The 144179-nt window shown below is 41.0% G+C and overlaps 4 protein-coding genes across 4 annotated transcripts in view; 1 reads left to right on the forward strand and 3 right to left on the reverse strand.

The window, feature by feature from the left end:
- Positions 1–4099, reverse strand: part of gpr146 (G protein-coupled receptor 146) — a 10676-nt gene extending 6577 nt beyond the window's left edge. Inside the window, exon 1 of the mRNA XM_062407931.1 lies at positions 3794–4099. The gene's annotated coding sequence lies outside the window, so the exon portion shown is untranslated. The remainder of the gene's footprint in view (positions 1–3793) is intronic.
- A 32332-nt stretch (positions 4100–36431) lies between these two features.
- Positions 36432–73026, reverse strand: baiap3 (BAI1 associated protein 3). The gene is given in 34 exon segments (XM_062407135.1): positions 36432–39134; positions 39331–39536; positions 39859–39982; positions 40066–40186; positions 41176–41259; positions 41362–41433; positions 41870–41978; positions 43264–43343; positions 43446–43514; positions 43931–44146; positions 44385–44480; positions 44658–44798; positions 45345–45468; positions 45620–45771; positions 45866–45917; positions 46030–46127; positions 46269–46325; positions 46668–46758; positions 47750–47874; positions 48048–48165; positions 48268–48371; positions 49101–49193; positions 49277–49384; positions 49541–49646; positions 50216–50293; positions 50792–50836; positions 51035–51248; positions 52079–52145; positions 53186–53245; positions 53752–53859; positions 54057–54140; positions 55058–55162; positions 62616–62765; positions 72753–73026. Coding segments are annotated over 33 exon segments (3552 nt in total). The 5' UTR covers positions 62757–62765; positions 72753–73026; the 3' UTR covers positions 36432–39030.
- A 6121-nt stretch (positions 73027–79147) lies between these two features.
- On the forward strand, positions 79148–96362 carry usp31 (ubiquitin specific peptidase 31). The gene is made up of 16 exons (XM_062408180.1): positions 79148–80298; positions 80845–80979; positions 81379–81473; positions 81569–81661; positions 82789–82924; positions 83262–83409; positions 83506–83686; positions 83843–83954; positions 84066–84160; positions 85055–85132; positions 86703–86832; positions 87253–87372; positions 87513–87738; positions 87824–87982; positions 88353–88505; positions 89188–96362. Exons 1-16 carry the CDS (start codon positions 79771–79773, stop codon positions 90651–90653), a joined length of 3855 nt encoding a protein of 1284 aa, XP_062264164.1. The 5' UTR covers positions 79148–79770; the 3' UTR covers positions 90654–96362.
- Positions 96363–128814: 32452 nt separating this feature from the next.
- Positions 128815–144179, reverse strand: part of hs3st2 (heparan sulfate (glucosamine) 3-O-sulfotransferase 2) — an 18837-nt gene continuing 3472 nt past the window's right edge. Inside the window, exon 2 of the mRNA XM_062408421.1 lies at positions 128815–130053. Within this exon, the coding sequence (XP_062264405.1) occupies positions 129435–130053 (619 nt within the window). The 3' untranslated portion in view covers positions 128815–129434. The remainder of the gene's footprint in view (positions 130054–144179) is intronic.

The following is a 144179-nucleotide window of genomic DNA, read 5'->3' on the forward strand; positions in this document are numbered from 1 at the left end:
TACAGAAGACACTGACATAAAAACCTTTACACAAACAAGGTCATAGGCAAACATTTACTACAAGTCTATTGGAGAGGGCATACTTCAGCAAACAGCATATCTTGCCAAGTTAAAAACTTCCACATTTGTCTGTTTCTCCAGATCTGCTATAACATTTTATGGATTCTTTCTTGGGTCATGCTCCACCACAAAACTTAATAGAAATTGGTTTAGTTTGAGAGAAAGCCTGCTAACAAACAAACACACAGACGCAGATGAAAACATAACGTCCTCTCCAGATGTAATCCAGACCTGTTGAGTATTCTGACGTCAGTTGCATTAAGTGAAAATTGTAGGTAGGCTACATGTTTTTGATATAATGCCGTTTTTTTTAAGGGCGCAAAGATATTTTCAAAAAGGTCTGGGTAATGTCGGACATTGGACATAGGGGAAATAATGTTGATCTGAACCATAAGCAGAATATTCACATTTTGTGAAAAAATTCTTAAAAATAAGAACCCCCTCCAGTTCACCCATTAAACAAAAACAAACAAGTCCAGGCATGGTTGCTACTTTGCTACAATCAACACTCTATGTTTCAGATCTGTTTTTTCGCACTGATCTTGTCAACAATCAGTGCTCACTGTGAACTGTCTGCCTCAGATCTACTCTGGGGCGACTTCTACTCGGCTCTCGTGAAAGACATTGCACTTCTAGCTATGCACATATTGCCAGCAGCCTTTGATAATGAGATCTTTAGTTTTCCACTCAGCTGAGGCGGAAAAAAAACACAGGAGAGGTGAAAGAAAGAAAATGTCTACCCCTGACTTTGAGGCACCACACACGCACACACACTCACACGGCATGACCGACGTCAGTTTTAATTCAAGGTAATGAGCCCCATTACATTTCTAAAATACAAAACAACAGAGGGATGTGACGTTGTAATGGTAGTGAGAAGGTCACAGGAAAACCTGCTAACGTACAAGCAGGGTTTTGAAAGGTTATAGCAGCATGTGTAATGACAAATGTATAAGGAATATGTAGATGTGGTAGTTGTGTCTCTTCTAAAGTACATGAATTTGTTTTCATCTACAATCTTTACAGTAATAACTACAGAACTACTCTTGATTACAAGTCCGTTACTGAAGTTATTATCTATTGTAACACATTCTCTTGCTGGATTTTTTTTGGTCATTGTTTATGTCTCACTTATGCTTCTTTTACGTATAAAAAGAGATGCATCCAATTTCAAACGATGTAACTGTCACAGCACACACACACACACACTGCCATGCGTCCTGGTGTGGTTGTTGAGCACTACACCTGCTAGAGGGCAGCGTAGAGTCACCAGTTTTTGACAACAACAGACACATCACAAAGGCGTCTGTGGTTTCTTGTCAACTCCCAAAGTCTCTGCTCAAAAAGTTTGGCCATCGTTATCTTTTGTCTTCCTCGAGTCCTGTAGATGTCTCACTTACACTGCTGGCTACACTGCCCCCTAACAATTTGTGGTGGTACTGCTCCATTTCGTTCTGTTAGCTTTCAGTAGATGTGCATAAGAAATTGAAGAAATGAACATTGAGCAGGGACAGAAAGCTCTGTCTGTTTCCTTGTATATACATATATATACATATCTTCCTTTTACTCTCAATTAATAAGGCAGATACCCATAGCTACAAGAATTCTACAGATTTAACGTATGGTGTCTTTATAAGTATCTATACGCATCTATTTCTGCCAGTATGTCATTGAGAAAGCAGATCCAGGAGAAAGACCGGGCCGCTTCTCATTTTGCTAGCTGCACCCCATAAAAGTGCAACGCGTAAAACTACACAAGGAAAAATTGTTGTGTTCTTCTTCTCGCCCTTGACTCTGACAGCTGCCGTGGACTAGGTTAAACCCCGTCTGAACTTTTTGCCCCATTTCATGCCAGAGGTAGTTAACTTGAATACTCCCAGAGGGGGAGGCCCTGCTTCAGCATGCTTCAGCCCCACCAGGCAACACCATCTCGCATGAGTGACGCCCACATGCCTGACGTCTCAGCGTTCTGCGGCCAGATCTCGCGGGCTGATGGGAGTAGTGTGACATGCATGGCCCACACCCCTCATATATCCTTACTGGAATTTACAGGCCCTTCTCAGAAAGTACTGAGTGATGTCACATGATTTGCAGCTAACGTCTGCTGCAGTGTGCAGCCGATCAGCAGCGAGGAGTACAACTGGGAGAAAATAAGATCACACTGCTCACATGCCGGGACTGTTTATCCTCTTATAATTCTAAAAAAACTGAACCACTTTCATCCTGGGAGGCCAAAACCGCATTAAACTTTCAAATAAAACCCTAAATCTCTCCTGGTTTTGGTGATTCTCTCAGCTGCCTATCACTCTTGGAATTATCAATTAATGAGGGATCTGGCTTCAGGTGAACGCTAATGCAAGACATTTAGCAGATGAAAAATTCTACGCTCACAGGGGTTATTAAAATACTGACTCCAATTCTGAGGACAAACTCACACAAAACATTTGTTTGTGTGCAGGACAGGTTAGCTTGTTTCTGGTGACTGGCATTCCTGGCAAACCATAGATCTTATGCACACATTACTTGCAGAGGGACACTTCACAAACAGAGCTAACAAATAGTCATGGGGAAAACCATCATTTCCTGAGTGTAGTCGTCTCTGTTTGAGCATGAGTCACGGGCCAGTTTCGACGGCCCTCCTCAGCTTCCTTCCGGCAACACGCTGAACTGTCACAGGCTTCGGCACAAGTCAGAGTTCAATGGTCAGCACAAAGCAGGGCTTACTGTCATTGAGCAAACACACACACACACACACACACACACACACTTGTCCCCTTCGGTCACATGGACGGAGCTGACGACAACAAGTGCAAAGCCCGCAGCTCAAGAAGCATTTAATTTGGCGAGGGGTGTGTACTTTAAATAGAATTCAGTCATAGTCAGTAAGGGTATAACGTCATTTATAAAAGATCACTGCCATGTTGTCAGAATCATTACTGACACTTCCATCAATGCATCATCTCGAGCCAGAATCGGAAATATTTGTAAATTAACATTTGTAATAAAATAGTGACATTGAACGCTTTGAATATAATACAAACTTTGAATTAAGAGGCTGGTATTGGTTTCACGCTGACATTCATATACATGTAAAACAGTTACTAATCACTTACTAATGTACTGGAAGTTAAGTCAGTGTATTAGCACATGTAGACATCCAGTAAAGTGTCAACATCTCGGAGTGTACCAGTACTAAACATCACCTGTGGTTAGATAAACAAACTCACTGTGGTGACATCCCATTAGCTGTGGCTTTCAATGGGCCATTATTCATATAAAAGGGAAGTCTCACACGACCTTCAACCAATTTATTTTAATTTCTAAAGATGGTAAATGAAAAGGATTTTACTTGACAGGACTCTGGTTGACCTGACACAACTTCTCTTTCTTTTATTCTATTCCCAGCCCTGGAGAAAACTGACCCCGTGAGAAAAACGCCAGGAAGTTAAAACCCTGGAGGTTAAGAAAACAATCTTCAGGGTCTCTTTGCAGCATCTGAAGTATTAGTACTAGGGTTAGTTCGTATGACCGTGGACAGTGGGGTCTCTCCATCACACTTGACTGAGCAGATCAAAGCGGGGAGAGCTGTCAGGGCTTCACCACTATTCTTCCGTCAGCGGCACAAATAAAGCTGCTCGGTCATCGCGTTCAACCTTTTCTATCGCTGCGAACGGCGCAAACTTGGCGCTTTTACGCACGGAAATAGTGGCAGAATAACGCAAACTAAACTCACCAGGAACGTACGGACTTGGCTCGGTGACAAACCTACGGGCGCATCAGGTTCGGACGAAGCGTTTCCACTCGCATTTCTCGCTCGTTTCCTTCCAAAAACACACATCCTGCAGATTGAGAAATCACGCGCCTCGGCTCCAAGTCGCCTCCGCAACACGGCGAGTTTCACAAAGCGGGTCCGTCTCACCGCATTTCCGAGCACTTCGCTCGGCAACTTTTCCGGCGGACGAGGCTCGTTGTGAAAAGGAGGCAGAGCCGCGGCAGACTTTACTACTGCTGGAGCCCGACACTGTGTACACACGTGACCCTCCCCCACCGTCTCCTCTCCCCGCTGCACGGCCGGGAGCCGGGCCCCGATGGCCCGCTCCTCTGCTGTGATTGGGCCAGGGGCCGGGAGGTGGGGACTGAGGAGGGGGACCCACTCCCCCCCCCTACACTCACACGCACGCACACTCACTCACACACAGACACACACACAAACACGCCTACACACGCACACACGTACACTCACGCGCACACAAACACACGTACACACGCACACACTGGACCCTGCAAACTTTTCATATTCTGCAGCACATCAGGGGTTTTTCCTGGTAAAGTAGACACAAATATCACTCCTATGTAGCCACTATTTACTGTATGTTACAACTAATCATGTAAGCAATAAAAAAATGTAATGCCGTCTTTAAAACAGAGAATCCCCTTACAGATCAAATGCCGTATGAATTTAGATGGACGCTGCGTTTCCACGTCATCCCACTATCCAGACGGTCCCACCAATATCAACGTGACGTTTTATACATCAGCGTGATAAGGACTATCTGACAATGTAATTCAAAATATCCCCTCACATATCATGTTGCAACTTCAAAAGGAGCAACCTCACGCTAAAGCTTATAGTTGCTTCTTTGTGAATGTGCAGACTGACAGCTGCAGACATCAGAGATGTTGTTCCTATTAGGCTGAAGTTATACTTACCCAATTGACCACTGGGGGAGGTACATTTCGTTATCTCTGTGCAAACGTCCGTGTAGGCCTACCCACCAAGTTCCCATTACCCTATCTATGCCTATCCCTAACCTTATCAGTTATCTCTGTCATTCTAAAGGGAAAGGCATACTCTGCGAGAACTTCTTGTCACTTGATTGAATAGTTTCTGAAGCCCTGCATTCTGCCGTTGGGTTAGTTTTGCCTGAGCATCTTTGTCACAAAATGTTGTTGTTATTACACTTTTTAAACGATACAGTAAGACGGCTGGCACTCTCTCTGGCCTTCCAGTGAGGCAGATCAACTCAAGTTAACACTTGATTCCCATTATGGTCAAACAAACCACTTTTTATTATTTAGGCCAGCATATGCTAGATCTATCTTTAACCCTGCATGTAAAAAGAGTGCCCTTGTCACAGCACCAAATGAAATACATGCAAGTGCACATTCCTGATGGATTATTATCGATGCTATATATTTCTACTTTTAAGTCAACTGTTGAATGAAATCAAAATAACTACCACCATTTTTTTTTTCATTTTACAGCTTGGGAAAGAACAGGGGTTTTCCTTGGCTGTAAAAGCATGTCTTAGAGCGCAGTATTTTGTGACAGATTTACCTTCCAGCTCATGCATTTATTGCTCTACCTGCCTCCCCCCCTCGATTCATATTTCGTCTCACCAGTGCCTGAAACAAGTCACCCCCTGCAAAGCAACCCCCTTGTTTTAATGCAGCTTGATACTGTTTGGTCTGACTGCTGCTCACCTAACCAAAGACATACTCCCAAACCACAAAGGGCAGCTCTACAAGAAACACATTTAGCGGTCTTTTGAGTCACTCCACCTAATTAAAGATATGGATGACATCTCAGCCTCTAATCCATGTTGATTTCTGTGGTCTTCTTGGACAAACAAAGCCTGTGTCCCTCAAAGTGAAAGAATACAATTATTGTTCCTGTCTGGGGAAACATTCATACTTTGTACAGTAGCAGAGTATTGGTGACTTTCTGCTCTAACGTATATGTTCACGGGGAAAAAAAGTTGTAATGCAGCATGGTTGATAAGGACATAATACAAACTGCTGGTTTGAATGATGAAATGCCTATGTGTTGTTCTGTTGCAGTCTGTAATAATGCTGCTGAAGTTTGCTAAGAAGATTAAGGATTAGGGTGTACGCTAAATTCTTTGCAGTTTATAATATTCCGACATGATCCTGACACAGAGAAGTGTGTGGTACAGCAGATGATTAAAAGTGAACAGAAGCTAATTTCCCCACTGACTCCTCCGACACAAATAATGAGGCAAGTTAGTTAATCACTCGAGTGGTTTTGATCACACCACCTAAAGAGTGCAGAGCTTTACGACCGAATACTCACATTAATTCTCCCGTTTCTTGCTTCGCTGGTTATACATTATGCATCGTATATATATTGTAAACCTGAGATAATTTTGCATTCTAACAACCAAAATAAATCACAATAACTTGGCGGTCCCATAGCAATATATAATCCTAAAAGTTCAGCTTTTCCATGATTCAATAACCAACTTTTATAGGTGCTGATGATGAGTCAAGCAAGTAAATATCATGTTCATTTATTAATATTGTAGTTGGCACAGAAAAAACTTTAGAACCGAAAGTTTCTATGCTTCATCCATGAATCAGAGATAAGCATTGCACATGTAGCATGGAAGCATCAGGCCTTAATAAGGGCTTTGCTGTTAAAGATCCCGTCCCCAGACGTCCATGAGGTGAAAGCTTGACGTTCCACAGTGTTAAAAGAACTCAAAAACCTCAACCCTTCATGCAAAGTCAGGATTAGTTCTTGGCCGACAATAAAAATTAAAAACAGAAGAGAAAGATAGTTGAAATGCATCGTTTGAAAACTAAATGCCTCTCTATGGCTCAGCGAGTGCACTCAGGCTTTGTAGAGTAGGAGTGTTGAACATAAGTCACATGCCAGTTTGAAAGAACCGGATTAGAAATAAATCTGAATAAAGTTCAAGAGTGGAATATTTCCCTGATCTTATATTTCAGAGTAACCACAGCTGTGCTCAGTCTAATGGGCTTGGTTGTCGGGCCTCTGTAAGTCAGAGATACTACAGTCTCCAATCAGATGTGCAGTTTTAGAATATAATGTCCATTCTGATAACAGACCTGAAAAGGATCCATAAGTAAAACTGTTCCTTGGTTGCATCGTCATTGAGAGATAGGAATCTGATTGTGTATTCTTGTAAAAATAAATTTCCCAAAAAATATCTCCAAAAAGCAAAAATAATGACAATTATTCCTTTCACTAGATAAACAACTGCATGTTTCATAATGTCAGTTGTCACAACATGGAAGAAACGGGAGATCAATGCAGTGGAAATATAAACTCTTTCCTTTTGCATGTGCTATAGCAATCACTTAGTAGTACTACAACTTAAAATGCAGAGCACTGCACTTCCCAAAGTTGTGTCAATCAACTGTTAAAGGATAATATTTTCACTCAATTATGCTGACAATGGTGAATGTGCCAAGTACAATACACCAATGATATGATTTAAATGTCACTCAGTGAACATTAATGGACCAGTATGACAGGCTAAGGAGTCTGCTCAGCTCACAATAAGAGGTTTAAAGAGTACAACCAGTGCTCCTTGGTACGCGTTGCACTTTAAACCTTTCCTGGCTTTTACTGCAGCGTTGCCGCCTCGATGCGTGACAAAAGCCAGAATGCAGAAATGGCAGGTCTGACAAACTGGTGGCAGTTTTTTCTTTTTTACCAGATGGAAAATCACTACAGAGCAACTGACATATCTCTCTGAGTCCCCATGAAATGAAGAATTGTGTTGTTCCGGGCCAGCGAGCCTTTAACTCTGTACCTATTTCCTCCATTCTGACTGTCACTGCTTATTGTGACAGAGATTTAATCTAGTCCTGTAATTACTTTGTTTGTCTTCCTTTGTTTACTCATCAGATAGAGTTCATCGACATTCAGAATTTGATGTGCCGTATGAAGAATTAAAAGTGGTTGATAATGTGGGGACTGTTGTTCACCCATGTGAAACTCATTTTATCTAGTTTCTATCATGCAGTTACATTAGTTAACATATTATGATGGGTTGAAAAACCCAAGCAACAGGATACTGTCCTATTACTAGAGTCTCAGTCTGAGTCACTGGTTGGTGGTTAATGCAATAATCCCTCACATACACTCTTCAGAGTTCCACATTAGTCCGATTAATACTTCATATGCTCATGCATAGCTATTAGGGTATTTCATCTTGACTCAGTTCCTCTTCCTGAAACATCATATGATTAAAATTTGAAGATAATATCACAGGACCTCATCACCTATCACATAGCCCTTATGTGCTGTGGTATGTCTAGAGAATTAGCTATTTTTAAGAGATAGATTGTTGTATGTCATATCAATGTCACATCAACAGCAGAGATTGTTTGAATTGATGTGTAGCATCTTTAAACATCTTTATTATGCTGGTTTTCATGGCAGCGTCTGTGATGTGCCTGTTCACTGTCGCAGGGGAGAAAGTTTAGTATTCGAGACCGTGGGTCTGACGGCTAAATCACGGTTTATCCCCAATCAGGCTCGGAAATCTGTTCCTATTCTTGGAGGCCACTGTAAAGCTCCGGTCTGCATTTACTTTCCTTTAAAGACTTTAGGTTTCATGACGACATATGGCTTGTTTACAAATGAAAGTGAGCGCTTGGCCTTAGTCGCCCCAGATGTATGTCAGCCGTCTGCACAGTCACTTTGGCAGCAGATGGTCACAGACACGTAATGATAATGATTAAGCCACAGTGTCTGTGGGCAAAGGGACATTGTGAAGAATGTAATCGGACTGTGACAGTTTTTACTGTTGCCAAAGAGGATGTGACAAAGTGGTGATGAATCTAAGTAGCACAGACACCTCTATGACTTTTTAAAACATGTTTTTCCATGCACTCACTCACGTAGGGAGAGGCAGACACAGCAGTGACGTGATTGCTGTGCACATGCCTTTAAGCCCAGAGGCCTGGGAGTGCACATTAAGCTCATTAAGTCTGCAGTGGAGATTACAGCGTGTTGACCAGGCACCAGCGCACAGCGGCCGGGGCGACTCCTCATTTCCAGGGAGGAAGTGGAGAGATGCGGATTACAGAAAAACGACTGAGTCTTACAAGTTTTATTAATTAATAAAGTTTGTCTCATTTAATGTAAAACACATATGTTTTATTGAAGGAATAGCCAACCTAAAAATCTATGTATAACTGCATACACCCACGGTACTTAAAAGCAAAAAAACTGAGCGCTGTCATCCTGCCATTCCTGGAAAACGGCTCCCCATGTGAGAGGATGTGTTTGTGTCACCAGGCTGTGTAGACAGTGTGTGTGTGTGTCCTTCAGTGTTGTAACACAAATGTTTAGAATGTTGTATGATATGTATATATATTTTCTAAATTATGGTATTGCTGCAGAGGGGATGGAATATCAGTGGAGCCTAGATTAATATAACAAGGTGTAAGCTTGTCTCCTATAAGCTGGTTTCTGTGTGTGTTTCTCTGCTGGGAGGACAAATGATGCTTTGGAAAGATTTTTGATGATGAGTTATTCCACTCCCATCTGTCTGTCGGTCTGCCCCCCCCAAGAGATTCATTAACCTTTGGGCTCGCAAGCTGAATAATATAATGTCATTGGCAGTTATGTTTTTCAGTCCTGGCCAACAGCCCTCCTCTTTGTTTATGCTGAAATGAGCAGTGTGACTTGGCAGAAGAAGGCAAATGGCACGTCTGCTAAACTGGATTAACTGCTTAAAGTCGAGCAAGTGCTGAAAAGGTGTTAAAATGGATCCAAGAATCATCTAATGTACGTTGAATAGAAGGGTCTGGAGGTATGCACACAAACGCACACACACACACACACACACACACACACACACACCGTAAGCCACAAACACAGGCTTATTAAAGCATAAATCAACGTTGACCCACCAACATGCACATATAATGATATCCTGCGGTACAAGGCTGCAGAGAGAGGCCTGCATAGCTTAGTGACATTCCTTGAGTAAGTGAAGAGGACAGTTAATGTTTTGGTTGGTGGGTGTGTTGGTGGGATGCCGGATAGCTGAGGTGGTGTTCAAGTGCAGAGAGGAAAACACGCAGGCCCGCTCCTCCGCCGTCAGCTCGTCCCTGACGAAACACTGAGCCCTGACCTCGGGTCAACCTCGTAATGTATCCGTCTCAATAACATCCACCTCAGCCCTGGGTGCATTTACGGTAGTTTTATGGCACGTTCCTTGCATTTTCTTCATCCCCCATGGGAAATGTATGTGTTGACGTTTTGTCACAGAAGAGGGGAGTCTGAATCAGGTCAGCTCGCATGAAGCTTTTAGTGTAAACACATCATGAAGACTGGGGCGAACTCCATTAGGAATGTGAATTATCTAGCCCCAGAATCATGAGCTCTCTCCCTCACTGGCAAATTGATGATTACTGTGATTTCTTTTTTGCTGGGGGTGGATCATCTCAAAGCTTTGTCATCATCATTATGTGGAGTGTTGTGCAGCTCTCAGCCACGATTTTTTTTTTTTTTTTTAATTCACTGTTTTGTGGTAACTAGAGACCTTTTCAGTGAAATGAGCAGGCAGGTCATACTGAGAAAACAACAGAGGGAGAAAGAGTGAACAAACGTCCAATAATAGTCATGTGTGAAAGACACCTTATTAGAGAAACAGAGGGATGTACAGTAAATGTATGTCAGTGATGTGTGTCACTGTTTGTACAGATCACAAATAACTAGAACTAATCAAAAGGTTAAGATCATTTTCAAAACCTGTTGGTTTATGAAAAGTTGTCAGCACATACCTTGAACATGTGATGTTATGAGTAACATTGTTCTTATAACAGGATAATGTGGTTCACATGCATGTGAACCACATTATCATACATTCGGGCTAAATCACATAAAACTCCATAGTCCTTTTCAGCTGTTTGCTTTCATTAGAGCTGTTGCTAGAGTCTGTAAAGGCCATGCAAATGCCCTTGCTCCTAATCTAGTTAAGAATTTATTCAGGAGTTTAAACACTTTTATTGTTTAACAGCCGTGTTTTGTCCTCATGACATTTCTTCACGATTGCCATTATTTCGTCGAGCAGGGCAGAGAAGATTGCCGCAGGGGGGGCCCCCAATGCTCCCACCTCATGGGCTCCCCATGCACCATTTTGCCCCGGCCCTAAACCAAGATTATTCCGCTGTTTGGTTCTACCAGATGCGGCAGCGCCACTGTATGGGCACTGTCTGGCCCTGATGAGCAGATCTAAGAGGGATTAGTGGGCTGTTGTGGTGGATCGGCAAGAACAGTGGGAGGCTGTCCACACACAGCTGTGTGTTTGTGTGTTTCATAATGCTCTGGCCTCTGGCCTGTCTCTGGCTCCAACCCTCAACCACCTTTCCCTTCCACTGACCTCACAGTTCAGGGAACTCGTGGACTGCAGGCAGCAGGAACTTGGACATTTCTGGAACGGCATGAAAGCCGTCAGAGAAACATGAGTCTCCCTGAAGGACTGCGGGGGGGATAATCTCAGACTGTATCACCCGAAAATGTTGTGACCACAATTGTTGATTTCAATCATTAATCACAAAACAATTTCAGAATGTCATTTATTGGAGAAAGATATAGGCCACTGCTCTGTCAATGCATTATTGAAAAAAACAATGGGTCACTGTTGACTGAGATTAGATTATTCTTCCAAGAAAAGAGGAAACCTTTTTTAGGCTTGAGAAAGTGTCTCTTGATGTCCTGGTACTCCCACAGGTTCAGACAATTGCTTCTGCGCAGGTGATGCTGCCAAGTTTTGTCCTTTCAGCGACTGCGCTCATATTTCAAGTCCCCTTAGCAGCCGCTGTTAGTTTCTATTTAGAGAAAACAATCCCCACGGACAAACAGTTGCTGGAAAATGTCAGATGATGAATGTCTCATGGAGAGAAGGGTCTCAAAGTACCAGCATTAAAGAAGAAGAAAAAATCCCCTAGAGTAATATAGAAAATGTCGTGCTACTTTTTCACAGAACGGTGGTGAAAACAGTTCTTTAAGTTTTGTAGATGATTGGTGTTCTCGCGTGTGGTATGTGAAATGCAAACATATTATGTTTTTTTCATCCAGCCTGACCCTCACTTGTCAACTTGACCAAATACGGTTAAAAATGTATTTATTAATTAAATAGCCTCAGTAGCTCTAAGCAGAGATGCTGCTGTGAGATTTAAAGTGCGTTTCCCAATAGAAGGAATTCAAAGAGCTCTACATGAGATTTACAAACATTTATGATGACAAGAAACATAAGACAATACAATAAAAAAGCGTTCAGAAAGAAATTACAAAAGTGTCAATTAGATCATTTAAAAAGAACCAAAAGTGCAAACACATCCACTAAGGCTAATACCCTTTCTCCCCATGTCAAAGCAGTGCTTTATTATAAGCTTTGTGTTTTTTCCTGCAACTTTTTTACGATGAACTGTATCTTTCCATTTCTCATAACAACATAGATTTCTAACTTGCCGTTTTGCTCCATTGTATGTATTTGCTGTATGTTTGCTCTCATGCTCGTGGTATCGTCCACAAAGTTGTTACCGTCCACATAGAGTCAGCTGGCATAGATTCAGCTGTAGTAAAGCACATACCCACAAGTGGCCTGCACTCTAGTTTTGTCTCAGGCCAGAATTTGACGGCTTACAACCGGTTGCGTGTGCAGCCCCATTTATTGCATCCACCAAGATTTGTGGTAATCTTTCCAGCAGTTTTGTGTAATCCTGCTAACTAACAGACAGAACAAAATTATAAACTGCTCATCGGAGGAAATATACAAATCAATAGAATAACAAGAAAGCAAGTCAGATTGTAGTGCAATAAATATGTGATGATTTAATCTAATAAAAGGCCTTGACAAAAAGGATAGTCTTATATTTTATACAACTGCATGCCGTCATGATTTTCTAACATAGGATCGCTGATAGGAAATCCAGCAGGAACATCAGTTCAAAGATGTCTGCTCTGTTATTCTTTGCTAAACCCAGTTTTCGAGTTTCAGGCTTTATAGTTGTTTTCTTCACCCATGATTGCTCAAAACACTTTTCCTCAAAGACTCTCCCAATAAATCGGAAAGTGGAGCGGTCAGGAGAAATTGCTGTCCTTCCAAACTTTTTTATGTCTCAAAGGCCTTAGTGCGCACACAACGTCAGCGCAACAACTGTTTGGATTCTGTGTCTCTTTCCTCTAACTCTGTGTGTGTGTGTGTGTGTGTGTATCTGTATGTGTGTGTTTGATGTCGTGGTTTGGCTGTCCTCTAAAGCATTCATTTCAGAGCGGTTACTTTGGGCCTCATTTCGACTTGCTGGCTGTCTGCCTACACCCTGTGGCTTACCATCCACTACAACTGCCTGTGTGTGTGTCTACAGCATTTCTTTTGTGCACAAGTACTGTACATCCCACTGTAAATTATAAATATATATAGACTATAAGTTGTTCTAGTATATATATAGAAAAAGACTTGTTTAGTCTTGAAAGGTGAAGCATGAAGAAGGGCCCCTGCCACCCCTGCAGCCAGTGCAGCGACCAACCTCCAGTCAGCTGATGTTTTTTAGCTCCACTCATCCTCCAGCAGCATGCAGTACATTGAAGTTGACTCATGAGCCTATTAATGGAAGGATCAAAGTGTACACAGAACATGATGAGTTATTTTCTTTTAATGGATTCCATGATTTTGAATCACTTAGAGTCACATTCTGTGCAGGCAGTTCAGTGGAGAGCAGAGCTTATCTTGTCAGGAAGAGAAACTTCTGCTCTGCTGCACTTCCTCCATGCCTTCTCGGACCAGATAAACCTTTACAGAGGAAGTGTCTTATAAAATGGTTTTATCCACAACAGGAAGGCCCATATGGGGAAACTGTCAGTCTCTGCTTTAATGACCCGCACAGGAAGTACACTTTATATTCATGACTTTAACAGAACTTTGGAGAAAATTGTTTTGCGATATTGGACATCTGTATTTTATGTTACTTGTTCCGTGCCCATTGTAAACATGCCTGTTTGGAATGGGCTGTCTGCTTGGCCTGTGGTTATGGTAGTTGCAGCTTTCTTTCTGAGGGAACGATCACACATAGGTTAATGTAGAAGTGGCGTATCTTCATCTCTCGTTCACCCACATTCAGGTGCAAGTGAGGGTGGGCGAGTAAAACTATCACTTCCTTTAGCGGAGCAAATCCACAGCGCGGCTTTGTATGGAGTTGAACTTTTGTAAACTTTGAAGCAACGCGATTGTGTGGTTGACTCCACTCGGCTGTCATTGGCATCACATCCTGCACGGCCCACATTCAGCAAGCGAAGATATGTACTATGCCTGGGAGGGCGATTTACATTTGCCTGCATTCATGAAAGTGCTGTTCATATTAATATTCAAAGTTTGGAGATGCTCGATCCAATTTGCAGAGCCAGGAACTGGAGAATTAGTTGTTGTAGTCGTTGGCGTAGTCATGAAGGAACTTACATTGACGAGCCCCAACCGCAACTGCTACAGAGCGCTGGTCGTCTGTTTATTTAAGTTTTAGTATATGAATATATCATGTCTCCAAATTTCACCAAATTCAAACCTTGACTTCCCTGTGCTCTTACAATACAAATGTCAAGTGGGAAGCTGGTAACACAAAAGGTTATCAAGAAATGCAAGCCACATACAGAGATACATTTTGGGAACTATAAATATTCTCAAAAGCACAGCTATGAAAAAAAGACAGAATACAGTTTTGGTTAGAAATGAAAGCAATCATTTGAAATGCTTCCTTCTGATGTTTCAAAACAAACGCCTCTTTGACTTAGAGACATTGTGTGAACACAATGGTGCCTTTTTATATAGTACATGTGCAGCGCCTGAAGGGGGGTTCAAGCCGTTTTTAGAATAACCGAACCAGAGACAGACAGGAACTATGCAGGGAATGACTGGAGGAGGAAAAGGAAGTGAGCAAGTGTTGTGAATTCTTCGAATGGAGGAAAAAAACAGCCTCTGGCCTTTGGTGTTTTTAACTCTCGATCTGCACATGGAGTTTGTCCCGTTGCTATTCGAGCTGTAGTCGCTGCGAAAGCCTCTCGTCAGTGTGGCGAGCTGGATTTGTGCGGATGTGTGCACAAGGGAATGGGAGACAGCAGGGGAGGAAATGCTACTGATCTTTATTGGCAATAAATCTGACATATATCTTGCGGGTGATAGACGCACGTGACCTTTGAGGTGATTTAGTTACACGTAGGAATCTGAGTGAGTGTCCGGGGAAGCCTGACGTCAACAGGTTCTTTTTGGAGCTCTAGTGATGCAGAGATGAGAAAACACAGGGGTCGAAAAGGCCTTGTCAGTGTAAACTTTCCTGTCCTGGTCTATTCTTCTCCTCCGGGAACCAAAACATCTCTGCTTCACCTCTAACATCTTAAAAGCCCTTGGCACAAAACAGTGTCCCAACTTCCACCTCCATTCAAACTCAGTGACCGACGTACGTCCAGGTGTCCGTGTCAGCAGTTGTAACATTTATCGATCGCTCTGGAATCTCTCGGTCATTGACCTGTGCACTAGTATCAGTGGGTTTAAACATTTAAGGTGCTCTGTGTTCTACTTTGTGATCAAAGAAGACAAGTTTTAAAGGCCAGGCTGCGTTTGTACCTCCTGCTGCTCATCTTAATCAGGCAGAACACCCCCCCCCCCACCTACCATAAGCCTCCTCTGGCTTTACCAAGCCTGATGAGATGGCTTTGGGGGCCCCTTCATCAGATAAGGCTGTGACTGATAAGGCTCTTTGCCTTGACTGCTCTGAGAGGGGCCTTCCTTTATGGTAATGGATAACAAATACTTATGTACCCACAAATAGCCGTGGTAAGTAAGGGCTTCTGTCGTTTGTCCTAAAAGACTTGATATATCAATGAAGATTTGTTAGTTGTCTTCCTTGCAGATATTTGGATGTGAAGGTGAATATCACATCATGTCTGTATGGAAGCCTCCACCAGCTGCTGTTGACTTAAAGGCTGAAACAAGGTAGAATAATTTGCCTGGCTGTGTTCAGAGATAATAAATCAACCAACCAACGCCACCAACGATCAACATATTTCACTTGGCTTTTTTAATCCAAATGAAATCTAAAGTGAGAAAAAAAACCCACATGGTTTTATGAGGATTATGTGCAAGTCCATCTCACATCCTTAAAAGTCCCAGTGAAACGGATGTCAGAGCTATTTGATGGTAAAAACATAGAGCTATGGAGGGAATTGTGTCGGACATCGACTGGTGTTTTACGGTTGCAAAAACAGCTGAAATTGCACAGTTGACAGCAACTAGCAGCTCAACTGGGAAAGTCGTGACAAATAATTGCGGATAACAAGAAGAAAATAAAGAATTATCACAGGGACAGAAAATTTGAAACTGTATGGGGGTTCAGGTCAGGTTTGGTTCATTTGTGTCGGGCTCGGTTGGGCTCTTAGAGGGACAAAGGATTAAAACTGTATTTTTTTGTTATATTAACTTGACAGAGGAAACTCCAGAAATTTCTATCACCTGTCGATGTATTTTTGTTTGTTAATACAGCAGCTTGTGTGTATTACTGCAAGGCTACACCCTTTGCATCGCTGTGCTGTACATATGACGTCCACATGTATCATGATATAATAAAAAAATATATAATAATCATCCTATTGTTGTGGTTATGGCTCGTGTTGTAGCTTTACCACCAGATCAGGCCCCCCCCCCCCAAAAAAAGCCACAATTTCTCCAAGATTTTATCTCTCAACACCCTTGTGGTGTACCAAATGGCAGCCAGCGGGGGATCTAACATCAACCAGCCATTTGTAAAAAATAAAGCCGCAGAACAGTACCACATGTTTTATAGTCACATGAGGTATATATACTGGTTCTGTTTATACAGCATCGGTGTGAGTCATGATTTCTACATGGGCAAGATATAAAATACATCAAAGATAAAACTGCACATTTTATGACGACTCTTTCAGCGCTTTCAGCCATAAAACCTGTCAGATGGTAAACACACCCAACTTACTGTGCCCACAACTGAAGCAGGTGAAATCCAGAGGTCATCCAAAACTGCCTTCTCTGTCAGAAAATTTATAATAATATCAAAAGAAAATATTAGTGTTTGAATAGAGTAAAAACTCTATTGGTGTGTGCTGCTTTTGATTCAGAATTTCCTTTTCACCACTTTTGTCATGATACCCAGTCTTCTCGAGCAGGGCGACACACGGAGGGGATTTCTCATATAACCGGCTTCAAAGAGTGCCATCTCTCTCTCTCTCCCTGGGATTACGCTGTGAATCACTGCCGAGCTCAGAGAGGACGAAGCTACACGCGCATGACGTCCATTGATCTCGCTACGAGGCAAATTATACGGTTGACTAGCCACATGAAATCTCTGTGGGCAGTGGGAAGCTAAAAGGCTGTGTTAGTACACAAAGAACGCCCCAAATTAAAACATCTGCTTCGTGCACCCCGTCCCTCGGTGGTTGTGCCACCTGTTCCAGCTTTAGACAGAACAGAAAAAATGAAATATAAAGCAGATTTCTAACTTTTAAAATAATGTGCATGAATATTTTGAGTTCCACTTTTATCTTTTTCAGACAGGGAACTGCACTTTAGAAGCAGGAGTGTGGCCGCTTAAATTGAGGAGGGAAGACAAATACGAAAAATCCTAGTGTATTCATTCGAGACCTTAATGGCTCCAACAAGATGAATCACGAAGCCAAGCGCACAACACTGTTTTGACTCAGATGAGGATGAAAAGGACAGAGAAACAATTTCGGACTCTCTGGCTCAGTTAGACGTGCTGTTAAATCATCATCTCGGCTGAAGGGGAAAGTCTTTGGTTACTACGCCTCCAGCCACAATGAGGAGGTGCCGAACAAAGTTAGACGCCATGAGTGGTGAGAAAAGGGCACCGATGCTGTTGTCATCCCTCACATCTGGCACATCTTGCTTGTGTGGCATCACCAACAGTTTTGTTGTGTACAAATGTAAACAGCACCAGATGACAAACGTTGGTGAACGGGGTTTTTTTCTCCTCACGTCACTAGTTATTTTTACGAATTACACGCAAACAAACTTGTGACAAGACTGGAGGGTCTCATACAGCTCATCAATTTGATGTTGCAATACCAGGATTGCACAGAGCTGTGTCCTCATTCAAGGGTCAAGTCCTGGATGAACCTGCTCCTCTAGAGACTGAATAGTGACTAATTTCAGTAAAAACAGGGCGTTAGTATATATGTAAAATTCAGATAAAAAGGGTTGACCTAATAGCTGCGTGGTTTCGGGCGCATAACACATAAGGGCTGGACTATTATTGTCTCTCTTTCAATGGCTCTATCCAGTAAAATATAGTTTAAAAATAGACAAACGTCATAAAACTGTTGTCCTTAAAAAGCTGATAAAGTATATATACTTTATCAGCGGATACTTTAGAAGTAATACATAATGCTTGTTGGGTGTAGTTGAGTTTTTATGACCTATTTAGAAATATGGTCCCAGCCCCTGACAGAGACATAGACATGTCCCTCAAAACAAGCTGAAGCTGTGGATGTGGCTCAGGCAAGTCAAATGTTTAATTCTTAACAGTTTAGATCTTATCCTTTTCTCTTTGGCAGAGACATTTTCAGGTTTTGGTGAGACTATGCGTCAGAGGAACACAACAAGGCAGCTGATCCGTGAACTGGTGAAAGATGATGGCAAAACACATTGGAGGTGCTGTTTTCAGAGTGGTGCTGTCAGCATGGCGCTGCGTGCCTCCCCTCTCTCCCCGTTCCCGTACACAGTGGGCCTTTCAGCTGCCCCTCTCTGGGCCCCCTTCCTCTCCAAAGCCCTCCCACTCCCTATTGTTCTCGTGTGTGGTGCTTTGAGGCCTCCTCTTATCAGCTGTGCAGGCTCCAACTCTCCTATTCATAAACAAATATCTTCCTACCCGACTTTCTCTGCTCTCTAAAAAACATTGAACACGGAAAGTAACATTAAACAGGAGTCTACTGTCAATAAATCACGTAGGTCTTCCTCCACCGCCGTCGCTCTTGACGCTCACCCCTCTTTGCCTGCTATCTGTCCTGTTTTTTGGCCTTTTTAATGCAATGTGGGAGGTTTGCGTGGAGGTAGAGCTGAGGGGGCCGCCCTTGTCTGGAAGGCTTGTTTTATGGGACGTCTACCTTCACCACACATGCAGACTTTGGCAGACGTCAGAGAGTTGGACGGCACCGACTCCCTTTTCCCTCACGGAGTTGGAAACAAGAAGAAGTCTGGAGCATGATCCATTGTTCTTCTGCTCCTCTCGCCCACATTGTTTATGTATTTTAGGTTGGTAGAGGGATGGATTGTGTGAGCGCGGTGAGGTCATGTAGAGGTGGGACTCTCCGTGTTTATAGCCAACACATGGGGGACCTTGGATGGGATCAGTTACCAACAGGGTGTCATTACACAGTGTTTCTTACATCAGCCACATTTCCTTCACACCCCAAAACACATGATGACTGTATAGTGCAAACAACGAACATGCCTCATCTCTGTCCGGCAACACAGAGACAGATTGACTGCTAGAAAACCCCTCACCACAACCTTCACTAAACTCCAGGGATTGTCTGGTTGACATCTTGAACTCAAATCACTCCGCAGCAGCTGCTCAGGAGAACCAGACCTCAGGCTCAACCGGCTTGTATAAGAGAGCCTGAATGAAAACACGGGCCTCCCCGTGCTTTCAGTCAGATAAGAACACTTCCCTGAGCATTCCTCTGCCGCCTCCACTGCTGCCCAGGACCAAGTTTTATCTGCTTCTCCATATCTGCGGCCTCTGCTGTGGCAGTGCAGGATGCATGTTGTTTACTAGCTGTACAGCAGAAGCTTTTTACTCACTTGTCTCCTAACTGGATCGCACAGACACACGATGCATTCAGCCTACATTTACTGCACATAATGGGCCACCCAGCAAGCTTCAACGCCGAGGAGATAGTGCAGTCAGCCACTGCCTCCGCGTATTAAAAGGAACACATCCAAAGTTGTCTTTTCCGCTTCACAGAGTACATTTTGTCTGCTCAGGTGGTTGTGTTCTCTGCACGTCCTAACAGTCGTTAAAGCCACCATCAGACAAACCACGAGCGTTTCCTCACAATAACCACTGAGGTGATGATAAATCGCATTGGATCTTTCAATTGGAGCTTTAAGGGGTTAATGCTCTCCGCTGGGACGTGCAGGAAGAAAAGCTATCATTACATTTAAAACCCCTCTGGGGACATTCCTGGATTTCTACACCTGGATGCATTAAATCTGACGCAGTAAAAGTAAAAGCTGACCGAAAATATAAGATTTACATTGTGTCATTGGACAGAAAGGTATCACCTCCAAAGAATATAAGCAGCAGAATTATGACTGTGGTAGAAAACAAGTTCCCTCAGTCTTGATTTACTGTGGATAACATGAGCCGGATCATGTCACGGTGGTTAGTTCACACATTCTGGATAAAAACAAATAAATAACAGGGTTAACCCTTTAAGAATGAGGTGTAGAAATTCACAATGTGAAGCCAAACATTGTTCAATTTAAACTTTATTTTATATTCAAAGAGAGATTGTGAAAATATTTAAAATGATTGGCGACACTTATGATAGATTTGAATAAAAGTTTTTCTTTTGACACCTTCTTCGTGCCTTTCTATGGGATGAATAACATAATATTTCATCAGAGAGCAAAAAAAAATCCCCCGGCTCCAGACTTTTTTTCACACCATCAGCTGAAATAACAGACTGCAATGTGAGTGCAGGTGTACCTCTGATAAGAGTAGATATAGATGTGCCCTTTTAAAACTCAAGTTTAAATGTCTCAGAACTTTCTTGCAGTGCACAGGTTTTCAGATCGCCATTGACAATGTCAATTTTTTCAGGCAATTAACATTAGTTTAAAACTTTCAAAGCCCTTTTTTCAGTTTTGGAATACCACATTTAGTCATTACTAAATTGCTAAATAAGTTATTACTTCATCCTCAAGTGGCTTGAACATGTACTGTAACTGCTTACACACACAAAATACTTTGTCATTTGACTCTAAGATGATGATTTCATTTGTACACCTTTGCTCTCTTTTGCAAAACTAAGAGCCACATGTTTGCTTTTAGCTTGCTTCCATCACAAACGCCTGCTTCCCTTCTGGGGCTCATCGGATGGATTAAATTGCTGTGAAAAGTGTTTCCATCCCATTAATATCTGATGTCATTATGTTGGCACTGCTTGTTTTTCCAGGATTACAATTAGACCTACCATAAATAATACTTCATTATGTCTAATGGCTTGTTTACTGGTCTTGGCTCGATGCAGAGTTTGATGTATGGGCTCTTTAAAGCATACTTTGAACTGCACTATAAGCTTGTTCCTGCACAGGCAGAGATTTATGATCCAGATTGTTTCATAAATATTATATGTGAAGCAAATAATACATCTAAACAAAGCCAAGTTTAACCTTTCCAAAGATTGAACATATATGCTGTTGACAAAGATACCTGGAGCACATTTAAGTCTTGATTCATATTTGACTGTAAATCTATTAATTTGTGCGTAAATCCAGAAAACGTATGACGTAGTTACATCTGGAACTCGAGTTTCTACCTGAACAGATCTGCTCCTGCTATGAGAACAAGTATAAAAGATAATGAGAGAGGATTGGGATAGATACAGATGCAGCAGGGGGTCTAATATATTTCTGCCACAGATATGATGAACCCATCACTCCAAGCTTCAAAGAGAGCAGTGCATTCTGGGGCAAATGGCTGGATTTCGCTGTTGCGTAACATCAAGGGGTGTTTCAAGGATTTGAGCAAGGGGGAGGCTGTTTGTGTATGTGTGTGTGTGTGGGGGGGGGGTGAATGCACTTGATCTATTAAAGTACACTCTGTCTGGTCATGCAATGATTATCTGTGCTTGGTTAACATGCCTTCACACTGTGATTGGCTAACCTCACTCTACATTACACATTGTATGAACACTGGAGTGGATCTATAGATCGCATCTTTATCTTCTTGACATCCGGATTAAAGAAATATACAGAAGTTGTGAAAGTTTAAATATAAAAATGTTAAAAAAATAAACATTTTTTAAACACACCTCAATCAAATAAATAGATTGAGGTTTATCTGAAACTAAAGTATTTGTCCCTTGAATATTCAGATTTTACTGAGTGTCATTAGGTTTAGGAAATACTTTATTTAGACTACAACTAGAAAGTCACTCGGTACAGCGCATACCTTCGACAGGGCCCATTAGTCCCTTTATGAAACCTCATCTAAATTTTCTCAATCTGGAATTTTATTTAGAGCTGCACCAATATATTTGATTTCTGTACAAATTTATTATTGTCAGAGAATTCCATGAACATGTAGAAAAACTAGTGAAAACACAACCTCTATGTTGAAAGGGACTATTGAGATTCCCCTTTCTCACAACCCAATCGCTCCCAACAGGGAATCATTTTGTTGGATGTTAGAGAGACTGTCAGATCCCGTCAACACACCTCCACCAAACTCGGAATGACAGACAGCTCTGCTGCCATCTCGACAAGCGGCCGTGTTGTTTGTGGACGCCAGTCAAGGAGCATTATGGGTGAGACAGTGCTGCTGTTGCCAAATAGCTGGCATCTGGATTGAGTTTCACCCTGCTCTGGCCGTGTCCTCAGCAGATGGTCCTCACCAAACAAGCAACGCAGCACTGATTGGATCCAGAAAGGGGGGAGGTCCTCGCTCTTACAGTACGTGCCACCATTTCATGCATGCTTGTCAAAAAGCCAGTGTTAATAACATGTACCTCAGGGATTGAAAAGCACTTCCACACTGCTCTGTGGTTGACGAAGGCAAAGTTTAATTTACTGTACAAGCGAGCAATGATTGATCAGCACATCAGTCTTTTGCTGTTGACTTCAAGCAGAAACTGCACATGCTTAATAAAGCTGTAATATGCAATTCGGTTTTAATTTATGGCTTTGTGGGTACCGTCTCTGCTCAGAACAGAGGCAACCAATTTGTTGGCATGTCAGCAGATGGAATTCGGGGCAGGTGGTATTGTGTCAACAGTTCAGTGGAACCAGCTTTGCAGGGAAACTTCTTCATCAAGCTCCCAAGTGAGAACAAACAAAGTACAAGGTGACAGGAGAGTGAGACATCACCTCGGTGCAGCTGGCCTGCCGCCTCACAATATTCTCCTTCTTTCATCCACGCTGGGTTCATCCTTGAATTACCAGGCATTAGCTCCTGGACCCTTTGCAAAGGGAGGCTGGTCCGGCATTGAGCTACTGTTCGGCTGGAATACAGGACGGCAGATTCTCTTGAAAGGCTCACCGCATGATGTCCACATGATGCAAATACACGCTGCAGCGCAAAGCCACAATGGCCACAGAGTTTACTCGCTGTGTGGGAGCAGATGAAAGCAGGCAATGAGTGCTGGCAGCTGCCATGGTGGTCCCGGGGACTATGTACGACGACATCCATCAGGCTTTGAGGCGGACTATAGAGGCTGAATGTGGGATTTTGGATAAAACCTGTCCCGGTGTAGAGGCATGTCGAGGGCTGCTCTGTTGAAAACTGCCACGTTCAATTTGTTTGTCTGTCCCTGTGATGGTATCTTTGTTCTTCTTGATACAGCAACACAGCATTAAAGGCAACTCTGGAGACATTCACAGTGCTAAAAATGGAGTTTACATTTTGAATAGCAACTATACATAAGTGGCTAAGTGGTCATATATGTTTAGCTGAGGATGTGTATTTATACTCAAATGTCAGACCTCAAGGAATGTGCTGGAAACAACAGAACTATATCAAGAACTTAGATGGTCCTCAATTTACACTGGCTTTTGTGGACTCTTATATATATTTGAAAAAAAAGGAAGAAATGTTTGAGTAACAATGTATAAACAACAAGAAAAAGATTCAACAGAAAAATGGGGGGTTGAATATATATTCATTTGCTCCATCGAAATCAATCTTGGAGACCATAGGCTATCATCTGATGATGAATTAGCCACCGGCGGCACTGCCTAAAATGTTGGGGCTTCTGGTGTTGATAGCAGATATATCTGAGACTCTGTCTTCTGTTTGCCGTACACTGTTTACAGTCCAACTGGTTTCTCTTATCACATTAGTCAAACAGCGATACTTCTTTCTGGTGTTTTAGGTCCAGACAACATTTTGGGTTATAACACTTATCTTGCTAATGTATTTTTTCCTCTTTTACTCTCCACACGAACCATTTACCTGCAGACCACCAAAGGCTGTCAAAACCTGATTGGTCAAATTAGAAACGGAAACCAGCCCCTGACTCTTCTCCCTCGCCTACAGTGTTGACATATTCCCATGGAAAATCTGTTAATAGCGATAACATCCAAATAACACGAGTTGTATGCAGGGACTCGGTTCAGACTCGCTTCAGAGGGCTAAGCACTCACAAAGTTAAAGTCAAGACCATGGGCAACAGCGAAACAAAACATGGGACAGCTGAGCCAATTGGGAAACACTGTGTGCTTCGACAGAATGCTAGGATAACATTTTAACAGCTGCTCCTGCCCTGAAAAAACACAACTTTAGAGTGCCCACACACACACTTACACACACAAACACACGACTTCCAGTGCATGCTGTGCACTCCTGGTGTGCTGAATCTGCTGCAGGGGTTAATGGTGGTGTTCGACCGGACAGAGGCTTTGTCAGGGGAGCGATGGGACTCATGTGAGGGTCTGGGGGCAAGAGAGAGAGGACAACATTATACACTGCTCCTGGGACTCACACACTGTACCCACCAGACCTGTGACCACAGAGGCTCTCTTTAGTTTTATGTTTCTCACTTTTATTCCCTTCAGGGAGCATTCCTTCAGTCCATTCCCACAGCCTCGATGTGAGGGCTGGGTAGAACAAAGACAGAGAGCCCTCCCACCTACTGAACTTTCACTCAGGAGACTTGTCGGCATTGTAACCCTTTTGCAACCTCCACTCATTTATCCACTTAAAAAACAAATTATTTTCTACGAATTTGCATTTGTTCTCTTCTTATTTCACTCATATTCAAAGTGGCAATCTGGGACTGAAGCAGTTATGGGAACTGCAATGTGTCGGTTGTGAATTCAGCACTTAGCGCTAATGCTACTGCTCAAAGGTCATTTTTTGAGTTTTTTTCATCAGCAGTGCAGTTTGAAACATTGCAGCCATGTAATGGAACAAGAAGGTGCAGCCACAGAGAGCTGTTGGAAAAAGAGCTGCAGGCGACAGGCTGCTAACCTCCAGCGTCTAACCCGTCCTAGGTGAAACTGGTGCTACTGCAGGGCTAGTGCGAGGGCCCATTAGGAGCAGGTTCAACTCGACATCCTTTTAAGAACTAGTTGCCAGGCACTGTCATTATGTCCCTGTATACGTCACTCTACATCTCCGATTTCCCAGTAACACAAACAAAACAAGCACAACATCAACAATGCTGGAATACAGCAAGAGCAAGGAGACAGTTTGTTACTGTCACTTTGGCATCTATAGTTAAAAATATCTTCTTTGCAGACTAGATGACACAAGCTCTGCTCTTTTTTTAAATGATGGTCAAAGTGTTTTGGTTGGATTTATTGGTCTTGCTGGTAACATTAATACTGCCCTCGGTCCCTGACGTAAACACAAAGAACTGCTTTGAGACGAAGAGCTCGCTGGGAAACAAGAAGGTGAGGAGACAAAGCAGCATAAAATCCGATCATGGTTGCCACCCACTTATTTATTAAAATGAATTCTGTAACCTATGTCTATTAAACCAAATTTACTGTTACCAATGGAAACAAGGGGTGTCGCTAAATCAAGAAGGACTGAAATCTTCCAGATTGCCCCTTTGCCACCACATCCTTTGCACTATTCCTTACCCAACCATGCAATAAATGCATGGAATGAAAGGGGGGCATGGGATCCTTCTGTGAGCTGTGTTTGGGATCAACCAAGGGAACCGCAGGTGGCGTGCTTTTCTGAACTGGGAGGATAAACAGAGGGATTCATGTGAACATGCCCTGCACCAAAATGGACTTCTTCGTAAAGCCCTCCGATCGGAAAGAAAACAGTTCTGGTTTAATTTAAGTCCCAACATGAACTTCCTCCACAGACATCAAAATATGGTGTTGGCTGTCCTCCACTTTATGCATCTTGTGTGTTATTCTAGAACCATCCTCTCCGGGATCAAGCTATTCATATGAGCAAGAGAGTGAACTCACAAACAAAGATGTCTTGGAGAGCTGATGAAATGATCAATGGTTCTATATGGATTCAAGTGATCTCCTCTGGGCTGTTTTTGGACGTAAAGGTTGGAATCAGATGCTGTTCATGTCATGACCTCTTTGGTTATCACATAAGTCTATAAAGCACTTATTGTTCTTTATTTGCTCGGGCATTTTGCATGTTCAGCTGTACATAATCATCTCTGCACAATTGATGGATCTGTATATACATATCACAGACTAACTACTTTAGGCATCATGAAGATATTTGAACAAGAGTATAAACAGAAATATGGAAGGAAGCAATCTTTGCATGGGAACCAGCGGTGGGGTAAGTCTGCTTGATGTGTTTGTTTGAGAAACTAGTTTCAACTGTCACTTCCTTCAAGACAGAACAGAGACAAGGTGAAACTCGGGGCTCTGCCAAGATCAAACAACAAATTCTGAATTTTAATTTGGATCTGCACCAAATTTTACTAACTCATAAATGTTAGTCCCCTTAACACGTCTGACCTTTTTTTCATCAAGATTTATGAATTTTTTGTGGAGATATCAGGGATGTTGAAAGACGCCCCATTTTGCTAAAGTGAAGAAAGTCAAGAAAAATGTATGGACTTGTCACCTGATCCAGATCTGAAACAAAACTCATCAGGTTCTTTCCTGACCCTTGCTGCATCCTTCTACCATGTTTTGTGTTAATCCATAGTATTTTTTTGCATAATTTAATTACAAACAAAACAAATCAACTAACAAAAAAATGGGTGAAAACATAACCTTTGTGTTATTAAGGTTATATTAGTGTCATATACAGCACTTACACACAGACAACCTGGACTCTAAAGCGCTTTATACAAATTCAACATGAAAAAGGGTTTTGAAGCTGTCTGCAAAATATTCCAGGCAGTAGGTGGCTGAGTTCATATTTACTCAACCATCCAGTTAATTCATAGATAGGAAAGGGGGCATGCATGGGATCCTTCACGGGAACGGGAAATTCACCTAAGAAACTTTGCACTGAAAACAAGAAGGCCCTTTACAACTCTCACACACATGATATGAGACAATTGCAGCCAGCACCAGCACATACAAAGAGCATGAGAGGAAGCACATTGTGTCCAAGTCGGCCTCAGTGGCCCTAGTGTCCTGTCTGAATCATAACCAGGGGGTTCCTGCGGTGGTTTTCGAACAGAATGAGTTTCTTGTCCGACAAAGTGTTTGGGAAGTGAGAAAAAGTTAGCTGACCTTGAAGTGAACCGCTTGCAGAGTTTTATCGGCAGCAACCAGTCACATTCTCGCTCTTTCACCACCGGTGGCCATGGCTACAGTCGTCTTTGTTGGTCAGCAGCGTTCAAAGGCTTCAAACGCAGAGACGTGATCACTTTGGCTTTGCGACTGACCACTTGACCCTCGGACGCCCCTCTTGTGGGGAGCTGTAGTAGGAAATGAACTGAAGATTACTCCGACCACAATCAGTCAGGGGATAAGTAAAAGGGGCTTCACACCAAAGGATATTAGCCCCTGCAGCAGCATAGAGCGAGAAGAATACCCGGGTAATTCAAAGATAAATGCTAGGGTGCCGGTCCTTCAGATTCAATTACTGCCAACTTTGGGTGGTACGGCTGCTACTTTGAAGGATTCAGACTTGGCTTGTGTTATTTTCTCTCGAAATTGAAAAGGGCAGCGGTGACACAGAATAAATAAAGGGGGGACTAAACAGCTCTGGTCAAAATGTCATCTTTAATGTCACCCCGATCACTGAGGCAATGCTGATGTGAGAACAGGTCCTCTCCCTCGGCACCAAACTTCACCTTTTACGACTGTCAGACCTTCACACCGCGGGTGCAATTAGAGTTTGTTCTTTTCTTTCAGGGAGGGAGAAAAGTATTACCTCATCCATCACAGCAGTCGGCAACAACAGAGAGGGTTTTGCTTGTGCAGTGGTAGTAAAAGTAAAGCAGAGCGTCGCATATGAATAATGATGAAAAATAGATGCAGCGTCGGAGGAAAGGATTCTGTTCAAACATTTTATCAAGGCCAGATCACTGGCATGATCCCTAACTGCAGTTTTCTTTCAAGTCTGCCAGTTTGCTCTCACAGTGCCAAAGCAAACAGTGCGTATTAAAAGTACAGGAACACAACTTCAGATTTGACTGATCACTTTAAGTGTTGAGGGAAGTACTTGAACATTTTACATAAAGTAAGACAAGTCAGACAAAAATGTAGTTGAACAAAAGCAGAAGTACCACATTGCATTTTCTGAGAAAAAGGAAGTTGCTTTTTGAATATGCTTAAAATTTTAAAAGTAGATGTAATTGTGGAGTGTAGCATATTCCCTAATACAACAGCCAACTACATCATTAGCTCTGGCAACTGTATACTTTGTTTAATACAAGAATAATACAGACCAAATAAAGAATGCTGCAGTTCTTAATTGCATCTTAACGCCCTATTGGAGTTTTCACAGCATTTGGTGATATCCACATACAGCAGTTATTATCTTCTTGATAAAAAGTGACCTGGGTGTCAACAAGATGTAACAATAAAAAGGGAGTTGTAGATTTTTCCAAATTGGTAAATGGCATCATACATTAAACCATTTCAGGTTGGGGTTTTAAAACTGGGAGAATACCTTCAGACATAATGGCCAAGTGGAAGTAATGACATGACTCATCATCAGACTGTGCTATGTAACACGCAAACAAGAATATTAATGGAATATTATATTGGCAACTCTTGTGACATCAAATAATGGCGAATAGACAGAATATTGGAGTCCATGTAAATGTAGTCACTGAGTGATACGGCTGCAGGAGGCTGGTCTATGAATTGACAATTCCCCTCTCGATGTTGCTTACATATAAAAGAATGTGAACTGAATTGTAAAAGAGGAGAAAGTGCAGATGTCTGCCGATATGTGAAGTTTAAAATGTGTAAAACTAGCAAGAAAAAATCAACTAGAGTACACATACTTGAACTATGTACTTAAGAACAGTAACAAAGGTAATGCACTTCATTACATCTCATCACTGCAGACTATAAGTTCAAGAAATTAAGAGTCCAAATTAGACAAAACTCAAAATACTCTCAGTTGGACAACTTCTTCTTTCCTAGTCTCAAACTTCTGTGGAAAGCTATTCGATTATATGGCTTCATGGCTTCTATTTGCTGATCATTAAATTTTAGTAACAACCTCCTGTTTGTTTGAGGAAGTCTGCAGCCTCAGAGGCCGGTCGACGTAGACTCTCCCCAAGTGGCAGCTGACTTCTCTTGGCCCCGTGTTCCAAGGTAATGGACAAGGTTCATTTTTACATGAGCAGCCAAGTAAGACACAGTTAGCCCCCATTTTACACACATTAAAGAAACTGCCAAGAGGGAATAACATTTCCACAGACAAAGAGGAATAGCAGGGAAGCTGATGAATGACTCCTAAAGCCGACTTATCCTCCTGTCATCACTGTCAACGTTTGAATATTCCATTGTTGGAGCCCTTACGTCATCAGAACTACAGAGTCTCCTTCTTTGTGATTTGTTGACGGGCCCTGGGTGAGCACATACAGCTAAGAAAGTCTATAAGTCAGAAATAGCCAGGGCTAGATGTGCGTGTTTGGGACCGACCGAGGCAACCACAGTTGGTGTGCTTTGCCCAACTGGGAGGATAAACAGCGGGATTCATGTGGACATGCCCCGCCACAATAATGACTTCTTCATTGAGCCCTCTGGGAGCAAAGAAAAAACTTTCTGGTTTCATCTGAAGTCCCAAAAACGAACTTCCTCCTCCGACTTCAAACTATGGTGTTGGCTGGCCTTCACTTTGTGCATCTTGTCTCTTATCATCATGCTCTGTTTTTGTAGAACCGGAGAGAGCGAGTTCACAAACAAGTATGCCCAGTTGTCGTGGAGAGCTGACGGAATGATCAGTCGCTTCAAGAGGGAATCAAAGAGTCTCTTCTGGGCTGTTGGACATAAAACATTGCAAGGAAGTCAGATGCTGTTCATGTGATCATGAATGTCACGGCTTTGTCCTTTGAGTGTTTATGTTCCGCCTCTTTATGAAGTGTTGTCAGTTTAATTATTACCTCGTGTTTCATGGTTATCCCTGTGTGTATGTATGTCTATGAGTTATTTCTGCTTCTCATGTTTTACCACTCACTGTGTTCTGTCTCCTTTTTTATATTCTAGTTTCTGTTCCTAGTGTGTTTTTCTTTCTTCACTTCCTGTCTTTGTGATCGTCTGCACCAGTCCTCAAATGTTACACCTGCCTTCCCTGTGTGTATATAAGTCTCTGTGCTTCCCTTTGTCCTTGTCGGTCCGTTGTCGTAATGCCTGTCGTAAATGCCTTGTCTCCTGTGCGCCCCTCCTCTGCATCTTCTCGTCTCGTATGCTTCCTGTGTTTCCCCCTGTGTGCTCTTAGTTTTATCAGTTTTGACTTTTGATTTTCTATGTTTATTGTTTTCGCCTGTTAATACGTTTTCCATTAAAAGGACACTTTATTTGCTTTGGCATTTTGCATGTTCACATAACCTGTGCATCACTGTCCTGTACAGCTCTATATATAGTTATTACAGTCAGTTACTGTGTCGACACCCTGTAGACATTTTAACTACAGCGTAAACAGGAAGAGTGAGTGAAGGGTGACTTCAAGAAACTCTCCCTGAGAAATGGAATTATTGCAGTGTCAAGGAGCCATTTTATATGTATGTTGTTTACTAAAAACAAGAAACTTCCCTGCAGATTGTGCTGCAACAAGCAACCCTACAAAACCTGATATATGTACAGTGTAAACACAAGCAGTCATTCAAGCCACTGTTTATATAAAAACATTAGTTTGCAAAGCTTCCATCATCATTTCTCTTGGTGCCAGGATCTACAGGGCATTTAAGGAGCTGCATTTTATTGCTAAAAATGGCAAAAACCCTTTGTATCCACACATTTCATTTCTAGCCTATGGGGAGTGCTATGATGGATGACTGCCTCCGCCGCAGTGGAGAAATATTCAATTCCCTCACCTCAATAGACATTATAGTGATGTGGATGACAGATAATGACAATAAATAACAAAAAAACCTCATCAAACAACAAATGATATTTATTGATGCGTATTTTAGTTATTTTGACAACAGAAGTTGACTGAACTTTGAAGTTCAAATGAAAAATGTAACTCTTTCAACACATGTGCATGTGCAGTATTATTCAACCCCCCAGCTTCAGTACTTTGTGGCGCATCCTCTAGCTTTTATAACTTCTAAAAAATGTTTTCGGTAAGTGCGGACAAGCTTCTTACACCTCTCGATTGGAATCTTTGCCCATTTTTCAAGTGCAAAAGCCTCTAGATCAGTGATGTTTGATGGCTTCCATGCTGCAACTGCCTTCTTTAAATCCCACCAAAGATTTTCAATCAAATTTGAATCTGGTGACTGTGAATGCCACTCCAGGACGTTCCAGGATCTTTTTCTCAACCAAGCTTTGGTTGACTTGGAGATTTTGCTTTGGATCATTGTCTTGCTGGAAAGTCCAATGATCACCAAGGTTCAATTTGTCAACAGAAGGAATCAGATTCCTCTTTAAAATGGCCTGGTATTTCTGTGAATCCATGATGCCATTTACACAATAAAGATTGCTAGTTCCTGCCGCAGAAAAACAGCCCAACATCATCTTTGACCAACCTCCATGCTGGACTGTGGGTATGGTATTCTTCTGGTCATAAGCCTGTCCTTTCACACGCCAGACATGCCGCTGGTCCATACGTCCAAACAGTTCCAGTTTGGTTTCATCAGTCCATAGAACTGTCACCCAAAACTCTGTAGGCTTATCCAAATTCCTCCTGGCATATTCTAGTCGACTGTTGATGTTGCTTGTGGTCAAGAGCTGAGTGCGTCTTGGAGCCGGCCATTAAGTCCTTTATTATTCAGTGCACGTCTTATAGTTGTCACTGCAGCACTTGTACCAGCCTTCATCAGGTCATCCTGTAGGTGTCTTGCAGTCACACAGGGATTTATCTGAGTTGTTCTGATTAAGTTGCTGAGGGTCCTTGATGAAATGCTGGGCTTTCTTCCATGGCCAGGCATGTTTGAAGCTGCTCCATCAGTTGTAAACTTCCTTATAATGTTCCCAATTGTGTCTCTTGGAATATAATTTTTTGGGGAATTCTTCTTCTACCCAAGGCCTTTCAGGTGTGATGAAATAATCTCCTCTCTCAGCTTTTGTGTAAGCTCCTTTGTCTTTCCCATGATTGCAACTCACCTTGAATACCTTCATTGGTGGGGTTTATATATGCATCACAGCTGAAGCAAATGAAGGATCAGTATAGAGTTCCCAAAGGCTTAATAATGTTTCAACTCAACTTTAGAACAAAAAAAACTGTCAGACAGCTTTAAAAACAACAATATTATATAGGGGTTGAATAATTGTGACATGGCTATCTTAACAGAATATACTGCTACACACAAATACTACATCATGCATTTTCCGTGTTGATTTTCTTTATCATTCAACTCATAAAGAAGGCAACCGAAGCAGAATCTTGATCAAAGAACAAGATTCTGTCTACTTTAATTGATAAATCCTTAAAATCTTTGGGGGGTTGAATATTTCTGATTGCAACTGTAAGCTTCTCCTGAAAATGCAAGGCGATTGAAAATGTCGCTCTAGCTATCTGAAGGGATGTTGAGCTGTTCTCACAGCTTTTTACATCACCCATACTGTTTAGTCATTTCTGATTTTAGTACATTTAGTTTGTGCTAATAGCTCCGTTTTGAATCAAGGGTAACCTTAAAAGTTGGGAAGGTGGATTGGCTTTGTCAGGCAGTCACTGGTTTTCACACCCATCACTCTTTGCTCTAAACTCTGAACCCTCTCTTGAACTTGCACCACCTTCAAGTGCAATGAAACGCATTTGAGTACAGGAGCTCAAAAACCCACGAAACCCACTGAGGCACAGGGCAAACCTGTGTGCGAACCAGAGAGAAGGCCTTTTCCAGGATCATTTTAGAGACATTGTTTTTGTTATTTAAACAAGATATATGGTTCTGTTGTTGGCTTGAATCAAATGAAAACATTTGGAAATTGTTATTATTGGAAGACGTTCATGCAATGATTGCTACTGAGCTCAGCACACGTACGTCTTAACTGCTGCCAAATCTTTTTAACAGGGGTCTGGGTTTCCCCTGTCATGCTTTTTAATAGTCATACCATACTATGAATTGTGGGTAAAGTCTGTGCGAGGTCTTCAGGAGTTTAAAACGTCTGCGACAAAGCCCCGGAGCACGTACTGATTATACAGTGTGAGAGACCTTCGCCTTTGTGGACTAATCAGATCATGCCTGGAAGTCTGTGGGTCCTGCGACAGCAGACACCCGGATCGGACCGCTCACTTAGTCGCTTGCTTAGCAGCGCTGAGATCAGTCGACGCGGCTCCGTATGAAGCTGAAGGGATTCTCTAATAGGTTCTGTTAAGAGGCTCATTGGAATCGCTGGCTTCGGCCCAAGCCCATTTGCATTCCTCAGGGGCAAGCTGTCCGGTATTATCTCAGCTCACTCCAACCGAGGCCCCTAAGATCACAAAGGACTTGCTGTGTTGGCCTCTCCTCACTTTGGCCCCATCATATTTGACGAAGGGGAGAGGCCCGACTTCAGAGGCACCTAATTATGCAAACGCCACAGCGAAGGATGCACCTGCAGACAACAGGTGTTTATCTACTTATCGTGCGAGGAACCTTCCTTTCAGCCAAGAGGACCCATGCAGGCCTCGACAGAAGCAGGCCAAGTCTTGATTGAATCATATTTCACTCTGAGTCATACGGGAGGACGTCTCTTCGGTGTGCTGCAGAAATGCTCATTCTTTCCATCCCCTTAAGTTCTCTGAAGACACTTAAAATAACTCAACAGCAAAGCCTGTACATACATGCATGCGCTTGATGAATTGATGTGGTTGGGTTGAATTAATGATCCTGCTCTTGGAAGATGAATCAGGTGAAGTGTCATGTGGCGTCAGGTCCTCGCTGGAAAGCCTCACAGTGCCACGTCAGGGAATCTGCAGGTGTGTAATCTAAAATCTGAGCCGAAGGGGGGAGAAGAAGGAGTATCTGTGCCGGGGCGGCTGCAGCGGGAGGGAGGGCACGGCCTCTGCAGTGTAACATTTCTGTGTGGAGGATTAAGGCGGGATCACAGCGCTGTTAAATGCATCTGCCAGAGCCAGCAGAGGAGCAGCAGCAGTCCAGAGACGCTGCCAACATTCCTGGGGATCAACACCCGCTGAAGGCTCCCACCACTCTGCCCTGCTGCGGAGACTTGAAAGAATACCTGATAAGGCAACCTCACAGTAGCCTCTTTCAATATTCCACCATACATTTTTATTTGTCTCATGTACTCAAATTTGAGGTATATTGTATTTTTGGGGGTATTATGTCTTTAATTACTTTTTTAATGAATATAACTGATACAAGTCATACCTTATATAATTACTATCTTATATGGATAGATTGTTAGAGAATAATCAACCTATTGAAATCCTAAATATTATCTTCACTGCATCGATAACACATTGATACATTACTTATACAATAATCAATGATATATTTAAAATATGAATTTTAATTTTCTTTAAAATCCTTCTCTATTAAATCTGATGATTTTAGGACTTATGTTTGAATTGCTGCCTTGTGAAGGACCTTCTATTTCTTATTATAGTAGATATCTCTATGTATATTTTTTTATATTTGGAAACACATTTACATGGGCAATCATTTTTTGTCTACAGCTAATATTGTTAATTTTGTTACTAATACTGACCACTCAGTACAGAGCTTTTATTTGTCTGTTTTTTTGCCTATTACTACTTTTACTTGAGTAACGATTCTAAATACATCTTGCACCCCTGTAAATCAAACTCTCCTCTCTTTTTATAACTATAGAATTGTCTCACAGTATGTTGGATCATTTTGATATAGATTAAAATACAGTACAATATATATTTTATAATCCATTAAATATACTTGATATTAATGCATTATTTATTTGTTGTCCTATAATTAATTTTCACCATTTTTATGATTGTTGATGTTTTGATTGGTGCCGTTATTATTAGTAACATTGTCACATCACTGTTATTGTCATTTATAAGAACTAGAATGACAGTGCTTGGAAAGAGTTACACAACTGGTTGTGGTCTCTTTCTCTCTCTTCTTTCCCCCCTCTTCCCTTCTTTTTTGTCCCTCCCGTATTTCTCTCCCCTCACTCCAGCTGGTCGAGGCAGACGGCGACCTACCCCGACTCTCGCTCTGTTGGATGCTTCATCCTGTTTAAAGTACTCATTGAGAACTGTTGGGTATAAAATATAGTTAGGTATCAACCTCACAATGCAAAGAGCTCTGACTATGTTACGACTGCAGAAACTGTGCAATTTTAAAAATCACACTTTTGATGAAAGAGGAAGACCATAAGTCTTAAGAGGACATCTGGGGACCGAGTCTCGACTTCCGGTTTTGTGCTGCCATAAGTAAGTGACAGTCTGGGGACTACATGCACAGGCTACAGACCAGGTAAAAAAAAGGATGTGTAAAGTTACAAGGACCTCTAGTGGTTAAAAATGGAAGTTCCAAGACAAATCTCAAATTTGTATGCCACTGAATGCAGCTTCATATTTTAGGACGCATGATAGAGGGTGAATGACTGAGTTTTATAAACTCCCAGCTGCACAGAGACATTACAGGGTAGTGAGCTGTCAGGTGCACCGATGGATGTAGTGCAGGCGCTGACTAGAGGGCATGTCTGCATTAGATGACATGTTCCACTTCACACCTGAGCCAGCCTACAACTCGGTGGCCTTCAGTCACAAGTGGGCTTGTAATTTGAAATGTATTGACTTGCTTTCAGTCGAGTATAAGACCCTCTCAAAAAAAAAAAAAAAACATGCCTTCCAGCCACACCCAGGCAAAAGAGAAATCCTCCTCTGATCTATGATCTCAGGGGAAATGTGGACTATGTCAAGACGAGTCCTCTGATCTAACACCGGACATAACGAACAGACCTGTTTCACAGTGTTTGTGTTCAGGTTTCTTTCTCCGGGGTTGCAGCAGTGTTGACAGAGCGTGTTTGATTGTCAGGTAGCCACTGCGGGGGATAGGTAACATACGGTATTAAAGGTCGAGGACAGAGGGAGAGACAGAGATTGATCGGAAGGATGAGGGCTTGGCGGGGAAGATAAAGTGTGGACAAACAAGTCGGTGTCAACCTGAGGCATTTCTTTACACCGCACACACCCCTGCTGAGTTTGAGCCCCAGCTGCAGATTTCATCAGTCCTCTGGTTCTGATGTTTGCTCATGTCAATGAAAGGAGTCTAACAAGTTCAAATTTACATAGAATCTTTATTCAAGATAATAGACATCTCTCAAAGGTATAACCCAATAAACAGCAACACAGGCATTTACAATTCAAGGACAAATAATTCACTGTTACTAAAACATATCGAAGGTGTTTCGCCTCTGGAGATAACTTTTCACCAACCGGTTGCCTTCAAGTGCGGCTGGCAGACCACAAACCATATACTATTGAACAATATTTCTATATTATATATACCTCAATCTAAACATGTCCATGTCAGCACTGATATTCTGTTCACAGTCTGATGTCAATGAGGCCTTTGAGCTCTTTTGTTTTTCTCCATTGTGACCAGTTTATGAAATGCAGTTGTTTTAGGACATGAAAACTATGATAATACTACACTGAACATTTTCAGACTGAAATATCTTTGTTAAATTTGAAAATCAGTAAAATAAGTTAATCTACTCAACCAATACTGACCAGATTGAATTTGTCTATGGACAACATATAGACATCTTTAATACTTTGAATAAACACAGACACCTGTACGTTTTTGCTGTGTGTGTATGAGAGACAGTGTGTTCCCTTACATAAAGCAAAACAATTGTTTTTCATGTTATATATCAACCCCCCCACATTGATAAAGATTTACTTCGGTACTGTGATTTAAAATTGATCTTTTAATATATAATTTCAGCTTCATAAGATCATATAATAGTTTACATTCATTTTTTGTAAACATTTGACCTTTAATGAACATGAAATATAATTGTGTCATTTATAATATTTAAGTCATATGATGTACTGTTGAAATGGATAAGATAGAGGGATTCTCAGGAATACTAACATATTCTGTCTAGAATATCGTAAAAACCGTATTAAACATATAGACATACAGGGGAATGATGGTCTTAAAGGATTCCTCGCTTCTGTTTGCTAAAGACATATTTCTTGAACACCTGAACGATCCCTGTAACGCAGCACACTCTCCAGGCATAGATATGTTTGTTTTGTTTTTTTTGCGTGCTTTTAACTCGCAGCTCCACAGGGTGACGACAAAGCACGACACAAGCAGCTACTGTAAAGATATATAGCTATCAAAACGCTGTCGGTGTTAAGATTTTGGTTCTAAGTTCTCACTACTTGCTACAGTGTTTCTTATCTACTCTACATATTACTACTTTTGTGATCCTGTTGTGCTTTTGTTCGTAAGGTGTCTCTCCATAATAAAACTAGCTTCTTTCATTAATGGCTCCCCCAAAGGCCAGAATGTGCATCATTAATTTTTTTGTGAACGCTAGCAGGTGGCGTATTTAACAAGGTAAACTTTAAGCTGCTTTTAAACAGTAAGGGCCAGTTTCATAGACAGGACTTGAACCTAAAGTTATTACTTAGGTGGCATTTTAAACCAGACTGATGGCTTTCATAGATATACAGTAGTGTTGAATTTTCCTGCATTTAATTGTCTACTAATGCCAAGTTGAGGCTTCACGACTTTCTTCTTCAATGGATCACTGTGAAGTTCACAAAACACGACTTTCTGTCTTGTCATCGTGAGTTCATACTATACAAGCAAGGAAGAAACAGTTTTTAGCCTTGTTTGTCAACGATTTTGTTAAGTTAAATTTCCAGATATTGGCTTGATATTTTTTAGTAGTTTTGTTTCCCAAATATCATCACAAGGTGAAAGATCGATTAGAGGTTGTGTAATATGAAATCCGAGAGCTTTCAGTCTGCGACACAAAGCTTCAGAGGACTGGAGAGAGCCAGGCGATGAGAGTTGCTGTTGGAGCAAGGTCTTGTAAATATTCCCACACTGACTCACAAACTTGATGGCTGTTTCCAGAAATTTCTGAACGCTACATAAACTCACTCGCTGCAATTAGCATCATAAACATTGTTGACTGACTGGTGTCAGAAGAAACAATTTTCCCACCACTACTTTAGCACTGTCTTTGGCCTCTTCACTGACCCATCATAAGCTTTTTGAAAAAGTGGAATGAACCCGAGCTGTGTGTGTGTGTGTGCCACGCAGGCCCTTCGGCCTCCCTGCTAACATTCCCCCTGGCCCGAAAACACAACTCTCAGAATAAAGTGAAACCCCCCCAAAGCTACTTGTTGTTCCTCAATGATTCCCTTCACCTACAATAGGTACTACAGGATTTATTTCCCATCCTAAATAAGCTTTTTATGCATTTTATCCCCACAGTGTTTGTGAAGAATGGTAAAAAGTCTCAACACCTGTTAAACCCCTCTGCAAATGATGAGGTTTAGATTTAAACTCTGACTGGATACTATTGGATATGTAAGCTACTTCCACAAAATAGTTCTGAAATGTTAAATCTATCATATCAAAGATTATACAACAAAGATAACATTACTTCATTACAAAAAATATAGACTAGTAACATTTAGGATCAACTATCCATTCAATTCTAAAATATAGCTGAAATGAGACAGCATAGGGTTGCACAGTGACAGGATGTTCATTTTCCCAGTAAGAAAACATCCTTGTTTTCCATTTTTTCTCTTCTCATTTTGGTATTATGACTGAACAAACATAATATTGGAAAATAAAAACCAAATATTGTAAACATCGTACCAGTACAAAAGCACAGATTGCAAGACGAGGTCAGAAGACATCGATGCAGGCAGCGCTGACGGCTTCTACTCCTCCTCCATTGACTTCTCAATCTCCTTCAGCCTGCGGACAAACTCCTGAGCCTCCCTGTCTCCGATGCGCGCTTCCAGCATCCTCATGATTGGCTTCTCTGGAGGGGAGAGCAAACATATGAGAGTAGTTCTTACCCCTGACACAAATACACTAGATTAAATGGCTTTTCATGTTGTATTGGAGAAGTAATTGGAAACCCTGACCTATACCCTGTGGTCTCCAAAGAATCCAATATTATGTTTGTGTAAAAGAAAGAAAGAAAACATTCTGATATGGCCTGGAGCTGTATGTACCACTGGGTTTACTGCGAGACAGGTGCAAAATGGCCGGCTGGACACTTTTGCCGGCAGGTGAGGCGTTCGGTCTCCCTGGCCAACAGAAGTCGCTGAGAGGAGCAATGGCTTCGCCGGCAAAGTCGTTGGTGGAGAGCCAGTCATAGTCCATCACGGTGAAGGTTAAACAGGCAAACCTGTGTCTGTACTGCTCAGGACTGACGTGGCTGGAAGAGACAGGAACCAAATCAATCAGGTTCATAGATGTGGAACAATCCTCTGGCAGTCCCCTTAAAAAAAAACCGTTCAAATTCACTGTTATTATTTTGATCTTGCCCAAAGTTAATCACTGTTATACATTAATAACTTCCTGCATCAGCCCCGGATCCGAGTCCGCATCAAAATGCTTAAGGATTCTTCCTCGACCCATGACGCACCCTTCCACCGAGTTTTATAGTAATCCATCTGGTAGTTTTTGAGAAATAATAAATCACTGACGAAAACATAACCTCCTTGGCTAAAGTTATTTAATAGATAAACATTACTCACAAGTAAAAGAGTTCATCAAACACTGGGTGCAGGGTCTTGAGCTTCACTTGCGTGCGTTGACTCTTGGCCATAGGGAAGAGGTGGTGGGGACAGAGCTCCACTATGACGAATGGGTCGCTCAGACCTAGTGACGACCAGAACAGAGAGTGAAAACCCACCTTCAAAACATGAACCTGTGTTTGAGTCAGACGTTTGGTTTTGTTGTACCGTTGGCGTCCAGTGCTATGATATCCGCAGCATGCAGAATCTCCACCGTCAGTCTCTGCTCGGGAGCATCATAGTAGCACTTGACACTGATTCGACCGAAACGGGTGTGTTTGAGAGTTTTCTGCAACATTGAGTACATGTTATGATACAATTTGCACATTTCTTACCAGAAGACTCTAATCAAATACGAAAGGTATCATTTGAGCAACTCCTTCGTATTCAGCAACTATACATGCACATGAAAGTAAATTTAAGACCTTTTTAAGATTGCATACGGATGAGGGAAACTTCAGGCAATAATGAAGCACTTATGGTTTTCTTGTGGCCCAGACAATATTGTGAGGGAAAAGTGGCCTACTTGTATAATAGCAAATGTAGGTCAAAGGTCACAAAACAAAAGTGGCCCTTTTTTTGGGCAATCGTGCGGTGCCAGAGTCTAGGCTGGGTGTAATCTGGAAGTGGCCCATATGGTAATTAGTGAAAGTGGCCCAAACAGCACAAAATAAAGTCAGGCCACCTTTGGCACCTTTTGTTGACATGCGGTATTGCTATAGTTTAATTGTGGCCCAGATCTGGAGAACAGGAGCTGACCGCCACAAGTGCCATAATTCCACTTTGTATGTTGACCGGATGGCAGCGTGGCAGTGTGGGCCACATCTGGGCCAAAACAATGTTGCCATGTCAGTGTAGGGAATGAAATTTAAGACCTATTGTCAAGTACGACAGATAACAAGGAATATCAGAGTCCCTGAATAAAATGTATATGTATATAAATTGTGAGTTATCAGTTCTGCTCTTGTTTGTAGTTTTTTTTAAATTATTAAAAAAAGAAGTAGCCCATAAATTAACCCTTACATAATTAAGACCTACATCAACATATTCAGTATGTAATATCTTTATGTATCTAAGACATCTGAGGATTCTTAAGACCCTGTAGATACTGTGGTGTTAAATCACTTGACAGCATGCTCTCTTTAAAGAGCCTGGTAGAAGGGAATTTTACAGTCAGAGGTAAAATAACAGAAGACAAAGTGTTGAGCTTTCCAATCGATACTTCTCCGTCCACTCTAGGGCTAAAATGAGACTGTCACCAGGTATGTTCAAACGCACTTGGTGGGAAATCTTCTCCAGATAGTACTGTTCAATCAGCTCGAAGGAGGAACATTTATTCAGCCTGAGCTCCTCGTCCAGGACCTGAAGGGACATGAGGACGGTCAGAAAGGGAAAGAGATTAATGGCAAGGGAGGTGGAGGCACATAAATCAGACCTAGGCTGATACACTACAAGCAGTCCTACCTTGTAGTCTCCGCTCTTCATGTCTTCCAGGGAGAGACCCTGGCCCTTAGCGTTGAAGAATTGCAACGCGGCCTATACAAAATGCAAAAAAAGTAAATTGCAAGCTTGTAGCAGCCCATTCAAGCCTTTAATTTCTCACATCTCAGCATAGACATGTTGTTAACACAAACAGCATGGGGCCTCTGACAGAAGGAAAATACCAAACTCCAAACGCAGCCCACTCCTGTGACGCTTGCTACTGATGCAAATCACATCCAAATGCACAGCAGCTTCTCCATTGTCATTCATGTGGGAACACAGAACGACTACCTGGTGACTTTTCAAACATCTAATTTATGCTAACGATGCACGACCTACTGAGCTAATTAAAGGATGATGGTGATAACAGTCATTACAGGGGTGACACATGTCTACTCTTCTTAGCTGCATGGTGCGCAGTGGGAGAGAAGCTGAGAACAGTCACGAAAGGGTAATTTAAGATGAAAATAATATATCCCTGAGCACTGACCTCCACTGTGTACTGGAAGCGGTTGTAAAACTCCACCTGCACGCCTCTGTTTTCTGTCACCGCGTCCAGGATCATTTGAAGGAGCAGCTCCCAAATGCTTTGGAGAGCTCTGGGAAGCGGCAGAAACAATGAGGAGACACCCACAAGTTTGTGTTTACTAGAGCATCCAATTACAACCCTGCACCCCCTCACTCAGCCTTGATAATAGCTTAATAATAATAACTTGTAGCACAAAACATGTTCAAAGGGTGTAATTAATGTTGCAAAGCTCACACATGCCTACACAATTTCAGCATCTCACATGTTGAGCTGTCACAGCTTTTCACCCATACTTTTAAATGTATAAAAAATCTTATATATAGAAGAGGAGACTATGGCTGTGTCTCGGTTCAGGGGCTTAATCCTTCGAAGGCTGCATTTGAAGCCCACAGGCCGCACAGTGGTGCAAATAGGCTGTCACACTTCGAAGGCTCCTTTAAATGCGGCCGACTAATGCTTCCTTCCATTCCAGAGACACAAAGGGTCCGACAGGTGGATCCTTCCTGGCCAAACGTACCCCCCGGATTCATTGTGTTTCGGTGACAAACCATTTTTCAAAGAGGATAGGGTGCCGGCAAGCTGTGGCACGTCCATGACATGAGTCTCTCGCTTCAACTGAACTATCCAGGTAACGGTACAGGTTTAAAAAAAATAAGGGCATTTAAGCTTGCTCGTTGTGTCCAACTACAGCACTGTTGCTAGGCAACAGCAATAAGCGTGGTAGCTGGTGACCCCCAGATCACAGAAAGATTTTGTCGTAGAACATTTCGGTTCTGCCTTTGTTGTCGGACGCCCATGATGACCTCCTCCTTTGTGGGCCTGAAGTGAGACACAGCTAATGAGAGGCATTATGTAGTGTAAGGATATATTTGTCAAGGAGCTGGAGTGACTTTAAGATCTTACTATTCTAAAGCTTTTTGTGGCCTGCCACCTCAGCATCTTGGGCCTTTGCCATCAATGCCCCCAGTCTTTGGAATAGACTGCCTCTGGGCCTCAGATTAACTGGCTCAGTATATAAATGTGTGTGTGTGAGTGTGTGTAAGGTCAAATCATTGACATCTTTAAGGAAAAGTTGGCCAGAGTCAGAGAAGGTGAAACTCTACACACTAGTTTTAACACTTTGATTGCAATACGTAATGTGCAACAACTGCTTTGTTTATTTTTGTTTCATTTATGATTTAATAATTTGGTGCCGGATGCTTCTGTAAACCTTTGTTATTTTCTTCAACAGATGGACATGAGCAATTAGACAGCATTTGTCCCATCTATAACCAAGAACAGTTAGGGTTAGGGTTAACTGATGTGTACAAAAATAAATGAAGATATTTTTACAGGGAGGAGAAAAGAAGAACTACCTCATCAGGTTCTCCTTTACAAGGTTTTCAGTGAGGAGGTTCATTGTGTCTTGTAAGTACTTCATGAGAGGTGACACCGCCTGGGAGAACGTCAAATCAACACGTATTACATGTACTGCAGGAAAGATCGCTGTGACAACAAGGAAGGGTGCAGTAAAAATAAAAACTGCCAGAGGCCTTACGTCGTCGTTGTTGATGGAGTCAGGAGACAGGCTGATGTGCTGGATGTATCTACGCAGCTCGGGGAGCATCTGCACAGAAATAATCTCTCAGACATGTGCACGCTGGTGTATGTGTATATACCAGCGTGCACATATGTTATCCCAACATGCAGCCATGGATCATAAAAAGGACTAATTTAACTGAAACCCATTCTTGTCATTTTGCATTTGGATTTTTTTGGAATGCAGTGTGAACTACCTCTGTTTTCACATTTATAGTAGGATCAAATATATAAAACACCCCTTGATCCAAAGATGTACTGTTCATATATTTTTACTCTAATTTATAACACCTTTGATACATCTCTTGAAGTCACTGCTTGTGGAAACCTCACACCATCAAGGTATAAGGCATAGAAATCGAGGAGTATAGTTACAATGTCTTTATTGTGACAAATTGCTGCAGGTCTCACACGTTCAAGTGTGGCTAAAAAGTAAGTGTTTACCTTGTCAGTGAGCAGCGTGATGAGGCGCTTGGCCTCTCTCTGCAGGTCCAGGTCCATGTTCAATAGCTGCCCGTTGAGGGCCTTGTAAACCTGCTCCTTCCCCTCCGCCCCACAGGCCTCCTCCATGGCCCGCTCCACACCTTGCCAGTCCAGGTCCTGGGGCAGGCGACCCAGGAACACGCGCACATGCTCCATGTTGTTCAGGGCAATGCAGAGCTAGTGGAAAGCGAGGAGGAGCCGGAGAGGAGAGACAGAGGGTAAAGGTGGAGAAACAAAAAAAGGAAAAGAAGCAGGGCTACAGAGAAGTGGAGGGATGGGATGCGAATGTGAATGATTGGATTGTAAACATATCTGTTCCCCTGTTTAGCCCTTTGCGTTGCCAGGGAGAACTCTCGCTGACATTTACTTCCCACGTCATCGTGCTCCCTCCCCCAGTAGTGTCTACAGGCCTTACCTGCACTGTGAAGCTCTTGTTGTCTCGGCCCAGCTGGTTCCTCTCAATCTTGCGTGTTATCATCTCTGAGTAGCACACGGCCTCACTGCAGAAATTCTGTGGTGGACAAAATCCCAGTCCTGTTACTACAGGGGATCTCCTACTTTTACATTATAATTCCGTTAAAAATCGTTTCATTAATCCTGATTATACGTGTTGTGTCTTTCCTGAGTCGTGTTTGTTTGTATGCAGGATATGAGTCAGGTGTGTGTCAATACTGGAAGTGGCACTCACGTCTGTCAAACGAGTGACAAAGATGAAGGCGCCTGCAGAGTCTGGCCAGGCCAGCTGGAGCCAGATCTCACGCACCTGGCTGAAGCATGTCGCCACTTCCACGGCGGAGGAGCTGTGTTTGGCCTCTTCCACGGGTTCCAGCTGTTCGCAACACACATGGAACATGTGCATGAATGATATGGGCAAACATTATTTTTGAAAACTTTGTGAAATATTTTTTAAGATTCTTCGGCACTTCAATGCCCCATTTAGCATGTACAAGGTTAACAAAAAAATTATAAGTGCATTATTAAGTAATTTAAAGCCACTATAAAGACATTTTTTAGTTATTAATTTTAATCTGTCAGCTCCTCTGATGAAGTATCCATGACTACTGTATTAACAGCCTTAACATGTATTCATATATATATATATATATATAGTTTTAATTGGTTAAGGCATATCTACATCAACAGTTTTATCCATCTTGTATAAAAAATCATCCACCAATGAGGATGTTTTTCACCACAAAATTAGGTGGAATGATGCAGTATGGGTCAGGAAAGAACCCATAACATTTAGTATGGATCTGAATCAGGGTGCAGGTTTAGGATTTTTTTATCTCTTTCTTTAACATTGTAAGTTAAGACACCTTATTTCTCAGGTATGCGGTTAACGCAATTCTAATTTTATGCCGGTGTCTCTTACTTGGTCTGTTTCCACTGCTTTACGGATCCTGTCACAAGATCTGTCGTGAACGATCTGCAGCCACTTATGAATGGAGGACTTGAACCAGTTATGGAAGCCCGTCAAAGCTAACATTTTAGCGTCCCTGTCAGAGAAGAAAACATACCTTTTTTATTTGTTGTGAAAAATCCAAGCCTAAGTCTTCATCTTCCTGCTGACAATTCAAACAAATGACCAACACACAAAGCCTATTAAGCTGCTTTGTGAACAGTCATTAGTTGAAACTGATAACTCACTTGAGTGGAAGGAACTCCCGGAAGCCTTTGAGGACTTTCAAGGACATGAAGAGCTCAAAGATGGTCTCTCCCATTGTTTGAGTCAGCTTGGAGCTCTCCTGCTCCAGGGTCCCACACACTCGCTCCATTGCTACATTTACGTCATCTGCTACCTGAAGGTCGAAAGAAGTTGATTGTGTTCGAGTATGATGTGTCAAAGTCACAAAAACACAGTGTGGAGGAATATATTTTGGACTTTTCTCATACCTGTTTCTCCAACTGTCTGTATGATATGCTGAAGAAATCTACTTTCACAGCACTGTGAGAATAAAAAACTCAAGTTGAAATGGCCATAGTCCAACTATGCAAATCACTGTTTCTATGGAAGGGAGCAGAAAAAGTTTTATTGAATTTACAGTATTGTTATTCACCTGTAGAAGAGTTTGTTGTATATCTTCTGGGCCCTCTGTATGTCTGCAACCACAGCATCCACCACCTGAACCAGCTTCTTCAGCTGCTCATCCAGGGTCTACATTAAATCAATTATACAATCAGCATCCTGTATATCAATTCAGTTCAAAGGCACGGTCACTACAAATAAAAAACATATACATATACGTGAGGAGATATTGTTGAACTACCCCTTTAAAATGAATCAGTTTAAACTTACCCCATCCTCTGGTTTATAACGGGCAATTAAGCTCTCGTACCACTCAGCTGCTCCTTTCTATTGAAATAATTACACAAATTAGGAAGATTAGAAGGATTAATTAAGTATGTTTGTATAATCAAATCCTATGAATTTGTTGAATACATTTTACATCAGCACAACTAGCAACTAGTTTTCCTGCTTTATCACAAACACAACAGCAACAGCAATATAGTACATTTGTACACTTGGTAGAGATACGCATCGTGTCCCCCTTATTTTCATAAATGCAAATAAGAACCAACTGCATAGGACATTTATCTATAGTGCAGCACATCCCCACATGGTGGGCTGAATATGTAATTTGTAAAATATTATGTCAAATATAAACTTTTTTTAAATTGCATATTCCATTGTTACCTTTACAGCGGTAGTGATGTCCAGATGCAGTTCATTTCGAAGAGGACATACAGTCTTAAATGCCCGCATGTTTTGCATGTAGCCAATCCCCCTGGCATACAGAGACAGGAAGGAGCATTACAAGCCAATAACCAAGGTCAATGCTGCTTTCACGTCATACACCAACATATTATTTTATAGAATTGTATAAGGACACAATATTGCAAAGGTATTTCAACTTTAATTATTGTATTTACAATATAAACTATGTCTGAATTCTGTGTGCTACAATACACTTGTGGGCTCAGACTGTTTCATGGCGACCCCACAACTCCTATTAGGGCTAGGGTCCCCACAAAGTAAGGCATGCAAGAATGTAGGTGTGTTTCTGACAGGTCGAGACGATCTTCTTCGAGGTATCGATCACTGGGCAGAGCTTTCTCCAGCAGCATGTGTCTAAGGTATTTGCTGATGTTACTGGCTGGCATTTGTATCATCAATGCATCATTTGGTGCATTTTGTGCTCATATGTCAATTTTTTAGGTTTGATTGAAACTAGAAGGTGAGGATAAAAGAGTGGGATTTCAGATGATCCAGAGTAGGGGATCTCAAAATCAAATTTTGCAAAGACTATCCTTGGTCTCCCATGGATTGTTTATACATTTGCCCTTGGTCCTCACGTTGTAGATGATAATGTGTCTTGAAAATGATCGTATGGATTTCCATGAAATTCACTGTGGACATTCATGTTCCCCAGAGGATGAATGCATATGCTTTTGGTGATTTTCCCTAATCTAAAGGTCTCACATGTACATTTTATTGTTGGAAAGGAAGCATTATATGATTTAGAGATTAAAGGAAAAATATGTTCATTGTTGCTCATGACCAAAATATGAATAGCGTTAGGCCAGGAACAAATCGTTTACATCTCCTTTGATATGATCAATTATTCAACAATGCTGCTCGTTTAAGTAGCAACAGCGCTTCCACCACAGTGTGACTAACTGGCAGTTTTTTCTTAGTGTTTGTTGGGATGAGAGGCTGAGCGGGTCCTAATATGGCAACAAGGGCGGGTGCGTGATGTGATGGCAGTGTGACTTTACCTCAGCATGAGCTCGTAGCGTGTAATGGCAGCAGCACTGGTGCAGGGGAAAACCTGACGCATGTTCTTCATCAGGCACAGGCAGTGCTCTGTGTACAGCCTGAAGCTGTCTGACAGCTGCCTCTCCTGGACACAGGAAGGGCCCTCAGTTATAGCTTCAAGTACACTGGCTGCGAGGCATTTTTGGCCAAAACCAAAAACCTTGATGAATGTCAGTGACGAGCTGAGCTAATGAGGTGACTGTTTCCACATGATGAAAGGTGTGTTCCTACTGTGAGGCCAATGACAGACAAACATACCAGGTCTCCTCTCACAGCGGGAGGGTCCCACTCTGCATCGATGGTCCTCAGGAGGCGCAGCAGCAGGGAGTAGCACACCCTCTGGGTCCGATGGTGGCTGCTGTAGCACTGCCAGCGACTGTGTTAAAAAAACAAAACAAAACAAAGAATCTACCTTTTGCTTAATGCTGAGGGTTACATATCTGATTTGAATCAATTTTATTCCTCCATTAACACTCACATAATGGCCTGTTGGAGAGGTGACAGATCAGTCTGCACAGCATGGTGAGTGAGCACCGTCCATGCTGGAGGACCAACCTGTCCGTCCCAGTTGTATGGCTCCTTCTTGAATCATATGTGGATGTGGAAAATTATCAAGTTATTTCACTCATCTATTCAGTCAATCATACATCAAGAACTTTGGTTTATTTTAGAATGTGGCACGTAATCAAGAAATACAAAATATAAACATAAATGTAAATTATGACTAACTCCAAAAAGTGGGATATGTTTTCATTGCTGTTGGTTTGCTGGATTTCCCTTAAAAAAGTGAAATGATTTGATTATAGACCGAATTCCCTCTTGGTGCTGATCAAATAAGGGGGCATATTCACAATTTATTTTCACTTTCTTTGATATAGTGAGATATAAGGTATTTCTTTCTAGTTACAGTGTGTTAGAACAACAAAATCATATATATTTTCTTACTAATCGAGAGTTGAATCAGCTGATACATAACAATATGAAATTCACTATATGTCTATAGAAAGTATGTTCTGTCTTATATTATTTAGATTCTACACAGGAAATGTCATTGCAGTTAAAACAAAGCCTGATAATTTCTAATCCAATGTTCGAAAACCCTGGAGGCCATGCTGTTTGTGTTTGTCCAAAATGAAAGGCAAATCAATTGATTAGATAAGGCTGTCTTTAAGCTCAAGTGCTTTTAACACAAAAATAACTAATTAAAGTGATTCAATGATTCATAGGTTTTTTGTAGAGCAGGTCATGGCAAAAAAAAAAAAAAATTACATATAGCTTTAGACTGTTTGATCAAATCTGGAGGAGACTCACCTTAACATTAGCATGCTCATACTCCACAATCTGTCTCAGCAGTTTCTTGTGAATAGAAACATTAGAATCCTTCTTGGACAAAGTTGTGTCTCTCTGATGGATGAAGAAAACCAAAAACATTAACATTAAAAGTCGCAGGCTTTCATTATCTACACTAACGAAGAGGTTACACAAACCTGGCTGGTGAAGAGCTTCAGCATCAGGTGACATTCTCCCTGAACTTTAGACGCACTCGACCGAGGCTCCAGCTTGAACCATGTGTCGTAACCGACAACAGGAATCTCCTGCAAGAGGGACAGCAGCCTTAATCATTGGCACAGGCACACTTCCAGGGACAGCCATGTTTGAATCCTCAGTCTAATTGAGGTTGTGTTGCATTAGTCACAGAAGTTCGGCACCTCTGACTAGTGAGAGTTAGTTCTCCCACTTTGAACACTCACGTTCAGAGGGATGTTAATGCATCCGAGGAAGTCATCTACGTTTTCCTCAGAACCCGATGATGCAGATCCATCGGCACGCATGGACTTGGCAATCTGCTTGAAATACCTGACAAGAGAGCAACAGGCATGGAACACTTTCTTTTTATAATCAAAGCGACAGCAAAATAAGTTTAAATTTCTAATGAAAGACAATTTTTTTGTTGAAATGAAAATTGCACATTTTCCACCACAGCATTAGGACCTTTTGTCCCTCGGCTATTATTGGCAATCTCAGGTTTTCATTAGACAGTTTTGCCATTTACTGATACCTCTATATCCTGCCTGAACTCTGTGTTCTCTGTGAGCACAGCTTTATTGTCAGTGGGCTTTCCTATATGTCAGTCTCTATTTAAGGTGAAAGGCCAACAACCAAATTATCTCTTAAGTTACCAAGAGGATGATGTCAGGTTTTCGGTCTCTTCATTTATGAAGTGCAACATTTCACTTGAATAACATGGAAATTACCCTTTGATTGGGAGGTTGAATGATTCAGCATTTGACTACCACAAAGTGATTTGGATGAATCAATAAATTACCAACTTATATAAAGTAAACTTGTGAACCAGCTACTCTAAAGCCCTTTGATAAATTTAGAATGATCGCAATTCAGGATCAAACAATACAAGTTTCCTCTACCTGCCCATTCCTCTAAGTCCACTGACTTCATTGAGCTTCTTGCAGGCTTCAGCTACAGACACGTCATCGTCGTGATCCCTGAAGAAGAAGATTCAGATGTCAGATGTTATTATTATAGCATCTCCTTTCGGGGAGGAACATGTTTCGTTATCTTTGTAACAATTAACGGATCCGAGAGGTGACATTCTGCATCGAGACCCATTGTAGCTGATGAAAAGCAACAGCCAACTTCCAATTTAGAGCTGAGACATGAAGATTAAAACACAACACAATCTTTATAGTGATAATGTTCACACTCAAGGCATAATGGATACAAGTGTCAACTATAACCAGAAACAATATTTTATCAAGAATTCTATTAATACAATGTTATTGCAAAATAAAAATACAAATGTTGAAAATACCTTGGGAAAATATGGGCAATTGTGCTAAAGACACTTATTGGTTGTTACCCATTATGCATACAAAATAAACAATAAATAAAATCTAAGCTAATTTAACAATAATCTAACACAATATAAAACGTGTTTGTCCCTCTGGCATGGTGATCTATGAGGAATTTAGCACAAATCTTACCATATGTCCAGATGTAAAAGGTCACTGTGAGCATCATCTATTTCACTGTAAGAATACAAATACACATGAGTAAACACCAACAATAAACACCTTTCATGGTCCTTCCACAGAGTCAAAAATGTGTTGCACTGTTCAGGTATCTGATAGGATCGGCTGTTAAATGTGAAACTGTGAATCCCCTGTGTCACACTTATAGGATCACCACGTCCTGCTCTTGGTTAAAGGTTAAGCGGCTGTACTCACAACACAAAGTGCTCGTCCCACACCGGGTTGAGAGTCTCTGGTTTAACCTCTGTCACGTGGATGCACCTGGCGGGTAGCACCTCCTTGGTGCTGGAGCGCTTCTCCAGCTTCTCCTTCCTCTTCCTGAAGCTGAACTTTCTCTCCTTCTTCTCCTCCACCTCCCGGGGGCTCTGGCCCACCAGGATTCCCAGCATGCAGTAGGGGTCACTGTAACCTGGCAGGCCGCAGTGTGACACAAAGAAAAGGTCAGCACACACGTGAAAGGAATGATTATGTTACGGCAGGAAGAAGATAGACGCCGACACAGTAACAATCAGGGTTACATTTTTTAGGGGAAAGTCATTGTTAATCAGACAAGCTCAGTGTCCTCTTTTAAAGTGATTTTCATTAATCCATTGTCTCCAGCAGTCACTTGTTTTCACTTGTAATCACACAGCATGCATTTTCTGTAATAATGTCTGTGAAGCACTTTGGAAATCTGTTTATAACCTAAATAAAGTGTATTATTATTGTTGTTATTACTATGAATAACCTTGGGGCAGAATCAGTAATAATTATCTTGTTATCTTGTCTGATTGATGATAAAATAATTTATCAAACAAAAATAATTTTATAGAAGAAATTTAACCTCTTAAAAATTCAAATATATGGAAATAAGCAGAATATACTGTAAGGTGAGACTCAAATAGGAAAGCCCAGTAATTTCCCATTTTAGGTTTAAGTCATAAGACAAAAACTTAATCATGCACTCTGAAACAGATTTTGACACTTGAAAAGTTCATAAGCACCTTGGTATTGTTTCAATCATGCATTTTATTATCTCTGCAATCTAACTTGTTTTATTACTGCAAAGTGCACTGATCTGACGCTGTTGCTATGATTAGCTGAATAATCTACAGTGTTGGGTGACAGTAGGTGAATCACATGAAGATTTATTGAGTGAGCGCCATTTAAACTTTATCAATCCACCATTGTTGCAGGATAAAGCACATTTATTTTTATTTTCCATCACTTACGTCTTATATAAAGTTTGAAATGTCTCACCATTCGCGTCCTTGGCCATCAGACTCTTTGCTTTCAAAACAGAAACTCTCAAGGAAAAACTGGCTCGCTGTGGAAAAAGGAATTTACAGGCCGTTCAGTGAGAAACAAGGTCAAACACCGAGTACAATACAGTGCATTCCACTAATTTGATGCTCTTATGACTTTTTAAGTAAATATCAGCGTACATTACCAAATTAATGTACAAATCTATTCTGCTGTGCTTTACGAGGTCTTTTACAGCTTTGTGACACGTATAGCAGGAGAACTCAGCGAAGGCAGCATAACTGTAGATAATGTTTACAAGGCCAAACATTTTCAATAAGCTCGCCTGCAGCTTGGCTCTTTGTCATAAGCTATATGCAAAGTCCCTGGCAGGCAAGTGCAGGTCATAAATACTTCAAGACTCCAAGGGCAATATAATGTATCTGAAGGCTCTCACCTTATTACTACTGCATTTACCAGAATATAGCAGCGGATGTACTGAAACAACTGGCTCCACAACCAATGTGTAAGTGATGCTTTCTAAATCTGCACTTTAGTTACTTTATTATTACGTTATTAACGAAAGATTAAAACTGCAGCTGATTGACATTTACCATGATTCATTGATAATGATGTTGGAATTCGTAAATGTAGGAGTATATTTTTCTATTGTTCCAGGCACCAGTTGTTTTCCATTCATTTCTCTAGTGCATCATATTGAAATCTATCCGACGACGTTTTGCTTTGAGAAAATTTGCTGCATTATTGTTATCAATGTGACAATTACAATTACAATGTAACATTACATTTATTTCAAAGTCCAAGATGAACAAAAAACAACACTAATGTGGACTTGTATAACGCAAATAAATTAATAGCGTATCACAGCACTAAAACTAACCTCTTTTTTTCAACTGCAAATATCAAATAACAGTCAAATGTCTAATCAATAATCAATTATGTTTACATCAGCACAGAATGGAAATTTACATTTGTACCCCAAGTTCTCCCATAAGCACAAAGCAGATGAACAAGTGTGAATTTCCATGACAGCAGTATGGATGAACAATCATTGCAATGACAATACGGACAAATGGACGGTGAGTCATGTACAAATTTTCTCACATTGGCTTCCTGAACTTTCTGGAGAATGATGTCATGTTCCTCTTCGCCCATATCGAACACCTTGTAGAGACGACCAGACACCAGAAAACAAGGTTTATTATATATCTGTATTGGCATGATGGAAATACTCTGCTTTCTCAGAGCCACAAATAAATCAGACATGTACTGACAAAAATCCACTCAGAGGTCAGTGAAATTCCTTTATGAAATCATTGGATCCGAACGCACGCTCTTCACACCTTGAAGAAAGATGTTGATGCTCTGATGTTTAATCGGTTTAGTGGCGAGAACATCTGCTCAGAGTCATACAGCAGCACTGCAGATAACAGTGTGAGGGTTTGTGAACAGTGTGCTGGATGGATGGATAGATTAGATAGATATATAGAGAAATTAAATATATAGATAGATGGATTGATTGATTATACTAATATAGATAGATAAGACAGATAGAGTAGATAGATACAATATAAGATAGGTAGGATTGATGGATAGGATAAATAAAAAGATATAATAGATAGATAAGATAGATTAGATAAATAAGATGGATTGGATAGATGGATAGCTACCTTGAGTATGTACGTAAACAGCTCTTCGTCACTTTTCACGTGTTCTGCGGAATGCACTCCAACCCGGTTGACCACGGTGTACACAGCCTCCTCATACAGCAGGTCCAGCTGCATGAAAACACGCTCCACTTAATAACAGCCCTTCAAAAATAAAAGCTCATGTTCTTGTTACTTCATGCTTTCTGCTCTGCTGCACATCAGAGGCAGGGATGAAAAAAAAATCACCACTGAGTTTTGTTATTGTGACTTTTAAAACGTAGTCCCTGCTGAAATACAATGGAACCAGTGAGGCTGAGCTGACGCACCTCTGTCCTGCTGATTCTGTCCGCGATAAAGGCCTGGTCCACGTGCTCTTGGGGCGGTGGCACTGTGCAGTCCCCTCTTTGGCACTGTGAGGGGAGTGAACCAGTTTAGACAAGGAAAACACAATTTTGTCAACAGAATGAGGAATAACAAAAAATGCATACATTAGTGTTCATAAGTTCCAATATCAACATTTGATAGTGTTACATGTGTTTATGTGTAGTTACCTCCGCCAAAGACTTTATGTGTACGCCCCTGTCCATTTTTTTGGTTTGTAAGGTAAAATTAAGCAAAAACTGCTAGACAGAACAACACAAAACGTGCTAGAAGGATGTGGTACAGGTCAAGGAAGATCCTATTCAATTTTGGTACGGATCAGGAGCGAGAATGATTCATGGAGTTGAATGAAAAAAAAACAGGCACGTTTCAGGGACTGTTGGGGCTTGATGGAGGTCTGCCCTCTACTGAGTCTCATTGTAGTTAATCTTACATTTTCCAAATATAAGAGGTTGCCAATGCTACTTTGTTAAGTTATTGTCTACATCTGGAAAATGACAATATAGATTCTCAAAGCTTATCATATACTTTTCATGTAAAATATTTTCGAAATGCATAACATTTAAGCACTTAGAAGAGACCAATAGAATCAAATATGTGGCGAAGGTGTTTGTTGTACTTTGCTTTTTGCTTAGTTCTTTTACTCTGCTGACGTGCATCAATTTGGATCTGAAGTCAACACGCTTGCAGCAAACATGTCCATAAAGCAACTTTGCCTCACTGGTAGTGGCAGCAGAAGGAGCTGAACATAGCCACTGACAGCAGCTGGTCACAGCTGAGCCTCCAGTCTTCAGAGCACCCAACTCAACCCGGCCCTTCTGTCCACTGACGTCATTCTGTCCACGGCTGTGGGCCCGAGTGACAGCGGCGGGGCAGCCTACTCACTACATGGACGTGCTTTAACATATGCAACAGACAAGAAGGTAGAATTGTGGGTGTGTGTTACCTCAGCCTGGGCAGCCCGCAGCATGTTCTCCTGTTTCTGAAGGACAGCGTTCATACGCTCAAAGAACTCTGCACTCTCCTCGGAAATCCTGCCAAGAAGAGGGAGCTGATGACAACTCTAAAAATAAAGATTAGACACTTGGAAAATGTGAATATGTGAGAAAATAAGTGTGTGTGTGGGGGGCCTTGGATCAGTGTGGCATCAGAATGTTTCTGGATAGTAATTAAAAACACAGTGGGTTTCAGTGACATCCTGTTTACAGACACTATGGTGGAGCATCTGTCAATAAAGATGATCTCTCTACTACTCACAATGAGCTACTGAGACTCCATCGCCTGCAGCTCAGCTCTTTGTCATCTTATCAAACGCCGTCTTATCTCACGCACCAACACAAAAAAGCAAAGCTGGTCAGGACCAAAGCTGTGAACGATGCGACATGTCTTCACTCTGCATGAACCCAGTTAATCTACTAGGATGAGCAGAGCTGTGTGCGAAATGCAAATTATGTTTTCTGTTTCCTCCAGGTGTGAGTGAATCCCCGGACTCCCGCCGGCCCCAGTTGTCATGGTGATACAGGCACGTTCAGGGGGAGGGGGAGTTAGCTGGCTCAACACCTTGGGAATCTCCCCACCACCAACCACCACCACCACTTTCACCCTCACCTCTCCCTCCACCCAAATCTCTCACCATGCAACTTCCTTCCCATCCAGTATGGAAATCACCAAGGCTGCTGGGAGCAGCTCTGATGTGTGTCTGGATCAGCCATATAACTCCTCACCCCCAGTACCCCCCCCCCCCCCCAACGCCCTTCTTCATCTCTCAGCCATCCCCACAACATTATGCAGAAGAGCTCGTCCGCAGAGACCCCGTCACGCTTCTTTATTAGCGTCATCGCATCACAGCAGGCGTGTGGCAGCCCATCCCAGCACCCACTGGCTCTCACCAAGGCGGGGGAGCGGATGGCAAACCCCTGCGGTATTGATGAGCACTAATGGCAGCCATGCTGGGAGAGTTGGTCGGGTTTGCATATGGCTTCAAAACCCACTAACAAATGAGAGGTGGATGTATTCATCAAATAGCAGGAGTTGGTTTTTAATCTTCAACAATAATTGAGCATGTATATATTACATGTTTCAATCAGGCTTTATTAACCTGATCTTAATGTGTAACAGTACCCTACAAATATTTTTTGTATTAGTACTGCAATCAGATTAAGCCTCAGCTCAGCCTTAAATTTGGCCTGTTTTGTTGATTACGAGGCCAAAAAACTTGATGAAGCTAAGGTACACCACTGAAGTTATGTCCCTAACATCTGCTGACCTATAGTAGTTGGTAACTTACCTATTTGTACGGAAGACCTTCAAACATACACTGGATATTCAGCGTCTTTTCGTATATTCTTAAATTCAAATGAATTTTAATCAACTGAATAATATGTACAATCGCCTAAAAAAGTATGTGCACTAAGTTTGAATATATTTTTTTTTTTTTTAGCAAAAAATAACATTTAGTAAATTCAACCTAACATTTTTTGCAGTGCATGATATATTCTGGATTAACCAGTTACAACGAATTACATCATGCAGGTTGCTTATGTGAGACTGACCTGCACATATTCACTTCAATGATGAAGTAGTCCAAGAAAACCAGCAAATATTTGGATGAAAGAAGCTCGAGCAAGTGAGTTTTGGAGATTTTAACAAAAAAATGACTTAAAAGAAAGGTTAATAATGAAAGATGTATTTTCTCTTCATCAAATGAACTATTGCAACAAAGTCAGGACTTTACTTATAGCTCCAATGATGTTTTTTTGATTTTGCTAAATACCAAACACACAAAAGAGAACACGAGTTGTTATTCTCATCATCATCATCATCAGTCAGTGATGGAAAGCTTGAAACCACATAAAGTCGAATCTACAATCTGTCAATGACTCCCCCCAAAAGCACTGAAAAAGAGACCAAGTGTTTTGTTTTGTTTTATACTCGCCTATTTTCATTTGCTCATCTAGTACAAATAAGCTTCAGTTGATCATAATACTCGCAATATGAGACACTCAATTCTTGCCTAATCCATCTTAAATAACTCAGGGCATTCTTCCATCCAGAAATCTGTCCCATCGTCTCTCATTGACAGCTTGCGGATTTGTCCGGACAGTCTGAGATCTTTTTGTTTCTGAGTTTTGAGAGATGACGTGTATATGAGCAGAACAAACCGAATTCATGGAAATCCGGTTCATTTTCATTTAAAGCATAAAATAAAATGCTGCTGATATCTTTTAACCTTTCTCTCACACACACACGCTACCAGAATAACAAAGCGACTTGATGTTGCTAGGAAACAGGTCCTTCAAATATTCATTCAAACACTTCAATTATGTCTCCCCATCTTTAATCAGAAGGAAAAACATAAATAAAATGGCAAACATGGTGAACTCGCTCCATCCGATCGAATATGTTTTTAAAACAGCGCTGACTGGGAGAGGGGAGGTGACGCGGGCCCCTCACTTCAAACGTCAACATAATATGGCAGTGCATACACAGTAATTAATAGAGCAGACATCAATGTCGTGTGCAGCATGAAAGACAATGTGACGTCTGTATGCGTCCTAATAAAATTAGATGATTTTCTAAATGTGATTCATTACGGCTGCCAGTGCATAATATCCGCCTTCGGCTCCGATCATAACTGAGGGTGTCCGTGACAAGAACCCAACTCCTCAACGCTACACACAAGACGGGTTGTTTCACTTTAATTACACATTTGAGTAAGCAACAGCAACACTACAGGCGAAAAGGCTTCGGTGCGGAGGTACGATCTCCACAGCTCCGCTAGAGTCTTTCCATTCAATAACTTGTGAATAGACACAGCAGCTAGAAGTAGTGATGGACTGAACAGTAGCCTGGTGTGAAATTGTTTCCAGCTCAGGAGCTTTACATTTGTTTATACTCGCTCACTGTTTGGGAGAAAGGCCGCCTGAGGGTTTTTAAAACAGGCATATGGGCAATGATCTAAATTTTTAAAGATAAGAAAGCTGTTTCATGTTAATAAAGCAAAAACTTAAGAATAAAGCAAAAACTTGGTGCAGATCCAGATTTTTCTTTCACTAGCTTCTTTATTTTTGTTAATTAATCAGAGAATAATTTTTGGAAAAAATTAACATTTAGAAGATTGATATAAATGAGTTTGTGCAATGTGGTTGCAATTTGGTGCAGATCCAAATACAAAACCAGATCGAGTGAATTTAAATGGTGTTTCCCAGGGAAACTGTTGGTCAGTTTGCAGGATTACGTAAAAAACAGGGGATGATTTACACTGCAGAGTAAAATCTTTTCATATTTTTAATCAATTTCTGTTTTGGAATTCTCAGAGAGTAATTAATGCGTCATGATGAAAATAAATTAGGCACATTTAGAAAACAAATATCTATTGGTGTAGAATTTGGTGCAGCTTGATTGACTTTAAGGGGACTGTTGGGCCTTGGCGCAGTGCCATTCCAGTTTGTTCTTTCTTAATCAACCAATGATGCAGCTTACCTATTGCAATGAGCAACAGTTTGATGCCCTGATAGCGGCTGTCTGACACTGTGACAGACAGAGGCAGCTTTCACATGCACTGCAACCCTCAACTTTTATGGAACCTTCCCAGATGAGCTAAACACAAATGACTGAACCAACTGAACCAGAAATTAAACTGCCTGCTCCCAGGGTGCAAAGTATTTGTAATGTCTGCATGCCACTGGTGAAACTGCTCTCCTAATTCAAACTGAATAATTTCAGTAGGTGCATGGGAACACTCGCCTCACGCAGATAGTCTCCGGTAAAATGCGGCATTTGCGTGAAAGGGCAACTGTCAACTGTGGGCCGATCAAATCCGGAAATTGTCCAGAGCTCATATGTGGAAGTAGATAAAATAAGAAAGATATTATGTGATTATTTTACATGTAAATATGACTGAAATCCCACCATAGCTGTTGCCTTAAACCCATTTGTGAAGATTACTTTGTCTTTGTTTGTTGCTGTTACACAATCAGGAGACACAGCACTACAGAGCAGCGGGTTGGCTTGGAAGCGACTGCTGGTTAACGTGTAGTCTCACTGGGTTCCACTGGGTTTGAATCACTATGCATGTATACAAGACAGGCTTTGCTGGTAAATTGGAAATAATGTATTTGTGAGCACAGACAGGAGGAGAGAAGCAAAAAGATAAAGGGCTGAAAGCGGCTGACACTGGGCACAAAGCAAATAGGACGCACTGACATCATGCATACGCTAACTGGGGTACTGTAGTTTCACAGCAGATTTTGCCCACATCCTCCTCACTTCTTCACACTGACCATTAACAGTCCAGCAATACACTAGGTTTTGACCCATTCTTGTTGAAAGTGAACCAATTTAAAAGTGCTTGTGTCAGGAAGCTATGACAGAAACGTTTTCTTTGTATATATATATATATTCAAAAGATTAACTAGTAATTAATTGGCTTAAGGCTGTGAGGAACAGATGGTGGCTGAATCAGGAACACAAACAAGTCGTTGTTTTGGTATTTTCACTTGATTCGTTGCCAGTATGAAAAATTTTAAATGACACCAATCTTATCCTTTCAATGCATAGTATTTCCACCATTAATGGCTGTAACTCTACGTACATGTCCTTCCATTTAAAGTCATTGTCAATATATTGTTACTCGGAATTGATTTAAAAACTGAGATCTTCAATGCAGTGACACTGAAGAGTCAAATCTGTAAAAGCGACAGCAGCAGGCTCACGATTCAAATCCCGTGAAGTCGGGTGTGTAATATGAAGTTCACTGTTGATGACAAAGATGGAGGTGAAATAGGCAAACAATAATAAATGAAAATATCAAATTGAAAAGGAATCCCTGTGCCTTTTATGCAGTATGATGCCTGGTTGGGTACATCTCCGACAGCGTCTTGTGCATTTGACTTACCAACCCTCTCACATAGTGGTATCGAACAAATTTTGTTCAACTTAATTAAAAAGTGCCAGAGAGCTCCGTTTTGACAGCCGACTGTACTACTGGGTCAACAACTGTGGATGGAGTGGCCCAAATCTTCCTGGCTTCATTTGCAAATTCTCAATTAAACTGAGAGTGCCTGCCGGTCAGCAGCAGACCGACTGGATAACAAAGATCAACGGTCTGCCTCTAATGATGAGCACTCAGGGAATGTGCACGGCTGAGGCTCAGATTGAAGGCTGTAGCCCTGGGGAGCTGGAGAGGGAAATGAGAAAAGGGTGAGACACTGACAAAAATCACTGTTCAAAGAAGAACACAAATGGGGTTCCACCGAAGCAGATATTATATCAAACTTCATTAAAAATATAAATCATATGGCGACAGCATTAACATGCTTAAAAATACACATGAAAAATTTCCTGCAACGGTCCTCTGTAGTTCTAGTCTTTAAAACCCCAAATTGATCAGTCTTCAACTCAACATCTAAGGTTATCTTCCATGCTAAAAATAGCCATCGTCGTCATTACAAGTAGAAGTTCACATTGTGGCAAGAGCCTGTGTTTAGGTTGCTATAGAAACCTCAGGTTCATACTATTACCTTTGGCTTCAGAAGAAGCTTTAAAACACGACTGATAATAAAAGAAAACAGGTGTTTGATTTCACCGGGGCCACAAGGCAGAGATGTAAAAACTCCAAAAAAAAATCCATTTTATGTCCAGTTTCATTTTTATTGTCCAATGCTCTCAAGCACACAGAGCTGACAGAGACATGACACAACAATATGAGAAAGAATAAAAACAAATATTAAGAAATAATATAACAAATATAAATACAGTACATACAGCATATATTACACATAACCACAATATATAGAAACGGTACATATTCACGTACATGTATAGATACAAACTTACAGGTCATACAGTGTAAACACATTTATGCAAATATAAATACAAACAAGTAAATATGTATACATATGCACAAGAATATATATAAACATACAATGACCAAAAAAAAATCACAAATCACAAATCACAAATGACAAATTGTTTAAGATGGCTAAGAGGTATTTTCTACCAAACAGACCTGGAATCAATCAAAACTGTGAACATGTATAATTGATTTATTTCATTATAAAGAATAATCTTTTATACAATTTATCGTAGAAGAGTACATTTGCACTATATAGGAGAACTATTTCATGATCTGGAGATCATGCCTGGAAGATTAACGGTATGTTTGTCTAACGCGAGGCTACAGATATTGATAATTTTTTATACTGATTACTCAAACAAGAAAATAAGTTTGCCATAGTTTGCCTGTCTAGTCAGCTTATTGCCACCCATAGTTAAGTTTATTATTGTTAGGCAACTTCTAGTGGCCAAGGTTAGTATGGCAGGAGCAATGGAGTGAGTCAGGTGATATATAGAAATATTGATATTTAACCTATTACTTTTATCTATAATCGTTCCATACCCTTTTCGGTATGTTCATTATTGTAACCATGACAACAAGGGTTTCTCTAACCTTACGGAAGTCGACACACATTCAAACATTAAGTTGAACATACACATTACAATACACAGTACAAATACACACTCAATACCTCAGCACACATAACATTCATGGATATTTACAATCGCACACAGAAGCACATAAAAAAAGTAAAAAATAAAAGTAAATTGCTCTTTTATTTTGAAATGCACAAAGACGTCAGATGATATAGAAGTGCTATTGTGCAACCTACGTTGAAGTAGACGTGTGGACATGAGACCGTGTGGTGTAAACTGATATACAAGAACACAACGTTTGTGATCTCCTCAGCGCCTGACTGTGCATGTACTAGGGAAGCTGATGTGTCCAGGGGGAATAGGCAGCTTGTACATTGCCTCTTAATGGCAAGTCACAACTTTGGAATAAATGCCAGCAACATTAACACACTGCTGACAAGAAGTGATTATCTACGGCTTAGGCAGTACAGAAAATGAATTAATAACAGACAATAATTATGTCTATGTGCTTTCGTTTTTGAAAAGCTGTCAGTGCAATACTGAGCTAACTGCAATTTAACTTCCAAAATTAATGTATTGTGTAATGTCCACCGGGGGTAGAGAGAAGTTATCACTTAAAATTGACATTTTCCAAGAAAAAATGTGTTTGCTCAATAGCGGTAGAGAGTTCCAACTTTGATTTTGCTGCAGCCTCACTATGTAGGCATTGTGCGTAGATTAGAAGTGTTATCTCCAGATGCAGCTAACTTTATGGAGAAAAAAATTGCTGATTGTCTGATAAATATTAATAAGTTCCCTCTTGGAACAAAGCTTTCAGTTCTACCATCCGACTAAATACTTATAAATTATACTCTACATATCAGGAGTTCTTTTATCTGATAATCGTGGGTGCTACCATTAATTCACGAAAACTAACCAGCGGCAAAGTATTTATAAAAGAATATATATATATTTTAAATGAAAAAGCACCAGAAGTTCACTGAAATCCATGAAATAATAACCTTGTAATAACCAGAATCCAGTTACAGCACTCGACGCCAGGTGTAAGTAAAAGAGCTCACACCAGCGACTCACCTGCGGGGTAACGGGTCAGGACTGTGTGTCAGGGGGCTGCCGGGGGTGGGCGGCGGCGGCTCCCTCCGGCTCCTCAGCGACTGGCTCCTCTGCACCTGCCGCAGCACACTGCTCTTCAGGTCCAGCAGCGTCGTCATGTTGGTTCACTGTGGACACAAAGAGCCAACATCACGTTAACTGTCACTCCACTGCGAGAGCATGATTGGCAGCGTTTGCGTGAATGAGTAACTCACAAGCTTGAGTCTGAGAAAGCGAGGCAAAACACTTTTACTGTACGATCATATTCATACAACTGGTTGTTTCCTGACAAACAGTCGGTGTAAAGGGTTTCTTGTGGTTGGATCCGCTGCAAAGCACACATACACCTTTGCTCTTTCAACATAATTATACTCTTTCTGGGTCTGTCTGGCTGATGCCCCAGGGTGTGCAATTTATCCTCTACCTTTGAGTCTGTTCAGTTCAGTCACTCAACCTTTATTTATGGGACTTTGTAAAGAAAAATGCAAATCAAGAAGCAGTGGCGAGCTGGGAGTCATAAGAGCTTCATTATAGCAATGTCAGAAAAAGGGTTGCGTTATCAAAATAAAAAGCGCATAAATATAGCACTAACTACGTTTAGAAATGTTTTCCTGAATGTCTTAAAGGTTCAGTGTGAACAATTTGTCGATATTTAGTGGGGACATTTCATGTTGTAGCTCAATGCCCCCACAACCTCACCTCACCCTCCCCCCTCCCCCTCCAAACATGAAAGAGAACCGTTTCAATTAGATAAGATGTCATTTAGCTTCTATCCAAAGCTTCTTTACAATTGTGCATTCTACATCTTTGAGGGGCCATTTTGGGGTTCAACAATTGGTTTAAGAAAAGAAGGCACAAGTGTTGAGAGGCCCACTCAGTAACAAGTCATGTGGAGGTATAATGATCAATGGTTAAACATTGAACTAAGTGTTAATCATGTAATTTGCACTTTCTCCATCTTGACAAACAATCCACATGTAACTGGCATTAATTGCAAAGCAGCCATGTTGCACTAAGTGATTAGGATCGTTCTGTTGAAAGGGAGCTGTTGAGTTCCCAACAGTGTAAATGGAAACACTGGTTCCTGATTTTTAATTGAGGGCTTGGCTGGACATAAAGTATTTTTCAAAAATGGTACAATCCAAAACTCAAAGCTGCCAGCAGGGGTTCAGATTCATGGAAATATTTGGGGGTTGCTGTGCTTTGCTCAGTCGCCCCAAAGACCTCATGAAGGCCACACATGCTAAATTTGATGTCACAGTTAGATGCATTGCTCTATAACTGTTCATCTCCATCCATCCATCCATCATCTATACCACTTATCCTTTTGAGGGTCACAGGGGAAGCTACAGCCAATCCATGCTGCCATTGAGCGAGAGGCAGGGTCCACCCTGGACAGGTCACAAGTCCACCACAGGGCCAACATACAGAGACAAGACAAAAGCTGTGTCTTTATTCAGAGGCTGCATCCTCCAACGGCAGCGTAAACTGTGACCAAAGATAAATTCTCCTGATGTTTTCGACTCGCTTTTTGCCGCCATTTCCTTTTTTTAAAAACAGTTTGTGACTGAAATCTCAATGAATCGCGGGGTATGTTGGGCCGGGAAGGATCCTCCAAAAGGCACCTTCGTTGCGTTGTTCTAAAAGAACAAATTTGTCAGCCACATTTAGACGCCTTCGAGTTCGACAGCCTAGTCGCACAGCTGTGTTGCAATCGGCCTACGAATGCAGCAGATGAAGGATTTGACGGCTGAATTGGAACACAGCTAATGAACCATTCACACTCACATTCACATCTATGTTAAATCTAGAGTCTCCAACTAACCTAACCAAGCCGCAGTACCCGCAAAAAAAAAGCTGTGCTTGCTGTGTACATCTACACTGATTTACATTTACACTACACTACATTTTAAAACAACTGTCTGGATGTTTGATTAAGTCCGAAAATGACTGACTATTGAAATATAAGTTACAGTAGCTTGTCTAACATAAAGAAGTTTTTTTTAGAAATATGACTTATAGTATCATTGCCGAAGTTTGGATAACAAGAGCAATACCGGTCTCACTTCTGTCCTTTTTATGTTAGCTAAGTGTAAAGATGGGAAAACTATTTGGACTAGTTTTTTTTTTACACATAAGTTTTGTAAAGATTAAAGGAATATGTCATTTTTGCCTTTTATAGATAATGTTAGCAAGATTTTATGTTGGCCTTTTTCATTTTTGTGCAAAGCCAGATTAGTTGGCGGGAGGCTGTCATTTCAAATCAAAGAAGGGAATAGAGACTGATATCAATCTTTAAAATATAATAAAACCAAACTGTTCATCCTCCGTTCTTTAATTAACCGTATGTAGATGTAATTTTTTACGTGAAATCCACCTCTAACTACTGTAATTAATACATGTTATAAGTAATAAATAGTAATAACAAGAACAATCATAACATAAAGTAAATTAGGAAAAAATGGGGACAAAGGCATGAACATATATAAAAAATAGGACAAACAATTACTTTCCTGCATATTTTAATGTATGGCAGCTTTTAAATTTAGTAATATTTAACTTAGTGTTATGCAACCATTTGTAGAAAAAGGAAAAACTTTCCTTGACTACTTCTCTTTACTGTGAAATACCATATTTAGAAAAATGAGCCTCCTTGACGACCTAAGCGAGATTGGCACTATGTTGCTAAGCAATTCCCTCAGACAAAGTAGGTCTTGATGCCATGGAGTGAAGCCTCAATTTCGCTTCATGTTGACTTCAAAATATAACTGAGTTATGTGACACCATGACAGTTTTGTGCTCTCTCTACTCACCCCTAGAATAAGAGCTGAAGAATAAAATATACCAAGTTATTTCAGTATCCGTGCATGTCAGCATTCTCCCCGGGATAAATGTAAAGAAAAAGGTATGTCAAACTCTACGATTTCCTAGCAATAGCAACATCAAATGTTTTTATATTTGCAGACAACTTACTCTGCATTCTCAATCAAAAAATATAACTGTCTTTCTGTTTGTGTGTGAAAAAAAAGGTTACATGACAATATATGTTATATTAAGAGGCATTCATTTAACGTGAAAATCATTTTTAAGTGCAATGCTCCTTCATGGCTTTTTTTGGTCAAAAGTCAGTATCCAAACTTCATTATGTTCCTTTGCTATATTTCCTTTATTAGGAGGTAATCCTTTAAATCTTGACAAAAGGTTGGGGGTCTATAAATACCTGAGGATCAATATTGAAGTCAGTCGCTAAATCCTCACAGGAACAGAATACATGCTAGCTGCCACAGTTTTCAAGTGCAACATAACATGCCAAAGCTCCATAGAAGCATCCCCCATTCATTTCGAGTAAAAGAAAAATCTGATTGCAAGGTTATTGATTGCATAAATGACAGCAGTTTCTACAGCAAAACACTCACACACACACATCTGCCTAGCAACTGAGGAGAGAGTGAAGTCTAATCAAAGAGTCTCTTTAAAAGCATACCATCACTTTGGTCCCTGCTTCTCCATTTTACTGCATTTTCACAGAACTGTGATACCGGCTCCAACTGCATAACTTGAGTCTTTTGTGAGGCTCCAATGGTCCGACAGAAACCCAGTAAAGGGGGAAGAGACAGAACACTCCAAAAAAGAGAGAAAAAGACCTGACAAGGACACATGAGCGAAGGTTTGATTGATGGAGAAGTAGTTTCAGAGGACAGTCAGACCGACTCAGACAGTCAGACGCTCTTTTCAATAGTTGACAGCCAATGTCTACGTCTGTGTGAAAAAGAAGCAATGAAACCGTGGGCTGAGAGATTGTTCAGCCAGCAAAAGACAAAATAGTCACTGTTATTAACAAACTGTAATAGAGGACAATTAACTTGATTTTCAGAAGAGATTCTGAGTGGAATTTACAGGAAATGTTAATTGGTGTTAAGTTTAATATTTAAAGACAACCCTGTTAAATGTTGCCTGTATTGAATCACAACACTTGCAGCAAATAGATGCACAGAAACTCAACATACTGGCTTGTATGACTACTGTCATTTAGAGAGCAACAAGCAGTAGGCTTTCCTGCTCGGAGAAGCCGGGTATTCATGGTACAGGTTGCATCATTTGCTGAGCCAAAGGACACAGTCTGCCATTAATCCAGGAGGCTGTCATCTGTTATCCACTTGGAGTATTCTCACTTTACTCAAGTCGACTGAAGTGTCGATACTCCTTCTCTGGTAGATATTATCAAAGAGTCTTTAACAATGTGCCTCAGAAAGCACCTGTTGGAACTTCCTCAATGACTACTTCACATATCGAATCCCTATATATTCCCAAATTTCTGTTTTTCGTTCGGAAGTTTTGGAAGTGCATAGAAATATTCAACTATAGCCAAAGTGTTGTCTCAAAGGTTTTTCTACTGATTTAGAATAATGACACATTAGGTCTAACTTTAGATTCATCAGTTTCTATCAAAGATTTATTTGTTGATGGATCCATCTTGTAACCGTATAATCTACTGACCTCCTAATTCAGAAATGTAGCATCAAGATATATCTGGGATTTTTTATGATCTGCCAATGAAAGCAAGGATACATTTTTGATAGAAGACTGATGCATCTATATCCTAACGCTGGGTTCACACCGGACACGGAAGAGATGCGTAAGCGTGGCGTAAGCGCAGCGCCAATCCTTAAAAAACAGCTGGCCTCCATCCACTCCCATGTTAAACCTTTGTGCGGGTCACACCGGAGGCTGAAGCGCTGCGCTGCGCCAATGCTGCCTGGTGCCGTGAAGCGTTCGTTTCGGCGTCAATTTTTTTCGCTTGACGCAAGCGTATCACGACAGGAAACACACTGAAGAATGATTTTAAACGATATTGATGACATATTTTATATGATATAAATGATCAAATATGCATCCCATACTTTGTATTCACCTTCTGTTGTCCTGGAGTTTTAATTGTAACACTTTTACCAGCCACATTTTTAAATGTCCCCCTCTGCCCCTCCACTACAGCCACACAAGCAGTGATACAGATAAAAAGAGAGAGAGAGGGGCTACGTATTCTCCACATAGGCTTGAGTGGAGATTACGTAATTTACCCTCGACACCCGACATTTAACGGAGCAAACAGCGGAGAAGTTCTTCAACATTAAATTAATAATTGAAGTGGAGAAGTACAGTGAGTTGTATGATCCTTGGAACATGTTGTATAAAGACAGCACCAAAAAAGACATTGGGACGCAGTTGCCTAATGTTGGAGCAACAAGTAAGTTATGCTTTTTATACTACTGGATCAACGGGTGATATTATTAGCGCTGCCCGGCGCTTCAGCGTCGCTTCCGTGTCCGGTGTGAACAGCCAGGCGCCGGCGCGCTAGGGATTAGCGCTTACGCCACGCTTTGGCGTGGCTTAAGCGTCCGGTGTGAACCCGGCGTAAGGGTGAAGTGACCCTAATAGCGCTTATACAAAAATAAGAATCAAACAGAATTTATTATATATATATAGATATATAACTATAATATAAAGATAAACCCTGAAAAGCTAGCAAGAACAGGAAGAACACACATGATTCTAAATGGCACAATGAGAGAAAGCATTAATCCAAGTATCAAATTGTATCAGATGAGTCCATCATTTCTAAATTGTTTGGATTTGCCAATTCTTTCAACAAACCCTTCAGTCAGATGCAGAATTTAAGCTAAAAAAAGAATTGCAGTGATCCATTAGTGTCATGTTCTCTTATTAAAAGAAAAAAGTTGTGATAAACACTTTAAACACTTTCAATTAAAGTTTGTCAATACCTTCAAAGTGGATACATTTCTTTCATCTTTCTCTAAGGAGTCATCTCCTGGCCTGGAACTATTTAGGTACAACATCACTGAGAACTGCAACTCCTCCGCTAACTAACATTTTCAATAGATGTCTGATTACTGGCTGAACTGAATACATTGGACCAGACTACTTTGTGAACAACTACTTGCTCTCAACATGCTTTCAGGCCTTGTTTCTTCTCTGGTCCAGATGATTGACCACAGGCTCAAGGACCCTGATAAAAGCCAATTAGATAAGCTTTTGATTGAAGCCCATGGATTTACTATGTTAAGGTCTTTCAACATATACATTGTTAGTTATTAAATATAACTCCACGGTTTTATTGGCTTTTGGTTGTGTTATGAAATGTATTGGGTGGCATGACATGAAGCCAAAACATTTTGATCTCCCCCTAGTGGCTGGTTGCAGAATAGGTTGTAAACCCTAAATGTTAGCAGAAGGGACAAACAATAAACCAAAAGTATACAGCAAATAAACGGTTTCCAAAGATACAATTTCAGGTAGTTCTTATCACACTGGTGTATGTACAATTTTTTCTGGTAAGTTGGGCTTTAATTTGTTATTTGATGCTCCCAAAACAGGGTGAAATGATCTCACAATTAGTCAAGAGAATGAATCAGTGGGGGCTTGATACCAAAGCTCAACTCACTTCTGCGCAGACTCTGGCACCAAATGATGTCAAAAGCATAATATGGCGGCACCCGTATCCAACATATTTTGGCCTCTGCTTTGTAATTATACCAAAGCCAAGGCCCGCGGGTTAATAAGTTAAAGAAGAGTTTTGAATCCAATATTTTCCCCATTAGACAGTATCATTCAATTGATTGTATGCAGTGTTCCAGTGCTGTAATGTCTGGTTGACTTACAACTCCTACAAAACGCCTTAAGTGCCTTTCGTTGCTGAACATAAGGGGCTACAGCACGTGAGGAGAGGTGTTCACCATTACTGCTCCCCTGCGTGACTTCTGCTCAGCAGTGTCATACTCTTGTCATGATTTCCTCAGGAGGCATAGACACGTTTGGTTGCTGTGCTGCACAGAGAAGACCTGTTTCATAACCTCAAACTACCATGCATCAGACACACACAAAAAGCTCTGCTCACGCATCACATCAGATCCACCACATGCAGCCTGGTGAGCGAGGGGAGCTGACAGCAAACAGGCACCGCGGAGCAGCTGTCTCCCAGGTGAACTCATTTCAATTACAGGAGAGGTTCGCTCCCAACTGGATTTCACTCTGCCTCAGCCATCAACCCACAGTGACAAAAACGGGTCGACGTGCCACCGACGGTGGGGCGCCGGCTGCCAAGGAAACACTGTCAAAGCCAAGTAAATGCCTTTTTCGCTACATTTGTGTCAAAGCTGAGCCAGGGAAACACTTGCTCACCACTGTCTCTCCCCTTTGAGAGCCAATGAGCCCGGCAGCCAAAGCCGCCTTGCTGATAAAAAGGGAGTGTCTCTATGGTAACAGCAGACGAAAGGGAGCCGGTAAATACAGGTAAATGCAATTTTACAAAGCCAAGAAAAAAAAGAAACAAAAAGAAGAAGCCCTTTCATGTGTTTGCTTTAACACAGCTTAACACGTAGGGCAATATATAAAACACACTTATTCACGACAGCAGGCCACAGCCTGGTCACTTCATTCCCTGACACTACTGTGGTAGAGGTCCATATAAAACAAATCCTCCTCTATATAGAATCTCTTTTAAGCAATGTCAGTCACTGTAACACTTCAGAGTCACTTCAAGAGCTTCACTGGTGTTCCCACTTCTCACTCCTTTCCCATTTGACATCTCCAAAAGTATACATCGGATAAAAGACGGCCAGAGATTCTGTAGCGGATCAATAAAGTAGCGAGGATTACACTGTTACCTCCGCAGCGGTCGATCATTGGCAGCTTCAAACGCACCGGAGATTAGTCTTCGTGGGGTTTTCAGAAACGCACCTATCTAAGTCATTAGTCTATTGTTGTCGAGCTCTTCTTTAAGTGTCTGTCTGAGCGTGAAAGCTTCATCCTTTAGAGTGCTGTTGAGTGTTTCAAAGGGGCTGGGACAGACACAGGGAGCGAGGAAAAGACGAGGAGGAGAGAGGGGTTTCTTTGTCTCAGAAAGAACATAATCAATGTAATTAGGGGCATGCATTTAATTCATTACATTCCTCCCGAGTCACCGAAATGAAAGGTGAGTATTAACCATCCCCCATTGTGGTGACATTGACAGTCACGTAATTAAATCAAATACACATTCTGACCTCCATATTCCCAGAGACTTCATTATACGACATGAGCCTGAGGATATTCAAGTCATAACTCTAAGTAAATCAAGCTGTAGTGCCACTGACGATAACAACTATGGCTGTCATGGCATTGAAGACGGAGCCTAAAGCCTAATCACTGGCCATCAGTTATATTATGTAAGTCGGCCTTTAGGGACAAATGGATCCAACTGTCACTTTCTGTCTAATCCTCAAAGAGCTGTCAAGTGGATTTGATGTAAAAAAAAAACAGCAACAACGTGTGACAAAGTGTAGACATCGCTATGACCTAGACCGTGGATCCACTTGTGGATATAAATAGTCCATAATCCAACAAAAGAAACTGTGCATCTAGACGTAGACTCCCCAATGCCCCCCTGGAGTCTGTGTTGTCAAGGCAAATGACAGGCACTTTGGCTCGGAGAGACTGATTGCCAGAGAAAATCCCCGGAATTGACGGCTGTGAGCTTTAAAGGGCGTCTGCAGCCACGCACACAGAATTAAATAAATAAAGAACATGGAACTTAAACAATGGTGCACATCTTTGATCATTATACCACAGATAATACATCCTTTGTCAGCCTGAGAGACACTCACTCCAGCGGTAACTGTCAAAAATAGCAGCCATTGAGTCTTCATGCAAAAGAAACGCCGCCGCCTCTGTAGTTTACGCACAGAACATCAAACTGAACTGCGCAACAGCACAAGTGATGCTCGGAAGTCACGCAACTGCACATCTCTAACAAATTACACACTTCCTAACAATATATTAGCACAGCCTTTCCATAACCTCTTTTTTTTCTGCCACAGTGCAGCAGGAGGAAAACACTGGGGAGGCAGTTTTTATAATAGACAGGTTTGATCCACAGTATAATAATAGGAGTTGATGCTTAATTAATGACTAAAGGACTCATAATAATTCGTCTAAAGTTATGACCTCCACAAGGAGGAGAGAGAACTAAACAGGCAAAGATGTGATGATTTAACATCATCATTGCCTTGCTCTTTAAATTTGCTGCACCTATATCTACTGTCAATATTACAAATGCAGGTAAATTACAGGCTTGCAATTGCTGCTGCTGTCACTGGGGGAGAAAAGAGAGGCTGTGTGTGAGAGAGAAAGAGAGAGCGAGAGAGAAAGAGAGAAAGAGAGAGAGAGCTCCACAGGCATCTCCAATGCATCCAATTGATTTATACATACACAGTGTAACCCAAGCACTCTCTGTGTGTCAGCTACCAAAGGAGTTAAACTCACACAGAGATCAGGAAACCGAAAACCTCTTATTAATTTTTATTTCCCTGACAAACATGAGACTTATTTAAGGAAAAATGTCCGTCAGAATAAAAAAAAAAAAAAAACTCTTCTACTTCGGGTTTACAAATGTTCAGCTATATTCAAGATGTTTTTGTCAACCAGGGTGAATACAATAACAACTTCACTTGCTCTATCTTTTACCTGATGTGATACTGGTATGTTGCACTTGTGTGTTTGTGTCTCTCTCTCTGTGTGTGTGTGTGTGTGTGTGTGAATCAGCAATCAATGCAACCTTGCTCACCTGTAGTTTCCGTAAAAAAACAACGTTATACAACATTTCCCTGGGATAGAGCTCTACAGTGTGTGCGTGTGTGTGTTTGCGTGTTTGCAGTCAACTTAAAGCAACTGATCAGGTTTGCAGCATCATTCTGTGGATGCTTATGGTGAACAGAAGGGGAAGTTTCACTATGGAGGACAGATTAAAAAGCTGCAAGACGAACATTTCCTCTCAGAAAAATATGATTTCAGGTCTGAAACCCCCGCCAGGAGACACATGACAAATCAACCATGCATTATTTCATATCACACGTAGAACTTCAGACTCCGCAAAAAAGGCTAAATTCAAATGATTTCCAACTAATGTGAATTCTGATCAACAGGTGGATCTGAAGCAGCCTTCGCATTGACATCATGAGTCGGAGCGGCTGAGGCTGACGCATGTGTAAAATAATTTGAGTTTGCGTTAGAGCTCCAGATGTGATGCTGATGTTGGATGCAGAAGAAGCTCCTCAGCTCACCTGTATCTCTGGAGCGGTTCTCCGGTGTGAGAGGTTTGCACTGATGTCAGGATCAGTGGATGTGCAGGCTCTCGGGAACAAGAAGAAGAAGAAGAAGCGAGTTTTTTTTTCTGTCGCGGTTGAACTTGTGTGAAGACAACAGCGATCGCTCGGTGTTTTGTTTCTTGTGATGCACGAGGAGACAAAAAGCTCCGATTAGTCCGCGGAAATGTCTGCTGGGCTCACGCGCCGCCAATGCCCGCGCCAAATATGGTCACAGGAAGTGCAGCGGCTACTTCACCGCCCTCTGCTGCTGTCGGAAATATCGCAACTGCGAGTGGACGACAGGACACCAGTTCGCTTCCCCTGAGAAAGAGAAAAGAAGAAACATGTTTAAAACACTCGTCCATTTACCCTCCTTCCCTCATCCCCTCATCCCTCCTTCTTACCCTGTCATCCCTTCATCTTCACCCCCTTCACTCATCCCTTCACCCTCCATCCCTCATCCATGCATCCTTGTCCCCTCATCCCTACATCCCTACCCCCATCCAATTATCCACCTTCCCTAATTCCGTCATCCTTATTCCCTCATCCATTCATCCTCATTCCTTCCTTTCTTCCTTTACAAGCATCTCTTCCTCCACCTCTCCTGATATAAAAGCTACTTACCTGCATCATACACTTGTTGTGTATACCAATTAGCTCATTGGTGCAATATTGAGCCATTAACTGCTGTTTCTCAGTGGAAAGCCATACTTGACTTGACCTGATGTGTTTTGTTGCAGCCCTTTGTAGCTCAGTGTAAAGAGTAGTAACATAAATGTGAGTATTAAAGTAAGATAAGGTTTACTGATTGGCTGGCTGTGACTCACAAGGAAGAGCAGATAGTCCACTAACCAGATGGTTGGCAGTTCAATCCCTGTTTATCCCATACCACGTGCTGATGTGTTCTTGGGCAAGATATTGAATCCAAAATTACCTCAGTGGGCCAGCAGTGTATGTGTGATTTAAGATAGAGAAAGTGATCCACGCACTGTATGAGTTTGAATGGCAAAACTGTATTGTGAAACACTTGGGTGGTCATAAAGAATATAAAAGCGCTATACAGACCATTTATTTATTATTTATTGGTCACATAAAAGGGGAAATCAGCTCTATTGCAGCAGCAAAGAAAGTCAAAAACTGGCTTCCTTAAAAGTAATGAATATGTACAAATGCAATAAACAATCTAATCTAAATGATGTACACAGTCTAAACAGATAAATAACATATGAGTAATATATATGACAGTCACGCTATGGATAAACCTAAACAGTTATGACATAAAAATGGCTTTCTGGGAGTGTATAATATCTTTTAAGAATTACAGTTTATCTTTTGGATACTTTCTGACCAGGGGCAGGGGATTTGAAAAGACGGAGTTTACATTGTGCACCCGAAGGCATCATTTTACTGTTGCTGAGGGATGTTGCTGAGAAAATCCTCTCAGCTACAAAGGTGAACAAGGTCCGACTGTCAGTCACTGACATCAGTGTACATGTTGTTCTGCTCAATGACAGTATTTCCAAGAAACACTCGAAGGGGACCTACATATATGTAATCATACCACTTAGGAGACAGGAAGTCCTTGAATTTACATCGAAAAAAGTCTGAGTCTGAACAGAAAAAACACAAAGATCGTATATTTTCAGTCCAAAGATTACATAGTGTCACTCGTTGTATGTTAGCGTTGGATATCAACCCTAACAATAATCACAAAAAGAAGGGTAAACAATGATCTCTCCATCCATCCAGAGCAGGAAAGAGAGACTAAGGACACTAAAGACAGAGATGATGTTACATCTAAAAATGTAGGTTACAATATATATATATATATATACCTGTATATAAACCAATGAATCGTCATTAATAATATTATCTTACTTTAGAACGTGGTTGAATAACTGAATGTCATAAATATAAATCAATGTACTACCTTTAAATCTGGGTTAATATAGACAGAGTCACTGCCCAAACGCCTGTTTTACTTTTTACACTGTGTCAACCATTAATCACAGTGTTACAGCCATAGACCATAACCTAATAAGCACGCCATGGTAACCAAAAATAGTACATGAAAGGTAATTAAATGGTAAATCAAAGGTGATTGAAATGGTAAATCAAATTAATACAGAGATAAACTAAAATCCTGGCTTGGATACCTGTTGTGACAATGTGTTCTGCATCAGTCCTTGGTTGGAATGACACTCTGACAGTAATATTTACATAACATGCAAATAAGACCAGATGATGCTCAGTTCGAAGCCCTCGTATTACAGGAAGTGTCAGGCACTTTCTCACTTGTCTGTTTGCACGTTAGGACACACGAGAGGAAGGGCATGTGCACGGATGCTTTAAATAGGCACAGGAGCATTAATTACATGCTTGCCGCGGAGAGGTGTCTCTCTCCAAGCACAGAAATGATTTCACACGTGACCATTATAATCGGAGCTGCAGTCGCCTCCAAGCGAAAAGCTGGAAGGGATCCCTTCATCAGCATCAACAAAGTCAAAGCTTGTCAGCATCCGGTGATTAGGGAGTTCCCTTTTCACTGTTTACCCATGATCTACATAAGAGGAATTTCTGAAGCACTCATTAGGGGATGCAATACAATTTAAACAGGTTATATTGGAGTAAATCTGTTTATGGGAACAATGGGCAAATTCTTGATGCAAACTGCAGATTGATTAAAAGGTTGAGACCCTGTTTTGGGCCTTTTTGTGAAGGTCAAAACAAACGTATAACATATCAGTTGTACATTGGGTAAACACGAAGATATTATTCACAATTAATCCCATAACCACTGATTTTCAGTTCAAAGCCAGTGCTCTTCAATACTTGGTCCTTCATCAGGTAATGGTGGGATATAAACAGCCTCAGCTACTTATTTACAACTTTGTTTTGTATCTCATACTAAACAAAGTTAAAAGAAGGTTAATAGAATGAATTCTCTCGGATTGAGAGAGACTCCTGGGCTTCAAATGAGAGGCGGTAAATACAAAAAAAATAATAATCTGACAACAAGTCCAAAGCTGGAGTCTGGAGAATTACATCAGAGACCTTATCCAATGCACTTCTGAGGAAAAAATAAAAATATACAAAAACAACTCTGATTCGGATATGCTTTGACATCATTTTCAGCAAATTCAAGCAGAAGGCTTTTCCCATATTGAGGGATAAGACACATGCGACCCTTTGCCTTGTTTCCATGGTCACGTCATTAGAGAACTTCCCCAGCTGGCTCCGGCTGCTTGATGTGTCGACTGCGAATAACAAGCGAAAGGTTTTGTTACGCCAGAGGAAAACAAAAGCTACTTTTGAATCTTTCACTCGACCTGAAGTCCTATGACTTAATGGAACCACCGAGGAGGATGTATTTTATTTATTTTTTTAATGTTTTTTTTTATGCATATTATGTTATTTATAAACCAATCAGCTAAGTCGATGCATTTTCTCAGTCATTCAAAGGTTATTCAGTCACTAATAGTAACCATTTGTCTTATTTTTGAAGATACAAGTCAGTACCCTCCATTTTTCTATTCTCTCTAGAGAATATGAGAGATGTTTGTCAGCAGTGAAGAGATGTGAATTTCACAGAGCATCTTGTTATTGTTTCCATCTGCTGTGATTGCATTATTTCGACAGGTGATTTTCTGAATACTCTTAAAGGCCACATTCATCAGCGTGTTCATCAGAAGTCAGGGCTGCACAAAGAAGCGCACAGAGGGAATGATCTTGTTATCAATGGTTTTAATTATGCAAATTGAATTTGGGATAAGTGCTGACGGGTTAAAAAAAATGCACCCACTCGGATTTGACCCGTTTTGTTGTATCGGTGGGGAGCTGCAAAAAGCCTTAGAGGAGGCGGGGCTGACTGAATGTCAGAAGTTTAAAATGACAGAGCGGTGGTGTCAATCTGTTAAACTAAAAATACACCCTAATAACTTTTGACCAGTTTTTCCTCTTATGACTGAGCCACATTCAAAATGGCGCTCGTTTGAATTCCTGTGGTGGACAATATTCACCTTATGGGTTAAGTTTTTCTGTCAATTTGGCAGGATCATGTTTTTATCATATTATTTTTCCATTATGTTTTAACACATATACACACCCACACACCCACAGACACCAACACACACGTGCCTGTGATTACTTTTCGCTGAACCTGCAAAAACACTATTTTGAGACACAGGTAACAAATTTAAAGGGGACATATTATGCCCATTTTACCTCAGTTGATATGGTTGCTTTGGGTCTTAATGAAATGTCTGTAACATATTTTGGTCAAAATGCCACAAGGATCATTTAAAACAGCACCTTTTTACCCTGTCAAAAACAGTCCTCCTCAGATTGACCTGTTTTGAGTGCCCCGCCCCTCTCACCCAAGGCGCAGCCCCTCAGTGGGAGCTTGAGCTGGCACAGCAGTAGGGATGTTTCGTTTGTGAACGATTCGTTCATTTTGAACGAATCCTTACAAGGACTCAGGAGTAACGAGTCCTCTCAAAGAGAGATTCGTTCATTTTCTCGTGCCCAGGCATTGGGACTCTTGCATAGACGGATGCAGGTCACGTGAAAAAGGATCCAAAGACTTGTATCCGGCAGAAGAACAAATCATTGATCCGAAGACTCTGTTGGCAGAAGAACGAAGCATTGATCTGAAGACACGGTCGGGAGGTGAACTATTCGTTCATCTGCCAGTTTTATTTTATTTTATTTAATTTTACTTTAAATTTTCTTTTTTGGGGACCGAGCACTGACAGACACCGACAGACAGTGAGGCCCTATGAAATTGTCAATTGCCAATTCATTTGCCTTAAAAAAAAAGAATCCTTACAATTTCCTTAGACAATAGTCTGTCTGTGCTCTGGCCCTAATAAGTAAAATATCTAAATTTGTGACTCACATTATCACTCAATTGTTTCTAAATTTCTTAACGTAATCCTGTTCTGTATTTACTGGGTGAGGAAATGAGTCTCTATAATGTTTGACCGCAGATAGATTTAAAAAAAGAAGTGCAAAATCAATATGTTGTTTTTCAAACTAACTCTCCGTGTGATAGCTGTGGGTGAATTTCCTCCTTTATTTACATCTTCTCCACACACTTAACTGAAAATAGGAAACTTGTTATGATGTCTGTTCAGAAGGATGATTCATCTTGATTAAAATGCTCTCACCCTTTCGAGTCCATCGCACGTACCCTGGCGTCAAGACAGCAATATCCTGTGGTTCCAACAATCACATGTGCAAAGCTGTGGACATTGAAATGATTTAGTATCATATTTACACGTCATAGACACATATTACAAACATAATGTCAGGAATGTTACATGGATACACGCAGTACCTGTAAATATTAGTGAGTGAGGTACTCAGGTATTATTAGACACCTCTTTGTACATATGGATCATGCAGTCTACAGCCTTTCCCTCAGTTTCTTCTTCATTTCTCATGACTCTTGTGCCTCCCTCAGGCAGGAGAGTGAACTGACTGGCTCTAGCTCTGAGAAGAGCCATCACTAGTAACTTTATTTTTTTACACCGTTTGCCCCCTACTTTAAATTAAACTTGTAATATTCTCATCCTCAATTTAACCTCAGGTAGCTTGGAAATGTCTTCCACAGCCACATTATCACCAAATTTAAAAAAATGTACAACTTACTGCTTCAAAACGTGATGCTCGCTGGTTTCCCACAGTTTCACTCAAATTATTCAGCTATATATGAAAGGGCAGGTTGTGGCTGCCTCTACTATTATACAGCACGTGTGGTTGCCTTTTTAGAAAATTTATATAGAGCCTACATTTGAAAAGCAGCAATGAATGTCTTAAAAAGTGGTTTTCTGCGCAGGATAGTGCACGTTTGTTTTATAGTGGTGCATGTAATTCATCAGTTTCCACAATTCACTCATAATGGGAACAAGGCTGTCCTAGCCAGATAAATGTTTGCGTCCTATAGGTTAAAACTCCAGGGCACATAATTATAATAAGTTTCAAATAAGTTTAAGATTGTAATGCAAAGTCAGAACAAGGACCCACTCTATTTATAGTATATAACCGTTAGAGGCCTATTCTGTGATGCTAATATGAAACCTTCAAATTTTTATTTTGGGTTAATTTGTGTTTTATTTTTATGTTTTGATATTCAGACTCATGGACTGTCCTGCTTCTGGTAACAAGTGCCACTTTCTTAAAGTTACAGCTTTATACTGGGACGTTAGTCATAGTCAGTATGCACCCCTTATATAATATAATATAATATTTTAATGTCCATAATATAACACAGGGCTGGCGGCTGCTCTGGCTCCAGCCCAATAGGGGGCGCCTGTGTAGCGGCAAACTAGCCGACCAGCTGCCAACACAAACAAGAAGAAGAAGAAGAAGTGAAAACGATATGTGGTATTTTAGCCCGAATGTGCCTCCAAATATGTGAGAAATGTGAGATTTACATCACGTCGGACTCGGTCGCTACTTCAGCTGGAGTTACGTGCACATCATGGCGGACTCTCTGTTTCGGCTGAACGTGGACACGCTCGCTGAAGGAGACTGTCGCTGTCTCTGCGGCTCTTGTTATTGTATCTGGCGCTAGCATTAGCCCGGGTAGCTAACACCGCTGTCTTCGCTTTCGACAGATCCGATGTTGATTCATTGCTGTGGGGCAGGAAGTTGAACCGCTAGGATCAAGGTAATTTCAGACATTGGCGGCCGTCGGAGGAATGCTCACGCTTTTTACGTAACGGGTCGCAGTCGCTACATTGCGGTGTACGAGATGCTGACGTTAATTTACAAGTGAAAAGAAACATCTGATGCGTGTCTGCGTTATAAGAGGATACCTTTATTAAAATGTGATCGCCAGCTGATATTCGTTTCCACGTCTTTAACGGTACCTCGTGGACGGTATTGCTGTGTAAACATTCCGGGATGGAGCTGCATGTGGGAGCCGCTGTGATGGATCTCGCCCGGCGCATCACAGACATTTGACTTGTTCGCCTGTCACAGAGAAATCATGTCTTGCAAAGAAGCCAACAAGGACAAGAAGTCGAGCTTCAGCAAGAAGCTGTTCAGGCGAGGCTCTGTGCGATCCGTGGGCAGTTTCATGAGCAGATTCCTGAGGACCCTGACAGCCTTATCCCACTATGGATCGGAAGTACAAGCAGAGGATGACAAGGACGATGGAGGGTTCTCCACGTTCAAGCCTGGGAGCAAAGATGTGCCCATGGACGATGGGGACATGGGGGGGTTCCTGTCCGGAGACAGGGTCCCCGGGGTGTCAGGGCTCAAGAACCACGGGAATACCTGCTTCATGAATGCCATCCTGCAGTGCCTCAGCAACACCGAACTCTTCGCTGAGTACCTGGTTCTGGAGCACTACAAAGGCGAGGAGGGGGAGGACGGGGACAGACCGAAGACTAATGGCCTACACCTGCAGAGGAAGGGACCCCTGGCCAAAGGAGAGGTCACAGAGCAGCTGTCGGGACTTGTGCGGGCTTTATGGACGTTTGAATACACCCCACAGCACAGCAGAGACTTCAAGGTAAGAGGGGCATGAATGATCACACCAGGCAAGTTGCTGTCACAAGTGGGTCATTAAGAATAACTGTCATTGCACACTGAAGAAACTACTTCAGGTGACACAAACTAATTACACTATTTTTTTTACTATATTTTTTTTTCCAAATCAAAGTGGTCAATTATGGTAAATCTAACTTGTTAACTTTCATTTGAACCAACCTTATTCATTTGCGTTAGAGTAATTATGTAAAGTTGATGAATCAGAGAAGACAGTCACAGCTAATTTCCGTTAAGTAAATTCAGTAAAATAATTTATAACGATAATTATTTATTTAAATGCCATTGGTGGTAAACACAATATCTGCATCATGATTCTTCACAGGAACCCTTTGTGGATGTAAGACATTATAAGACATTTGTGTTGTAAAATCATCTGTAATGTCTCTTCACATTGATTCAATATCTGTGGAAACCATGTTGACAATAACACATTTCCTGCTGCTGCTAATGTAACATTTTTTGTAACCTAGCAGGCGTTGTAACCTTTGTGTTGCACCTTTTGTTGCAGAACGCGGTGTCAAAAAATGCCACTCAGTTTAAAGGGAACTCTCAGCACGATGCTCAGGAGTTTCTGCTGTGGCTGCTGGACAGAGTGCATGAGGACCTCAACACAGTCAACCCCAACAGCAGGCCCGCTATAAAGGTGAATAAAGATGTCTGGTGTGCGTTTGTTGGAGGTTCCTCTAATCCTCTGTTTTTCTTTCAAACCCATTTACTGTGTGTGGTTGCGTTGATGAATGAATACTTTTCCCCAAGTTGCTCAGTCGCTGCTCAGCCACACACCTGTAATTTGCTGCCTTGCATTTTATTTCACAGGTGTTCCAATCATTTCTGTGACTCAGTGTTTCTCACGAATGACTTGCTCTCAGAGTGCAGTTGAACCAGACTTGCCTTGTCTTGTTTCGACTTGGTTCAATGGTACAAGTGAAAAACAACAGAGCATGTGAAGGGTTTCTGGCTTTAATGCTAGATTAGGAAACATGAGAGTCCGTTTTTCTCGTGACTTTTAAATCTGACTCATAAAACCTGTTTGTTTGTTCAGCCCCCTATTGAAGAAGACGATGAAAGCATAGATGAGCCTTCTCTACCTCTCTCTGCTGGCTCGTTCGTACAAGAACTGTTCCAGGCTCAGTACAGGTAGGTTTCTTGGCCTGCAGAAGTCCTGAGCTTTTTTAATTTTTACAGTATGCCCATGGTATTTGCTATAGTAAGAGATTTTATATTCCAAACAGGTCGTCTCTAACCTGCCCACATTGCCAAAAGCAGAGCAATACGTTCGATCCCTTCCTCTGCATCTCCTTACCGATCCCACTCCCACACACACGGTGAGTGCACACCTGAGCTGGGCTACAGCTTTAAAAAAAATTGCAGTATGTTTGTTCTGCTTCCTTTTCTATTATATAAGCAAACAAAGTGTGTAGAAGTTTTTCAACAAGGTGACACCTTTCATTGATGTGTGTGTCGACAAGTTCACAAGGACCTCAAGCAAAAACCTCTGTGTGGGTGGTTAAGGAAGAATGTAACCTGGTTTGTTGTTGAGGGTGTAGTGGGAGCAACAGTTCCCTCTGCCCAGTCACAATGTAAAACTAACTTTTTACATTACTCCACAATAACACACCTATTATAACTTTTCATTGACAGTATATTTACATATTAAGGGCTGTGTATCGCCACTGATTTCCCCAATAGTTATGTAGGTCGGTCACAATAACAAATTGTTGGACAATATTTCCTCCCAGAAGTTATTTCGATAAATTGTATTATTGCTCAACTATTTTAACCACTGATGCGTATAATTATTATATTATTGCATAATCATGCTAGTCCACTTTGTCAAAGGGCAATTAACCTATTTCTAAATAGTATTCAGTCTGACATTTGAATGAGAATATGATTTAGAATGTTTAAATGAATATTAACCACAGACAACCAAAACAGTAAATAAAACAGACTCTCTGGTTCTGTTTACAAAATTTGCTGCAGCTCAGTCTCCACATGGTATATGCTACCAGCTTATTAAACTGGATGGTGATTATTTAGATGAGCTTTAGCTTTGCATCGTAGTGTGTTTGTCACATTTCCAATGTGTTTAAGTATGAGTCTAAGTAAACTTCAGTTCTGTTCAGGTCCTTATAGCTTGTGATGAGTGACTCCATCCAATACAGGGACACACCGGACTAATGTTTGGCGCACTGCTGCGACCAAGGACCATTTTTAGTCTCAGTTAACAGATTTTGGACGCATGTGCCCTCGGGAGCAGACGTAGAATTTTTAAAGCAACATAACAGTGTGTTCATTTTAGGCTTTGTGCAATGCAGGTAATAAAAAGGAAAGAAATATAACAAAATCTTTGTTGTTGTTTTGGAGAGCATATGTCAAGATGTCATTGTGGTTATAGTATAACAAAAATAAGCCAAACATGTCTAGTAAATGATTACCCTCTCTTTGCCAGGCCCCTGTACGTGACAGTGGTCTACCAGGGGAAGTACTCTCACTGTATGAGGATTGGAGTTGCTGTTCCCCTCAACAGCACTGTCTATCGCCTCCGAGATGCTGTGTCACGTGAGACCAAGATCCCAATGGACCAGGTGACATTTCTACCACTTATTAGCTCAGGGTCTGCCACAGTGAGAGTGTTTTACAGTCACACAGCGAGGCTGCACCAGGTTTCTCTTAGAGCGAGCTCAATACACTGTTGGAGAGGAAACGATTTAATATACACATTTGTCCTGAGGGCAGGAACGACTGAGTGCTAACATTGATGAAAAGCAAAAGGGTGAAAACGCCATGAGAGTAAATGTCACCGACAGCCAAGGTGGGATAAGAAGTGATCTTGAGATGTCTGTTTATTGGGAAAAATAATAGGAAAGCAATTTCATATTGGAGTGGTACATATGTTTAGATTTGTGTTTCTTCTTTTTTTAGTTTGTTTTGACTGAAATGTACTTTGATGGCTTCCATCGTTCATTTTGTGATGACGACGATGATCTGGAGATCATTCAAGAGAGCGATTCCATCTTTGCCTTTGAGACACCAGAGACCTTCAAACTGGAAAATTTACGCACAAAAAGAGGTGACGCTTTCGTCATATTTCGCAAATGTTCTTCGTTTTCAAATGACACTATTGGAACGGAATCTAACCAGACTTGCCTTTTGAATCTTATCACAGGAAGTCTCCTTGCAAACCTGAACCACAACAACTTGAAGTATGGGACTGAAATCAGCAGGACTTCATCATTCATGCAGGGGGCCATGACTCCTGTTACTGCATCACCCAATAAAAACCTTGGACCAGAAAAAATGATCCTGTTGGTGTGTAACAGAGCCTGTTCTGGTCACCAAGGAAAGAGGTACTACCCTCGAAATACATTCTGTTCTGCGATTGATATTGAATATTTTAAAAGTTTTCTTTTCCTGTAAATAATAAAGATTTGGCTCTCAATATAACACAAATAAAGCATAGAAGATAAATTAATAACTTCTATTTGTGCATTGTGTGGTTTTAGGTTCGGCCTGCCTTTTGTACTGTACATGGAGCGCACTGTGACCTGGGACGGTCTCCAAAAAGAGATCCTGGAGAAAATGCGTCATCTCTTGAGGCCTGGGGTCTATATTCAGGTAGAGGAGCAACAAACAGGCAACGTCCTAAACTGAATGGAAAAAATATGCCATTTCTGTCATATGTACTGGTCTCACAGATTTATTTTTAAATGGTGTCTCTTTGTGCAGGTGGGACCTTTCAGTCTTCGGGTGGTTGGCGTCGTTGGTATAACCTACCTCCTTCCCCAAGATGAGCGACCACTGTGTCACCCAACTGTGGAAAGGTCAGTTTGGATATTTTATGTGATTTGACCAAACGGTTATACAGCAATTAATTTAGAACAAATAAAAAATGATACCTCTCCTAACATAGTATGTGTATGTGCATAGAGTGTTTGATATCATAAATCCCAGGCTATTTACATTATACTTTTCATCTCCATTCATGTTGAAAAGCTGGAAAAACAGCTCAGTCAGATCCAGCCAAACATTTCATCCACTGTGGTGTGGCCAGACAAAGCCACAAAAAAGATATTTGACGCCAGTGTGTGAAATCTGAATGTTTGTGGTGGAGTAGTACAGTAACCTAAGCAAAACTAAATGTCATATTTTTGAGAGCAACTTTCCTCTCCATTTTTTTGCGTTTTTCTGCACAAATGATGTTGATGCAAAACAAAGCAAACACTGTTTACACATGAGCACAGAGGATGAGATAATCTCGCAGAGTAACTGGGTGAGGTCACAATTATATCCACGCACATTAGTTATAGTTCTCTCAGAGACCTGCTTGGATGACATGCCCTAACAGGATTCTTGACAGTTTCTCAACACGCCAGTTTAGCAAGTTTGGCCTATAACCCAAATAAGTTCCCAATAAAAGAGCAAGTTCCAACGTTGCTCGTCCATAAAGGTGTGTGTGAATCAAAGTTAAATCATTCAAGTATAATTACAATCAAATAACTACAAAAGAAACTGCAACAGAAATGTTTTTTGTCAGTTTGTTAGGTCGTTTTTGATTAAAAATTCTCACACTGACCCGTTATTAAATTGCTTGTGCATTGTGCGGCACACAACCACAAAGAGCTTTTCACTGCCCACAGTGACATCAATGACAGAAGATATAAAATCCAATTTATAAATCTCACCTGCCGAAATAACTTCATTTTTTCCCGTCACAGAGCGTACAAGTCCTGTGGACAAGGTGGACCACCACATGTGAAGATAGTGGTCGAGTGGGACAAAGAGACAAAGGACTAGTGAGTGACAATGATTAATTTGTCTGTCTTTAATGTTGTTTCATCTACACACAATTATAGGAAGCTGCATTTGGACATTTGTTTGTTTTAATCTACATTGGGATTACTATATTAAATTCCCAAAACTTTTTTCAGTGAATGTTTTATTTTATTCTAATTTTGTTAAACGTAATTCATTAAATAAATAAAAATATCCACAGCACGATCATAGACATTTGATTATATGAAATAGTCACAAAAAGTCACATAAATTATTATTATTTATAGAAATTTGTGCTGCAGTCATGTTGCAGCACCTGACCTAAAAACTGTGTTCAAAAGAAGTCAACGTTTTCTGCTGTAAGACTTGTACTTGAGTCTTGACAGGGGGGGGGGGGGTCATGAGGCATCACGAGGGTGGCCACAAACGTGTTATGGTTGGTGTCCATTGGCCTTACTCTAATATGCGTCAGCCATGATAGAGAAAGGAGAAACAGCCAAGAGTCTGCGACGTCACAAAGCCAAAATGTTGCAACATTTTAATCCTTAACATGTCATCATTGTCATCCAACCCTCACAACTGTTTCTCAACATTTAGTCACTGCTTATTGCCACACTTATTACTTGCCACAGTCACAAACTTTAGGTTGCACATGTGTCACTGCACCTTCCTCTGTCTGTTAAACACAGTTCTAAAGTTAAAGGTGAGGCAACATTTTACTAAAATTGACATTTAACATTCAGTGATTCATTGTTTGAAACGACAAAGCACTACAACACCTCAAACAAAGGCTGGTTTACAAGACTCTCCCTCCTCGAAGCTCTTGAATGTACCTCCCACTATTTTCCCTTCACACAATTTCCTTTCGTAATATAAATGTCTGCAGTTCCACCTACACAATCAACACGTCTGCTTTTATCCCCTCACTTAAGCTATTTACTTTGTGTGGTTAATACACACATGCATACTTCTTCAGACGTCAGGGCCTGACAACACTTTCCATGGCAGAGATGTGCAGAACATAGCTTGTGATCGAATCCCTTCATTCATTTATAGAGTTCAGTGCGACAACTCATGTTTGAAAAGTTGATTTCAGCAGCAAAACCTAGAGAGTTTGATCTTTAATACCCTCGTCGCAGTCGACAGTTTGAATCTGGCATCGATACGGATGCAGGGCAGCAGAGGCGTTAACAAAGGGAGCTATCGAAAATCTTTGCAGCTTAAATAGATCACCATATTGGGAGTGTGTGTATTATAGAGGTTTGTGGAGAGTGAGGTATGTCACATGATTACAGCGGTGCAGCTCGAGTTGGCGGCCGGAACAAGCTCGCAACCGTTCCTCCATTTATTGTTTGTGCAGGTATTTGTCAGTGATGCCATTCCAAGCCTATTTAGTGCTGCTGCTCTTCCCAAATCTCACAGTGTCACAGTATTATTATCAAAAGTATGACTATCTAGAAAAAACATGCATTATTGTAATCTTTTAAAACAAATAATTTAGAAAAAGGAAAACACACAAAATCTCGAGGCAGTTTCCTGCGATCCTCATATGACTAAACTGTTGAATGACTGTGCTTCATACTCCCACAGTCTGTTTGGACACATTGAGGAGGAGTACATTCCCGATGCTGAGAGTGTGTATCTGCACAGAGAACATCATCACCAGCCGCAGGCCTGCACCCTCGCTCAGTGCTTTCAGCTCTACACGAAGGAGGAGCAGGTAACATTTCGATCAGGCTTACAGCTGGTACATGCATACTAATACACACGGCCCATTACTGCAGGGTCAGTAGTTTGACATGATTAAATTAATCTTAGCTTGGCCTCTGCATATATCAGTGGTATATTTTGAAGTATAGCCTCAAGGCTCCTCCCCGATGGTTTATTATTATTCTCCAAAAATGTAAAAAAGCCTTTCACTTGTCTGGATCTTACCATTTATTTGACTTATTTGACTAATGCCATGTTTGGATTCTGAGCATGGACCTACACAAACATAGTGGTTTAACTTGCCTGGGAATGTTCTGGAGGAGACCGGAGAGCAGTAAGTGGAAAACTTGGGGCCTCCTATTACAGGCAGTGTGGTCAGAGCTCGTCCTTGATGACTGTTGATCGGTGTGTGTGTGTGTGTGTGTTTCAGCTGGCCCCAGACGATGCCTGGCGCTGTCCCCACTGCAAGCAGCTGCAGCAGGGCCGCATTAAGCTCAGCCTGTGGACGCTGCCGGATGTACTCATACTCCATCTCAAGAGGTTCAGACAGGTACTTCAGCTCATTTAAATAAATCAAAATGTGACTCAGAATATCTACAGCACCAACAAATATATTTTTGGCACAATGGTCACAGATATCAAACCTCATTTCTTATTTTGGGAATAAACCTAAAATGTGCTTTCTCTAAGGAGGGGGACCGGAGGGTAAAGATGCAGAACATGGTGCGGTTCCCCTTGATGGGCATGGACATGGCACCTCATGTGGTGAAGAGGAGTCAGAGCAGCTGGAGTTTACCTTCCCATTGGTCGCCATGGAGGAGACCCTATGGCCTGGGAAGAAACCCTGATGACTACCTTTATGACCTTTATGCTGTGTGCAACCACCATGGGAATATGCACGGAGGCCACTACACTGGTAATACAGAGTTGTAGGAGTTTAAAGGTGATATATAAAAGTTATCATGAAGTTTTTGCTCATAATCAAATTTTTTTGTGTACAGCTTACTGCAAGAACTCCATTGATGGTCAGTGGTACTGCTTTGATGACAGTGAGGTTACCCCAGTAGCTGACGATGACGTGTGTCAGCAGACGGCCTATATACTCTTCTACCAGAGGAGAACAGTTATTCCCTCCTGGTCGGCCAACAGCTCTGTTGCTGGTCAGTGCCCACTCATATTGTAATGAAAACCTGTGTGAAAGCTAAGTGTAAGTCTAATGCAAGAATTGCATGAATAATACAAAATTGTTGGCAAAAGGTTTTTCTTTTTTGAGGAGTAATAGAAAGAACCTAACATTGTAATGTTCTTTAGTGTGGTGTATTTCCATTGTGCTTTGAAGCCCGGGAACAATAATTGTCTTAATTAGCATAAATCCTTATTCTGTTTCTGAGCAATTATAATTGTAATGTATGTTTTAATGCATCAGCTACCACATGTCCATAGAGCATTTGTCATTTTATCTGAAGAAAATAACTAAGTAGACTGTTTCATCAGGGCTCTAAACAATTAAAATAATTGTCTTTTCCACAGGTTCCACTAGTTCCTCCCTGTGTGACCACTGGATCAACAGGTTGCCTGGCAGCCGGCCTGCCAGCTTGGCCTCTGGAGCCTCGTCCAGACGCACCTCTCTGGCTTCACTGGCCGAGTCGGTTGAGTTTCCAGTGGAACGCAGTGAGGATGATGGTAAGACAGATGCTGATATTTTTTTCCTTCAACTGTTATTATTATATTGTATTACAGATCAGATTGTATATTTATTTATCATGCAGCTTCATTTACATTCTATATAAAAACACTCCTGTCAAATCGGACTCATATTTGAAAGTTTATGCTTTCTAGTCTAGCATCTTTTAGATAATGCTAGATGTTTGCTTACCTAGTTTCTAAATAAAACTTTACAAAGAAAAAAACAATATATGCAAAGCAGACCATTTGTCATAGACCTAAATGATTAAAAGAAATATTTCTCTTGGTATTCAAAGATGGCAGTATTTGTCTTTTTTAAGTCAGAAAAGAGATTTTTAAGAGAAAACAAAAAACAGTAGTGCGAGATAGAAGAAGTCAAACAAGACAACCCGCTCTGCAGAGCCAGAAACCTTGAATTTAAAAATGATGTGAGGCCGATGTTGGCTGAGCTGCTGTTTGTGGTTAATGTAAATGTAGGCTTTATGTAAACCTCCAGAATACAGGGTTAGTATAGTCCCACAAATGTTGGTCCGGCAAATTGGTGTTTATCTGCAGCTTTAACAGATCTCTCAATAGAGAATACATTTTGATTTATTTAATGCATTTAGCTATGCAGCCACCTTTTTTATGTTGAGATCCAAAATAGTCTGTTCTTTCTGAAATAATTCCCTGTTTTTAGGTGGATTCTCGGCCCGCCCTTTTGTGAGGAGCATTCAGCATCAGAGCTTGTCTTCCAGGTCGTCCATCGCTAGTCCTTTAGCCTTCAGTGACAGTGGGGTAAAACCATCTTGGTCTCTTTCTGCGAAGCTTCATATGAGATCCAACTCGCCCTCACGGTTCTCCCTCGACTCTCGATGCTCACCTCCTCTGGAGAGGATAGGAGAGGCCTGCGATGACAAGGTTTCCACTTCGTGTTTTGGCAGCTATAGTCGACATGAACGCTACTTTGGCAGCAGGACGCCATTGTCGATGATGGAGAGCAACTTAAGTGACCAGGACAACAATAAGCAGTTCCTAGACATGGTGTACTGCAGGGCTCCCACTCCAGTGGAAAAGAAGAGCACCAAAAATGAGCCAACTGAAAACAACAACCAGATTACAGCTATAGACCAAAACATACTACCTGCCCAAGCGACGCCCTCCAAAGAACAGAAACGAAAGAGCAGCATTGGAGGATTTGCCTCTAAGGCTGAAACCACAGGCTCCACGAAGAGCACCAGCAAAGTGGAGCAGGAGAAAACTTCCAAAAAACGTTTGTGCTCAACCCAGAAAACCTCCACCCCTGAGACGTCTTCCAGCACACCTGTGAAAGGCAAGAAGGTGGGAAATACTAAAGAAAAGAGTGTAAACGCCAAGAAAAACACCTCAACACCCAGTGGGACTCCCTCTAAAACAAAGGTAGCAATTCAGCCTCTAGACGCAACGCCGCAACATAAGCCATGTGTCCGATCCACACCTCAGTCCTCAGCTTCTCCCTCACCAACTGCAAATAAAAATGCCAGTGTCGCAGAGAAAAGCACTCTGAGTAGTCGTAAACGACTAGTGGAAAGGAGCTACAGCAGGGATTCTATGCACACTAGCCCTCTGGTCAACAATCTCCGAGGCAGCTCAGTAGCTCGCTCTTCGCTCTCTAAGAGTGGGGAATGCAACAGGATTGAAAAGAAATCTGTCAGGAGTTCAAGCAGTAGCTCCTCTGTAACTAGCCTGCGATCACCAAGCGTGTCCACCAAGGACCTACAGCGCAACAGCAAGTCTGAGGAGAAAGGGTTGTCTTTCTTCAAGAGCGCCCTTCGACAAAGGGAAAGCCGCCGGTCGGCTGATTTGGGAAAAAGCTCGTTGCTTGCTAAAAAGTCGTGCAAGCAAAATGGTCAAGCCCAGGAAATCGTTGCTGAGAATGGAAAGGCAGGAGATGCTGTGTCTTCACCAACATCTACTGAGACTAAGTCAAAGACAAAAGAGTCTTCCAAGCCCCCCAGCTCTCTCAGTCGCACTCTACTAAATGTAGGCAAGTCCAAGTCTTCCACTTCTGACGTAAGTCTCAAGTCGCCCACAAAAGGGAAGAAGCCTCTCGAAAGGATGGCATCTTCCCGAAAGCTGTCATCTAGCATGCAATCTCCTGCACGTACAACACAGAGGCCTCAATGATAAACTCATTGTAGTTATATTGAACGTACATATTGCAGCTATTTTTTTTGTGCCTACGTCTCAGAGAGCATCAGATGTATTTGTAAAGAGACACATTGGATGTTGTGGTTGTTTACACTCTCGTTGATTGTAGAGGACTACTTGGTAACAGCATTGGAGTATTTAAAGCTGAACTCAATAAAAAGCACTGTAGCCATTTAAACATTTTTCGGTGGCTAAAACTCCTGGTAAAATTACAGTTCGAGTTATTTGAGTACTTTGTATCGTTACCTGTTACACCTTTAAGAATTGGCAGGGTGATATATGTATTCTGGCATGGATGTTACCTAAGCATGCTATATGCATTCAGCTGTGCAGCAAAACCAGTTTGATCGTGAGCACTCCAAGCCTGTTTGACAGCTGACAGAATCCCCCCATTGCAATCTTGAAATCCAATTATCTTTCCTTCAGAAAAGATCTTTGTTATAGCTACGAAAAATATTCAGGCAGAAAACCTTGGATTGAAATGCAGCTTCTTCCACTTTTAACGATAGGATGAGAGACAGTTTTACCTTGTACACACCAGCAATGCACAGTTTTTCTTGTATAGTAAAATCTTTTTAATTGATAGAGGTTCACATTTTTCATGTGAGATAAAAAATAGCTGGTTGACGATGCCCAAACTTCACTGCTCCTCTATAATGCAAACTAAAAAACAGTGGGAAGAGAACCACAACAGTGATAATGGTCTCTGGACAAATACTGAAACAGTTGTTATGCTCTCACACACAAATGCACTTATACTTTTTTTTCTGTCTTTGTGAGGACATTTTGCATTTCCTAACCCTTACCTTAACCATCACAACTAAATACCTAAACTCAACCCTTACCCCTAAGTCTACCCCTAACTTGAAACCAAGTCTTAACCCACAAAAGAGAGGACTGGCCAATTGTCCTCAATCCACGAGGTCAAACATTCTGGTCCTCACATAGATAGAAATACAATTACACAAAGGGTCTCACTTCATGAGGACAAATATTCAGGTCCTCACAAAGATAGAAATGCAAGTACACACACACACAAAAGAGTTTCATTCCGAAAGACTTGTGACAAAGCATTCATCAAGTTTTCATTGGTTGTTTAAGCTGGTCAAACTGGCCGTTGATCGTTTTAAAACCTGCAGTCTAAACACACACACTGTCTCAAAACACCTCATAGCATTGGTTTACTTCATATTTGTGTTGAGAGTATCTAGGATCAATATGGAATGGCAGTCCAAAAATAATAATCTTCATTGTTAACATTATAAGAGAATTTGTGGAGTACACAGGTAAAATCAGCTCTTAGACCAGACCAAGAATTAGAATTGGTACGAAAAATTGAGGCAAAACTTTATCTTTGTTTAATATTAGTACCTTTTTGACAGAATTGTATTTTATTAGATTCTTATCAAAGTTGAGTGTGTTTCTTTTCCTCAGAAGAGATGGTGTTTTGGAATGAAACCCTTTAAATGCAAAATATAAAAATGTATATATATATAATTATATACATGTTTCTGTACAGATATTGACATAAGTATATAGTATAAACCCCACTTATTTTCCTCTCCAATAGCAACATGAAAATGATCTCAAGCGCCTTTCAGTACTGTACAAATAATTGCCTTTGGCAACATAGTAGTCTACTACTGTATGCATCACTGAGTAGGAATGTTATGTTGTTTGCACTTTGTATAGGTAAAGTAGTTTCCTCTTACCCTGAACAGTTATAGATATATATATATATATATATATGTATATGCATACGTACACAAACTTAATGAATCTCATTTTTAATATGTTGTCTGTACATGATTTCAAGACATATCGTAAAGTAAAGAGTCAATGGGCCTTTAGGCGTGAAATGGTAAAAGGGTACATTCATCTCAAGGTTTCAGGGGTCATCCCTTCATTCCTCCTGGTGCTGTAACAGACCACTGCTGTTCTGGCACTGATGTTTTTAAATGAACATATTTTCAAATCCCGATGTTCAGAACTGTGACCACGTAAACATCAGTGAGCCAGAAACCTGTTGGCAGGGTTTATCATAATAACCTGTGGTACCTCATCGGAGAGGGCCGAGCTTCTTTCTCTTTTCTTCATCAGGCTGAATTAACATGTTGATAATGAGCCAGTTAGTTCATCGTAGATCTTTGTTTGTGTTGTCTGCGAGCAGTCTGAATGGCTGAATTTGATCAACTATCAGGCGCTGCGAGGTTAATGCTAATTTAGCAGTATAATGAAGAGGCAGGTTAGTTTCACTTCGGCTGTAATGATTCTGGCCTGAATCTGAAGCTTTACCATTGTAGAATAAATTGCAATATTCATACAGTAGATACCAGCATAGTGGATGTTTTCAGTGAATGAATGTGGATTTGTCAATACTAAGAAGTTTTTTATTTTAGCGTTAAAATAATCTGCAGTATTTCTCTCAGCTGTTTCTCTGTAGCATAAACCAGGTTTACATTAGTTCTCAGATGGTTTCAGAGGAAATACCACTCCAATTAAAGATTAAGAATGTTATTTAAAAGGTCTGTGAAGGAGTTTTGGCTGATTTAGTTTGTTATTTTACATCACAGGATGTATAAAGTATCTCTGTGCAAAGTGGAGACTTCACCTTATGTCTGGTGACTTGCAAAAGATGGATGGTGTCTTTAATTCTACAGTTTCTAAAGAAAAATGTAGTATTCGTCACTGAAAGATTCACAGCAAACTGTCATTTGGCGAGTAAGAGAGTGATGACTCTTAATACTCAAATTCCACTCAGAAATGTTTTGCTGAAGTTTTATGTGCAAAGAAAAACAAATAGATTCAGAAAAAAAACAGATCATATTTACCGTTACTCCTGCTTGTAGCTTGGTATGTTTCTGAGAAATAATTGAATCAAAATCAACAAACCTGACATGTCAGAGGGTCGAAATAAGAATACTTGTTACCTTTTAGGTGAGGAACACAACTGACATTAAAATATTCTTCCCTGACTTTGAATTATGTGCTGTCCTAATATGACAGTATGGAGAAGTTTAAAAGTTATCTACTGGAGACCTGGGATTGTTTTGTCTGTTCATCAATCGACCTGTAACCAGTTGTCGGAAACTTTCTACGTCCACCATATGAAAAATTGTGTATGTTGTTTAAAAATTCATACACTGTAAAAATGACATACTTATTGTTCAATTGAAGTGGTTTTCCTATAGCTGCTCTTTTATATGTTGTACTCTATCAGGAACACGTGCATGGCACTTTGGATCAAAGCAGGACTATTTTATGTAATTCATGTTTTTCACTCTCGTTTGCTGGTTTTAACGTCAAACTTGAAGAAGCCAGTTCCAACCAAACCCTTTTTGACCCTGTTCCTGAACAGAACTGAATTCTGAGCGCTGCAGCCTATTGCCTTGTTTTCCAACCATTTCACAATTATCCATAAGAGTTTTGATTATAGCCACAGCATTCTTAAAGATTTCTTCTTTACAGCTTGTAAAATTTGATTAGACATGCAGTTTGAGAAGCTCACTGCGGGCAGCTCATGCTGTAGCAACTCTGTGGTATTGTGCACCAATACCAATACCAATGCGAAAGTTCTTAAATTGTTTGATAATTTAATAATATGAATGTCCATATGAATTGTGATACAGCAACATGCATTAATTTCGTGACAAGCAACCTTCCAACCAGTAGCTTTTAATCATTACAAAAACCTACTCTAAGATTTCTACTTATACCAACATACTAGTGGTAAAGCAATAATCCAGCAATCATCTCGTTGATTGATGTGCATCAGTTGGAGGAGGGGAGCTGAGGTTTTACAAAAACCTGCAATATGATTGATTTTGAGAGCTCAAAATCCCATTTAAAACCAGACGAGTACTGTGCTTCAAATGAGTACTTTACCATTCCATTCTTCCAAATGCGTATCTGTCACAACAAGATGTCAAAAATCAATGCGAGATGTAACAGAAAAGCATTTTAATACGATTTTTCACTCTCTCCCCTCACTGCAGTTCCTCACTTTACACATTGTCGATGTACAGAGTTGATAATGATTAAGGGAAAGCAGTATTTGCATGAAAACGCTATTGCATGCATTTCATTGACTATGCAAGAGTCTGCAGCTGTGTACAGTAGTAGGCAGAGCATGGCCGGTATATTCCAACGCTTCATTTGCACACAACTACGTATGTTTTGAAAATGTATAGTATCTCATCTTTCCGATAAAGGGAAAAAACGTTGCCTATATGGAAATCTATTTAATGCCCTCATTTCCTATAGCATTCTAACATTTAATTTGTATGTGTATTTTTTCCTCATTATCTTGTGTTTTGTTTATTTCTGCTGATCTGTGCTCTCTGGGTGCTCCTACTACACTGGTAGGTTACGCTCTTTGTTTTTGTTGACAAGATGTTAAATATTTACTGTTGTACTCCAGCAGAGACAACACTAAGGATGCGATAATCTCTATGCGGCTACTGCATAGCCTAATGTATGTATGTATTGTGAAAAGGCCTTCCATTATTTCACTTCAGTGGAAACGGTTTGTGAACCTGTTTAGAACAATGGCTGCGTCAAAGATGTGGTCGGTCTCTTATGTAGGCAACTCAAACAAATGAGTATATATAAATGGCTAAATGCAATAAAGATAGAAAGCAAATTTATAGTTTTATATTACACTATGTAATGAACAATCATGATGTGATTTTTATTCTTTTTTATTTCCAAGAAGGCAGTTAATCAGTAAACTTTTGAATGATCTAAAGCGGTGCCACTCTTTTGTTTCTGATAACTGGTGAACTGGGGATAAAACAATCACTCTAGTTGTTAAAATGCAAACAGGCTTCTCAGAAGAAGTCCATCATGTGCAAACTGTTTTTAATATTTTACCACCTTAAATCAAAGTTGCAATAACCACTGAAAGTGAGAAACATTTGAGCCACAGATTTAGGTTTCTTCTGTAGATTGTGTGGTTCAATAGCAACACTGGGTGGACAGTTGTTGAGAAGACTCAAAATAATTTTAATTTGATGAATGTATATATATTTTTTTAGGGCATAAAGACGAGGCTTTCAAGGACATCTGTCAAATGTAAACACTACAAACTGATAATATTGAAACTTTACGGGAACCTTAAGGAAACAAATTGTAACGGTTATTTTGTATCTGGATAGTACAGAAACTAAACAGCTGTAAAATGAATGAATGTCATGAGTCTCTTTTTTTTTAAAGATTACATTAAGGACATTAGTGCTAAATGCACAGCACATCTCTGCTTTGACCTTTTTTTTTATATCTTTTACTTGTTCTTTTTGTAATGTATCGTTCTGGAGCATTTTGTAAAATACATAATGTTGCATTTATTGTGAATTCTTTTCTTATTAAGGCCATCTTGCTGTATTAAGTTCATGAGGATATTATCGAAATCTGCATTATTTGAACAGGGCGATTGTTTGTTTTATATAATTTTCCAGTAGGGCCTCTGTTACATTTTTCTTGTTTATCTTTATTTGTTAGGCAAACTGTTAATTGAGTAGTTTAAAGTTCATCAGTGTCAGAGTCTTCTGTGTTAATTTATTTCTCTTTTTTTATCATATATATGCACTTTTTTATTATAATATCTCCAAAAGACAAATGTGTATATACTATGTTTAGCCATGCAAGTAAAAAATAAAAAATCTGATTAAAAATACTGAAACTGTTTGTGTTGAGTTGTCCTTGTTCTTACACTAGAGGGAGCTTTAATCTAACAAATCGGCCCTCAGCCTGACCTCATACACGCATGCAGTTATGGAAACTGTTGGTTTACGTGGACTCACTTGTGCAGCATTGAAACTATAATAGAACCTCGAAGGTATAGGGTGCACAGTTGTGTTTTATTGTATCACAACATCAGATTTTTGAGAAAAACCTGTTTATCTCACCTCGAGCCAGTAATACGTGAAACCAGTCAATAGTGGCCTCAGTTTCAAATTTAAAAGACTGTTCAGGTTTGTCACAATTTGTACTTCAGCAGCTTAAGACGTACTATGAGGGCATTTTTATTCTAACCCTCAAATATCCAAACTCTATTCTGTTTAGAACCAGTTGGAGTTTGTAAACAAAGTTTACGAGCAGCACACAGATCTACTGCGTTTTCTAGCTGCTGCCGACTGCATATTATCTGAGACCTCAAGGCTGCGCGGTACATGAGCAGCTCTAAATTTCTCAGCAGGATTATTATTTGAGGCTTTTCCCCGGCTGCAGAATATAGAGATGCAGGAGCTTGGATTTGCAGATGCAAGCACGTCTGAGATCAGTTTGTAATGGAAGACAGCGTCCACTTGACAGAATTTAACACCTTAACCTACAACGACAGAGAAACATCTGCTGCTCGGGTGAAAAGTGAATGCTGGGTTATTTATTTGTCTTAACGCAAAACAAAAAGTTAATTAATGATCTCGAGAGAATAATGGGACTATTCATTTGAATAGTTTGTCTCAACTGAGATGATGTTATGTTTTACATCTGTAAAAATAATCAAATGATGATCAATCAAATAATCAATAAATCAATTATTTGATTGACCATCCTGTTTTAAAATTCAAACAAATACATAGAGATCAATACAAAAATGAGGCATTTTTCAAAATTGTATTTTCATATATGTGATTGTTACTCTATGTATTATTATTGAGATGATGGATCTCTACTTGAATGGGATTTTACCGAATGTTCATTTTAAAGATGATGGTATGTTTGATGTGAGACGTCTAAATCTGTAAATTAACTAGTAACTATTGCAGAAGTAGCATTATGCTACTAACAGATAATGAAGTATTGTTTTACCTCGATGTGTAGTGGAGTACAAGTTGTTCAGTCCTTCAGCATTTAAGTATTTAGTTAATTTTCATAGTAAGTGAACTTTAGTTCTGATCAAGCAGGTGACTCACCAGGAGGCCGGTAACAACTTCTCCATTCTACACATGAGAGTCAGATATCCCAGCTTTTACAGTTCAGTGTAACACATGAGTTGTAGAACATAATCAACAGCTGCTCACATACAGTCGTCTTTGCGGGCTGTTCAAGTCACTTCAGTCCCTTGTATTATGATGTATATGATTGGCACCATTATGTCGTTGCTATGAAACAGGGCAGCCAGTCACCTCACATGAATTATTAGAGTTTTTCTGCCAAGGACGTCATTTACTTTTATTCCTCAGCTCTTTTAAATGGAGTCCCCCCCCCCACCCACACACACACACTGACACACAGTACAGTGGGGTTACTTTAGCAATTCGCCTGTGGTTTTATCTCCTTTGTCCCCTCTTCTGACTCCACCTCAGAGAGTGCAGAAAAATCGATGGGCATTGATTTTAGGGAGGGTGGAGAAAGAGGTTGGAATTCAAGGGAAGGAGCAGGGGGGAGACAGTGACAGAGAGGTACTGGCGGAGAGGTGCGAGACCCTACGCGCAATATGCATGTGAAGCCAGAGCTAAAAGGTCAACCGACGTGAACCTGTCTGTTACAACAGATTATGGTGTCTAGCCCTCGCAGTTACCGGGGTCTCACATATAAAACGGAGAATAATGGCGGCCGTGAAAAGTGACGCTACAGCCCTGAACTGTAAATAATTTTATCCATAAAGAGAGAGATCGTTCAACTGCTGCCGCGGAGGAGTAGATCATTTCATCGAGGACTGTCTTGCTACAGCGGGGCAGCTGTAGACGATTGAGCTCGTACACACTGCGAGATATTGTTGTTCTTCATGTCGGCTTGAAGTGCGAAATAACATGCCGACACTAAATCGGATGTAAAATCTGCTCCCCCGCTATCAGCATTCATTTGTCATGTGCCTCCTTGTAGCAGCCAATTAGCTGCCCGTCTTCTGCTCGCCGCTGCCTAGCTTCATCTCACATTCACTTTCCCTCTGCTTGATTGTTATCCTCCTCCTCTTTTTTTTTTATCTTTCCCCAAGACCACTCAATCAACCTTCACAGGGTAACGTTCAAAGCGGGACAAGACAGCAACAGACTTTCACTACAGAGAGGAAGGGCCTGTTTGATTTCTGTTGCAGGATCCGTCCGGGGTCCGGTGGGTCAGTGGGGCTGACAGCTCGGAGATTGATAGTCGAGATCTTTCCCAGGCGGAACAGTGCTGCACAACACAAGCACTGATCCAAGGCACCAGCCGAGTGGGGCAGGGGGTTGGGGGGGGTTGCATCTTCAGATGGTGTGTATTCCTCGGTCAAGTGTGTGCACGTATGCATGTGTGTGGTCTGTTGGATGAAGGCCATGAACCATCAGCAATCCAGAACGGCCCTCAGCACCTCCAGTGTCAGGAAGATGTCTCCACCTGATGCCTCATCGATTGTTAAAGATGAGCGGAATTTCAAAGAAAAATGGGAGCTTGTGTTTTTTTTTTTCCTTCCTCTCTTTCCTGCTCCTTGTTTTCTCTATTGTAATTGTATTATTCCCCCGCCTTCATTTCCCCTTCATCTGTCGGTCTCAGACAAAGCACATACACCGAGCTTAGCACCGGGAGAAATTGTCACTCTTCCTGATTTTGATCAGCCCCATCCGAACAGCGGAGTTGATTTTAATAAAGATGTGCTCACACATTGACGTCCAATCACAATGCTGCAATGCGGTGGCACCGCTTCTCTTGTGAAAATAACACGCTTAGAAGAAATTATTTGTTCAGAATCGCAATAGCCGATTTTAAATGTTGATATGTGTCTGGCAGGTCATGCTCCAGTTTGGGGTGTTTGTGTTTATGTGTGTATGGGAAAGTGCATGTCCACACATTGTGTCACAGTCTGCAGATGCTTACGCTGACTATATCCTTTTATATTTTTAAGCAAACAGCTTGGTGCGGAATATTGATTAAATACCAAAACAAGAGAAACATTAAATCTCTAGCTCAAATCAAAATTTACATTTACTCATTTGGCCGAATCTTTTCTCCAAAACAACTTACAACTGCAAATATGATATTTAAATATATGATAGAACTATGACAGTGTCTTCAATGCTTCCGAAGAAACAGAAAAACAGAGTCATCCTTTTGTCATAGTTTTTTAAAGCTCAACAGTGCAGATCAGTGTGCTGGCACAGCTTTGGATCACAGGTATTCTACAGCTATAACATGAATGGAATATGAATTAAATCGTCTATTCCCCTGTAATGTTGGTGCGACCTGAATCAGGCAGATGTAATGACCCGACGTCCCGCTCAACGGACTTCTACCGACAGTAGAAGTCCGTTGACTTACCAATTACGCTGATGACACGACCCTCTATGTTTGGCAACATTTCCATCAAGGCAGGATAAACCATGCCTGGACTTGTCAGTGAGTGGGTCAACACCCGGGTGCTTCATTTGCATACAGGCACAGCACATGTGCATACATCTCTGGAATGCCAGTGTAGCTTGAAGATGATGTTAGTGAATAATTTCTTCAGACCAGGGATCTTGTTTATCTCCCTTGATATATTCAGCTGAAGTTTACAGCTTCCTGCTGAGAGAAAAAAAAAAGAGATTAGATGTACGAGATGCTATGATGCTACTCAAACCAAAAAGGAAACTGATACCGGATTTTTTTAAGAGCTTTGGATTATGGAAAAAACAACAACATCAGCGGTACTCAGTAGAGCGCAAAAATAAAAATGGCCATTCCATTCTACACTGGTAGCTAAAGTGGTAGGCTAATGCTGCTTGTTTTCTTCAAGAAGGGGGTCAGGTGATCATAGCCTGACATCGGTACAGGCTATGCCGTGACCGAAAAGACCCAAACGGTGGGTGTCAATGTTTTCCAAACATCTCTTTCTCAATTTTTCAAACTAAAACAGGGTCAGCACCATTCCAAACCTCCCCTTTTGAGCAGGTCAAAAACTAGTAGAAAGAGTAAAAAGAGTTGTGTGGATTCCAGGATGGGTTAAAAGCAGAGGTCGAATTGCCTGCAGCGTGATTGTGTGAGACGAATAAAGGAAATCTTAACAAGTCAGGCGGGGAAAATCCAAAGCTGTCATATTTCTAACTTTGCAGAGAGGACAGGATTACGGACAGTGAGTGGAGCAGAATTGTCACATTTGTAAGCAACAAGTACCACTGCAGGATTAAGGGGAGCAACAGGAATGTGGAAATGGACCCAGCGGAGCGTAAACGGGGATAATGGGCTTATACCAGCTCTCACACCTGGTGGACTGCCTGCGCTGAAAAGGCGACAGACGTCACTATCTCGTCATTTCTCACCACTGAAGTCATTTGACCACCTGTAAGATGAAACCGTTGAGCCGAAGCTGTCGAGTTAACACGCGGGTACGCATGCTGGCCCGTCAAGTGTGAAATAGTTTGTAAATCTGACACTATTTCGAAGCATGAGACTCATCTAATGCATTTCTCTCACCCCACCATATAGTCTTCCAAGTCTATATCAGAATTTTTGCATAGCAAGCTACATATTGTTGGATTAAAAAGAAAAAAGAAACGCGGCTTGACTCTTTATGATCTGCTTTTGTACGGGAAAAGAAAGGCTGGAAGGAGCCATGTTTTAAAGAGGCTACGTGCTCATGAATCCTCTTTATCATGATACATGGTTTCATGAGCACAGCAGCTAATACGAATATAAAGCCACCATGAGCTGTTCCACCATTATTTATTTATGAATGAATATTCCCCCAACTGCACTGATACGTCCTTGGGCTTAGGGAAATGGTCACACGTATTGTGGTTAAGCCGGGTCTGAGATTCTTTATGACCTGTCATATTTCTAAAAGTAACACTTCATCATGTGCTTTAATTTCTGTTTCTTTTCCCCTCTGAAATGATACAGAGAATCCTCCTGAATTGTGAAAAGTGTGACAGTGGATGATGGCTGAGCCTGCTGAAGCCCTAACATCCACATAAATGTTTTTATTATTATTACCTACAGTTACTGAAAACCGAAAGGAAAATTGAATGACACTTGTCAAGGAGCACAACTGTTATTCATTGCCCATGAGGGCAGGCATGTCCTTGAATCTGGGAAACCGTACTCGGTGGGGGGAGAAACGAGATGTATAATGTGGCTCTAAAACACAAAAGCATCCACATCTTCTTAATGACCCCGATGTAAATGCTGTAATAACCTGGCACGCTGGAGGCGAGTGAATTGGTACCTTAATAGAGTTTGAAGAATATTTATGACTTTTCTGCAGCACTATTTTTGTACAGGAGCAATGTGCCTGACGGAAATCTACATTTTAAAACTGCTTTACATTACACTACACAGACATCTCTGGTGAATTCTGCGAGTTGGCCCGATGCATACGAATGCAGGAATGCTCATGTGCAGTCCTCATTTATGTGGTTTCCAATACGTCTCCGAAATCCCTCAATTAGTCACAACCACGATTGCACACAGGGGCAGGCGGTAAATTAAGAAGGACTTGAACATTTGAACCGACGCCTCCCTCTTTGCCACCATCGCTTTTTTTCTTTCTTTAAATGAGGAGCAGGAAGCTACGGATTGTATTTCAGCGCTACCGCCGGATGAGTCAAATTTCCCAGTCACCTAATGGCCCCGTGTCATGTTCATGACAAGTATAAAAGAGAAGGAAAAAAGCCATCGTCCCTGTTCTGCTAATTAACAGTGGGAAGAGACCCGATCCCATTCCCCAGACTCCCCGTTTCACCATGGAGAATATCAATGAGCCCATGCAGCAGGATGAATTATAGATTGTGCTGTATTCTGATGAAGAATATGAGCACTTTGGCAACATTCGCTCGGCCATTTAAAGGCACTTTTACGTTGTTTTTCGGTTCCAGGAGAAACTGACTAATGAGTGTACTCACGGTGCTGCTGTGGTTAAAGCCAACACTCGGCTGACTCAACACAGCAGCACCGTCGACCAAAGCCCCTCTGATGCTGCTGCTGCTGTGGGTGCGTGTGCGTGTGCGTGTGTGTGTGTGTGTGTGTGTGTGTGTGTGTGTGTGTGTGTATATCAAGCCTTCACAATCAATTCCCACCGGTCTCTGGCCCGCCTTCCAAACAGCCTCACTTCAATGATCAGCACCGCCTTTGCTTTTCAATCTGATATTAAAAGTGCAAGCAACAGCTCTAACATCACCTTTGTAATAACTGGAATATCTTGAGACACACATCTAAGAAGAAGACGCATGATTAAGTGAAACAGGTTTCGGTTTAAAACAAACATTTTCAGATCCTTAGTGGACGACATGAAAGGGAATTTCATATTGGAGTTTAGCTTTTTTTTTCTTTTTAATATAAAGTGTGGAAAATCCTCATCTCCAGTGGTAAGCCAATCACTAACGCTCATTCTGCGGATTTCTGACCTCAATATGACGTCTTTTATCTTCTCTTCAGAGCAGAAAGTGTCCTAAAGAGTTCATTTAGCTGTTACCGTGAGTGATGGAATGAAGCCCCGAAGAGCTGCAGAGAATTCAGCGCATTTAGCTCCTCGTAAAGTGAGAAATGTCTGCCGTGACTTTAAGGCAAGCTGTTTAAGTCTACCTCTGTAATTATGATGTAAGGAAACACATTTATGAATAAAATATCACACTGTGCCCTGAGTATGTAAACCTGAAAACCCAGTAGCAACTCATGACGATCGTAAAACTCTTATTTTCATGCATTTTTAATTGGTGGTGAAATAAAAAAGGAGAAGAGGAGACAACAGATCAAAAATGAACCCCGGGAAAGAAAAGAAAAAAAAAAAGTATTTACATGTAACACAGAGGCAATTTACAGCAATTTAGTGTGGCTGGGATTCAGCTGCCTCCTCAGGCACCTCTTTTATTTTCATAGAAGATGCAGTGACAGTAATGAATCATAGTTAAGACCAAACTGCAGCGTAAGCTCGCGGTTTGTTAAAACAGTCAGCAGCTCATTGCTTTTGATCCTTGGGAACGTCATTATAATAGATTACGGTCCGGCTCATTGATAGTTCTCCGACCAATCCACAACCCCCCCGCTCCTTGCCCTTCATGTTTCAGCCTCCATATTTCCTCTCAGAGGAGACACGGCAACAAGCAAACAACGTCGAGCCGAGGCGCCGGGCTTCAGAAATGCGAATCCATGCGACCTTGGCCTCGTGTCGTCCCACCGAGTGTCGAGTTTCTCCGTGGCTGAAGGCGGGAATACAATCATTGGGTTCTTTTGTCTCTGAGAGAGGTTCACTCGAACCTCCTGCTGAAGGACGAGATGCGTTTGGAGAGGTATTAGGTCTCGTTTCACGGGCAGAACCTACTAAACGTCCACTGTTAACTCTGCAGCAGTGAGTCAGGACGGGGATGAGAGTGCATCAACAGCACTGGACAGATTTAGGATGTGGACACTGGGAATATGGATGATAAAGTGTCTATCGTTACTCTAAAGGAGCGTCAAGATGTGAATGTGTAACAGGGTCTTAAAAAGTCTACATTTTCAGCCTTAAAATATAACCGAGTTGCTGATTACGTGAACATCCATTTAAAATTAGTTTTCCAACATGCAACATGCACTAATACAGCTACAAACAAGACCAAAGTGGAACTGATAAATGTCCACATATGAGTCAGAATTGATCTCAGTGCACTTGGCTTGGCTCTGAGAGAGACTATGGATTCTTATTGTCTCTGCCTGTAGCGTTTGAAGAGTTATTCTCTACTCAGCTACTTCACCTTATCTTCAATTATGGGAAAGTGTAAGTAATTCTGAGACCCCGATATTCCTTGATATCTGTCACACCTGACATAGGTCTTAAATTTCAGTCCTTATTTATTCAGAAGGTCTTAAAAAGTCTCAAGTTTTAATTGTTGAAACCTGCAGAAACCAAGTATGAGTGGAACAACAAAACCTTGTGCTTGGAAACTCACAGCAATGGTGAATTAATAATATATTTTATTATTTTACCTAAACTACAACTTTCTTCCCCTCTGACTTATTCTTTCTCTGATTTATGTCTGTAAACTGATGATGTGTGTGCCGGAGTTTATTATGTCGTTTCTAGTGTGAACGCATGCTAGGGTTTAAATGCAAATTATTAAGATCAACCTTAGAATCAGAAAATAGACAAAGACAATTCTTCTGAAAGATTTGAGCGTATAAGAAAATGCAGGAGGAACATGCACCAAAGCCTTCACCTCCATGTCCTCTGACCCAGCTCTTGTTCTGACTGCAAACCAGTCTCTGGCCGCGCCTTTAAAATGTCAGTAATGGTGGTAAATCGTTCCAGGTCGTCCAGTACAAGTGCTTGTCTGAGCACTTGGAGGGACGTGACCCTCGGAGTAGCAGCTCTTTGTGACCGCCGTGTGCAATTTTACCCCAAATAATCTTACTCTGTGATGTTTCTGATAGAAACTTTAAAAAAAGAAGCCCTTTCTGCAGTTTGTGATTCTCCCTTTATTTTGATTCCTCTGAGGATCTTCACAATGCATCAGGAGCGCTAATCTTGACCTTGCTGTGTTTGTTGACTAATCCTCACTAATATATTGACATTGTCATAGATTTTTTCCTCATTCTGTCATACAAAAAAGTAACTTTACTTCAACCCAGTCAGGTTTTAATCTGAGTTCACCTACAGGACGACAAAGAAAGAGGAAACCATAAACCAAAATCTGCAAAAAAACAACTGTTTGAAAATCAGCATGGTATTTGTGTGTGTCTGCATGACGCAGGACTGTTTGTGTCCATCAGGAATCTTTTTTGAAGATGTGGACGGTAGAAGTTGAAATAGTTGGTTTTCCACTTAAAAGAAAACTTCACATTCAAGAATAAAATGAATAAAAGCCTGGTGGGTAAAAAAAACTGCAGTGGGTCATTTATCAAAATAATCAAATTGAACTTATTCTAAAACTCATTACATTTTTGATGATTATTTTCTGATGTGATTCCAGAGGAAGATATTAAAACACTCCAGCACACTATTGTGAACTGGTGCACTGCACGGCTCATACTCACAGACCTGTGAGTAACTCGGCTGGAAAGTTATTCTGACACCAGATTCTCAGAACTTAAAAAGGACTCGTGCATTAACTGTTGTGCGAAGCTCGACTGAGAGCCCTGAACTGCAGAATCAGTTGTCGCTGCCATGAACACGCAGGTGTCATAATCTACAAAGTCCCTCATACGTTTGAGGCGTCTTAGGAGCTGATCCAGAGCGCTGGTCCTCTGTTTATTCATTATATTGAATGTATCATATGAACAATTGCACCACATTTAAAACCCCACTGCATTGGGCCCTTAGCAATACACAGAGAGATTTCTCAATAGATCTGAACTTATTTGGTTGCAAACATATCAGGAATGAGCATCACATATCAGTCAAAGCATTACAGAAAAGAAACAGAATATTCAGTCTCATCAATGAACTTATTTGACGACATGGAATCAATCTTAAATATGCATTTGAAATGTTTAATGGATATGGATGCGTTGGGTGTGGGAAGACGGATGAATGGATCTGGAGGAAGAGGTTTTGAGGAGAAGATGCGTTATCCTCAGGGAGGATACACTGAAGAGCGGGCAGAGAGAGACTCGCTGTGGCAGTTCCATCTCAGGCATCATTCCACACGAGCCCCCAGACAGAACCTATAGAATGAGACTTGTTAGAGGCCTGTGCCACTCTGAAAAAACAGGGATGAGGGACAGAGGGTGAATGGATGATCGGGTGGGACAAGAAAAGCAAAGCAGGATGGGTTGACCAGGCATGACGAGTCGAGGTGTGTCCCTATTCCCGAACTAGCTTTGTTAAGGTTATTAATTATGCACAACCATACTATTTCCTGTTAGTGCACGTGGGAAATTCAATTCAACACATCTCTTGCTCCTCAGTATCCGAGCACATCTTGGAGCGAGAGCTGCGTTTGCTTGTGAATCCGCTTCTTGTCCAACATTCCCTCTGACGAAGCTGCGGGGACAGACTGTTCGCTTCGACTTGTAAATGGTCGGATTGGTTGTGAGTGTGTCGAGCCTTCAGATATGAATGCATTAAAATCCTGTCAGATTCTGGCATGTGTGAAACAGTTCAGAAGCACGTTGCAGCCACCAGCTGCCCATCACTGCCTCCATCCTTGGTGAGAGGATCGAACGCGGTCTGGGGACATAATGCCTCGCAGATTGCGAAAGTGAAAACACACAGAGCCCCCTGTCGAACAATGAAGACCCCGCGTTACACAAAATGCCAGGTGCGGCTCCCCCCACCTGTTCTGTACTGTAATGACTAGAAAGAAAAGTTTGCACAGGAGTTGTCGGTGATGTTTTATAGAGTATGTGTGCAGCTGTGTGAGCACACCAAAAAGTTGTATGCGTGTGTCTTTTTTGGCAGGTTTTGCAGTGACAACAATGACAATGAGGGTTGTTGGCAAGAAGTACAATTTTGTGGCAGACTAACAAGACAATCGTGACATTTATGCAGCAAATCCTGTTTTGTAAAATGATGCATTGTCACAGTGATATTAATCAGAGAGACAACAACAAATCTTCACATTGGAAACGCTGAAACCAAAAAGGACAGAAACAAAAAAAATACTTTTCTGGTATTGTTTCTGTCTTGATTTAAACTATCTATATACATTGTTTATAATGATCATGAACATTTTAAATTCCTTTCACATGTTAATGTATGGACAGCAATAATCCATAGCAATAACAGAAAGATCAATCCTCCCCCATTGGATCCAGACGATTAAACAATTTATCCTCTCAAGTTCAGGGTATCCTGTGGTAAAAATTATTATCTATTAAAACATTTATTAAACACTAAAAGGGCCATTCGGAGCACTTAAATATTTAATATGGTATTTACTTTTAATACTTTTACACTAAGTATATACTCTGCTGATTTGATACTAAAAGACCTGGTTTTTAGAACAGAGTGACTTTGAGTGCAACTGCAATAAGGGTGGACGAGTGCCCAGTTGTCGAACAAACACAGGTTTATGTCCCTCCATGGTAATATCAAAGGTTTGTATTGATGAGGGTCTTGTGAGTTAATAAACTAAGTCAAAGAAGGTTCCCAGAGTCATAAGGCATGACATTGACATCAAATACTTGCCATGGTTTTGTTTCCAGTGTTTGCTAGATCTTATATCCTTTCTTAGTAGGCCACTTATATTTGGAAACTAGACTGTAGTTGACATGATTTACAGATTGGTTGTGCTGTATATGAAATAAAATGGATGAAAATACTGTAGTGCGGTTCTTTTCCTAAGTTGTCTGACACTTGTTGAAGTTAGATCCTGGGGGGGGGGGGGTTAAAGCAGGTGGCAGGTTTGCACTGGGGGAAGGTGCTTAAATTTAAGATAGCAATGCTAAATTGACCTGGTGATATTAATGGTTGCCTTTTGGAAAATCCACGTTGTGACGCTCGATCGATTAGCAAGTCACTAATAGGCTGCAATTCTCCTGTCGTGGTTAGAGGGAGCCGTGCACAGCTGCTGACACAGCACTGCAGACATGGGCAATACTTGGACCATCAAGCAATGCGTTCAGTGTTCTCAATGTTGGGAGAGGCGGTGGACTAGTGGCAGAAACTTGGACTATGGGCAGAAAAGGTCTCTGGTTCATCTCTGGTTCGACTCCACGGAGAAACAACAAAATACGAATCTGTCCAAAAAATCCAAGAGGATTCTCCCTGCCCTGTCTAGTGCCCCTGAGCAAGGCACATTACTCCCCCAACATCTGCTCCCCGGGTGCCGTACATGGTCGTTCACTGCTCTGTGTGTTCTGCACCAGATGGGTAAAAAGCAGAGATTCAATTTCCCTACCTGCATGAGTGTGCCTGTGCATGTCTGTGCATGTGTTGGGACTAATAAATGCATCTTAATCTCAATCTTAATCACCCACCACTCACAAATAACTGGCCATTCACTTATTATTCAATTTTGCAAAATACTGAAACTATGGGTGAGTATTTACGGATGTGATGTACTGTCTCACTTTGTGTGTAATGACTGATCAGACAGATCAGAGGAATTCAACCCCGCTTGACATCCGATAGAAGTGGCTTTAATCAGTGTCATCATATCCCGAGACAACTCTGCCAGGTGTTATCAAGCCCCGCGGAACCCAGCGAGACAGTCGTCCCCGCGCCTGCTGTGCTCAGCATAACGATATGCGGGTGCAATCTAAAAGCTGTTCCTCTAACTGAGACGGAGCATCTACAGTGCACCGTTCCTGGGAGCTTCCAGTTTTCCATTTCAGCAGATTGGCCTGTTGTGTAATTAATCTTAATTTAGGTGCAGGAAGTGGCAGGGGAGAGGTGTAATATGGAGGCTTCAGAGATCGCTCTGCTGTCGGGTCGGAGCTGTGCTCTCTGCTTCTTTTAATAAGAAGAAAAGAGGGAATTTAGCACAATCGAATGTCATCAAGGAAAACTAAAGTGCCCTCGGGAAGGATTTATGCCATCTTTTGGGATCTTGGAGTATGCCAACATGGAAATAAGTTAGTTTAAGGTATTATACTTGCTGACTGCTGTCAGGTCTTTTAACTCCGCAGGCAATGATTATAAACCCTTATTTAGTCCTTTTCAGTGGTTTATTGTGTCATAAATCAGCTCTGCTTTTATTATTTTGTTCCCCCAAAGAAAACAAAGACGTATATGTTTGAAACAGAGGTGTACACACTCTCTCCTTCCTGAGCATCGATGCAACAAAGGCATCAATAGCCGTACTTTCATTATCATGTCATTATCATTGTGAGATGACAGGAACCTGGCCAAAGGAGAAATGTTTCTGCCACGGTTGCACCTGTTATCATTTATCTGCAATTTGTCTTCAAGCCTTTGATTCAAGCAAACGTGTCATTTTTGATGAATCGGATTTCGTCGTCCTCTTGCATTGACTCCTCGTCTTGACAGTCGGATGCCGGAGACGTAAACTGTGTTATCGAGACGTGACGAGGCACGTGGAGGTCAGCGTGCGCCCGTGAGAACCACGCGGTAAAACGTTCTCAACCGTCTGTTCACACATAACCATAGAGATGAACGTGGTGTGAAATATTGGTCAGAGCTCAGGGACTGAACTTGTGTTGATGCTTAATTGCAGCGACTTATTTAATTATACGAATGTGTTAAAAACACATTGTGCAGTCGGATTTACCGCCACGTATCTCAATGACCCTCCGTTTAAGGAGTGCTCAGGAATGCTAATGGGCGCTGCACTGGAGCCACTGAGCAAAACACTTTTAATACATAAGGAAATACTGCAGGGGCCTCTTTTATTTGAATTGGGAATCAGCTGCTCAGTGAGTAAGCTTGTTATAGACTTCAGGTTGCCGAATGATGAATGCATATTTGATATTACAACGATTATTAGACAGATTCTCACACTAGACACAGTAGCCGGCTGCTCTCAGATGTTTTCCACGACCTCCGGTTGATGCCGAAAAATCCCCGTGACATAGTTAAAATATCAAGTAGTTCAAAATATGCACAGTTATTGTAGATATTTGCATGGATGAGCTCAGTTTCATTTGACTTGGATGTTATGCAGGATGTGGTGCACAGGAGATTCTAACTTCCAACCTCACTCCATCTCTCCTCAAGCCCCCCCCCCCCCCCCTCCGTGTCCCCTCCCCTCCCCAGCTTTCATCTCTCATCTGCAGTTCTCCGGCTGATGTGCCACCATCTTTTCAGTCGCTCCGGATCTGTGAGAGTTTTTCCTCTCACTCAGCAGCTGCAGATGAACCGAGCCCCGCACTCTGCTGCTGCATCGGAGGGAGCGTGCGAGATGTACCCACAGCTTTACCCGCACGCTCTCCAACTGTGTGAGATAGATTAAAAAAAAAATACTACGCCTCGAAACAGACAAAGCTCGATAAGTAATAAAAAAAAAAAAACGATATTTCCCCGGTGAGCGTGCAGCTATAGATGAGAAAATCTTTGTCTTCTGTAACAGCGAAAAAGCAGACACTTTATTTCAGTTAAGTGAGCGTCAACATGTCCGGTGTGGTTGGTCCTAACACTCGTAATGCACAGGCCTGAAAACCTGCAGAGATCTGATGTAAGGCAATCCAAACAAGATGGGCCTCTTTCATCTAATCAGAGTCCTGATTGTTATTGATCCTCTCTCCATCCTGCAAACAGAGGTTAAGGAGTATTTTTGTCATTTCACTGTGAAACGGCGTCTGCCCTCTGACTGGGTTTGGCTCTGCAGAAGTGATTTCTATAGAACAAGAAAAAAGTTATTAAAGGCAATGCCCGATATCATGTTAAATAAGGAAAGGAGAGCAGCCAGTTTGGATGCTGCTGTGACGTGACTTAGAAGCTGCTGTAAAACGTTTTCATCTCTCATCCTGTGGCGAGATCAATGTGACATTTTCAGTCATTGGATACATTGATGCATCTGCTAATTGTTTAAAATGTAGAGGGGTGTCTTTGTTTGAGTTTGGTGAGATCTACTGAGTACAAAGCAGCAGTGAATTCTCATCTGTATCACATTTCAAAATGCCGGTTTATTCTCCTAATTAATCAGGGACACAATGCTCTTGAACACCAACATCTAATCTAACTCTCGGGATGAAGAGTCAATGAAGGGGCAACGTAACTTTATCTGAAATAAATAAAAATACCTCAATTGAAAATGCTTGTTTCCCTCACTGTTGTGCTGCTGTATTTGTTTTGGGCTTCAGTCTGACAGGGCTGAGGTGGGGATACACTCCAGTGTTTTTCTGAGGGCAGTGGCCCATCCGCTTCCTGCCAACGAACAACGTGTCACTTTGACATGTTATTTACCAGACTGTTGCCACTCTTTAACGCAACACTAGAGCGAGACGTCCCCTGGGAACAAGAGAAGTGTTTTCTCATCGTCTGTCTTGAAAAAATAAAAAAATAAGGTACACAGCAGCGAGGGTTAAACTCTGGTGCCTGCCCAGCCCTGTAGCCAAAATGATATCTGTTGTAATAATGCATGATTCTATTGCAGCCCTTCATTTCAGGTAACAAGGTGTTGTCGAACCACTCACGCGGCCGGGCAGGCCCCTAGCAGGCTAATCACATGTAATTGCTGTGAGTTGGTGTTTAAAGGGGGAAGGACCTGCTGACATGCACCTGAAGCAGCAGTCAACAAATCTCACTGGGAATAGTTTCAATGATGATTTCAGGCTTCACATTTTTTTTTGTGCTTTTGCAACAAGGAAAGACTGGCATCTTTTTTAGTAACAACTATAAATTAGGTATAGTAGAGTATAAGGGCTACTTATGCAATTGTAATCATTACAACATTGACTTTTCAACTTAATACTTAATTCAAATTTAATTCTCGTAATATTACTTTGTTCTTGAAACATACATTTCTTCAATATTGCTGTTAGAGTCATCATCGTTTATAACAACTTTGTAAATATTTTGTAAGTCATAAATCACTGACAACTCATATTTTATGCCATTACAGGTGATTACTACTACAGACTTCATGTTCATTCATTATCCATTTTACCACCTGTTTCCACTAAGGATGCCCAAGAAAGAAGTTCTTGACAGACAAATGAATGTGCTTCAATTTCATTGTATGTTACAAATATCCATGAACGTTTTTGGAAAAGTTATGATTTTTTTTCTATTTTAAATTAGGTTTAGTATCCTTTAAATAAATAAATGGTTTATTGCTGCATGAATTGATGACTCACAACCTTCTATGAGCTTCTATCTCAAGAGAGAAATATCTTGACTTAAGAAGAAAAAACAATTTCAAGGCCCATTTGCTGGAAAGTCATTTGCAAGGGACTGAATGAGAGGGAGGTTAATTTGGGAACTCGAATAAGATGCAACGATGGAGCTAAAAACGCTTCAGCTTTGTTCATTTTGCTGGTTGATTTGACTGGATCATGACCATTAGCCTCCAGACACTGGGAATTAAAGTAAGAATGAATGTAATTTGAAAGAGTTGCAATGAGGAAGAATCCATCATTAACACCCGCGCAAAGGTCTAGACTGGCGGAAAAACCCAGACTTAGACTGAAATCATTTGGCTTGAATCTGACCCTGGATGTTGAATTTCTGTTAATGATAAGCTTCATTTCACAGTATTTACTTTATAGAGATTCAGTGATAGACTATTTGTTTGATTTTGTTTGTCCGCAGGGTTATGGTTACATATTTCCACTAAACTTGATGGATGAATGAGACATGGGCCAACAAAGAACACAGTACATTTTGTTTAACATCTGACAAAAAATGTCAATCTATTTTTTCATTAATATTGCAAAATACAAAATTTTTTTGACACACAAAATCCCAAGGACCAATCTACTTGATTGAAATTAAAAAGGGTCTGTCGGGCCTTGGCAGAGATTTGTACAATTCTAGTTTCTCCATTCATGTCTTTTCTACTCTTATATCTTATCTCTGTATTTCCAAATAATACAATTTTCAGGTGTTCAAACGGAGCAAAAATAAGAAAAAACTAGTTCCCTTCATCTCTCCTGCCCACTAGTTCTGGTGTGGAGATTAGAATTGGTTGGGTGGGGGGGGGTGGGGGGGGGCTGCAGGCTAAGTGTCAGGTATTGTCAGTCAGTATCACGGCCACTTTCTCTCCTCTCCACCCTGAGTGAAGCCACGCGGTGCATAACAAAGCGACCTGTGTTTTTCACTCCCAGTCTTCTCAGCCTCTGGATTCCTCGCTTGTGAGTCGGCTGCAGGAAGGATACATTGATTTTGATGGGGCTAGATTTTAGTTTAAAAAAACAACACCAACCTTAACGCGTCAATGCATCATGATCACTGCAAATCGCGGCACTTGTGCAATCTGAAGTGTGAAGCGGGTGAAAATGAGCAGCCTGTGTGTGGCTGGTGTACAGTCAGCGAGCCGCTATCTGATTCCTTCAGCTGAGCCTTGTGTTTGTTCCTCCAGGACGTTTTGTGTGACCCTTAAATATTCAATTACTCTCAGATTTACAATCATTTTCACCGGATCTGCAGATTTTTCTTATTTGAACCCAAGGGCCAGTGCACTCTTGATGAACTCCTCCCAATTTCAGATCTGAATCACTGGCTGAGCTGAGCGACAACACCACCACGCTCCCTTTCTGAGTGTTTTGGTTCAGACACTCTCCTCGGTGTGACATTTTCATTCACACCAATTGGAGCGAGGGTTTGTTGCGCCGGCTGTGCGGTGGATTTACAACCGCCCCAGGCTGTCCCTTTTTCTGAACATGTTGACAAGTGATGATAAAACTGTCTGCGAGGTTGCCAGAGCCTCTTTGTTTCTGGACATGAGACGAGTCACGGTTTTGGCACAAGTACGCTGGCCAGGTTTTCGGAGCTTCCAAACAAAATCCAAGCACGTGCCAAAAACCGGACAGACTCGGCCATCTGAGTGAGGTTCAATCAAGCTGACCTCGAATCAGTGACCTTCTGTGGAGGAACGCGTGTACTTATCTGGATTGTGAATCTGAATTTTTTTTAATCTGATCGATACCACATTTCTTGCTTAAAAACGCTGTTGATTTGATATGAATAAAAAACAAATCCAACAACATTAAGTCATGTAAAGGCCGAGCTATTTGCTTCATACATCAACCTCTAAATCACTTTCACACAGATTTGGGGTTATAGCCTATGCCGAATTATGTGTAAATCTCTTTGTCTTGGAAGTCGGTGCACAATGGTGTGATATTTACTGAGAGCTGTTGTAGCAGGTGGTGTTTAGCAATGTCTGTGTTGTGATTTATTTGATAGGAGGCGTTGGACCATGACTGTTTTGAGGAGATCTGAGTTTACGTTTCTGACAACACGAGCCAAAGAACAAAATCCTCTGGTTAATATGTGCAGCCCCCTTAGTACAACAATACTTCAAAAGTGAAGTGGAAGGCACACCCTTACAATATCATGTTTTGAAAGGAATTGATGTGAAATTCAACCTGGATCAGCTGGGGTTGTGTGTTTATTTTCAGGGTGGGCAGGTGAGGTGAGATTACGACAAATGCAAACTATTTTCCAGGAAAACAATCTGAACAAAGCATGCAGACAAACAGCTGAACACAACACGGTTTTTACATCTAGAATTAGGTGAGAAGACAAATTCAAACGTCACACACGGACACACAGAGTTTGACCTGTAAACCTGAGGATAGGTGAACAGGTGGCAGTGAAATATGGTTGAGTTGTCCAAAACACAAAGGAGAAAACGCAATCCAAAACAAGCACACAAGGAATAATCACGAGACACAGACACACTGACAAGCAACTGACAAGAGGTACTGGTCAAATACACAAAGAAAACGAGACAGAGGTGAAACTAATGGAGGCGTAGCAGCTCGTCAACGAGGGAGGGAAACCAGACGAAGACAGGAACTAAAGTAAGAGAGAAACACAGGAAAACAGGAAATACACAAGGAAAACAGCAAAGTTAAATAACAAACACAATCAGTCCAACATAAGATCCACAAAGAAATCATTCAGTCCAAAAATTGTCCTCAAGTGTCCAAAGATCAAAAGTTCAACACAGAATTTTGGCATGCATGACTGCTGCCCTATTATTAGCTATGTACAGTAGAATGGTGACCCGAATGCTCACATGTGTCAGGGATAGTAGTGCAGATTTGCAATTGATTTACCACTTAACCATTAGTATTAGTGTGTACTTTGCTTGGGGTCCAGAGAGTCCCCTGAGATGCTCTTGAGACCGGAGTGGACACAAGTGAATGGACCTGCAGGTGCCTGCACACAAAGATTAGAAAAAGGCAGGGAAGTGGAAGCCACACCCACCAACACACCAACACACAGAGGAGTAAGAAACAAATGGGAGACAAGATATTAGATGACGGGAAAAGCACTAGAACATATGAGGAATAAGGAATCTAACATACAGAGTGTGGAGTGTGCGCTTTATACGCTTTTAATTTAAAGAACCACCCGCTACGTGTTGCTACAATAGATAACCACGAGCCTTGTGCATTAAAATATTTATGAATACTGTGAACACAAAATCTTTAGTTCATTTATGGAAACGATCACAAACATGAACATTGCTGATTTGCCAGAGCTGCAGGGATCAATCCTGTAATGTGAGTAAACTGTACCTGCCACTATTACCAAGTGTTCATTCCACTGATTTCACCTCATACAGCCTGGGACTAACTGCAGCTATACATCGAAACGGCTTGGTATGGGAGGGAAGGAGACAAATACCAGCACATGATGTGCTGTACATCCACTGGGGGGGGGGGGGCTGAGTTATTTGCATCTCTCTAGGCATTGATATTACAATCACACAATCCCTGGCAGCTTGTTTGAAATGTTTCTCAGGGAGGCCTGAAGTATAAATATTCTTTGAACACTAAAGATCAATTGTCTCCAATGATCAAAAACTACAGTGCGCCACTGATTCCCTTTGAAGTTTAAGGCAGTTCCGCTGAAGGCTCCTGATTTCAAACATTGCTGATTCACTGACATTTCATAAGCCCTGCAGTGCATCATCATCCTCTAATGTCATTTGAATAGTGCATCTTACAAACGGTGCACTATTTATTCTTGTATGCACTGGGTATAATTTGACAATGGTGTATAAATGCATTTGATATTTGTTGGCAGTTTTTCCACTTGCCTGTTCCAGATCCAATCAGTCCATCACTATGCACTGTCTGTCCTGTGTATATGTGATGCAATTGTGAATATGTGGCAAAATACATATATTCAAGAAACTTGTTGCGCTGAACTTGTCCATGTAATTCAAATTTCATACAAATTTCCTAATGATGTTCCTATTTCTATTAAAATACTGTCTCTCCTGTTAGATAGCTTTAGTGCCATGTTTGGTAATTAAAAAAAGATATATCGACTTTCCATGGCTCATGGTAACCCCCATGTCCTTCGATGAGACAAACACATTTCAATTCAATTATTTCAATTCATTTTCGTTTGTATAGTGCCACAGCTTACAATATCAAAGAGAGAAACCCAACAGTTACCACGATGAGAAAACACAAGGGAACGAGAGAAAACATTAAAAATAAGCAGGCTGAGAGTAGAAAAATAGCGGAGGGAAGATTGACACCTTGACCCATAATAAATCCTTCAATTACAATAAAAAAGGAATATATTCTTTTTTTATTGTAATTGAAGGATTTCATTCTTTATATTTTGTGCAAGATACCTCAACATTAACAAAAAAAATGTATCGACAAAAATAAACTCCCTGATGCAGATGGATTGATGCTCTAAAGTTTACTCCTGCTAATAGTTGTATAGTATAGTATCGTGTGAGATCTGGATCCTGCAGCTCTGGAGTCAGAGAAACCTGCAGAATGAGAGTGAGAGAGCACAAAGCTGATGAAATGAAGTATGGCTTACTGATGGGGAAGAGAGAGATAATGTTCCCCCATCAGTCTAGACCTATAGCAGGACATTATTGGGATGGTTCAGGGCTCACCTGTTTATATAAAGAGGAAAGAGTCAAGTCTGCAGAGAGGATGTCTGTATCCAAACATGGAGCTGGTTCGCCAGGAGAGGAGCCTGGTAACAAAAGTCTCTGCTTCCCATTCAACTTATGGAGACTCTAAAAAACACAAGTGAGTCTGCATGTTCACAGGGAAGTGATCTGCTGGAATGATCCTGTACTACGAGCTCTTTGAGATACAACAGAGCTCTGTCCTAAGGGCTTTATATGTAGGGAGAAAGATTTTGAAGTCTATTATGTATTTTTACAGGGAGTGGAGTTATCCTCCACAAGGACTGCAGGTGTACATCAACAGTCTGTCAATAACATAAGAGGATTCTAGGGAGTAGATAGAAAAGACAGACAAGTATAAACAAAGCACACAATGATAAAACGTATTCATATTTCCCCTGATGCGCTACACATTTATACAATTTTGGTGACTGAGACAGTAAAGCAATACAGATTTGTAACAAAAACAAACACCTTCAATTATTCCTTCACCATAACCTACACTGCACTAAAATATTTGTGTGGGAGTTTTTGAGACATCCTGATAATAACGATTTTTCGGTCTAGAAGAAACGAATACATGGATTCGTTTTTCAGTGACTTCTTGAGGATAATTCTATTTTCTGTATATTGTACAGAGTGTAGAAGGCTGTCCTTGAGACTTCTTTTATATTTGAATGGAAGGACATTCCTCACAGTAAAACCGGAGAAGAAGTCTACGCAGTGCTTCACTTGGTGGTTCTCATTGAAACTAGTTTCGAAACAGTTCTGTTGATTTTCAGGAGCTTCTCTGATAAATCCGAAAAAACGAAGAAATAATACGTTGTTTTTTTGGTGCGTTGAGAATCACGAACCAGCTGCTGTTTGCTCTGGTGTCAGCAGCTTCAGCAAATCACACCCACAGTAAGAGGATGATTAGTTACTGTGGGACCTTTCTATGTTAAAAACAATGTGTTTGGTGAAGACACCCCTTCATATAATGCCTTGTCTCATGGGATTCCTCGGATGTGTTATTTTGAACATTCTGTGTGACTGTGAGACGAAGCGTGAAAATGTCACTGTTTCAGCTGGTAGGTTTGAAATGAGTGTTTTTTCGTGTTCCCTCCAGTAAAGTGTTTTAGAGCTTGATTGGAAATACTTTCTGTCAGTGCCAACACACCTGAATATCACATCACCATTCACGTACAGTTGAATGAGGAAAAGCTACGGGAAAAACTAGAAGCGTGCATTTTTCCTGGACCTACTCCCAGATCTGTTTCTTGGAGTATGGTTTAGTAGTTCTATGCGTTCACTGGTAGTCAAGCTGTGACTGGTAGTTTTGACTGGAAGCTAATGTAAGAGACGGCGTCATCCAAAAGCTGGAATGTTTCCAGAAGTCTGTAATTCAGGGGCTTAATAACTGTGTGGACGATCCTTTAGGGAGCGGGAGCCAATCCTAGCTGACATTGGGCGAGAGGCGGGGTTACACCTGTAACACCCGTCTCATGTACCTATGGGGCGGGGCCCGAGTTAAACTTATGATATTCCCTTTTTTGTTTTGCTTAATAAATAAAATAAGAATTTAGTAAATGAAAAACACACACAATAGCACTTTAAATGTAAATACCTTCTTTAGTTAGAGGATTTTTTTTAGTTCAAAATAGAAAAATAAAAATAGGCAATAATCACTTGGGTTCAGTGACAATACAATTAACGTTCAACAGAAATGATACCCGTTTTAAATCATAAAGCCAGCGAATAATGCAATGAACCCACACACACACACACACCACAGTCCACCACCTTCTGGGAAAAGCTATCCCGAAACCCCGTTGCAGGCCTGTTCCGTTGCTCGTGTGCGTTGAGGCCCAAAACACACTGGCCGCTTCGCTTTCTGAAAGCAAAATAAAAGGCACGTGCAAATCAAGTTACTCACGGCTCCCGACAACAGTCCCTGCGCTCCCGACAGTCCGTGGGGAAACAGGGGATGGCGGCTCGCCGGCAGGCGCAGCCGAAACTCACAGTCCACTCGTACGATTCCGTCCGACAGCTCTCGTCCACACCAGAGGGCGCAGATCCTCTTGACAGGGCTATCAGACTGTTATCAGGTAACAATCCGTTGACCTACAAACAAGAGCTTTCAGCCTCTAAAAAAAAACTTCGACGCCGTTGGGCTAACTCGTGTCTCCCTCTTTTCCTTCTTTTTTCCAGAACCACCACAGAGTCTAAATCCCACCCCCTCACGTCAGACTGCTCCCGCGATTGGCCGGAGTCTCCAAGCTCTGCACAAGCCAAACACAGCAAAGACTTTTGTGATCGACAACTCTTAAAACAAATATTGTGTAAACAACGTAATTACACTTGAACACAGTCTCAGATGAACTTACTCTTTTCTTTTAGAACACGACATGAGATGACATGAACTTATATTTTTAACACATACTTCATGTAGATTTTAAACTTTTTAACCTTTGTATTTCAAACATATTTATGCATTTTTAAACACATGAATACACAAACTTCACATGAATTATGAATCTGTACATTATATTATTATCAAAAATGCAAATACACCCATTACTTTAGCAAGGGCTACACACCGCGGAAAGGTCACCAGCGAATCACAGAGCCAACATGCAGAGGCAAACAACCAGTCACATCTACGGTCAATGAAGAGTCTCAAATTAGCATTATGCTAATCTGCATGCCTTGTGACATGTGGGAGGAAGCCGGAGTACCTGGAGAAAATCCACACAAATATGGGGAGAAGGTGCAAACTCCATTTAAAATAAAAAAGTATATCAACCGCATTGCCGCCCCCTACAGCAAAAGTCGTGTAATTTAAAACTAACATGTAATAACGTGGATGTTGCTGTAGAGTGTCATCTGTGTTTAAGTTGGCTGGCCAGATCAAGGACAATAGCAGGCAACATTTACAGCCTTTTTAAGAAAAGTACAAGTCTGTATATTACAAGGTGAACTACGGGTTGATATCACGATTTGAAGGATGAGAAGTGTTTTTTAATAATCTAAACCAAACTGAAGCTCTGTGTTAAACTGCAGTTCCTGTCGACTTAACACGGCCCCTCTTTGGAAGCTCATCAGGGGCTCGGCTCAGCGATATGTGTGACCTTTGCATGATAAACCACGAGGGGCCATGGTTCTGACATATCGTTTTGTCTTGGGAGTCTTGGGCAAAGAGGCTCAACTCCCCTCAGTGCAAGAATGCATGACAGCATTCTGGGATTTCAGAAAGGCCACTATCCGTTACCAGAGCATTTATCAAGCAGCGGGGAATCACTGTATTTGCTTGGCCCCATGCATCATACCCGTTCACCCACATCAGGACCCTTTATTATCGATATCATGTTCTTGGCTTAAGGAGAAAGGAGAAACACTTTTGTCCGTACTTTGCTCTGATGTTTTCATCATCACCTCTTTTTAACATTTGCGATATGGCAAATGTACTTAATATTTGTTAATAGCCTGTACTGCAATACTTATTCCACTGTTGCACTTGGGGGCTGTGGATGTGAGCATTATATTAATATCTGAAATAAATACAATAAAAAAACATCTCTTCTTCTAAGTAGACATGTGGGTCTGTTTAAGTAAAGACAAGAACCTGACCACTAGGAAATGTTGTAAAATTGGTAGGGTTCAAATGTCAGACATCACTACCAAAATGAATGAATATACTAGAGATACAGGGCTGGAGAATGTGTATTAATGCAATAAAATACTCAAATCACCAGTGTTTTTCTCAAGTATTTCATTTAATTCCTGTATTCTGGACACTCCAATTACAATAGTCCATACATTACAGTAATATAGAGAGGAAGAACCAAACTATGAACCATGACGTGTTTATTTTCACACCAATCTAAGAAATGATACCACGAGCTGTCTGAAAAGTTCGAAAAACAAATCCAACATACCGTAAAACCTTTGAAAATAACTGACAGTAATAATAATTATGTGATTTGTACATCAATCACAGATACTAGCAAAAAATACCATGTAGTTCTTGAACATTGAAGTGCCATCAGAATGTTCCTCTGTAAGGAGTGTTGCTTGCCGGATGCAGCTCACAAGTCATTTATTCTGAGCGAGAGAAAAACATGTAGAGGAACTTTCAGCTTCAGCGCCTTGAAGAGGCGCGGAAGTGTTGGCATGTCTAAAAGAATAAGACATTCACTTCAGAGTCAAGCAACGATATGTGTCAAAGCACCAGCGTGACTTTGACACACGGGAAAAAGGCGTCAGCAAACAGAATTGCACAGGCTTTCTCTTGACACTTTGTGGTCATCATTCGATGCTCACAGATGACACAGGGAATGGAGATTTTTTTAAAACCCATACAAATGCAAGGAAGTTTATGAAGTACTTTTCACAGACGGGAAACGCAAAGAGAAATAGAAATAGAACAGAGGAACAATTAAATAAAACTTAGATGTGAAGGATTAAAACACAAGATTAAACTGAGATTGGAACAGTTCATTTCACAGTATCAGGAAATCGAGTGCCAGCGTGCAGCCCTGCAGTAAGATTTCTGTCTGCATTTACAATATTTATCTAGTGACAGGTTCACAAAGGTCTCAGTAATCGCTCACTGTAACCGAACATGTCCTCAAATGAATTATTGCAGTATGAACTCTGATCTCACGGTCGTTTCCTCAGCAAAGCAGACCAACCAGTTGTCTAACGGTGCATAACATACTTCCTGTGCATGGAGCTATGTCATGTTTGACTGAATTGGATCAGACTGAATATTGGTGACGGACCGGTTTTAATGAGTCAGTAGTCAAACAACTTTGATGCTGTGAAACACAAAGGCTGACAATTCCAGTGGAGCTCACTGCAAGTCCCAGTTAAGTCAGCAAACATTAATAATCCTCCTACATTTTGAGCCCATGTACAACTTGTCATGCATCTCAGATTGATTCTTTTGTTGCCTCCATATAGCTTTAGAGTCTCTCTGCCAACCTCACACCATTAGGCTGTGCCCATTTTGCAGGCTGACAGAACAGATGAGACCTGTTATGTCTTTTCCACTTTTTTTTTGATCTTCTCAGATTTTGAGGGTGTGTGTGAAGTCATTCAGATGTAAATTCCAGTGCTTCCACCAGAGGAACTGTTCAAATCTGACCGTAAATGTTGAGTGGGTGATTTTCAGCAATTTATTAGGGAGATGACAGGCTTGTAGATTTATGTTTTAAAGGTGCATTAACAAACCATTTTTCAGTTATTGTCTCTTCTAGCACATCGTTTTGAACGAGTGTCTAGCCTTCTGTGTATGTGGTGACAGAATGATGACAGATCACATACCTAGACTTTGGGGTGGTAATCATTCTCTGACAGGAAAATATTTGATATTTGCCAAAGGTAAAATGTCTCCCAGAACATCAATGATTGGGTTGTGCCCAAAATGTGTGACAAACTGAGAAATTCAAGTCAACGAGCACATGCAGTGCATATTTAAAATACTGTGACTGGATTTATCTTAATATATATTCATGATGACTGCTCAGAATATCATTTAGTGTTGCCTCTTTTTCTTCCTAAAACTGGGGACAGTATAACTAAGCTCGTAATGATGTTTCCAATTTCACCCACTCCTATTTTGAAATTAAGTCTGTGCTGCACATTGATTAATTTTCTCCACTTTATACCATGTATGCCTAGATTCATTCTGTGACAAAGCAAATTTCATCACCTATTATATTAATACATTTAATTATAATAATTTTGATTGACTGTTCAAATGGTTTTAAATGCACATTTGTGTTTTATATCAACATGTTGAAATATCACTTGACTGTCCATTCCCTGGCCCCTGCAAGACACCATATACCTCATAAATGCTGAGTGTTCTAAAAATGTAAGTCGCTTTGGACAAAAGCGCCAGCTAAATGACATGTAATGTAATGTAATGTAATATTTGGTGGCAAAGAAGAAGAAATCGAGGCATAACAAAATGTAACATTACTGTTGCTTCACGGGAGGCAGCTCTGAACTCTTCCTCAGGTAAGTGGGCTACTGGAAGGTCAACTGTCATGAATGCTAATGCTGGCTTTATAAAAGATACTTTACCTTATAGCACATTTAAATGAATCCTTCAACAGTTAGGTTAAGTGCTTAAGGGATATAAAGGGTTATTGATTGAATGGCCAGCAGATTTTCCCAGTTTCCGGTCTTTTTGGTGAGGTAAAATACAAACCATTTATTTGAAATGACAGATATAGGAGTGATCAATTTTTACACTTTTGCATAGGGAAGATTTCTGTTTGTGCTATCACTCCATTTCACAGAAATGTCAGTCACATAATCCTGCAGCAAAGTTTGCAGGAGACCTTCACAACCCTTTGAAAAAAATAAATCTAATATCAGTTTTCCCTTTTCAGACTTCGTTGTTTTGCACATGCAGATTCTCATTTCTTCATTTACAGGCATACAAACTCAAATGGCAAAATCAAATGAGTAAGTGAAATCAGAGCAGAGAGTCGGTTGGAGTGAGCAGGAAATATCCTAAAATATTAACTATGTGGGTTGGGGGCAGTTGAGGGCTTCTGAAAGAGGAGACGGTAAAAGACAAGAGAAGGAGTGATACTGACTGAATGAGCCCATTGTCTCCGGAAGCATGGAAGTAATGACACAATGGAAATGCTTTGATAAGTCACATTATACTAAACCAGGGCCAGTATTATTTCAATGAGCTTCACCGCAATCTATGATAATTTCCCTCTGAGAATCTATGCCAGGCAGACAGAAGCAATCTCATGGTTTTGCACTCGCTGTCATTATGGTCTCCAGTTTTCCCAAAGCAAGGGCATTAGTTCCCCAATTTCACAGAGTCACGTTTATGAATGATTTACCATTATTTATACCAAACTGCCCACACATTAAGGGTCAATGAGGCATCGTATCAGCAGTCCACATCCTTAATGCATGTCTACACCACGGATGGTATTTTATTCACACAAAACACTGACGGATTTATGATTTCATTTCAATAAAGATACCAATGACACTCAAATTACATCCGAATTAACAACACAAATGTGCAGGACCGATCAAAAAGGACAATTGAAACATTGTTCGCAAAAGGAGAGGATACATCGTCATTCCCTCCTGGGTCAAATCACTCCTCACACCTATAGCTTTTTTATCGACTCAGCTGTGATGGAAACATGACTCATGTGAATTTCTTCTCCTTCGACTTCGTTTTGACAGTATAGCCGCTGATGCTGCACCGGCATTAAACTTCTGGGTTTTGCCGGGTGAAAATAACCATGAACCTAGATGTTGTTTACATCTTGGGAAAAATGTGCAACAGCTAGTTTTTCTTCATATCGTGCAAGATGCAACAGGAAGAGGTGAGATAGCGCCTCAGCATAAGAAACGTTTGCAACATCGAACATGAACTGGAATAAAACACGAAATGGCAAACTCCTACTGGCAATGGGGAGGAGTCAATTACATAAACCTTCTAATTTTGGCGTATAAGAGGTATTGGTGGTCAACGATTATTGTTTTATATTTCGTTTTTAAACTCGAATCTGCATATATTACAGATGTATTAAGGATAAATAAAAAGCTAATATAAGCTAAAATTATTATCTTATAAAAAAGCCCCCTGTGCCCTTGAAATGTATTATGGTGGAACTTGGGTGTATTTGGAAGTTACTGTTCAGTGGCTCGCAGTAATACTTGATACTTTCCCATTAGTGGTTAAGTGAAACTCTTAGTGTTGTTAAGACTGAAGTACCAATGATTTGCACCACCTGCTGGGATTTTAAAATGCTTCAGGATCTCTAATCTTGAGTCGCTTATAGCTGCATGAGGCCAGCGGTGTTTGGCGAGAGAGACAAAAGTGGTGAAAGTTTGGGTAAGTGGAAGTCATTTGGCTGAGATCCTTATTGTCTTCTGCCCTCCTGAACTTGCTGTTGGGCACAATCCCTCAGTTGAATAAGAACTTAATTATCTAAGTTACAGACTCAGACTGACTGCATTTATCAGGCGTCCTGGAGAGGGTGTCTGTTATCACTGCGTACCCCTTCTTTTCCTCTGGGGGTCCCTCGGGCGCAGTCCTGTGCACTGAAATGTCTTCCTCTGTGATCCCACATTTAAATGGAAGGCAGCGGGCAGAGTCCAGCCCTCAGCCAACGCTGAAAACTTGTTTGAATTGCAAAACTGCAGCCTCCATAACAGTTGTTACGCTATCATTTGTCTTCCAGCTTCAGCTTCCTTCTCTGGCAAAATGCCATCTGAATATAATGTTGTTTAGCGGATGACTTGCATGTGCTGGATACTGCTGCAGTGGGAAAATGGACGTTAACCAATGAGGTCGGATAGAAAAGTAAAACCACGAAAGAAATACTTCTTGATTATAAGAATCATTGAATAACTGCAGTTGTTATTGATCAAAAATGGAAGCAAGGAAATATTGCGAGTGGAATCAAAGTTCATATGAGTTGCATCAAAGTTCTTGTCAGGGAATATTCAATTTAATGAGATACAATCTGACAAATCGAGATTCCGCAGCTTCATTTCCTGGCCTTGATTAAAGTTTCAAAAAGGCAGAAGGGTCGTATTTCAATTACTGAATTTTTTCTTTGATTTGTGCTTGCAAACAGGAAAAAGAAACTAACAAGAGAGCATGTTTTTTACTGCCGTACATATTCTTTTCCTGCCACGGCATGGAGTTCTTTTATGTTTCGCACGTGAGCAACGCTATGCAAATCCCTACCTCGCTTGCATGTGAAACAATCTATGCGTCCCCCCAGAGGGTGGCTACCGACCGCTGTGGTATCCCTGCGGCAGGTACGCACTTTTCACCACTGCTACTTAATTAGTTGAGTGCATGCCTGGAGACCTGTTCCGCACTTGACCTTTCTGAAGGTAAGGCAAGCAGCACATGCTCAACAGACCCAAAGGAAATGAGGTAAGGGGAAAGGTTTTCGCACCGGTTATAGGTTTAGGTGTACATACAGTAGTTGTGCATGTGCGCTCGTGTTTCTTTCCTACAGAATTCATGGCTCCTTTAATGGTGAACCTTTCATTAGTATGGCACAGAGCTTGTGGGTTGTATTACATCAAGCATGAAGCAGCACGGCGGAGACACAAGGAAATACCCGACGTGCCTCTGCAGACTAAATAAATCAATCTTTTTGTAACATCTTTTAATTTAGAGACGCAGCTTGAAGTGCGATGCTCCGTGATAGAACATGGTCCTGGGAAGAGCGGGATGACATATTCAAAAGGTGCACTGATGCAGGTAGGGGTTAGCTCGCATGCCATTTTAGCATTTAATGAGATTTCCTCTGGAGGGGTTTCTGGCTGCCAGGTTTCAAATCATCCAAAGGAAAGTCTGCTCTTCTCATTGTCCGTCGGAGAAAAAGGAGCATCCTCATTATCCTCCATGGCCTGGCTCATTAGGGGGGGGGCAAGGAGGTGTCTCGATATAAATACTTCAACCTCCAAATGGAATCTGTCTTGTGGGTGATACTGCCTATTCCAGGCTGAAACAGGCAAACTCGATGCATTGAAAGCAGCAAGCAAATAAATAATGTATGACTTGTTTTTTTTCCATCACGTTATTGATACATTTTTTTGAGGCGGTATATAGCTCCTGTGTTTTCTAGGACACAGCACATTTGCAGCTGCTTCTCTTTAGATGCTGTCCCCACAATGCAAGAGATTATAGACACGAGCTTGTAAAGAAGTGCAGAGTGTCAGGGTTGGCACAACTGTAGAATTTCAATCGCTTTTCAAGGCAGGCCTTATGAAAGACCTCAGCAGTATTAGGAGTCTGTAATTTGAATCACCCTTCATCATTTGTATTTATTTAATAAAAAAGTAAAATAAGAAGGCTCTGTTGGATAATTTCATTGAGTGGAAGAGGAGGGTTATACCCAAGAGTCTTTGAAAGTTCATGACATTTACAACAGCGTCTTTGGTATTTGCTTTGAAGGTTAGAATGGTCAGTCTGACAGCTTTTAGTTGCCCGGTGAATACTTTGTTTTCTTCTAATGAGGAGTAACTACGTTATATACATCTGTGTTCATGCGTTTCTCTCTCAGGTACAGCTACACTTGTGACAGTGAGGATACTGTGAAGCATACAACTTTAATGGTCACATGCATTCAAGGGAAACAATTGCAGTAACTGCTAAAGCTGCCATTTCCCTCTCTGTATATTTGTATTCTGTTGAGGAGGCATAAAGCCCCCCCCCCAAAAAAAACAAACAAAAAAATAACAAACAAAAACAAACAAATTCCCTTCAACAAAAGTTATATGGACAGTCGCCAAAATTCAGGACAGATAACATATCAAAATATTCATTGGGTATTACACTGTGGCAGTGGCATGGGAGACTTTATTTTCCCGCTGCCATGTCATGAAGCCATAAGCATCCCGGGCGAGAAGTTATAATTAACTGAGCTGAGATAAATTTGAGCTTATTGCTAAACTGGCATGTGTGGTGATGGCTCACTAAGTAGCAGGCAGTGGCAGACGGCATTGGCAGGTTAATGAAAAATTAATGGAGAATATCACAAATGACAGTTTAAATACGGCTGCTGGCCATCGGACATGTGCTGGAGGAGCAATGGGAATGCAAGCGAATGTGTAATTTCCTTAATACGGTGAGGTCACATTGTCACATTCGCACATTAGTTTAAGTGCGACTAGATAGCGCCTAGGAATTCACCGCCCCGTAGCAGAGGACTTAACACTGCACTGAGTGAAACACCTTTGCAAGAGATCACAGAAATAGGTACATACTGTTTCACCATTAGCGTAGCATAGCATATTAATATAGGTGAAAAGATGGATAGCATTATTAGGTTTGTAAAATATAGTGTTGAGTGGCATTGCTTCATCATTCACATGTTTTGTTAAAATAATACTATTTATGCACATCTCTTAACTGGTAATATTTTAGTTTTAAATAATTTAGAAGGTGAACCTTATGTGACAGACTAAAGGCTTTGACGCTTCTACTAAGACGTCTGGTTTTAATGGATTCTTCAGTGAATGCTAAAAAAATTATAACTATTCTGATACAAAATAGTAAAGTAGAAGAAATAAAGATCAAAATAACAATTCAGGGAAACAATGTCATCATTGGTAGTTTGAGCAGTAATGGAATAACATATTGAAGTCAGCTAACCATAAAAATAAACTTGCTTTTAATGATTATTAAATGCAAAAAAATCAATATCTTCCCGTATTTGATTAAATAATTGCGGAGGTCATCCATGTTTCTAATCCTGTGCTAATACGACATTAATGTAATGTTCACATCAAGAAGGTCACAGTAACTTTTTTTGTCATATTTCATAGAGCACAGATTTGGATGGGTTTCTTTGTATTAAAACCCCTTATTGCAAGGCTTCCAACTTTCTGTGCCGAGACTTTTGGAGGTTTCATAGGGGAAATCGTCAATGACAACTCTGATTGGCTTTCAGGTTCAAATTAAGGAGGTTAATCTGGCTGCTTATCATTGAAACCCATTCAGAGAGGGAATGAGATCGAGTCCATCAAATGAGAACATTTTGAGCATTAATGAGTCAATGACATGCATGGCAGCACTTGGTAAGAAACATTTTATCTCTCGAGACTCAATGCAAACTTCTTGGTACTACATAGTTATAAATTCTGCATGAGGGTGAAAGACCTTTTCATTCTTCTGTTATCATAGTCCTACAACCTCAGGGTACACTTCTGATTGAACTCTGTTACCAGACTCTATAACTACATACTAGGTTTTTTTTCTGAGTCAAGAAAAAGTGGAAAATATCTCAAAGGAGTCATCAACCCTTTCGCCTTTTATTTCAATGATCACAACAAAAATACTATTACAGAAAAAAGCGGAATTGAATTCAACAAATGTTTAACTTGTATCATCTCTCTTTTATACAGGTTCAATTTTTTTCTCTCTGAGTCACAGCACATTTACTATTTTTAAATTTGTCATTTGAGCTTTAGTCAACAATAAATAGATACATTTCAGTGCAGAATAACTGCTGGGTGAGTTTATTATTCATTTTTTTGAGATTTTACCGCAACTCCAAGTTGAGATCTCGCTTTATCCGTACACCAGTGGTTTATTCTGACTGGAAATTATGAATATGTAAACTATCTAGATAATTAACATTCAAGCATTGCATTAATGTATCTCTGGTGTTGGTAGTAGCCGGTTGATGAATTCATATGTCATGTTCTGTTTACAGTAAAGAAAGTCATTATGTCATCTTTTAAAGGAATGGCACTTGTTATCAGAGTAACTCAGCATTATATGAATCCACGTGTATGATCATTTTCTAATGTCTGAGCTTTTATATTCAGCTTGTCAAGATAAACATATATCAGTAGATTTTAACCTTTTTACCCCCAAATACATTTAAAATGTCTCTAGAGGTAGCAAGACTGTTTCTATATGGCACCCTCAGTCCCACTTGAAGTCCTGTCCGACTGTTTCATAGAATTTGGTATTAAATGGCCTATAAAACTCTTGCAGCTGCTCTATGACCTCCTCGTCGATCAATACATGAGTCCTCCCCTTGGATTTGCCGAGGCAGCGTGGCTGGCTGCTGCTCTCCGGCTTCTTCAGACAGGGGAAGCCTTTGGTTCGATTAAAGTAGAAGTGCTTGTCCGTGATTATTCGTTTCAGTCCCAAGAAGTCCTGAACGCGGCCCATCTCCCCCGCCGGATCGGTGATCAGCCGCTCGCCGCTCACAAAGTGCATCTGTGACGGGCGAAAGTACTGCAGCCAGTTCTCCAGGTGCAGGATGTACATTCCGATCCGAATGGCGTTCCAGGAGGTGTCAACGAGACCTAAACTTCTGTTCTTAAAGGCCAGGTCCTCAAACGTGGGAATGTCGGGCTTCTTGGAAAGAGTCTGCGTGTAGTCGGAGATGGCTCTCGTGACTGGGTTACGCACCACAACAATCAGCTTGGTCTCGTGAGACATGCTGGAGATGCGTCTGGGTGCCTCTCTGGTGACGAAGTAGCTGGGAGTCTTCTCTAACGTGATCTGGCTGTCTAGTGTTCGCGGCATCAGTCCCCTGGGGAGAGGGAAAAAACAGAATGAGATGGAAAGGATGAGTCAGCAAGAGTTTTTATTTTCCTGAGCAGGAGAGTTTCACATGGTTTCTCTGTTTTGTGGATTATAGTGATTATAGACATGTTGACGTGACACACAAAGTTATAATTTTCATTAATCCCTACTTGGATCACTCATATTCAAACACATGTATTATGTGTAGTGATAAATGCAGATTGGCAAATATTAGATTATATAATCTAATATAATATAAGAAAAACACAGGTATATTCTATGTCTCAAATGTATCTTGCTTTGACTCACTTATTCATCACACTCACACTTCAGGCACACTTCAGGCACAGTTCTGTTCTATGTACATATTACATGGTCAAAAATGTGAGTCTAACCAATGCTCTGCTGATGTTAAAGCATGTTATTCATATAAATACCGGAACCCTTGTGCTTCAAAGTAGAAACAGAGTCAGAATTACATGCGTTGATTATCGTGTAAACCTGTAAATAACACATTTAGAATGCGAGTGCAGTTCTCATTGTAAACATGTCTGTTGGGAATGGGCCTGTGTTGGTGCTGGTTGCAGGTTTCCCTCTGTTGTAAAAGTGAGCTGTAGTAATTGCACCATGGCAAGAAAAGACCGAATGCTGGACTCCACAGAACCTTGAGGGGCACTACCAGTGCTACAGAGTGCTGGTCGCCTGTAATCAAAGATTATTGAAATCATCATCTAAATCGCATCAAATTCAACACTGCACTTCATTGGACCCTTAACAATACACATAGCAAGTGTGAGGCCGATAAATTCAACTACTGTCAAAGAATTATTCAGATCTGTTACTTTCAGGAAAGTATTATTACTTAAAACTAAAGTTTAAGGATAAATCAAATAATTCCATAAAACTTCCAGTAAACAGATAATATTCTGACTCCCAAAACAAAATGTGATTCATTGGTAACTGGACAGCTTGTACAACAAATACATGGATCATAATTATCGTCATAATGCGGCCAAGCTCATGGATTTGCAAACTACAGGCAAATATTTACATTTGTTATGTGTGTTATCCTTCCCAGCGTAATATGTCATTCTGCTTCGGCACACTGCTTCAGTTAAAGTTGATTAATGGCCATCTGGTGTTGGCTGATGAGACTCTTCCATATCATCCACTCTCTGTTTCCTGCTTCCTTTAAATAGAAAAGTGACTCCGCTGTAGCGTCAGCACAATCACTCTGCAGTTGGTGGAAGAATAATTCCAAAACGGGGGCCATTAAACTTTTATGATTACAGAGTATAGAGCGGCTGGATTGCTCTGTTTCACAGCGTGTGAATCAGTCTCTGGATTTCAGGTATGTTACCAGGCAGTTCTGATGATTAAACACCACCTTTTCTTTATTATTACTGTGGGAAGGCTTCGATTAAAACCTAACCTTTCTCAAAGCATTCTCTCTCAAGGTGGGGGTGGCCATAGGTTACCTCTAAAGTCTTGGAAATATTGATCCATTTAGCTTTATTTATGAATCCTGAGTATCTGGCTCGGGTGCCTCAGGGCCACCAGGCAACTATTAATCTTTCATGAGAACAGCACCTTTTCGAGCAAACAGCTTTGCAACGCACTAACAAAACTCGCAGCCATCTTCCAGGAGGTGCAGAATCTCAACAGATCTTCGGTTGTCTGCTGAGGAAACTGTCTTCGTTATCTGCCTTGTCAGCTCCGTATATTCTCGCCGTCCTCTGAGAAGAAGATTGTGTTGGTGAGAAGAATCTCCTGCATGTGCCGGTTCAGAAACTGCTAAACTGTTTAAGACCGGGCTTACAACGTTGAACCCATTCAGCGGAAGGTCACAGATTGCTCCGCTTAAAAAAGAGGCAAATCTAACTACATGAACTATACACCTAAGCACGAGCGATGAAATGTTTCCCTCACACAGGAAGATTTTGTTTGGATACAGACAAAAAAAAACTCTGGGGTGAGTGTGTCCATCAAATGAACTTGCAACATATGCTAACGTATCTTGAGTTATTGATTTTTATGGCTGCTATGTTTGTTTACTCTGACTGAGTCTCAGCACCGGATAAAGTACACGACTGTTACATGGAGGCCGTCGCAGGCTGAAGGGATTGATATAGACAAGATAGTAATAGAGGTGTAAAAACTGACTGGAACGTGTGTGGTGAGAACAGCGGCACCAATGGGATCAATTATCGAAGAAGTGTCAAGCAGGGTTAAAAATTATGCAACACGGATTTGGTTTCATGTAACAGTCACTCTGCTGCTCTCACGGATTTCTGTCCAGTTTCCTTGTGTCCTGCTGTTGTTGTATGAGGTTAAAATGAAGACTTGAAACTATTGGGCTGTCTCAACCGAACAGTACATTGAACTTTTGGTCCCAGGAACTGGTTTCAAGGAACTGAAAGGTACATGCAGACCGCTGCACACTCCACCTGTAGTCGAAAGACCAAGGGAGACTAGAGAAAAATAGCCTGCTGACGTATGAACAACCGACGGCTACCACAAGCCACCCCGCTCCAGTCCAATAGGCGGCAGTAGTGCAGCAGTCTATACAATAACAATGACACTATATAAATAGAGAAACACTACAACTGTAAAGATGGAGAGGATTTAAATCAAGCTGATTTTATGAGCTATAGATGAGATCGACCGGCTACAACAAACCCCCAGGAGGATTTGACCAATTAGGTTGGGTGGTCCGCTCTGCACTCCTCAACCCAAAGGTTCCAGTACCCCCGAGGGAAGGGACTTCTTGGGGGGCAAAAAAAAAAAGAAGGTTTTCCTCAGAGATTAATTTAGAGCCTGGTTCTTGCAGATGAATGAGTTCCTCCAAAGGTTCTTATTTTCTGGGGAACGCTCCTATGATGGGAAGAATGTGTATTAAAATGTAACTTTCGAATACCACTATGTTTTGTCCGAGTTATTATGAATTTATCATTATGTTATTACTGTTTCCACAACAGTGGACATTTAGGTTAAAAACATGTTGTAAATGACCTTGTTTCAAGTCGGGCTTACGGACACTTGGATGAAACCACAGGAGCAGTATGGAGTTTTTTTCTGTTCCTATTTTACATTAAGTTAAGTTTTTTTGCGAGCAATGTGAAAACTTGTATAGAAACAGATGGATAGAAACAGTCTCAAAAACAACCTGCAGTAATTAAAATTAATTGTGAGTGAAGGTTGAATAAATCGGTAGAGTCTCTTCCGAGATAATTCCATCCGTGACAGAACTCCGCACGGAGAAACAAGTTGCTACCAATTAAGTGACAAATTCATTGTATCCTCAATATCTGCTCGCACGACATTAGATGAAAACAGAGGCAGACGCGGCTGCTGTGCATCATCTCGCCGCGACTCTAATCTCGCTCAGTGACTCATTAAACTGACACCCACAGCACCCATGTCCACTGTGCTCCGGGTATCTGATGTTGCACCAGTAGTCAGGTGTCCAATCAAAGGCTTGTTTAACTAGCTGCAACCGCAACCAAGGAGGACAAGGCGCAATCTGATGATCAAAGCATGGCAGTCTTTATGGTTTGCAGCCGAAAGCAGGGCCATTTATAACAGATGCTTGCATGAGAGTAGGTGCAGCTTCGACCAGCAACTTCCAAGTCACCTGTCTTGGAGTGATGTTAATGAGGAACACTGCGGGGATGCCTGTTCTGTCTATAAACATGTTTTTTTAATCAAGCCTTGATAGTCGAGGCTCATATTCATATTCATTTGAGTGGTTATAAAATAAGATTTTAATGGCTACGCATTTATCCTTAATGGCAATACGTCCCCTTTAAGGTGATATAACAAGTCGGATGCAACTGAGGAGATGAAATTCACCATTTTTAATACATACTTTTCTTTGCTGGCTCAGACACATGGCAGCCGCAGCCCCATTTAACGTATCCGTTCGTTACTGAGATAACAGGAGTCAGACTGGGAGGGGGACACGTTGTACCTGAGGCCCGGTGTCTGAACCAGCCGTCAGAAATGTGCTTTTCCTGAATATTTCTTTTTTTTTTTACTCCAATGCCCCCAAGAAAGTCGCAGCCCTGCACACAGCATCTGAAACCAAAAGATAAAAACGTTGGTCTTTTCTGTAGCAGGTTCTGGTGTGTTTTTAGTTAAAGCTGCCCATATCTCACATCTGTAATAATTATTTGTAATTAGAAAAACCTACATGATTGTAATTCCAGCGGAACTGCCTGGAGGATAATCACTGATCCTTTTCACAGCGTCTTTGTGCACTTAGCAGTAGAAACTAACTTTAAAATCTCACTTTAATGTTAGGATGTCGCTTTTTGGGGGAACACGGGTGGTCCCTGACACATGATCCTTGATTAACTGACATTTGAGTGAAGTGCTCTGATTGATCACCACCTTCTCACACAGCGTCAACACTAAATTCCTCGGGGGTAATTCACAGTTTTCTTCACAATCCCTGGTGAAACTTAACGTCAGGACGCATTACAGGATCGGGAGTGACATTTTAATCACTCTGGGAAAATTAAGTCAGGTGTGGAGGATTTGTTCAGTACTGTAGATGAGACCTGTTCTTGGTTGAATAAGATAAGGTGGTGGAGAGCTCATTAGAGCTGGATGCGTCAGCGTTGCATCTGATGCTGTAATTGATCAATTCTAGTGGTAGTTTGTGTAAGCAAATGGAAAATTAAGTTCTGTTTGTGTTCATCATTGACACATCTAGCTTTTATTCATCATTATCACATCTTTATATGTTATTCCATTAAATAATATTCCTTAGTAGATATAATACAGAGTTGGCTGCGAGCAGCAGTATTAATTTACCCTTAGGTATTGTTTATTTTTGTTATCTTTTGTTGAAATGCAGTCGACAGGAAGTCAAACAAAATGGGTGTAAGGCAACCATGTGATTCACTGGGTGGTCTTTAATTTGGATACTTTAAAACAGGCAGGTGTTATATTTGTATATACTATGTATATACATGTATATACAAATATAAAAGTCAAATAAATGTTAAACAGGTGAAGCAAACACCAAAACTGAACAGACTTATTCAGAAGTGGCATTTAAGCATCATTAAATATGAAATTGTAACTATATTTTGTAAGGGAAAAAATACATTAAATTATCACATTGTCATCTTGGAATATACTTTTTACTTCTCCAACAGTTGGTCTGTAATTATTTCATTGAATGATGTATGAGCTTCGTTGTCTCCAATAGGAAGCGTTAATAAACAATATAACTATCGCCCTTCTGCAAAGCTTATCTTCAGGTAGTCAGGGTCAACAGTGGAAACAGCCATTGCCACTCATTAATTTGCTACAGTGAGCCGAAAGCTAGTCTGCATATTGTAGTGACCCTGAAACAGCCTGCAGGCCATCTCACTGAACGATTTATCTCTGTTGGTGCAGTGGAAGCAGGAGGTCTGGAGTTCACACTCGGTTCCCTCTGGAGCTGCTGTATCATTATGGAGGAATACGCCACAAACATGGTTGTCTTTGTCTGAGAGGAGCAAGGACTCTCCATTATGCCCAGATAAACCATTTTCTTGCAGTATTGTTTTCCACTGGGAGAATACACTGCACTTTCTACTGCTGCAGCGTTAAAGCAGGACAACTGTTAGGCTGTTACACTTTGACCGATGACAAGGATGTTTTTCATTAAAATGAATGCTGAAAATTTAAGTGTGTAACATTTGAGGTACATTGACTTCTAAAGCAAAATTTGTTTTGGTACTTCTTTAGAGAACTCTGTATGTGTCAGTGGACTGGTTTATAAAGGGTTTGAATGAGCTCACACAGATCTGATGAACATCTTATCTGGAAACAGGAAACTGAGTCCTTAATGAGTTTCATGCATTAGTAGCTACAGCAAACATTAATGAATAAACTTTAAAAAATCAATAAATCTATTGCCGTGATCAGAACAAGCTAATGTTCATAGCGATGTGACCATTATATGAAAAGGAGGAACAATATTTTAGCCTCTTGCTAGTGTTGGAGAAAATACTTAAGAGATGAACATCTTGTTCAGGGGGGCATTAAGATCTCTACAGACAAATAAGGCAGATGAGAGGTTGTGCGAAATTAAAACAGCAAATAAGAACTGCACAGTCACATAAAATGGAGATGTCCCATCAAAAGGAGTATCTAAATGTCTAGATGCATATTGTATGAAGTTTATATATTGCTGCATCACTCCCTGGATGTAAGTTTTCTCAATGCAGTGAGACAGTCGACTCTTCGGCTCCGGACAATGTGTCTTGTTGGACCAGGGACACTTCTAAAGAGCACACGCGGGTTCATCGGGGATGCAGACCATCAGAACGAGTAAAGGTCAGCTTTGAATCATCTGCTTGTGAACAATCAATGAACTCAGAATTTATTACTGTCATTTCTCTCTGGTCTGAACTTAAAACAGAACGTTGCATATTGTGAGTCCAAGTTTTCAGTGAAGGTTTGCAGCCAGGCTACGCTTGCAAAATGCGAGTTTCATTTCGAAACAACAAAGAGAAGTGTTTGATCATTACACATACAGTCAAATATACATGTGGTTTTCTAACATGTGAAATGAAGACATGTAAGATCATCAGTTTTGCATGTCGGGAGGTAAAGAAAATTTGTAATCTTCTCAGGTTCTCCCAACTCAAACCTACACTGATCTACTTACTCAACTGGAAACGAACCAGTGTTGAATGCATGACATCCCCATCAGCCTCATCTTCCCTATCACTTGAAATTAATCAAGTTACGTTGCGCAGACAACAGACAATTACTAATATCCTAGTTTAATGAGTTGGGAGATTTCAAGCAAAGGCTGGTCTGAGGAGGGTTTTACTCAGAATCCATTCATCACAATGTGAAGTGTTTCTGCAAGGCCAGGGGAACAGAGATTTAGAGAATGGCCTTTACCTCCCACCGGGCAATAAATGTTTATCATTACAAGGGCTAATAATGAACCCAGACCATTAAACAATATGCGGGCATATGCATAGGCGGGGCCGGAAAGAGAGAGGTCCAAATCAAAGTATCTATTACATGGTGTGTTTGTCCAGTCTCTGGAGTAATTTAACAGCAAAACAGTTACATAGTAAATTATAAGAAGAAGGCTCCCGGGCTCTCATTGCCAATGTGTTATCACAGGGAGCAGCATGCAGAGTAATGATAGCCAATCCTTGGTTATAGTGTACACAAAAAGCTCTGGTGTGGAGACAAAACGTTGCTTCATGATGACATTTCTCGTACTTTAATATCTTTTATTATCAGAGGTACATAAGGTGAAATGATCCAAAATGCTTCTTTACGTTTATGAATCCTTAATTACAGCAGCACAAAGTTCAAAGTGCAAAAGTAAACCGCACATCAAAGATTAAATCAGGACAGATTATGAAAATGAAATTTATTTAAGTGCAGTGCAAAGTAGGACTTTTTTGCTAAAATATTGTGGTCTGGTTAAGAGCACATCAGGCTTATTAAAGTGTCAGAGTTTTGCACTGTCCCTGTGCGGCGCATTTCATAAACAGTCCATGCTGCAGAGGTAGGTTTGGGCTCATCCTACCTGTTTTTTCTGCAAGGAAGATTTTATACTCAAGGTTTTTCATAAAATGAAACAGAATTTGCTATTATAATATCTGCGACACAATCGTCAGAACCAATTTCACAACTTTTCTATACAAAAAGCTCTGTAGCTCAATGTAAAGAATCGCAGCACGAAAAAGGAACATTGTTTCCCTACTCTGAAGGCAACCTGCGAATGAGGAAATTGTTCTATAAATGTCGCGGCCATGACGGAGATCAGCAGCCTGTCTATGGTGAAGTAAAAATAATCTGATCGTCAAAATGATGTGGTGAGACAGACATTATCGGCCTCAGGCTTCCACTGGCAGACCACTGCTGTAGTTCATCTGAGGACGTAGAAGAAGGTTCAACTCGGTCCACAGACTGACGGCACTCTGCCCGTCCCCACTAAGTGTCCCTAATACTCCTCCTTAATTGTGACACATTCAAACCTCTTTTTCTTTGTGAAAACGTTCTTTCAATACTTTAAGAAACTGACTCTGGGAAACAGTGTTTCATGCAAAGCATTTGTCCTGAAATGTCCTGAAAAGCCAATACCACTCACAGGCCTGCTCCCTGCCGTCCAAACCCATTAACAGTTTTTTTCGCGCAGGTAGACGGTGCAGAGAAAATGTTCTTATGCTGCGTGGTTCTCATAATGTCTGTGCCACCGTTCTTCCTAAAAATGTCATCTTGCTCTTGTCTGATATGACGCCATATAGATCCGGTCTGCGCTGGAGAGGCTGCTCCATTATTAAAGTATCACTCACTGGGATTACACCAGTGATGACATCTGATCATTAATCACCGACAATAGAGACCTGCTGCCATGAAAGTCTATTAAGAGTTAACAAAGAGCAGTCCGGACGAACGCAGCGGTCCTTCGGCCAATTCATTAACGAACAGAGGTGAATAACAATTCAGCGTCTCGAGAATCAAGCATCTATTTCTCTAATTTAATGGAAGTCAAATTGGTTCCAAATAAACTGTCCAAGCGACTTCAGGCTTTTTGCTACCTGCGTCATGGTATCAAAACATATTTATAGCAGTAAAAAAAATTATAAACTGCATAATGTATTTAACCTTGGACCAAATCCTATTTAATCGCTGTCATTTCAACTCCAGTCTCTTGTTTTCCTTGAAATAACAATTATTCATGGTTTGGGCTGCAGAAGGGAAATGACTGACACTTGCTCTCCTTGAGCAATAACACGTTGAATTGATCTGAGCAATGAGCTGTCACATTAACATATGGCATGGGAAAGTGTCCGGGGACAGCGAAATAAAGACGCGCAGACAGACAGTGAAAGCCTCTGAAATGTTAAGCTGTTTCTAAACTTACACTGTTTATTTTGTGCATTTTTTAACGATGATTTTACAGTGAGTTTCTGTGATGAATGGCTCTTTTCAACAGAGGAACTCATAAAAGCTGGTCTTTAAAGGCTTTTGCGACTGATTACCATCATGTGAATGGCAGCTGAAATAAAAGTGTTTTATAATAGCATAATTCACATGAAATTACCTCCATTGTGATAACATTGACATTATAAATGATGGAGTGAATCAGTGATGGGCAGATTATATCCTGCCCCTGCACACACCCGTCAGTAACACCTTCAGTTCCTTTGTGCCGTTTTACAGCAGCATCTTAACTGACTTCATCATCCGTGGAGCTTCAAGAAGTTCATTCATGGTTTACAGTATCGCCTGAGGCAATGTGACGGTCAAGGGTATTTTAAAACAGGGACTGGACAGTCCACACACCTTTGGAAGGTCTGAGAAAGAACAAAAGGAGACGGAACGGGGGAGACAGACGAGGAAAAGCTTCTACAGGATTTGATCCCTGGTCAGATGGGACACGCTGGGTTTGCCTAGAGGTGAAAGTGAACAAGCTGACAATCTCTTAAGGTGAGATAAGGCTGCTTGACCTTTAGACGTGTCAGGAAACCAACTAGGTGGTCGTTAGTCAGGTACTACTGATTGGCAGTAATGGGTGTACAATGTACAGGAGCACTGGTTTGTGCAGGCCACTCATACACTTTGAAGAAAATATTTTGATTTCTGTTAATTAGTGAAAAATTCAAATATCACACCTTGTCCATCAAGTCAGTGTTGACTTATTGAATATGTCATCAAGATTTGCACATCTCCCCCATGTTAACGTTTAGATACCTACAGTGATTTAAGTACCTAATAACATTAGGTACTCAAATCCCTCTAGCATTAGGACTAATATGTAAAAGTTAAATAATGCAGTTGCCATAAAAATATATTTTACTGCAAATGAAACAAATCTGGCAGAAGAGAGACTGATCATCTCTTAACAGTGAGCAACCCAGAAAATCAAAAAATATGCTTAAAAATTAATTTATAATCAAAATCAGTAGAAGACTAATGTTAATACGCTGAAGATATCATTGGAAGGGTTGACTAATAATAGATATTATACCGCAATAACAGTTGTTAATGAAGATTGCATAAAGTTAAAGCTCATTAGTGGAACATACTCGAAGATAAAACCTACATCTACTTGAAACAATGTACATGAGAATCCCACTTTCTACAATATGAGACCTGTTAAGTAGTGGTGCAATGACTACTCCACTCACCTTCTTTTTAGCAAACTATCCTTCGATTTGAACACAAAGTGCAGTTTAGGCTAATGGGGATGTCATGCATCTGCCTTTTTTAAGTTTGACCTGATGATGGTGATACAGGACAATGCATATAGAACCTCTGATAATATATCCAAGCCTGGACTAAAGTGGCAGACTGACCAGCAGACCAATCAATATCAAATTGCCAGTCGTTAATGTATCAAATGACTGCACTTTCCACACCAGCTCCGATACCAGATAGAACTGGTGCTCTTCTTTTATTGCAAATAGTAAAGCTTTACCATGTGATTAGTTCATAACCACTGCATGTCTCTGAGCCGCACTGGATTGAAGACAACTCATTAATAATGCAGAGTTAGGCCGGACCATCCCTCGCTGTATAATGTGCAGTTTTCAGTGCTAAATGAGAACAATCCGACTTTCTGTCCTCATCAACCTTTCTGATGGTACTGTTCCAGAGCTCCGTGCCTCCCCGAGCAAATTAATGTGGACCTGGAGAACATTCGCGGCTGCAGCCTCTCATACACTTTCAACACTTGTCGGGGAATCGACTAGAAGTGCCTCTGACTCCCGCGAAATCAATAGCGCTGAGATGCCCTTTTAAGTCTTGATGGTGTATAGCGACATGTTTTTGTTTGATCTTTATGATTCTGCAGAGAAATGGAATGGGTGGTGAGAAAAGTTCAAGGAAATTGGTGCTGGTGGAATGTCTGTTTTATCCGGTCCTGCATGGTTTTGCTAACACCCTCGCGCGGAATAAATGAGGCCACGTGTGTGTTCTGCTCAGGAGGCGGCGTAATGAACACTGCGCCATTTTTATTCTGATCCTTAATGATCTGTCACATGGTTAATGTAACAGGACAGACTGTGTAATCGAACCGAACAAGTGGCCACTTCACTGAAAACTGATGGGAGTGTAATTCTGTGTCGTGCATGTTTCTGCCCGTTCAACGGATTAAGGCTAGTATTTTAGGATATGTTAACCTTGGAGTATTTTTAACACGTGAGTGCTGAAAATGATGAGTCAACTAATTGGCACGTCCACGTTCTCTTGTGATACCACCAGTGGCCCATTGCATTTGCTAAAGAAGATTGTGAGATGTGGTTGATGGCTCGATAAAAAAGAGAAGTTGTTCCTTGTGTCGAGTCTTTTATCAAATATAACTACTCCTTGCTACTTAAACCAAGGTCAATAATGGCACCTGCGCTCGATCGGAACATCAACAGAAAATTGATGGATGACCATTTTAGCCCCGCGAGGCTATAATAGTGATTAAAATGATTTCGCCAATCTGCTGTGGTCAAGGTCAAGAATGACCCAGAGTTCAAACTTTGCCCTTCTTAGATCATCACATTAGCACTGTAGCCAGACAGTGACTACGCAAGGTGCTCATGTGTAGCGCGTTAGCATTCTAGGGCATTAGTGACATCACATCATGAGAGAAAGGTGGGTAATTTTAGGCAGATTTCTTGTCTCTCTGTTTCGACTGTGAATTATTTATTGGACGAGCAGTTGTTGAGAAATGACGTTACGTATGCAGGCACTGCCCCTTCTCCATCATGCATTGAACTAAAGGAGGATGTATGGAACCACATGCCTGATTGGACACAGCCTGCAAGTGTGATAACGACTTCCCTACTTTCAATTGGACCTGATGGGTATTGAAAGTTGATTGCCTTGTCACTGGAGGCAGCAGATCTAAGCAGCTTGTTATGTAACATACATTGTCAGAGAACTAATTGTTATTCCATTTGTGATGGTAAAGAAGTTTTAGAAACTACCTGTGGACATTTTTAGCTACTGCCTCATTGCAGATATATTATTGGACAGACACATCGAGAACAGGGGTTGTTTTGGTTCCAGTAAGTAGTTAGCCATGTAAATGTTCTTTTTGGAAGTTAGGTATATCTGTAAATCCTCTTTCTGTAACACTTTTCACCTTCTTCAATGAATCTCTTTATTTTAACCATCAACATCTTGTTTTATGTTGCTATTCTTAGCGTTACAAGCTGGGTTGTAAGACATTTTATTTAGACTCTCCTCTTGGAGAGCCGCACTATTAATGTGGCAACAATATTAACATTTACAGCTTCCTCAATATTAAGTTTTAATATTGCTTATTGTTTTATATGTTCATAATCAGGCCTGCTAAAAACAGTTATACTCATTACCTCCACCAAAGAGGCTATGTTTCACACCATTGGTGTTTTGCCCATTCGTCCATCGATGAGTTTGTGCAGTTTGGTGCGGATCCAGATAAAAATCCATATGTAGTGAATATAAATGTGGGTGCACAAGGGGAATGTTAGGCTTTGTTATTAATAGCCATTCTAGTTATTGATTAATTTAGATTATTTTCAGGTTTTTGTTGTTTTCTGTGGCTCTTGAGATACATCTCCTGGTCATTAATTTTCTTATGTTTGTAGCTTGTGGACTGAGCACAAAGTGATTTCTGACGTTGCATGTTAAAACCCCAATGAAAGATTAATTGAAATAATTAATCAAAAACAAACAGATCGATTACCCATTGATAGAAAGACCGACATACAGATATATACAGCATATAGAGTTATTAAAGATATCTCATGGTAGCTCACTGAGACAAAGCAGAGAAGCACATGTCCTATGCACAAATTCATGATGCTACTTGCTACAGAGACAAATGTGACAGTTACTTTACGTGACATGCTGCCAACACTACAAACGCAAGTGACAGATAATCACTGAGGGCCAGTCTGAAACAATGAACATCACCCGGTCACTCGTCAAGTTGAATAACACGTGCCGCAGCCCGGATTCTTCCCGTCTTTGTATTCACGGTGATGTTTATTTATCTTACGTCTGTGAACTGTGTTGCAGTCGTCACCTCGGAGAGGGAGCTCGATTAATCTTTACTTAAATCTAGAGCGACACCGAGAAAACAAAATCGAACGCCTGTGAGGCCCAATCCTCTGGCCTGACGATTTGTTTATTGATGAAGTAAACAGTTGCTACTCCATAATTAAACTCTATTAAGGTGTCGAAGGATTGATGTGATGGATGGTTGCTGTTGTGGTGAGTGGATATGGTCGGAGCGGCAGGATATCTGATTTGCTGATGTTTGATTCCGTATGTTGGAGCTGGGTTAGTTATATCAGGTTGTTTCAGTTAGTAACTGCAAAAGAGGTTATGTTTATGTTATGCTGGTTTCCCATAAAGCTTGTGGAGGGTTTTGGTTGGAAAATTTGGTGCAGACCCGGAAATGCCAGACAGTTCAGCTTTGGAACATTTCCGTTGATCTCTCAGAAAATAATTAATCATTATACTTGAAAAACATCAGGCATGTTTAGGGGAGAGTGTGCAATTTGGTGCCGACCCATGTACAAATCTGGATCTTGTGAATTTCAATGTGGTTATGTAAGGGGACTTGGCGGAGACATGAGCTCTCTGACTGCAATTCTAGTTTCTATACCTGTTCAGCTGCTAGTGAGTGATGTCATGCAGTAAAATCAAGAATTTCATTTACAGATGTTAGGGTCGGGGCTCACTATTGGGAAAATGACAGGGCATGAAATGACAAAAAGGACGTAGTGATAGATTTCAAAATGACTCAAGGAAATTGATGTTTTACCCCATTTCCTGTTCCAGCTGCATTTCAGGTGTTTACCTGGTGAGTCTGTGGTTAAGCTTTGTCAACGTGATGCATTGATGCTCATTCGCGAGGAGAAACCGACTGTATCAATACACAATGACTCCTTTACACTGTGTCAACATTAGGCCTGATGTGTGCATGTGTTTCCATAAATCAATCTACCCTTGCGCCACTGAGAAGGAGCAGCCTCTGAGCCTGTATTAAACGCCTCCATGTGCCAGGCTATTTCGTGAGGTATCTCACCAGCTTGCAGCTCACTCTGTTAATTATTACAAAGACAGACACCTTTGTTTGTCAATGTGTTGTTTCTAAAGCAGTGTAATTTGTGA

Source organism: Platichthys flesus, chromosome 16, assembly GCF_949316205.1.
Source record: "Platichthys flesus chromosome 16, fPlaFle2.1, whole genome shotgun sequence".
In the NCBI taxonomy this organism is placed as follows: domain Eukaryota; kingdom Metazoa; phylum Chordata; class Actinopteri; order Pleuronectiformes; family Pleuronectidae; genus Platichthys; species Platichthys flesus.

Coding starts and splice junctions, on each gene's coding strand:
- usp31 (XM_062408180.1), top strand. CDS start 79,771: ATGTCTTGCAAAGAAGCCAACAAGGACAAGAAGTCGAGCTTCAGCAAG. Junction 81,474..81,568: donor CTGTTCCAGGCTCAGTACAG/GTAGGTTTCTTG, acceptor TATTCCAAACAG/GTCGTCTCTAACCTGCCCAC. Junction 87,983..88,352: donor GGCCAACAGCTCTGTTGCTG/GTCAGTGCCCAC, acceptor TCTTTTCCACAG/GTTCCACTAGTTCCTCCCTG.